Below are 115,510 nucleotides of genomic sequence, written 5' to 3'. Positions count from 1 at the left end.
GAGCAGAAAATTGGGGCATTTAGTACCGGTTCCAGATCACGGCTGGTACTAAAGTTGCTAAAACGGCGGGAGCTTAAACTGTCTGCCTCCTGCAGTTTCCTTTTACACGTGCAATGTCTTTTGTTTTATTATTTTTGTTACTATAAAATGTTGTCATCATGATATTAACTAAATACATTACATATGGAAAATGTTTAATTGTAATAAATTGTTTCGATAATTATGACAAGGTTGTCATATACATATACATATATATGTATGAAATAGTAGAGATAAAAATTCATCATACATATTAAGTCTTACATAAATGAGATATTATGAGATATTTAGAACATAGGATCGTCCACATCACAACCGGTAATTTGGGAGATAAAAGATACACCAATCCTAAAATAATGGTACAACATGAGATCTACGAGTCCACCTACTTTGGTTGAATATCATAAAGGAATCTTGAAATTGTCCAAACGTCTTTTGAAGCAAGTGTCACATTTTCATAATAGAAGTATGGTGGCCCAATAGCCTGTCCAAGTAAAAAGACATGTTCACTGAGCATGACCTATTTTGGCAATCCAAAACCAACCGTAAGCCGATGGGTCAAGGTCAGTGAACAAATCTCTGCATGAACCAACTATTAGCCACCATACTTCTATTATGAAAATCTGGCTCCAAAAGGTGTTTGGAAAACTATTTCAAGATTCTTTTATGATGTTCAGCCAGAGTTTGTGGACTCGAAGTTCTTCTGTTCCCTAGTATTGGAGGAGCGGAGGTGTTACATTCATTATCGGACCATCTGCATCGTATTACGTGAAAAATGGACATAGAGCTACGTATTAGATAAAGAACTTGATCAATATTAGGTAGGGGAAAAATAGAGTAAATGTGTTTATAACATTTAGTCCTCAGCTAGTACTCCATTTGTAACATAAAACTAACTCTAAAAAACTCCCCATTTACCTCACTCTAAAAAACTCCACATTCTTCTCGTTCTGAAAGATCAATAAGTACTCCATTTGTAATATAAAACTCATTCTAAAAAACTCCCCATTCACCTCACTCTAAAAAATTCTCCCTATTGCAAATGGTTGAGCTTGCTCGAGGAGGAAGCTAAGGAAGCAGCTCATTTATAGAGCAAATAGTTGACATTAGTACTAGCTGGTAGCTTCAACCTGGTTTCAATTAGTACCGATTGATGCTACTGGCTGGTAATAAATGGCATTCTCACCATTTTGTACCGGTTGAAGCCACTAGTCGGTACTAAATGACTTCGGGGGTGTTTGGGAGACAGGGGCTAAACTTTAGCCCTGTCATATCGGATGTTCGGATACTAATTAGGAGGACTAAATATGAGCTAATTACAAAACTAATAGCAGAACCCCTAGGCTAAATCATGAGACAAATCTATTGAGCCTAATTAATCCATCATTAGCGAATGGTTACTGTAGCACCACATTGTCAAATTATGGACTAATTAGGCTTAATAGATTCGTCTCGCGATTTAGCCTAGGGGTTGTGTAATTAGTTTTGTAATTAGTCTAGGTTTAATACTCCTAATTAGTGTCCAAACATTCGATGTGACGGGCTAAAAGCCCCCTCCTCCTAAACACCCCCTTCCTAGGGAATCTAGTATCGGCCACGCGGTCCACATGCCACCATTTGGTACTGGTTGAGGCTCCAAACCGGTACTAAGGAGCTCCGGTGGCATTGTGCATAACGACCGGTACTAACGCACGGTGTTAGTACCAGACGTCCGGTACTAATGCGTTAAACGAATGCTCAGTTTTTCAGTAGTGTAAGTAGTGGAATAATCAATCATTCTGAACAACCTGTTTAGAGTCGGAGCAAGGCACGGCAAGGAAATCCGCTTGTTGTGGTGCGCTCTCGCCGTCAAGTATATACTCTCCCATGAACCAGCCTCACGCCGGAAACAGCGAGCTCGTTGACACGCTGCAGATGCCCATCGCCGGTGCCTAGCTGGTTGCCAGGGGCGGAGCTTAGGCATGGCTATAGTGGGCCATGGCCCTCCTGCCAAAGCAAAATTTCCATTGGTTAAATAGTAATTAGTTTAATCGTTTAATGAACACTGGTTGGTCCCCTTTGGATTCTTCGTTAAGCTCCGCGCTGCTGGCTGCAGCGGAACTCTGCCTTCCAACCGGTTTGGTTGTTGGGAGGGATAGCGATGGGCCCGAGAGCCTGGGCCTTCGATCTTCCATTGGGTGCCTGACGGTTGTTTTGCAAACTGCTCCTTCAAGCAATTAAAGTGGAAATGATAAAACTTTATTGATTGAGTTTTACAATTTATCTGTCGAATCTGTCGAATTTTTTGATATTGCAAATATCATCATTTGATGTTGCAAACATTATTCTTCGATGTTCAAAATACTTCGTGATTTTAGGGGAGTAAATGCGGTAGATTCTCGTGATGTTACAGATGCTATCTACTATATTTCAATATATTATTCTCGCGCATGTTGCATAATACGTCATGTTTCAGTTATATACAACATTGAAGAATAACATTTGCAACATTAGAGAACAACATATGTAACATCATAAAATTCGACAGATTTTACATCTAAAAATCCATCGACAGATAAATAAATAGACACTCCCTTATTAATTTGTGCAATCAACTGAGGTACGCAATGATACATATCATTATTCACTGGATGGGTCGCTGAGTATACAGCATATAATACAAGGAAGCGAAACAAATCAAGGTTCCTTGCAAGCACAAGCAAAAGAACATCCCTTTCCTTGTAGGCATGCGTCGTCCGCCTCCGGCGGCGGCAGCAGCAGGAGCAGCGCTGCTTGATGATGCTCCTGCTGCGTCGTCGTTCCTGTTCCTGCTCCTATTCATGTTCCTGCCCAGGACGACGGTGGTGTCGGCAGACATGATCCCCTGCTCCTCGACCGGCGAAGGTTGCGGCCCATGGTCGATAGAGTCGATAATGCTCTGGACCATGTCGTCGTCGATCTCCTCTGTCCTCTGCGACAATGGCGGCGAAGGTGGCGCCCCCGCCCTGGCTGCTGCTGCGGCGGCGGCGGCGGCAGTGTTCATCTCATGAGGTGGCGGCTGGTGCTGGTGCTGGTGCTGGTCACCTATTCCAAAGATCCGTGCAAGCAGCTGCCGGAGCCAGCCTATCCCATATATTCGAGCAAGTAGGATCGCCACTGCAAATAATGCAAACGTTAGATATATATCAATTCATCTGTCAACATAATTAATTTGTACAGCTACCGTATGTAATATATATAATGTGTTCCTTTAGTTTGCAGCAAAGACAAATTAAGGGGAAAAATAAAACAAAACTTGGTGCAAGCTAGCTGTGGCCAATTATTTGATAACCTCAATGAGCTTGAGGGTTTTAGCTAGGCAAATTAAAGCTCACTTACCGAAGGATATTACTGCTAGACCCTCGTTAACGATATGCACCCACGCACTCGTCCAACTGACATCAATACTCCACCTGAGGTGAAATGCATGAATAAATTCGCAAGCGCACGAATATACTGTTGGCATATATATATATATATACACACACACATGTGCAGCTAGGATCGGAATAATGAACCAACACATTATTTTGATTTATTCATTGCATTCACATTTCCGTACAAACTTACTTTTCCATTATATGATGTGTGTCCCAGCCGACAAACAACATGCCAAAATACATGGAGCCCATAGCGAAGACAAAATGGAAAAACCCGTAACCATATGGTACGTCGTCTTCAGACTCTACTACGTTTCTGAACTGCAAAAATGTTTGAGAAAATCTTTTATTTAAGTGCTACACACAAGTCATTTCAAACTTTCATTGGTTTGACGATTTGTTCAATTGGAATGAACAACATACCTGTATGCATTTGTAGTCCTTGCCCGTCGAAAAAACAGCATAAGTGGTGCCGATCAGTTCAGCCACAAAACTCTGCCGATGTTGAAATATCAATGAAATATTTGAGAAAATATCACTAGACGTAGATAGGAACCATGGAAGAATAAAGAGTGTACTTACTATCAAAGTTTTCCAATTTACACCGGCTTTTCCTTTCTTGTAGCAGTCCGTCTCTGGCTCACTACATATATACAAAAGAAAACAACAGGGTTGTAATATAAATTATTGTCCAATCTAACAGCTAGCTAGAGCCACATCAATCATAATTCAGTTTAAATATTTTTCTTTTTTACCTTTTAATTGCTGCAAAGCATAGGAACACGCTGTACGCCCCCACTAGCCCTGGCTCCATGTAGAATCCATTTGGCCTAATTTATTAGACAACAGGTCAAATTTAGTATTTTGCTCCTTTTCCAATTCTTAGCATTTTATCCGAGTATGAACTAAATTACCTTGGTCTTTAGTGCGATTAGAGGACAGCAGCCCGTGTACCAATGAAGACGATGTTCAGCCAGCAGCCCGTGTACCAGAAGGACATGAGTATGATCACTACCATAGAGACACCGTACGCTATGACAGAGAGCGCGATCACCTTAAGGTAGCTGCAAAGTCAATTCAAGGTCGTCGTCAGCTGGAAACAAAGGTTAGATGGTGCCATATAAATAATTGAAAAATGGTAAGGTAAAGCAGACTTACCGTGCTTCGTAATTTGTCTGGCACCATTTGTAGTTCAGCCTTTGTGATTAATCTTATTCCACTCATGAGCTGAATAAATAGAAAAATCCTGGACAATTCCAAATACAAGATATATATATATATATATATATATATATATATATATATATATATATATATATATATATATAGCCACATGCATTTTGTTTCATGAAAGGGAAGGGAAGGACAAGAAGGGAAAAAAAATGCTTGGACGTGAGGTACCCTGCTCCAAAAGGTGCAACTTCTCCTAAAAATAATTTAGACAGAAATAGTAGTAGTAGTATGTCGTCGTAGAACCGGCCGGCCCCTACTAACTACTACCTCACTCTAGCTAGGTATAGCTTGCTAGCTCATGGGATTGGTAGCTGCTAGCTCATGTTAGTTCATGGGGTTGGTAGCTCGTAGCTGCTAGCTCGATTGATCAATCAAGAAACGAGAAAAGGTCAAAGGTCGTCAGGTGGTTTGAGCTGATCGATGCAGTAGACAGACACCAAATCTACCGCGCTTGCCGTGGCTGATGCAGTTGATCCACGTATGATCGGGCATGCACGTTGCATTGGCAGCCATGCGGCATCTTCACTTGCCCATGCACGCACGCCGTTTGCATGTCCATCTCGATCCGGCTGCTTGCACTTGCACTTGCACTTGATGTTATGAGGAAGGAGAAGAATCCATGCGTGTACTCTTGTTTACATGATTAATTTATGCTGGTTGCACACCTGTTTAGCCTTGGTACACCTGATGCGTGTACTCTTGTTTACATGATAGCATATGGTTGTACCAGTTGAACCTTGGTGTTTGGCAATTTGTCAGGGTCAAGAGATGGCATACTCTTTTGTTGATTACTTGGTTCATCAAATCAGTTTGTACTAAAAACTCAAAGAACCCTTCTGAACTGCAAGTTTAGCTTTGGCTAAAGAAGGCATGAAAGAATTTCGATCTCGTCTTTACATCTGAGAGCAACTAACTAACTTGACGGGCTTACAACTCGGAAAGGACTAGCACCTACCATCGCCGTCGGCAGGACGCATCCAAACAAAATGGAACCCATGGCAATTCTTTATTCACCACAGGCCACAGCTAGCTAATTTCCTGTTAATGAGCTAGAAATGACAAGGCATAATACTGTGCATGCCAAAGCAGAAGGGACGCTGTAGCTCTGAACCCGACAAGTGTAGCGTACAAGGTTGAGTTGGTTGTGTTGTCTGTATGATGCATTGACATTGTCATAACAATCTTCCTGAACTAGTAGATGACAGCTCCATTGACATTGGAGTAGGGTGAGATTTGCCTTGTTCAGTTTCAGCTGCCTTTCCTACTGTACTCAAGGAGCAGTAGAGATGGCAATGGGTGCCTGAAACCCGAAACCTGATGGATTTATACTCCATTAGGGCATGGACGTGGGTTAATTTTTCTACCCGTGGGTCTATTAATGGGCAAAAAGTGAGACCCATCGGGTTCTCGGGTGTCGGATTTAGTGACCGGCAGTCCACCAGGGGGTTACCTAGGTGGTAGATTTGTAGGCGGGGGAGATCATAAGATCAAGAACTCGAATGGTAACACAGGGGCGCAAGGTTGAGACATGTTCGGGCCTCCGGAGAGTAATACCTTACGTCCTGTGTTCTGGTGGATTGTATTGCCGATAGCAGGTGCGAAGAGTTAACGTGAGGTGGGATGAATTTCTCGGGGGATGCCCCTTGCCACCTTATATAGCTTGACGACCTAAGGTTACAATCGGATAGAATCTAATCTTAGTCAGTTATTACATGAAAAGCAATCTGAGTTGGTTTACAACAAGTATATCGTGATATCCGGGCTGAATTGGTTCACCCGGCCTCTTGGCTTGGGCTCCACGTGTCCTCGTACCTTGGTCCACACGGTATGGTCGGGTGGGCCCACCTATCTTCATGCCTTGGCCCACGTACGTCGGCCTTCCGTGCTGTGAAAAAAGCGTGGGACACGAGACGACATGGTCAAATATAGTACGTATTTACTTTTAATGAATTTGACTGCCTAACATTGAATCATAAATTTGACTGCCTAACATTGAATCATAATTTGAAGAGATGGACCATTTAAACATAAATTCAAATATATATATAGTATATATCAAAGAAATAAGTACTATATGCATGTGTAGCTAGGATCGTAACAAGGAAAGGGAAAAAATATCAAATGCCATAACAGCATTCTGGCGCTTGCGGTTGATAAAAGGGCATTCCTTTTTCTTTGACCCATGAAAAAGTCCAAAAATAGTCTTATGTCTACTGCTGCACAATTGTAAACTTGAGAAGAAAAGAAAATAAGACAACACAAGAGGTTATGTCTACTGCTACCATATAATTATTTAGACAGGACAAACACTCATTAACAGTAGGGTGGAACACAAGAGGTTGTCTTTGTTTTGCTGTCATACTAACTTTTGCACAGAAGGCAGACACACACAGCTTGGACTACATTATCTCTGACACTTTCATATCCCTTCACATATGATCCGTCGGATAATTTGCCCTCGATATAACAATTTGCCTTGCAATAAGCCTTAAAGCAAAACGGGTGCACTTTAACAAATTGCCTGCAAGCTTTGCGTTTTGGATTATCCTGGCAAGCACCCCTTCAAAACCTGCTCTGTGCTAATTGCCCATGCTTAGCAAGCCTGAGACCGAATGACGAATAGCTCTTCATTATGATAATAAGCCTAGCAGCAATAGCCGAATCTTAGACATATGGAGGACAGAACTGACGCCAAATTTTGTTTTTGTTACTCAGTTCATCAGTTTGTAAGTAAAAATAAAAATATCTGAAAACCATTATCAAGTGCAAGTTGAGAGCTTTGGCTCATGAAAAATTTGGATGTCCATTAACATCTCATCTGAAAAGGAGAATTTGTGCGGTGATTTTCTTCCTTTAATTACTGATTAATCAAATGTTGCTGCTTATATAATAATAAAAAAAAACGCCAGCGTGTTCCTTTCGTTCCTACCATAACACAGCAGCAGAGTCCACAGAGACAGAGGATCCCCGATCCGATGGCCCTCGGCGACGGCGCCACCCCGGCCCCGGTGCCCAACCTCTCCATCTCCGGCGCCGCCCTCGCCGCGCTCCTCCACCGCTGCGCCGCCGCCGCCGGCGACTGCGACGGCCTCCTCTTCGGCCGCGCCTCCCACCTCCCCGCGCCGCCTGCCTTCCTCTCCGACTATGTCTCTCAAGATGCTGGAGATACATCCAACATGGAAACAGATGATCGGACCATGGATAAATTCTGAGATGATCTTGCTAGAGCAATCTTCCTTTCTAGATCATCTTGAGTATGTCAGTTAGCTTATATGGTTGCATGCTATGTAAGGATTATGCCTCCTTTTGTATTTACAAGCGCACGAATCCCTTTAGTTTATATTCATAATTTGTAATGAACTCAAATTAGCAAACGGTTAGGAAGAGTCATGAGGGTGGATTGCGGTCACGTGGAGAACAGAAAAAAGAAAGAAGAAAAAAAGGAATGGAAGGGCGTGGATCAGATTAAGGAAAAGAAAAATTAAAGAGGATAAATAATCTTTTTATTATTGCTTAAACAATAATTCTTTTATTTTTTTAAATTTCTAATGAACTCAAATTATAAATAAATGTTAAGCATTCCATTCATCTATTAAAAAAATCCATATAGTCAAGGGCATCTATGACATTTGATTTATCACAGCCATTCCTAAAAACACAGGAGAAGCCGTTTTGCCAAACACTTTTCAGAATGGCTTCAGCTTCACCAGAGAAGCTGTTTCACCAGAGCAGCTACAGCCGCAGCCGTTTTAGCCACAGCCACAGCCCTACCAAATAGGTCCTGATTATTCCATGTTAGTTCATGGGGTTGCTACGTAGCTGCTTGCTGGCTCGTAGCTGACTAGCTGCTAGCTCATGTTAGTTCAGGGGTTGGTAGCTCGTAGCTCCTAGCTCGATTGATCAATCAAGAAACGAGAAAAGGTCAAAGGTCGTCAGGTGGTTTGAGCTGATCGATGCAGTAGACAGACATCGAATCTACCGCGCTTGCGGTGGCTGATGCAGTTGATCCACGTATGATCGGCCATGCACGTTGCATTGGCAGCCATGCGGCATCTTCACTTGCCCATGCACGCACGCCGTTTGCATGTCCATCTCGATCCGGCTGCTTGCAGTTGCACTTGCACCGGCTGCCGCCGTCAGCCATGCATGCGGTTGACATGCACGGTCTTCTCGCCACAAGCAGATGTTGAGAAGCTAGCTAGGATATATATATAAAACCTTATTAGTAGCCCAGAAGTTGAATTTAAACAATTTCCTCGCTGCGTCCGTATTCCAACAAATAGCAAGAGAACCATCCATGTGCTAGTTGAAGCAAAAATAATTTTATGCTATTGTATTACACTAGGCCACATCAGATTTGTGCTGGCGGCTAAAAGTTATCTGTGCTGGCGAGCCGAGCACCCGTCAACAACCTTGATCCAGCACAAATGATGTTTGTGTTGGTGGGCCCGCTAGCACACATACCTTATGTAGGATCGGATCGGATCGGATCGGAAGAAGAAGAAAGGAAGCTAGATAGGCCATCGTCCGACGTCGAGCTAGCGCAGCATGAATATGTTCATGTTCATGCTAGTTCATGGGTTGGTACGTAGCTGCTTGCTGGACCTAGCTAGCTCGATCGATCGATCAAGAAACGAGAAAAGGTCGTCGGGCGGTTCGAGCTGATCGATGCAGCAGGCAGACATCGATCTATCACACGCTCACCAAGGCTGATGCAGTTGATCCACGTACGCCGGCCTTCCGTGTGTGAAAAAAGCGTGGGAGACAAGACGACATGGTCAGATATAGTACATATCAAAATCAAGTGCGATTATAATCTACTAATGTGTGGCTATATTTCTTCCAGAAACTTGCAGGCAATTTGTTAAAGTGCATCCATTCTGCTTTAAGGAATATTGCAAGGCAAACTGTTACATTGAGGGCAAATACTCTGATGGTTCCTATGTAAAGGGATACAGATGCGAAGGAAATATATTTCAATCCGTGTGTGTTTGCCTTTTGTGCAAAAATTAGTCATCTCAAAATAGAATTGAAGAGAGCATATTGTTTTCCAATCCATCTTTAAGGACTGCTGTCAAAATAATTATATGGTAGCATAGTTAACTAGTTAGCCTTCTTCTAGCCATAGATAGTACTAGTTAACTAGTTGTCATTTTTATCCCTAAATTTCTCATATCTGTTTTCTCTGATTGTTCTATGTCAAGAAACACATGTGTTTAGTGGGAAAACACATTAATAAGAGCTCGCGTTCTTTTTTAAAAAAAATTTAAAGACTTGTGGCGCATTCTGTTCATGTCATCTCAGCCACATGATGAGCTCCACGCTGACCTTAATTTTGTTGAAATCAATGTGTGCAGTTTCCTTTATTTAATCTATAGGTATATGTATGTTTTGATATTTTCGCTGATAGTCTTGGCTTGGATGATATAATTTACATACCCATTGGCTCGTCATCTCAGTTTCGTTAATAAGTTAAATGGTGAAAAATTATATGCACTAATGGGGATACATCTAGCAGAGGAGGGCCAGATCCCCTACTTATCGCCTCTGCTTGAGCTCCCAGAGAAAGACCATCTCTCGAGGAGAGACAATAATGACGTGCATGCAAGCCCCAGCGCACAGCTTCAGCTTCAGTTTACAGCACAGGCTTGCAAGTTAATTAACAAACTGGTGCCAAAAACTTAACGAGGTAAGGACTTGATGTTATGAGGAAGGAGAAGAATCCATGCGTGTACTCTTTTTTACATGATTAATTTATGCTGGTTGCACACCTGTTTAGCCTTGGTACACCTGATGCGTGTACTCTTGTTTACATGATAGCATATGGTTGTACCAGTTGAACCTTGGTGTTTGGCAATTTGTCAGGGTCAAGAGATGGCATACTCTTTTGTTGATTACTTGGTTCATCAAATCAGTTTGTACTAAAAACTCAAAGAACCCTTCTGAACTGCAAGTTTAGCTTTGGCTAAAGAAGGCATGAAAGAATTTCGATCTCGTCTTTACATCTGAGAGCAACTAACTAACTTGACGGGCTTACAACTCTGAAAGGACTAGCACCTACCATCGCCGTCGGCAGGACGCATCCAAACAAAATGGAACGCATGGCAATTTGGTTCTCGGGTGTCGGATTTAGTGACCGGCAGTCCATCAGGGGGTTACCTAGGTGGTAGATTTGTAGGCGGGGGAGATCGTAAGATGAAGAACTCGAATGGTAACACAGAGGCGCAAGGTTGAGACATGTTCGGGCCTCTGGAGAGTAATACCTTACGTCCTGTGTTCTGGTCGATTGTATTGCCGATCACAGGTGCGAAGAGTTAACGTGAGGTGGGATGAATTTCTCGGGGGACGCCCCTTGCCGCTATCGGATAGAATCTAATCCTAGTTAGTTGTTACAGGGAAAGCAATCTGAGTCAGTTTACAACAAGTATATCGTGATATCCGGGCTGAATTGGTTCGCCTTGCCTCTTGGTTTGGGCTCCACGTGTCTTCCTGCCTTGGTCCACACGGCATGGTCGGGTGGACCCACCTGTCTTCATACCTTGGCCCACGTATGTCGGCCTTCCATGCTGTGAAAAAAGCGTGGGACACGAGACAACATGGTCAAATATAGTACGTATTTACTTTTAATGAATTTGACTACCTACCATTGAATCATAATTTGAAGAGATGGACCATTTAAACATAAGTTCAAATATATATAGTATATATCAAAGAAATAAGTACCATATGCATGTGTAGCTAGGATCGTAAGAAGCAAAGGGAAAAAAATATCAAATGCCATAACGGCATTCTGGCGCTTGCGGTTGATAAAAGGGCATTCCTTTTTGCTTTGACCCTTGAAAAAGTCCGAAAATAGTCTTATGTCTACTGCTGCACAATTGTAAACTTGAGAAGAAAAGAAAATAAGAGAACAAGAGGTTATGTCTACTGCTACCATATAATTATTTAGACAGGACAAACACTCATTAACAGTAGGTTGGAACACAAGAGGTTGTCTTTGTTTTGTTGTCATATAACTAACTTTTGCACAGAAGGCAGACACACACACAGCTTGGACTACATTATCTCTGACACTTTCATATCCCTTCACGTATGATCCGTCGGATAATTTGCCCTCGATATAACAATTTGCCTTGCAATAAGCCTTAAAGCAAAACGGATGCACTTTAACAAATTGCCTGCAAGTTTCTGCAAGCTTTGCGTTTTGGATTATCCTGGCAAGCACCCCTTCAAAACCTGCTCTGTGCCAATTGCCCATGCTTAGCAAGCCTGAAACCGAATGACGAATAGCTCTGCATTATGATAATAAGCCTAGCAGCAATAGCCGAATCTTAGACATATGGACGACAAAACTGACGCCAAATTTTGTTTTTATTACTCAGTTCATCAGTTTGTAAGTAAAAATAAAAATATCTGAAAACCATTATCAAGTGCAAGTTGACAGCTTTGGCTCCAGAGGCATGAAAAATTTGGATGTCCATTAACATCTCATCTGAAAAGGAAAATTTGTGCGGTGACTTTCTTCCTTTAATTACTGATTAATCAAATGTGGCTGCTTATAATAATAAAAAAACGCCAGCGTGTTCCTTTCGTTCCTACCACAACACAGCAGCAGAGTCCACAGAGACAGAGGATCCCCGATCCGATGGCCCTCGGCGACGGCGCCACCCCGGCCCCGGTGCCCAACCTCTCCATCTCCGGCGCCGCCCTCGCCGCGCTCCTCCACCGCTGCGCCGCCGCCGCCGGCGACTGCGACGGCCTCCTCTTCGGCCGCGCCTCCCACCTCCCCGCGCCGCCTGCCTCCCTCTCCGACTACGACGACCTACCGCCCGCCCCGGCGCTCTCCATCTCCGTCTCTGGCCACTGCTCCCTCTCCCACCCCTCCTCCCTCTCCGATCCCCTCGGCCGCTTCCAGGCCCCCTCCTCGGATCCCTCCTCCGCCGTTGGCTTCTTCTCCTCCCGCCGCCGCACCGCGCTCCGCCCCTCCATGCGCGAGCTCGCCCTCGCCAACTCCCTCTCCAAGACCATAGAAGGCCGCACCATCGCCCATCCCCTCCTCTTCATCCTCGTCTCCCCCTCCGCCTCCCCCAACTTCTCCACCCACTCCTACGACTACCGCGCCTTCCTCCTCCTCGGATCCCGCCTCGTCCCGGCCTCCATTAGCGTCGTCAACGTCGGCCCCGGCTTCAGGGACCAGTACCACGCCTTCTACCCAGAATCTCCAATGCCCTGCCTGTCGATTCCTCAGCCTTCGTCGCCAGAGCCCACAGGTCAACGTCACACTCACACCATTGGAGAGCAGAAGGCGGTGGATGAAATCGTGGACGGGTTTGGGATCGGGAGGCTGCAAGGGGTCCTGGGCTCTGCAGCAGGGCAGGCGGCAGAGATGGATGACATGTATGCAGGGATGCTCAGGAAGCTGGAGAAGCTCGCCAGGGAGGTGGAGCAGAGCAATCTCCGTGTTCTCGAGCAGGTCTGTTTATCAAATCCTGCAATTTCTCTCTATGTTCTCACACCTCATTAATTGATTTCCATGCAGAGCTGCGGTAGCGTGTAATTGGGTTATTGTTCAAAATGTCTAGCAGAAGAATTGGGTGTGGTTGCATAGAGTGAGAAGATGTACTGTAGTAGTTAAGGGAAGAAGGGTTCTTGCCTTCTTGCGTTGCGGATTTGTAGTCGATGTGTTGCTCAGCTCTTTGGTCTGTGTTTTAAAATAACTGCAACTGTTGGATTGCGACTATAATCCATATTTACAGTTGCTTCCATTTAACACAAACCAGTGTTGCCGTCCACTCAGCATTCAAGGTGGCCTAAACTCTCCAATGGGCTCCTTGTTTCAAACCAGTTGCATGCATTGGTACCAAGCAACCGGTAACAAGCTAAGGAGACCATCTATTAGATAACCCTTGCATTTTTGTTCTTATTTTCGTCTTTTCTTTTGGGGAAGGAATAACTCTTAGAATCTTGGTAATTTACAAAGTCATATCAGATGGGCATCAGGGGCTTGTAATTGCTGTATTATTGATTGTATATGGCAAGAAGCACCAACACTAACTATAAAAAGGGAAATGGAAAGGAAACAAGAATCTCAATTCTAGCATGCCCAACACGAATGAACAAAAATGCAGTCGCAAACCAGTCCAGCTGTGGCGTGGAGGTCATCAGATAGGTCTGTACCATCCTAGGGGGACTTCCAATGTTGGAAAACAGATAGATGGCATATACTGGGCCGCACTGATAAAAATGTTTGGTGAGATTGTGGTAAAATAACTCTTGTGAGGTTTCAGGCTTGTAGCTTTTCTTCTTCGTGACAAGCAAATGTGTTAGATGGTGAATCAGAGGAAGAGAGATGGAGGAAGTGATAATGGCCTTTTTTATCTGGTTTCAAACTCTTATTTTGTAGCCATTTGATTTGTTTGTTACACCTGCGGAGCACTGTTTAGTGTTTACGTTTGGGACCCTGTGAAAATTAGCCCATAAGCTGGGGCTTCTTAGGTCCTAACTGTCAGGAGTCAAATTACCAAACTACCAGAAGCACTTGCTCCTCTTGCATTGATATCAGAATAACTTTCTCTGAAAAGATTAATCCTGTGTTGCATCAAAAAAATCCATGCCCTTATCTTCTGATCAGGTTTCTATTTATGGCCCCTTCCTCAGTTATTCCTGAGTGAATAATGGACACTGCTCATCAATTATTGATATCCGTTCTTTCACTCTATTATTGAATTGCTTTCCAAATTCAATTTCCTTATTTTTATTCATATTATTTTGTAGGAGAACCGGAACCTGCTGCTGAGGTATAGATACGCAGGAATGCAATAAGACCAAAGTGTTTTTGGTCTTAGCATGGTATGTATACCAAGTTGAGGGGGTTCCGTCAAACTTGTTTTTAGTATGTCATGCAGATTTTTAGTGACTTGAAATGGTTCATTAGCAGCTCCAATTTGCATTCCGATTTTGGTAATTTCATTTTTGATGTGCCACATGGGTCTTGTGACTGACTGCTTTTGGTATAATAATAAAAAAATCTGAAGATATCCATACCATATTTTTTAATGGGAAAATGGGAGGGGAAACTACCCTTCATATTAATCCTGTGGATAGGAATTACATAGAAACATAGGCTAGTTGCATAGGCTGTTGCAAAGTTACATTTATCTACAAATTGCTAGGACTTATTTAGGCTACCAAGGAAAAAGAAGCTAAGAAAAATGAAGAATCAGCTATGCTCTCTGAAAAAGCTTAAGTTCACCATTCTCTGTCTCTCTCCTTGATCTTAACTGCAGTGCCTATGAAGTTCCCATAGTTCAGTTGTGTGATATAGTTTTGCTTTTCTGGAGTTAGTCCTCATGCGGTTGTAATTTTTCCTGTATTCATCACTGCTATATGGTTTTGTGACTTGTGTTACAAGTTGAATCAGGAAAACAGTGCTTTGAGTACTGTGATTCCAACCCTTTTAGTTATGTGGTAGCTGGACATGTATTTAGGTTTTCCTTAGTACTTGGTTACTCCCATAAGAGGAGCCACATGATCCTAATACATGAACCAAAAGTAACAGTTGTCTTTGTCTCTTTGAGATTTGTTTGACGTACGGCGTGTATCAATTTTAAAAACAAGGGAGACCGTATGTGCCATAGTTCCATCTTTGCTGGATACCATAACTTGGCAGCTGCCTTGGTGGTCATTGGCAGTAGAAGTTGGAGCTGGCCGATAACTTGTTTGCATCTCGTTGTCATTATGGTCATCATCATGTGTTGAATTGCTGATGGCTGTTTCCAACTGGTTTGCAGGGCATGCTCTAAGGTGTGTGATATCAGAGGGTTCTCCTTCAATCTGGGACTTGGTAGTGTGCATTGGGCTTGGCATGCATGGGTAGGGACTAGGGTGGGGGGAGTGTGGAGAGCATGTGTTTGTGTGGATGATAGAGCAAGATGGTGGTGTGATTTATGGATGGGAGAAGGTTGGTTAAGTAAGTTTGATGCATGAAGCATCAGCATTACATACCTACCGTGGTGTAATGTAATGCAATCCTTGTTGGAGCCGATCAGTCGTTGCTTTGCTTATATTAGAAAAAAAAAAGGAAAAGAGCTTTCGTTGCTCACTCCATCCATGTTATGATTCAATGTACTTCTAGTTTATTTTTCTTTTCATTTGATTAGCTGCTATTACCTTGGTACAGTAGAGTTGAAGTATACCCAGAATAAGATGCTGATTGGTGGGTGATGCCTACGAATAACGGACTCGTAAAGGGAAAAGGATTGTGAATTGTGATGATGGATGATGATGCTGCAGTACTCTTGCGTACTCGTAGATAGGCTGTGGAGGAACCAGCAGAGCAGAAACAACAGCTGCAAATTGCGATTGCAGGTGGACCGGATCAGATCCCCGTGCGCGATGACGCCATTCCGTAGCAACTGTACGACCACCACTTGCTTCTGTAGTGGATCCCGGAAGCTTCTTCTATTGTTTTGCCCCTTGCCTGGCGATGGCGGCCGCGTCAGTTTTCAGGTCAAAGGCGCTATCTTCAGCAGCGTATAGCTCACATTCAGAGAATCATATATAAACATTGCACTAAGCAGGATAGAGTTCTTATGACAAACTATGTTCCTTAAACCTTACAAAGAATACTTGTTTTTGTAAGAAAATCGTATAAGGAAGTGAGCCTAGCTTAACTGGTTAGGGTGGGACTCTAACCACCCAGATTCGAGTCCCCTCTAACTCGAATTTGGATGGCTATTCTTCTTCTTAATGAAAAATCACCTAGATCCTCCTATGTTGATCTATTTTGTAAGAAAATAATATAAACCTTTGCACTTAGGAGTAGAATAGAGTACCTTTTAATTGGGAGAGGAGATACCTGGTAGGCGGATAGGCTGAGCATCAGATAGAGCCTTCCAGGAAGATACATACTCTTTTTTTTATATATAGTCCAGTGATGCAAAGCCTGGAGTGGTTATCAGGGTGAGGTGACTACCGGGCTGATCAATGTAAGGACCAAGCACCAATCCCATCCGTCCTTTTCAGTACGGGCGTGATTGGTTGCAGTTTGCTCCTCGGTTCAGGATGCTCAAGCTGCGCAGGATCAAAGCAACCAAACTTGCACAGGTGGTCGTGTTTATCGTCCTATATAAAGCGAGTTCTTGTTTGGATACATGCAAGTACCAAAACTCTAGATGACTAATACATGAGTCCTTGCACCATGCATGCACCAAGCTATCCCGGCTAGTGAGGGAAGCTCAGACTTCAGGTACGAGAGTAACCAGGACGGAAGGGCTCAAGTGAATGGAAAGGTACAGGGAAAATATACAAGCAGTCAGCGCACCGTTCTGTACTGGATAACGGATCGGACGGTCTCATCTGGGTAACCAATCACGCCCTACAGTACGGCACCGCAGACCACCAACGTCAACCTAACTTTTCTTTCCCCGCTTGCAGCGCTACTACTAAAAAAATAAACCTTTGCTCTTCGTGAATCAGGGGGCCGGGTGGAATATTAGGTCTCATCCTAACAATTCATGTATAGCTTCTTAAAAAAAAAATCGGCCCATGAGAGGCAGAATGTTAGGTCTGCTCCCCGGAAAATGTATATCATCTGATCAAATCTTCTACAACTATGTCTCTTTGGCCCATACAAAAGTTAAGCATCATTCTGCAAAATTCATAAGACAAAAGTTTCATATGATATAATAATACAATAAGCACCGCAAACTTTATCTCTGTATTGGGGGAAAAAACTTTTATGTCAAAATTCAAAAGGGAGCAAATCCCTCTACAAATTAATATCTCCCTCTACAATATAAATATGATTAAATATCGCTTTTAAATTTATATAGTACCATTTTATGCGTCTCAACCTAAAAAAACATTTTTGAAAAACCATTTATGCTTTTAAAACCATTTTTGAGTCTTTTGACAGTTCTGGCTTAACCATGCTACCATGATTGAAAAAAAAGAGAGAGGCTAAAGTAGAGACCTGGATTAGTAAGGACAAAAGGAGGCTGAATGGACAACATTTAGGTATGTGCATGAAAAAAAAATGCCTTTGCTAGATGCTCAGCACAGTGAACGGTGGAGAGGTTATCATTCGAGTAGCTCTGCAATCTTTGTGGGAGTGGAACCATCTCCAGTTAGGTCTTACATTGACAGATACCTAACATATATTCTTTGCTCTATCCACATCTTCAGGAACCGTCCTAGTCCTGTGGTGCTAGCAGAAAAGGCATTTCATATTTTTCTCTCTATTACACGATCGATAATATATGACCACCTCTCACGAAAAAGATTTGGGGGAGTAATCAGGCTGGGTTTAGCTTGAAACGTAGAAGAGAAAAAATTGTTAAGTATATGATTTACCTGCTGTTTTATCTTTGTTCACTACCGGAATCTGGTAGAAGAGAAAAAGTTGGATGCTGTTATTTTTCTTTATTAAGTGCCCATTGGATATATTGCATGTCTCCATCAATAAATCTATGATATGAAACTTTGGTTTGGCTAGTTGGACGATATTCCCTGTCTGCATTCAGGTGGTGGCATTTTATATTAGTTGAGTATAAAATTATTTGGACAGCGTCTACTATATTGCTCTTGAAATTTAAGCTTCAGCCAGTTTTAATGGAAGTGTCATGAGGTTTCATCAGAATTAAATCATATACCACATCAACAAAACTGCTGACTTGGCAGGTTAATTATAAGGAGGGAGGAGAAGAGAGTTTCATCCCGTTATACGCACCTGGTACAATTACCAAGTTCCATGGAATCCGATGAAACTTGCACTAAGGATGTTATAGTTTCATCGCAAGATATATTTATCGTAACTCCACGCAAAAATTAAATGTTGTAGGCTGTCTATAATACTATGCACTGAGAGTGAGTGAGTGACAGTTTCGTTCCATTAGAAAGATGACATGGCAGTTTTGGTAGTAGTACAATAAAATTATGACCCGACACTGGTGTTAGTTTGGACTTTGCGGCCGTGGAATTGTTGTGGGGCCGTGTAGTAGTCCTTGATATACTATAGTGGTAATTATTGTGGGTAATGGTGTCCGTACCACATAAATTACGGTCCACCTGTGGAAGAGGACGGAACGGAATAGCGTGTCGCTGACGCGGAAAACGCCGTCCGTCCCCGGGGAGGCCGGGACCAGTCAACAACTATCCACACGCAAGTCCTCTCCCCACGCTTTGATTTCATGAACCCAGGTGCTGGGGCCCACATGTCGGCGACACGGGTACGCTACGCACCCAGTGCGATTCGCGTTGGCGTTTCGTACCCGTCCGCACTCGCAGGGTGTACGATGCGGTCCTCGTTCCGTCCTCCCCCGTATCGCCCCCTCCCCGCTTGACACACTCCCACTCCTCTCTTTTCCCTTTCCACTTCTGCCCCCGGGAGGTACGCCCTCCGTACCGTACCTTCTCCCCAATCAGATTCTCCTGTTCCCATACTACCCCCGCTGACTGCCGACCAGCCGCAGGAGCGTAGGGGCAAACATGGAAACCAGGCGCGCAACTCGCCGCGCCCAGAACAACACCTTCCAGGGGCAGTCTCGGCATCTCCCCTCCTTGGTTAGTTATTCTTGTTGCGTAGCCCAATCGCCGGCGGCCATCATTCCCCTGCTCCCTCCCTCCCTCTCCATTCCTCTCCTTCCTCCTCTGCAGCCACCCATCCCGGTCAAGAACCCACCATGGCCGCCGCCCACCGCCACCCCAAGCGCCGCCGCCTCTCCCCATCCCCCGCCCCCATCGACGCCCTCGCCGACGAGCTCCTCTTCCTCGTCCTCGACCGCGTCGCCGCCGCCGACCCGCGGGCGCTCAAGTCCTTCGCGCTCGCCTCTCGCGCATGCCACGCCGCCGAGTCGCGACACCGCCGCCTCCTCCGCCCGCTCCGCGCCGACCTCCTCCCCGCCGCGCTCGCCCGCTACCCGTCCGCATCCCGCCTCGACTTCTCCCTCTGCGCGCGCGTCCCCGACGCCGCCCTCGCCGCCGTATCCTCCTCATCCGGATCCTCCCTCCGCGCCGTCGACCTCTCCCGCTCCTGGGGCTTCGGCGCCGCGGGCCTCGCCGCGCTCGCCACGGCGTGCCCGGACCTCGCCGAACTCGACCTCTCCAATGGGGTCGATCTTGGCGACACGGCAGCCGCGGAGGTGGCGCGGATGAGGAGGCTCCAGAGGCTGTCTCTCTCGCGCTGCAAGGCGCTCACCGACATGGGGCTCGGCTGCGTCGCCGTCGGATGCACGGACCTCAGGGACCTCTCCCTCAAGTGGTGCCTGGGGGTCACGGATTTGGGGCTCCACCTCCTCGCCCTCAAGTGCAAGAACCTCACCACCCTGGATCTCTCCTACACCATGGTGAGCGCCGCATCCGTGTGTTTCTTGATTTCTTCATTTCTGCTTGGATCGAGGCGCCGGAAAACTCTTTCTTTCTTTCCTCCTGCAGTAGTTTCCTTGATTTTAATTTCAAGGCATGAAATCTTCCCCTTGAAATCTTGAATTATCATCGGAGCACAGTACTTTGTTATTTTTTCGTTGCTAAATCTACTGCCTTCGGTTACTTCCTTTGCTGAATCTACTGGCTTCAGTTAGTGTTAGCGAATTGGACCACTGCAGTGTACTATAATATTCTTGATCTGCAAGTGCTCTTATCGGTACATAGCAAATTAGCAATTGATCTTTGCAACAAAGTATCAGAAGCTTTGGTAGCCAACTATGGTTTCTTTTCTCGTCTGTGCATTTTGTGTGGACATAGATTCAGTTTCTTTTGCACTTCTCTGAGTACTGAACGCACCTATCATACCGTGCTGAACTAATGCAAACGTGTCTTATGTTGCAGATCACAAAAGAGAGCTTTCTTGCCATCATGAAGCTACCCGATCTCCAGGTGTTGACACTGGTGGGGTGTATTGGAATTGATGATGATGCCCTTGCTAGTCTTGAGAAAGAATGCAGTAAATCACTGCAGGTGAGGCAATCTTTGTAATTTGCCATATTTTTTGACCTGTCAGTATCAATGCATCACCTTCATTCAAAACACTAGAGTAGTATTTTCTGCTTCAACTACTGCTTGAGCTTACACTGTTAGGTTCTGAACACTGTTGATGCCTGATCTGAACTAGTTATGTTGTACTAAAACATGTGTTTGATAGCAGCACAAAACTTTGCTTACTGATCTTCCATGTTTGTACCACTGCAGGTGCTTGATATGTCTCATTGTCAGAACATCACTGATGTGGGAGTTTCATCCATAGTGAAATCGATACCGAATCTATTGGAACTGGATCTTTCATACTGCTGTCCTGTAAGCAGCTAATCATCTAGTCTTACTGTTGTATCACCTAGGCATATCTCGCAGCTTAATTTACATCCTTCTTGTAGCAGGTTACTCCTTGTATGTTGAGAAGCCTCCAAAAAATTTCTAAACTGCGGACCCTGAAGCTGGAGGGTTGCAAGTTCATGGCTGATGGACTAAAAGAAATTGGAAGCTCTTGTGTTTCTATTAGGGAGTTAAGTCTTAGCAAGTGCTCTGGAGTGACAGATACGGAACTCTCTTTTGCTGTGTCAAAACTAAAGAATCTGCAGAAGCTGGACATCACTTGTTGTCGCAATATCACTGATGTTTCAGTAGCTGCCATCACTGGTTCGTGCACTTCCCTCATCTCTCTGAGGATGGAGTCTTGTAGTCATGTTTCAAGTGGAGCACTCCAACTAATTGGGAAGCACTGTTCTCATTTGGAAGAGCTGGACCTTACTGACAGTGATTTGGATGATGAAGGTACTTACTGAACTGAATGTTGAATTTTTTTTTGTCAAATTGACATAAAGTTGACTATGAATATTTTTTGTGCAGGGCTGAAAGCTCTCGCCGGATGCAGCAATCTTTCGAGCCTAAAAATTGGCATTTGCTTGAGGATAAGTGATGAAGGTCTGGCCCACATTGGAAAGTCTTGCCCAAAACTCCAAGATATTGATTTGTACAGGTCATTACTAGACATGCCTTGTGGTTCTCTTTCTTTGGTTTTTTTTGTGGCTAAACTGACTTATAGTTTCTGTTTCAGGTGTGGAGGCATTAGTGATGAAGGGGTTATTCAGATTGCTCAAGGCTGTCCAACACTAGAATCCATCAATCTATCCTACTGCACAGAAATAACAGACCGTTCACTGATGTCCCTCTCAAAATGCACAAAGCTAAATACACTGGAGATCCGTGGCTGTCCCAGGGTTTCATCCACAGGGCTCTCGGGAATAGCAATGGGGTGCAGGCTGCTTTCCAAGCTTGATATCAAGAAATGCTTTGAGATTAATGATGTGGGCATGCTTCACCTTTCACAGTTTTCTCATAGCCTCCGTCAGGTATCACATCTTTTCTCCTGTAGCTGAAATCTATTAGTACCATGTATGTTTTACTTTTCGTTTTGCTGATAGCACGTATGTCTCATCACAGATAAACTTGTCATACTGTTCGGTCACCGACATTGGACTGCTTTCACTTTCTAGCATATGTGGCTTGCAGAACATGACCATTGTACATTTAGCTGGTATTACGCCTAATGGCTTGATAGCTGCTCTCATGGTCTGTGGTGGTTTGACAAAAGTGAAGCTTCATAAAGCATTCAAATCCATGATGCCTCCTCATATGCTAAAAAATGTTGAGGCACGTGGTTGTATTTTCCAATGGATCAACAAACCATTTAAGGTATTGTTCATTTTTCTTTCAGCTTGCCTGTTTTGCCTCTGCATTATGTTGAATCCTTGCGTCCATCAAACTGGCTTTCCTGCTTTGTATTTGGAGATCCCATTGGTCTTGCAAAGTTACAAGACTGTGTATTAACTTGAGAAAAAAACTCTAAAAATGATACGCAGCTCTCCTGCGTATTCTAACTTGAGAAAAACTAAAAATCTATGAAATCCGCGGTGACAAGGAGGCTTTGTCCCCCTTTATTGTGGTGCCCTTGCTTTGTTTATAAATGGTATTGAAAAACAAATAAACATAGGACAACCCTCCTCTTATAATCTTTTGTGTTCAATGGATTTGTGTTTAGTAAAATTACAAACCTGTGAACACCAAAGTGGCTAATAATAGATGTGGTCCTGTGTAGGTTGAGGTGGAACCTTGTGATGTATGGAAGCAACAGTCACAAGATGTGCTTGTACGATGAGAAGGCCTGAAGTGTAGTGTTTGTGGGAAGGAAGGGCATGCATCATGGCGATGGAGGGGTTCTTGAGTGGCATTCAGAAGTCAGGCCTAAGGATGAAGGAGCTCAAAATTTTGTAGTGTAATAGTCAGAGTACTGTGTCAATACTTAATAGTTTGAGCAGAAGTATGCTCATGTTGTATGGTAATATAGATGAATAGATCCATCCCAGCTTTTTTTTTGGTCAAGTGGTGAAACCAGGGAGTAGGTTACAATTTTGACAAACAAAAAAGCATGGATTTCTCTTTTTGTATGTGTAGCAGCATATAGATGAATGGAAGATACTGTTATTGAAGAGATGATTGAATTTGGGTGATAGAGCCTTGTGCCAGTTGTGTGATGATGTGGCCATGGCTGGTGCATGATTTTTTGGATTGCTGGAATGAAGTGGCTTTACGTGTGGTTGGAATCCAGGATGAAATTGGAGGGCACTCATAGCGGACTGAACTGAAGGCTGAGTGGCACGGACAGGTAGGAGGCGAGAGCAACGGGCGACGGCATCTCCCTCTGCAAAAGCAAGACTCCAAGATATGTAGGTAGGTAGGCAGCCATGGCCATGGGCTATGGCCTTTGGGTAGCCTAGCATTGAACGAAGAAGATGAAGCGGTGCCAACTGCGAATGTGGCATGGGGTACAGGCATCACGTGGCAGGAGGCAGTTGCCAACCTTGCCTCCTATCCGTTGCCGTCGTCGATGCCTTGGACACAGGACAGCCGGCAGGGCAGGGCAACTGCCTTTGGGGGGCTCCCATGCTCAAGCTTCAACATCGTTACGTACGAGCCACCGGCCAACGGCAGCTGCTGCCCTGCATCGTCCCCTTGCCCAAGATGGATGCTCCTGTGTGTCATGGACTCATGCTAGTATGTCCGTTCCGTTGTCCGTGCACCATTCCATTCCATGACTACTCCCTACCGGTCCTCATTAATGCCGGCGGTGTGGACCCCCACCCACATCCATCCACGAACCAACCAAAGAAGATGCATCCATTAAACAAGGCTGCCTCCTGCTTGTGCTTGCAGTTGCAGAGGAGGGAGAGGAGAGGACGGAGCTCACGCGCAACCAACAATGGGGATCTGCTGCAGCAAGGCCAAGGCGGACCTCGACGACGACGAGCAAGGGTTGGGATTCCCATGGATGCACGACGACGTGTTCCACCACCACCTCTGGACCACCGCCGCCGCCTCCATGCACACCAAGCAAGGCTGGAAGGGCGCCAACCAGGACGCCATGGCCGTCTGCCAGGTATCTCCCCCCTTTCTTACAAAGTATCGTCTCCTTCTGGCATCCCAACAAGCTGCGATGTGATGCTCACAGGGCATGCCAACTTTAGTTTGCCTACCCACTGCCAAATGCATCCACAACTTTGTTTAACAACAATGCACCGGATCCACCTCTAAACTCTGCAACCTGAAATTCACCTCAATTCTCTAACCACCTGCACGAGCTCTGCAATGATTAAGCAACCTCTGCTTCACGGTGTTGTTTGCAAGATTCTCTGCCCTCTACAAGTTGCATTTAGAACTAGCAAAGTGCACTGTATCCATCTCTACATTGCTCAAAACTGAATTCTTACAGCATAATGAAATTTCTTGCAAAACTGAAATTTACCTTAAGTATTGCATGTACTTCGCCATATTTATTGCCCACCAATGTCCTGAAAGTTTGTATTGTACATGAACCTCATCACTACATCAGCAATATGAAAATTATGAGGGCACATCCATATCTTCTACTACATCAATAGTATCACCAATGCAAGTACATTAGCTTTCCCCTTTTATGTGAGCAATAATTCGATTAAATCATGATGTGTCGCAATTGTTTCAAGATGCTTAGGACTTTGCTGGCCACAAAGGCCACATCTTCTGCGGGGTATTTGATGGGCATGGCCCTCGTGGCCGGGAAGTTGCTCGCCATGTCCGTGACACCCTTCCCATGAAACTATCCTCTGCTTTGAAGCCCAAAACTGGAGAACAAGAAGATCCCTCAACCGATACTTCGAAGCTCAGAACTGAACAAGACACTTCAAGCAATACAGATTTGGATTCCTCTGACAAGTCAGACTCCACCACATCTAGTGATGATACAAGCGATGAGAAACACCTGTTGTCTACATGGAAAAACATATTTGTCAAGACATTTGAGCAGGTGGATGAGGAGCTGAGGCAACATTCAGAAATTGACTGCATTTGTAGTGGCACAACAGCAGTCGCTGTTGTTAGGCAGGTACTAGTTCTACTACGATTACAAGCTTGCAACTTATTGTACTGGCAATAATAAAATTCAGAAAAATGCATATACTGTATCCTCTCTCCTTTTTTTTTCAGTGGATCAGTACTGCTTTTGGTACACAGTAAAACTTAGATTCTGAAAGACCAGGAACTGAACTAGCTGAATTGGAACCGAAGTGTAAATCTTACCTATTCTTTTCGCTAATCATACTTCTTATGCATAGGGTGATCACTTGTTCATCGCCAATTTGGGTGACTCACGAGCTGTTCTTTGCACCCGGGACAGCAAGGACCGGCTGATCCCAGTCCAACTGACAACTGACTTGAAGCCAGATCTTCCAAGTAAGCGAGCATCTTAACTTTCTTGAAATGTATGTGTACATTTTCTTGATTGCATTTTACGTTGTTGTGCACTCGCGATAGGTGAACTCGCAAGGATTCTGAACTGCAAGGGACGAGTTTTCGCCATGGATGACGAACCGGACGTGCCTAGGATGTGGTTGCCGGACCAGGATGCTCCAGGTCTCGCCATGGCAAGGGCCTTCGGGGACTTCTGCCTGAAGAGCCATGGCCTTATCTGCACACCTGAAGTCTACTGCAGGAAGTTATCTGAAAAGGACGAGTTCTTGGTGCTTGCAACTGATGGGGTAATAAAAACGGAAACTCGTTTATTTGATTGGAAGTTTCAGATTTCTATCACTTTCAATTTTAAGTAGACAGGTTTGCAGTTCTATTCCAAATGATCTGAGTACTAAACAGCATGAATCCCTTTTATGATTAGATTGACAGCAGAAACTGTTAACTGAAAGTGACATATCTCTGTCACCTATTTATTAATATTCCATGATAGTTTTAGCTGATAGCGATTTTCCGATTTGATTGGACAACAGAAAAAAAAAGTTTAGACAATATGGCTTTCCTATGCTAGCATGCATGACCATCAAAAGTTACAATTTTCCTTGCCAAAATCTGTTGTTGCAGATTTGGGACGTGCTGTCGAACAAGGAGGTGGTGAAGATCGTCTCATCGGTCACCGACCCATCAAAGGCGGCGAGACAGCTGATCGACCGTGCGGTCCGAGCGTGGCGGTGCAAGTACCCGACGTCCATGGTCGACGACTGCGCCGTCGTGTGCCTCTTCTTGAACCGGCCGGCATCTCCTGACGAGGAGAGCCTCACAGGCACAGGAGACGTGAAGCCGCCTCGTGAACAGGCGGGCATGTCGTTCACGGGGAGCTTCCGCAGGGTTGTGAGCAGCAGAGGCGGCGGCGAGGCGTCGGAGGAAGGGACGACGGTGTGGAGAGCTTTGGAGGGGGTGACGCGGGCCAACTCGGTGATGAGGCTGCCGCGGATCGGGCGCGTGCTGAGCTGGCGGAGGCGGTCGACGAACTCGCTGGATGAAGACGAAGACGACAGGGATTGATGATGATGATTGAATCGGGACCAGTCGTTTTCATGGCCGCTACACGTAAACTCTATCGTGCATGGCTGCAAGCTCTTAATGGCCAGAAATGGTTTTAGGATTGGATTGACATTCAGGTTGTTGCGATGGATAAAAGTGAGATGGACTGGAGTAGGATTGCTTAAATGTAACTCTTGAGCTCGGCGGTGAAAATCGTCATGTCTTACCATTGCATGCATAATTGGCTGTTCGTGATTCTGGGGGTGGATGGTTTGCATGAGCCGTGGCGGCGAGCACCGCACACGCCCAGTCAGCCGCGGCCATGAGCGGCGGCGCTCTGCATGGAGCCAGGACGGCCATCGAGAAGAACCCTCCTAGGCGGAGAACACCTCGCCGGTGAAGCCGTTTCACTTATCCGCATCGGTGTGGTCGCCGGAGACGAAGCGCGGAGGAGGCGGCGAGGCCGGGGTGGACGGTATTTGATTTACCGTCCACCTCCGGACGGTATCTCATTTACTGTCCCGGCTCATCTATCCCAAACCGTTGGATCTAAAGAGTGTGGATCGGATACCATGAACCGAAGCAGGGGCGCTCTCTGGGCCTATACCAGGCCCAATTACTCGAGCCAGACAGACTTTTCGAAGTCCAGCCCATTCGAAAGATTTTTGGTCCACGAAGAAAGGAGGCCTGAAGGCGCGCGACAGCAAACGCTGGTCCGACCGGGTCCATTGGTGTCCTCCTGCCGAAACCACAGGTGAGATGAATCACGAGAGAATCACGGGTAGGAATTCAACGGTTGGATGGATACCATGTGAGAAAAATGAACGGCTGAGATAACCAATATGGTCACATGTGCACGTGGAAATACCTTTCCCGCCTACGAACCTCGAGTTCTAAAGGATCTGATGAGCTACTTACTTTGAAGCAGCAGCAACAAGCATGAATCTGCATCATCCCTTCTTGTTCAGACCTCAAGTGTCAGAAAATTCAGTCCAATTCACGGTTGCCTTCAAACTCTATTATTGGACTTGGATTGCTGCTATGTCTCCCTCTGTCTATTATCCCTCTCATCCACAACTAAAAATAGCCTCTCATGTCCCTTGCCTGCATTGCCCTTCACTGTCTCCCTGCCACACTGAATTGTGGGTTCACATGCAGAGCAGAGTCACCACCATTGCCCACGAACAGAGCAACGCCAAGAAAGAAGGGAGGGATCAATGGCGCTGCCTAGCGTGCCCATCACTTATTAGCAGTTAGATAGCATCCAATTCTAATTAACAGCAAAACCATCAATGGCGGCGGTGGCGAACCTGTCGTCGGGTGGGCTGGAGCCGACGGTGAAGCCGCTGGCGGCGGCGTGCTACGACAACAACCTGGTGAACTCACAGGGCATGTTCCTGGGCGACCAGCCGCTGCGCTTCTCCCTCCCGCTCCTCCTCGTCCAGGTCTCCGTCATCCTCGTCCTCTCCGCCGCCGCCCACGTCGTGCTCCGCCGCCTCGGCCAGTCTCGCTTCGTCACCCACATGCTCGTCGGCGTCTTCCTGGGCCCAACCGTGCTGGGCCGCAGCGAGACCTTCCGCGGCGTCCTCTTCTCCGAGCGCGGCACCTACATCCTCGAGAGCGTGTCGCTGGTGGCGCTCATCCTGTTCCTCTTCTCCATGGGCGTCAAGACCGACCTCAGCCTCCTCCGCCGCCCCAGCGGCCGCGCCGTCGCCGTCGGCATCACCGGCGCGCTCGTCCCGCTCGCCGTCACGCTGCCGGTGTTCCACGCGCTCCAGCCGTCGCTCCCCGAGGATCTGCGTGGCTCCTCCCTCATCACGGAGCTCGCCGTCCGGCTGTCCCTGTCGTCGTTCCCCGTGATCGCCGACGCGCTCTCCGACCTTGACCTCCTCAACACCGACCTCGGCCGCATCGCGCTCACCGCGTCGCTCATCACCGACGTCACCTCCTGGTTCCTCCGCGCGTGCACCGCGGCGGTCTTCCTTGTCTCCGAGGCGAAGTCGGCGGCGTTCACGGCGCAGATCCTGGCCTCGTTCGTGGCGTTCGTGCTCTTCGTGGGGTTCGTGGCGCGCCCGGCGGGCCGGTACATCGCGTACAAGCGCACCCCGACGGGGTCGCTGCTGTCGGAGGGTTCCTTCGTCGTCGTCGTCATCGCGGCGCTGCTGTCGGCGCTGGTGACGGACGCGATCGGGTTCAAGTACATGATCGGGCCGATGATGCTGGGGCTGGCGCTCCCCGGCGGGATGCCCATCGGCGCCACCATGACGGAGCGCCTCGACTCCTTCTTCATCGCGCTCTTCCTGCCGGTGTACATGGCGCTCTCCGGGTACCGCACCGACCTGGCCGAGCTGACCAAGCCGGAGACCTCGGAGAAGTGGTGCGCGCTGGAGCTGTTCGTGGCGCTGTGCGTGTCGGGGAAGCTGGTGGGGTGCGTCGCCGCTGGGCTCTTCTTCGCGATGCCGTTCCGGGACGCCACCGTGCTGGCGCTGATGCTCAACATCCGGGGCATCGTGGAGGTGGCGGCCATCAACAACTGGGGCGACACCATGAAGGCCACGGCGGAGCACTACTCCACGCTCACGCTGTCCATGGTGCTCATCACCGCCGTCTCCACGCCGCTCATCAAGCTGCTGTACGACCCGTCGGGGCAGTTCGTGCGGGCGAAGCGGCGGACGCTGGAGGACGCGCGGCCCAGCGCCGACCTCCGCGTGCTCACCTGCCTCTACAGCGAGGACCACGCCGCGCCGCTCATCGACCTGCTCGAGGCGTCGGGGTCCTCGCGCGACTCCCCCGTCTCGCTCATCGTGCTCCACCTCACGGAGCTCGTCGGCCGCGCCGCCTCCGTGCTCAAGCCCCACCGGAAGAGCAGCAGCACAAGCAACCCGACGCCGTCCGACCGCATCGTGAACGCGTTCCGATACTTCGAGCAGCAGCAGGCGGCCCCGGGCGCCGTCACCGTAAGCCCGTACGTGGCGCAGGCGCCGTACAGCTCGATGCACCACGACGTGTGCTCGCTGGCGCACAGCCGCAAGGCCAACCTCATCCTGCTGCCCTTCCACAAGTCCTCCGACGGCGCGCGCGCCACCGCCAACAACGCCATCCGCTCCATCAACCGCGCCGTCCTGCACTACGCGCCCTGCTCCGTCGCCATCCTCGTCGACCACGGCCTCGCCGCCGGCTCCGCCTGCGCCACCGCCGCCAACAGCCTCCTCCAGAGGGTGGCGCTCTACTTTTTAGGCGGGCCCGACGACCGCGAGGCGCTGGCGTACGCGGCCAGGATGCCGGATCAGGACTCCGGGAGCAGCGTGTCGCTGACGGTGGTGCGGTTCAAGCTGAGGAACTGGGTGGGGATGGGAGGGCGCGACGAGGTCAGGGACGAGGAGGTGCTGCAGGAGTTCTGGACCAGGCACCGCGACAACGAACGCGTCGTCTACGTCGAGAAGACGGTCGAGGACGCCGAGGGCACTGCGTCGGTGGTGAGGTCCATGAGCGAGAAGTTCGACCTGCTCATCGTCGGCCGCCGGGGCGGTGCCGGTGAAGGCGACGACCTGGAAGGCTCGGCCGGCGCCGCGCTCACATCCGGGCTGTCGGACTGGAGCGAGTTCCCGGAGCTGGGCGTGCTGGGGGACATGCTGGCCTCCGCAGAGTTCGCGTCCAAGGTCTCCATCCTCGTCATCCAGCAGCAGCCGCCCAAGAACAATGCAGCCGCTCGAGGGGGAAGTTCCATCAATGATTAAAATTAGTAGAACTACTTACTACTAGTCGATAGGGATCAATCCATGATTTTTTTCGCTCTTCTTAAGTTTTCTTGTAATCAGATGCGCATTCTGAAAGCAAAGCACAAGAACATTCATAGTCACGTTAGCACTTAGCACCACTTGTCAGTGGCTTGCGTGACTTATCTTTCCTTTCACAGTTTCACTTTGCACAAGATAGTCCGTGTTTCATTGATATGGTAGAAAAAAATACAAGACTACAACTTTGGGAGGCTATAAGCAGGAAAAGGAAAAGAAGAGAAAAATGAAAACAGACTTTCCCGGTTGGATTGGGACACTTTGGGATTCATGGCATGTTGGCCTTGTACCGAACACATTTTAGATACCTACGGCTAGTCTAGAATGCTCATATTAATTTGCACATCTATATTTGATTTGAAGGGGCACATCTAAAATTTTGGACAATATAGTTACGTTAAGTTTATAGGCCATATAAGTTCACCTACAACCATTGTGGATCGATTTCATCGTCAACATTTAATTTCTACAAACATTTAATTCCTACTTTAATCGTGAAAAACACTTTCCAAATATATAACTCTTTCTAGTCGAGACAATTTAGTCTAATCAATCAAAGTTTATAGTGGAGAGTGGAGACACGTGTTCAATCTCTTAATGGGCTTATATTTCAAATCAAATGAAATTGATTATTGTACATATGTTTTCAATTTCTGTGTTGGCATTTAACTATCTCCAATATTGGCATCTTTGAGGCAAGTAATTCCAAAGAAGATCAAGATCGTCAACATTTCGGAGGGGCAAACAACTCATACTGTCAGCGCAAGCTTGATACCAAATTGCTGTTTGCCCTTTTTTTTTTAAAAAAAAATGGTGTCTGAAGATGTAATAGCACCATGTATCTATTCTTTTGAAGGTACGTGAGAAGCATTGAATATGATTTTTAAATTATACGAGTGAGAAAAATCCAGAGTGGATTTTAGCACATTGCTTTTGAGCAAATGTTGTGGCACCTTTTGGAATATTGGGGTTGGCTTCCCGATACAAGCACGCAAGACCAGGTTCTCAAGTCAATGGCCTGGGCCGGTCATTTTCCTGAATGAAGGTCTACAACGGCCTAGTCTTGTTTCTTTGTCTTCTCAGCTTGTGGTAATCGGTCCCACCAGCAGCCTTCTCTTCACCTTCCCTCACCTCACCTCTTGCCGGCAGCTTTTAGCTGCTTTACAGGTGAAGTGGAGGCAGCAGCAGCAGCAGCGTTGCAGAGTGACCCAAGAAGAGAATCGGAGAGAGCTTGGAGAGAAGGCAGGGGTCGATCCATGGGGAACATCCTCAGGTGCTTCACAGGAGGAGACAAAGACAATGGTGATGACGATTACTACCCCTGCTACCGCCCAACCTCATGGCCTCGGCCTCGCTACGGGCTGCAGGCCGCCGGCATCAGGTGGGAGGATGAGCCTGCAGCATCCTCCTCTCAACCGCTCGACTTCACCTTCACGGGGGAAGACGACAACGATGACCATGGTGACCATCACTACCCCGACTACGGCGTCGTGCTCCAGAGCGGCAGGACGGATCAGCCTGCAGCAGCCTCTCGGCCTCATCACGATGTCGCTTCCCTGCGTCAGGACCTCCTCTACTTCGAATGGGCATCCATGGTTGTTAACATGCAATTCGTTCCTTTTCCTTCATGTGTGCTTGTTTTAGAGTCACACTGAACTGCAAGTCCCTGGATAGGACAGGAGAATGTCAGTCATCATGCATGATCGTCCTCTGACAGATTGTGCAGATCAACGTGCGCATGTGTTATGTTTATAAGTTGGGAGTTCGAGGAATCTCAGCCTTTGACCTTCCCTTTATGGATTTTGTTGTGTTCTATCAAACCTCCTGGACCAATTTGCTGTTACTTAAACCAGAGCAGTTTACTAGTACAGGAAACAATATTTTCACCTTGTGTCGTGTTCCGTTTCATGGACAAGATTGGGTGTTTTTGGCAGGAACATATTGCAAATCAAACTTACCTCTGAGTTTGCTTTTTGATCCATCTGATCTCAGATTCTTTTAGCATTCGGATGGATATGTGTGTTGACAAGGGCCTTTACTGCAGCGACATTGCAACAGCTAGCATATTCTACGAAGACACTTGCAAATATTAAGATTATAATGATTCATGATGGCAATTTCACAGCCTTGTTTGCCCCAAATTTTGCGCCGTGTATTCCAAATCTCCAATGATGAGAAACGGTAAAGAGAAATTCTACTTGTCCTATTTTCAGGTACCTGAAGCGCTCGGACAGCATGTTACATCATCCAAGAAAGCACAAGCTAAATGGTAGGGAGCAATTTCAAAAAGCTTATGCACTTGACGCTTTTCTTAATAATTAGTACATTTGGTGTACCTACTGATGTCAATGTTGCTTTTTAATTAATTACTCCCTGAGTTCAACAGAGTTATAAGGCTTCTGATATAGTAGCGAAAAAGAAAAGGGGTCCTCGTTCAATTGTTTTTTGAGTTCTCTTATGGCAAGGTTGTCCATGCTTATCCAAACATGCTTCAACATGGAGAAGTAAAATAATCAGAACAAACACAGCTGAACCACTTCAATGTCCTATGGGCAAATTTTGTTTGAGACCGTCCTATGGGCAAAATTATGGAATAGTTTGACCTTCTAATTTGCATGACAATTGACAATAGGTACCGGAATATTTTGGAGGCATATAAGAATATGAGCCCCCCACTGAAAACACCAGAAGAGGCTGCCCAGCTAATTGCAACAGCCCTAAGCAGGATTCAGAGAGCTGATTTGGAGGTAAGTAACCTGATTTTCCCTACATTTTTACGTTCTAAAATAGTTCAATGGGGGAGAGTACATGTACGTTGTAACCAGAATAACAACAGTTAAACACTTCGCTATCTCAAGAAATTCACTTCAGTTTGCATTACATTTTTAAATTTTACTAATGGCTACATATGTTCAGCTCATCCCATCTGAAACTGTGTTTTTCTCCACAGGGTGTTCTTTCATTTTACAACCTCCCGATCCCATTCCCATTACCCCCATCAGGATCAGCATCCTCACTACCTGAGGGTGTACAGTTTGTGCTGAACACTTTGCCGGTCAGATATGATATACCATTGAAAAAAAACAATGTCACGTTTTAAACAATATATTAGATAACTACTTATGACTGATGATCCCCATCTATACTGCTATCAGATTCACAACAAGTGCGTTGGAGATGGAGATGGCTTTAGTGCCTATGTTGACACAACAGACCCAAGAGAGTCTGCGAATGTGCCACTAGACGTGCACGAGATGGTGATTGCTAGGACTGAAGCACGAACTCATAGGGATTAACAGAAGGCTGATGCTCTTCTAAGGAGCCTTCACGAAGCAGGATATAAGTACTCAAACCGAACCATTACAATCCTTTTATATATCTTAAATCCGTATATAACATCGAAGACTTTTACATTTCAAAATTAAGATACAAGGCTGTAGAGTTGCTTACAGTTACCATTTTAGGATTTCCTTGTTATAGAACACCACAGGCAAAGTGTACTTTAAATAGTTAGAGAAATTTCAGAATTGAGATTACTTAAATAATCAGATAAACTGTTGTAGAGTTGTTTACAGTTATTAGTTTAGGATTTTGTTATTATATAACACCACAGGTATTGTGTACTTTAAATAGTCAGCAAAAATTCAAAATTGTGATATATTCAGTTATTTAGATAACTGGGTAAAATTTTGTAGAGTTGTTTACAGTTATTATTTTAGGAGTTTATTATTATATAAGAGTAGAGGCACAGTATTGCGTGCGTGCGTGCATGGTGAGGGCACCCAACCATGTCTTGTCCGCCATTGCCATATGATTCAGTTCGACAGCACTCATATGCTTACTTTTTATGGAATCATCAAAAGCGCAACTTACTAATAAAAATTTATGAGCAGGGTTATAACCATTTCAGGTGAAGAGATACTTGCAAAGAAATACCGAATCAGAATGAGGTAATGTATTGCTCTCTAGCTTGAACTCGCACACTCAAAATACTAATCGGAAATATTGTTCTCAAGTGTGTGTTCTCTATTTCATGACTCGAAGGGGCGTTGATGCACCGGAGCTTAAAATGGCTAATGGGAAGGAATCGAAGAACGCACTGGTGAAGCTCATTGGTGGGAAAAGGGTCATAATTTATGTGTATGGACAGGACCAGTTTGGGCGTCACGTGGGTGACATATATTGTGATGATGTGTTCATCCAGGTGAAGCAAAAACTATTTAGTATGATTTTATTGGTTCAGTTCTGATATGAGCAATGTATTCTGGAGTTTGCAGGAGCAAATGCTGAAGAGTGGCCATGTATGGCATTTCAAGATTTACGACAAGCGCCCAGAATTTGCACAGGTAAAAAATTCCATTGTACCTAAATTGCATCTATGCAACATTTTCCAAATTCAGAATTACGTGTGTATGATTATGCTGCTCCTGGAAGTTTTCCACTAGGTCTATGATATTTTGCAGTGGGAGAGAGAGGCAAGAGCTGCACGTCGAGGGCTTTGGGCGTCAGAGAACCCTGAGAAGCCGTGGGATTGGAGAAGAGAGCAGCGCAGTGCAAACGTTCAGGTCTACTAATGGAGCTGAACCAAATTATCTGATAGCCACGTAGTAAGGTTCTTGTACAGCTTGCTGTGAATGATCGAATGCGTGTGAGACACCAAAGCCAGAGTGTATGTTTTATGTACCAACGTATGCGCATCAGAAGTGCTTCGTTTAGTGTGAACCTGGGAATGTACAGATGAACTGTTGTCAAGTAAGTATCCAGTGCTCATCATTTATCCAACAAAAAAGAGGTCTGGTACTAATTCATGCAGTGCAGAGTAGTACAAGATACAAGAGCAGAAATCTCAAAGGCATTAGCTCTGGGGGAGAGCAACCTAGTAAAGCAGGCTAAATGGTAAGATTTATCTCAGTTTACTGGGTGACAGTTCCCTTACCTTGAGACAACAAGGTAATGTGGTATATGGCACTGATGTTTCCTAGAAGGCCCACAATGCCCAATCTGACATCTGAATGGAGGAAACTAGAATATCGAGCAGAACACAGTAATATAACAGATGAAACACATGAGCAAATAAACAGAAAATTATTCATTCCTTTCAGTAGAAACAATTGAATGGAAAAAGAACTATAACACCAACCTGCCTTATACTCTGCCACTTCTGTGATCCACTCACAACTCTAGCTGGTTAAAGTTTTACATCAGATGAAAATAGAGATGTTCCCTACTCTCAAGCTGCACAAAATTGCAACAAGTCATCTGTATACTACCAATAGTCATTGCAAGAGCAATGACCATCTCTAAAGCAATGAAATCGATTGTTATCTCGAACAATAATTTCACCATTGGTTATCCTTGATATCAGCTTGATGGCCGTGTGGCAGTCACTGCAAACTCGGAGGTTTTTGGTGACCCTTATGGTCTCGCCTGGTTCAGTGGTGAGAAGGCTAAATGCAATGGCTATCTTTTCTCTATGATGCACTAGCGTGTGCTCCTTCTCTTCGTCTTCAATGTCAAACATCACCACCTCAGTAGTCGGCTTATAACCCATGATCTTCATTTCCATGCCCAATTCATCGAGCTTTTCATACATTTTATCTGAGAGGGGATGTGACTTATCTCCAACACGGAACTCATGGACCTTACCAGCAAGTTCAACCCAGCTAGATGCAGGGACCTTCTCAACCCCACTTGCCTTCATTTCCAACCTTAGCTTTGCCGCATCCTCCCATCTTCCACTGTTAGAGTATATGTTAGAGAGCATCACATAATTCCCAGAATTCCATGGCTCCAGTTGGATGAGCTGCTTCAACACATCTTCAGCAAGGTCAGCATTCCGGTGGATCTTGCAACCACCAAGGAGTGCTCCCCACACAACCGCATTTGCCTGCATTGGCATGTCCTCAATCAGCTGATGAGCCTCCTCCAGCAACCCCGCGCGACTGAGCAGGTCAACCATACAGCCATGATGCTCGATCCTCGGGCTTATTCGGTACAACTGAGTCATGTTACGAAAATACCGCTGGCCATCCCTTACAATGCCAGTATGCGTACAGCTGCAAAGCAATCCAATGAAGGTATTATCATTCAGTGTCATACCTGACTTCTCCATCTGACCAACAAGGGCAAACGCAATCTTCTCGTGGCCAGTCATGCCGAGCCCCAAGATCATTGCATTCCAAACAATGATGTCTCTCTTCCTCATCTGCTGGAACACCGTCCACGCTTCACCTGTGTTCCCGCACTTGGCGTACATATCTATAAGTGCAGTTCCCAGGACTGGGTTGTCAAGAACCTCATCACAATGCAACATTCCGACAGCCCGCCGTCCCAAATCCAAAGCACCCAACCTTGTGCACGCCGAGAGAGCCCCAACCACTGTGTAACATTCTGGCCTCATTCCCTCTGCCTGCATTGCAAAGAATAGTTCCAGGGCCTCTCGCGGATGCCCACTGGAGGCGTATCCCCCAACCATAGCACCCCAGGCCACTGCATCCTTGTTCTGCATCCTGTCAAACACTGCCCTTGCCTTCTCCATCTCCCCGCATTTGACATACAAGTCCAATGCCGCAGTTGCCACAAACATGCTCCCTGCAATCCCCTCCTGCTCCGCCGCCCTCCACACGGCCTCACCAGTCACCAAATCAGTGACACGAGCGCACGCATTCAGGACCCGGACGACCGTGAAGCTGTCAGGGCGCATGCCACTCGCAAACGCCTTCCTCGCAACTCCAACGGCTTCCTGGACGCGCCCCGCGTCCATGTACGCGGTGATGAGCGCGGTCCATGACACGGTGCTGGGATGGAGCATTTCGTCGAACGCCTTCTGGGCGTCGTGCAAGAGGCCGCATTTTGCGTAGAGGTTGAGGAGGGAGGTGAGGACGTGGGGGTTAGAGTGGTAGGGGAGCTTGAGGGAGCGGGCATGGAGTTGGACGCCGGCGGAGTGCGGGTCCGGGAGGCGGGAGGCGGCTTTGAGCGCGAAGGGGAAGGTGAGGTGGGATGGGTTGGGAGGAGGGAGTGGACGCGTAGGGCGTGGAGGTGCAGGCCGGTGTAAGCGAGCGTGCGTAGGAGGAGCGGGGAGAGGTCGGCGAGGAGGTCGAGGCGGAGGAGGCGGCCGTGGAGGAGCTTGACCGTGAGCGGCGGGAGGCGGTTGTTCGGACTCACGCCGGTGAGGAGGAGCCGACGGACTGCGGCGGCGGAGGCATCGACAGCGCTAGACATAAAGCGGCAAGTGCCGCTGCCCGCCGGCGTGGCGTGGCGGGCTGGCGGCCTACTTCTTGCCCTTGTCAGCGTCGCAGCCCTTACCAAGACGAATAGACAGAAATCCAATGCGGGAGGGATGCTTTTACAAATAGTTTCGCCGTACCAGGGTTCAGTAAGAAATGGTAGCAATTTTCAATATGATATTCACATGATTTTGGCAAGTTTTTGTTGTCTCAAAGAATCACACGAACCAATCTGTTAGCCTAGTCAACCATCACCGGCACCGGCGGTGCGTCAACGGCAACAACACACTCGACACCGTCGCCGGCTTTGTTGGCCGTCCATGGCGCAACGCACCCTTCTCTCTCCAAAGGCGCCATCGCCGGGTTTTCCTCCAGCAACACGTCATCGTCACCGCTGTTCCTCACGTACAGACTTCCGTCCTCGACGTCGTAGAGGTTGGCCGTCCTGACCTCCTGCGCCAGCGCACACGGCGCGCAGAGCAACCACTTGACGTAGTCCGCGGTGGCCGGCCGGCCGCCGCACATGGACCGGTCTCCCGGCAGCCCGAGCCGCCTCCTCATCTGCGCGCGCCAGAATCCGCCGTACAGCAGGCCGAGCACGGATAGCAGCGCGCCGGTGGCGCCGACGACGGACCCTAGCGCCGCGTCGTGGATGTTGAGCGCGGCGACGGCGAAGACAAGCACCGGCGCGGCGCAGAGCAGCGCGAACGTGAAGACGTGCACGTACATGTTCCCCAATCCCAGGCGCTCCATGTTCCACCCGAACACGCAGAACGTGCACGTCAGGGACAGCGCCGCCACCGTCGGGTCGTCGGCGAGGTCCAGCAGCCCGCCGGCCCACTCCGCCTTGGCGACCGCAGCTCTGCCATTGTTGTACTGCGAGGTGGCGTTCACGGCCGTAGACTCGTCCAGCACCGCCGCGGCGTCCTCGTCGTCGGTGGACGCCGGGAGCACGACCTTTCTGCCGAGCGGGCCGTAGACCATGTACAGGGCGGCGGCGACGGGGAAGCCGAGGCCGAGCGCCATGCACAGGTTCACGGCCCAGTCCGGGCGCGTCTCGCTGCTGAAGGTCCAGAAGAGGGCGCAGTAGGCGTACTGCGCGAAGCACGTGGCGTGGAGCAGCAGAAGCACGACGGCGACGTGCACACGCTCCCACCACGGAACGGCGGCGGCGTTCTTGCAGTACACGGCGTGGAGCTCGGCGGCGTCGGCGGCGCGCCACCGGAGCAGGAGCACGAGGTGGTGGCAGAGCCGCGGATGCTGGTACACGCACATGATGGTGAAGAGCGCGTTCAGCACCTGGTTCGCCACCTCCGTCCACCGCCGGCGACGGGACGCGTCAGGCACGGCGGAGTCGAGCGCCCCCGTCATCAGCAGGAACACGAACGCGACGCCCGCGGCGACGAAGGCGAGCCAGACGAGGAGCGCGGCGTTCGTGGGGTGCCTCGCCCAGGCCTTGCACCTGGCGCGAAGGGCGCGCCAGTCCACGGTTCGCGCGAAGGCCGGCGAGCGGAGGAAGAAGTTGGCGTAGGCTGCCGGTGCGTAGGTGGCGGAGCGCGGGCGGAGGGTGGCGACGCGGCGGAGGAAGGCGTGCGGGGCGGCGACGCCGAAGCGGTGCAGCCATAGTTCTTTGGAAGGAGCTGCCCTGAGGAAGTCCAAGAACCTCTCCTTCTTCTCCTTGCCGTGGCTCTGCAGCACAGTGGCGCCATGGCTTTCGATTTGCTTTGCTGATGCCTCGTGCGGTTCCATGCCGAGCTGTGAGGGCAAAGTTCCAAGCTTGTCCTTGTCAGTCAGGCCTGTGGGGGTGATCCCTCCAGCTTCCTTTAAATGAAGCTACTAATTGTACTAGATAGCTGGATGTTCTTAGTGTCCAAATTTGGCAGGTTGCTGCTGAAACTAAATCCTGGTCTTGTTGCTGATGCTTGAAACGGTCACAAGTTGTCAGCACTGGAAGTCAAGACGGGCAGGCATGGTGAATGGACCAATTCAATTCAGTACTGAGTGCGCGTGTTAGCTTAGGTTCAGTACATAGATGCAGCTCCTGCATTGTTGATGTGCAAGTCACCACAGACTTGCAGGAAGATGACGCTTCAGTGAATCAACTTTGGCATGCTGACAAGTGTTGAGGCTGCACAGGACGGACCTGGACAGAAAGCTGCGCTGCGTCCAAATATTTGGTTCCACATTATCAGTGTTGATGCTACCAAGACTTCCTGAATCTGCTCAGCACGCCAAAAAAGAAAGTTTGACAGCATGTAATCACTAATTAGGACGACGACAAATTAAATACTACTACTACTACATTGTAGATGCTTTCAGCGCACCATGTAAGACCTGCAGTTAAGAATACCATGTAAGCCTAGGCATTGGTGCGGTGCCTCGCCCAAGCCTTGCATTCTTTCTGATACACAAGACAAGAGTCAAGTGACTTCTTTTTTAAAAAAAGAAAAGAAAAGAAAAGAAAAACGTGAGAGACTCCCTGTCAAATGTGGCGGGTTGCTTGTTGCTGATGCTTGAAACGGTCAGAAGGTTTCAGCACTGAAAAGTCAAGGCACAGTGAATGGACCGATTCAATTCAGTCTCTCTCGACTGCGCCGGCTACCTTACGTTCATGACATAGATGCAGATGCTGTATTGCTCATGACAGACTAGCTTAGCAGGAAGAAGATGACGCACCAGTGAATCAACTTTGGCCTGCTGACAAGGTTCAGTTTGAGGCTGCACAGAACGCCCATTCAGATTGGACTCAGCTGCGTCCAAATATATGGGAGGAAGGCATCAATTCGTCTTGTGGTTCCACGTGATTGGTGCACCACTGTTTTTCGTAAATATACAGAAGAGCTGCATATCTTTCGATTAAGAAGAAGAATAAACGTCTGTACAACGCGGGTCTTCCGGACGAAATGCCAACTTGCAATTACATAGAAGAAAACAACAACTGAAAAGATCACTCTAAAACAAAGCGCTAATTAGCTAGTACGCTGTGCTCCCGTTGGTAGCGGCCACCCTAAAATGGATAGGATTGGTGCGCCACTGTAAAATTAGTTTCTCAAACACAAGGATACGCATACACTGACTAAACTGAAACATGCAGAAGAACCTGTCAGAATGCATTCACTTTTTTTTTCCAAATTGCAGGTGGGCTTTACTATTTCCCATCACAAAACCTTACAAAAAACTACAGTTCCATCTAAATCTTGTGCACTTCTGTTACAAGTGTTTCTGTCATTCTGTGTTTCTGTCATATACACCGATGAACTCAATCTAATTCATACAATCCTGATTTCACCCAAACAAAAAAGTGGAGAAAGAGGAAAGATGTAATCTACAGCCTCTAATGCACATCATACATGTCCAATTTCTTCTGCTTCTCTATAGAATGATTCCCCTCGTGTACAAAAGAATGAGCAGGGACACCAGTGTGACCATATTGATCAGTTTCTTCACCTTTTCCACTCTCCAACTTCCATCAGATGGCATACCATGACCATCTTCTTCTGTCACTGCTCGGTTTGACTCCAACAAAGCTGCATCCTCCTCCCTCACCGTCACCGATGTCAGAATCGAAGAATTGCTCATCTCACCTTGAAGAGGAACACTGCTATCGTCAGATTTATCACCCTCCAGTTGTTGCACAACCACAACCTGAACCGGTGGAGCCATGGTCGTTTCGTCATCAACAACAACCAGATGACCATTCGGCGGTGATGCCTGAGATACTATAACCGTGTCTGTTGCCCTGAAAACGTCATGATCATTGGACACTACGAGCAACGGCTTCCTGCTGTCCGCATGATCATCGTCAGCAACCTTGGAGTAGAGGATCTCGCCGTCGACATGGTACAGGTTCGCCGTGCGCACCTCCTGCGCCAGCGCCCACGGCCAGCACAAGAGCCACCGCGCGTAGTCCGTCAACGACTTGGAGCCGCAGCACGCCCTGCTCCCTGGAAGGCCAAATCTCTTCCGCATCTGGATCCTCCAGTAGCCGCCATAGAGCAGGCCGCACGCGCAGAGCAGAACGCCAGCGCCGCCGACCACGTCGCAGATGACGTAGTCGTGGATGTGCAGCGCCGAGACGCCCAGCACCCAGAGCGGCGCGAAGCACAGGAGCGCAAACGTGACGGCGTGCACGTAGGCGTTGCCGAAACCCAGCCTCTCCATGTTCCACCCGAACACGCAGAAGGTGCACGACAGGGAGAGGCACCACGTCGACGGCGCGTCGCCGCCGCAGTCAAACATGCCGCCGGCCCACTCGGGCTCAATTACAAGGTGACCAACGGGGGTGGGGTGCATTTGTGTTGCCGAGGTTGAATCGAAGAAGGCGAGCTCGTGGCACTGGCCGTCTTTTCCCAGCGGGCTGCAGACGGTGTACACGGCGGCGGCAACCGGCGCGACGACGCCGAGCACGAAGAAGCCGGCCTCGGCGAGCTCGGGGCGGGTGGCCTTGGAGTACCCCCAGTAGAGGCCGCACTGCACGTACTGGCACGCGACCGTGAGGTGCAGCAGCGCCACGACGACGGCCATGTGCACTCGATCGCGGGGGCGCGGCGCGGCGCCGGCGCCCTTGCAGTAGGCGGCGCGGAGGTCAGCGGCATCGCGGGGGCGCCAGCGGCAGAGGAGGAAGAGGTGGTGGCAGAGCGCGGGGTGCTGGTACAGGCTCATCAGCGTGAAGAGCGCGTTCAGAACCTGGACGTTGATCTCGATCCACCGGTTCCTTTCCGCCGCCGCCGGGAGCGCACCGTCGAGCAGGCCGAGGAGGAGGAGCACGAACATGCCGCCGGAGACGCCGACGCAGAGCAGCCAGAGCAGCAGCGCGATGTTCATGGGGTTCTTGAGCCACTCCTTGCACGCCCGGCGGACGGAAGCCCAGTCGACGGTGGCGGTGGACGCGTCGTCGGGGTGGCCTTTCCGGCGGCAGAAGGTGGGGGTGGGGATTTCCCCGAGGCAGCAGTGCGCGCGCTGCTGCGGCATGAGGAGGTGCTCGGCGAGCGGCGGCGTGGAAGGTCGGTAGTTGGGGAGCATGGGAGAGAGCAGCGCAAGGACCATGGCGAAACGCTAGGCAACAAGAGCGTGGAGAAGAGGGGAAGACACGGCGCGTGCGTTTCTTTTGTGTTGGTTTTTGTGGAAAGAGACGATGGAAGCCATCAATCTTGGGCGTCTTGAATGGTCAAAACTCGGGTGCGGACTCCTGTTCCTCCGCTGCTGCGCGGCATGTTGCCGATCCGACGGACGACGTCGATACGCTACCAAGATTACGGTTTCTTGTCCGGATCGGGGTCGGGGTGGAGCAGCCTGCGGGCCCATCGAGCAGGCCCAACCGAAAGAGTCCAGCCAAGAGTACAACAGGACATGAATGAAAGCAGCAGCAGCCGCACACAAATACTCGTGTTGTTCTTGGCATTTGGTACATAAAAATGCATGCAAATTCAGAAAGGATACCACTCTGTTTGTTTTGTGTGCCATCATAATTTCAGATAAGAGAAATTCAAATAATGAATGGCGACATTTAAGCAACAATCCAGTAACCAGGCAATTCAACCGCTCAAATCTGACACACAAAGTCTTCCTGACCACAATCTACCTACCTCTTGAACCGTGTGCGTGCACCCGGTAAAACCCGCGTTGTAACAACTTTGTTATTTTTCTTCTAAATCGAAAGATACGCAGCTCTCCCGCGTATTCACGAAAAAAAATAAATTACGTTGGTTCACATGCTCCCATCTATTCTTTCCCAGAATTCTCTCTAAACTGGAAACCCCAGTTTTTTGCATGTCGATGCACTATAAAAATTGGAAGGCCCTTACAATTGGAGTCAACCACCATAATTTATTTTATGCTCATACTATATCTCCCGTTGACTTATTTGCCTCCAGCAATGTATCTCATATATTTTGGTCTTGTTCAGACAGATTTGTCGTTCACCAAAAATACAGGCCTAGATAGGTCGCAACAATTCACCATGAGGTACTTCTTGCTTTATGGTTTCTATTTCCTCACACTGCATCATTACAGAATTGCTTGGTGGCTCCTCCTTCACATCTGTAGCACCCCCATTAAATTGCAATGCTACGTAGCCGCTCGCTGACTCCTGCTCTACACTTCTAGCTTCCATGTTAGGCTTCACCACTTCAGCGCAATTGAGCGACTCCTGTTCTATACACTTCTAGCTTCCTCATTAGGTTGGACTGTTGCAGGATCTCTGAGTGGCTCCAGTTCTATTATCCTAGCTTCCTCATCAGGTTGCAACATTACAACTTCCTTGTTAGATTGAACCATCGCAGTGTCTCTAGGTAAGTCATGTTCTACTCTTCAAGCTTCCTCATAGTGTAGAAGCACTGCAATCCCCTGCTTTACACTTCTAGCTTCCTTATCAGGTTGCTGCGTTGCAGTTTCTCTAAGAAGCTCCAGTTCCACTCTTCTAGCTTCCTCGTCAAGATGCAGTATCATAGTGTCTCTGGATGGCTCCTCTGTTATTATCGTTGCTTGCATTGGGACATCAGAATCATGAACATCCCCAGCCTCCCTAGCTCCATCCTTTTCAGCATCAACAATCTGGTCGGTCTTCCTCATGAATTTCCACTTGTTCCATTTCTTTCTGCCACCACTTTTCTTGACTTTGAGTGGCTTGGGGGTTTCAGTTGGCCTTTTATCTGTCTCTTGAACCTCTCTTTGTCCATGAACAACAATGTACTTCGTGGCACCATTTGCACAACCTTCAGATTGACCTGCACCAAACATTGCCCAGTTATGACCCTATCCAAGTATCCAAGCAAGAGGCAAAAAGGAGGGATAATGTTTGCATACCGGAATACCCTGGAACGAATAATAAGAAACTTACCCTGGATTGCAAGAAGAGCTGTTCGGGCAGCTTTTATCTCTGCCTATTTTTTTGTTCTAGCTGCAGCACCAATGTATAGTATGCCACCAATCTCAACAGTGCATATGAAAGGAGCTACGCCTGAAGCTTGTTTAGTGCAAATATATGATGAATGGTGTAATTCATCTTCTGAGCATACTCCTGAAGAAGATTCTTGCACAGGCCAGTCTCTTGCTGCAAAGCATAGCAAGATGTATCAAAGAAACACATCAATCAAGAAGAGATATTGCGCTGCTATTCTAATTTAGTCATCCTAATTCCTAAGAACTAAATGATCTTCAGATTCTCTAAAGAAGAATACATTTGGACACAGTAACAAAAATTAATAACCATATTGTGAGCTATGCAAAGGCTCATTGTTCATAAACTGGGCAGAGGTAGCTCGCAAGCATCTTCATGACTAATTCCCTACTGTATTCAGAGGAGATCTTAGCATAACCGAGAGCTCCTCAATAATTACAATCAGGCAAAAGAGCATTACTGAATTTGGGGAAATGCCATGAAATCTAAAAAAACATTCATTATTGCATTCATTATTGCAACAAAATTGGCACAAACATGTAACTATGTGCACAAAGCAGCAACTTACTACTGCTGGGATGCTTTTGGTTTCAGTTGCTGGAACAGACTTGACTATCTCCATAAGCGCAACTTCAGCGGCCGACTGTTCTGCAGCTTTTCGGCTGAAGAATCCAGGCAGGGAATCATACTTGGTGTTGTTAATGACAACTGTGGACTTGAAGATTGGTTCATGGGACGGGCCCTCTTTGAGGGTATGGTACTCTTGGGTTGGAAGACCAGCTTTCTGTGCATATTCTTGCAAGCGGCTCTTGAATACGTAGCAATTCTCAACCCCTGTGCCAAATCAAGCATACAGCAGCTAAGAAAACGGCAGTACTGAAATGTTGGTGACAAAAAGAGCAGAAATTTGGAATCAACTATTCTGGAAGCCTCCGGTAGGTAGTAATAAATAGAAAAAAAAATCTGATGTCGTAAATAAATTACTTACAAATGGTGAAGCTGTGTTCCAGACGGCTAGGTAACTGTATGAAGTGACGAGGTGCTAGCAAAGATCATCCATGAAATTGAGTGAATCGACAACAGCCAGATGGGTTTGATGAGAGGCGGAAGGGAGGAAGGTTGGGGAAACTTACTGATTCCGACGGGGGCGGCAGCGACGTTGGGCGCAGGGGCGAGGTTCATGCCGGCATCGTGCGGCGCCTCGAAGTTTGGGGTGAGGGTTCTCTGTGGCGTTTCTAGGGGATCGGCGTGCGTGGTTCTAGCATTTTTTTTAGCTATTCGTGTTTTCTCTCAATGGCAAGAGGGTCCCACGGAACGGTGGTGCCCATGTGTCAGTTACCGGTAACCAATGGAGAGCATCACCGGCTGTTTCTTCGGAGATTGTGTAGGCTGAAGAGGGAAGAGCAGCAGGGGAGCAGAGCAGAGAGGAGGCTGAGGCCACCTCGCCGGCCGGAGACGCACGGGCAAACTGGCACTGTAAATGCACCGCAGGCATGCTACTTACTAGGAATTATTGCAGGTAGCAGTAGAGTACAAACTTCATCGCCTCATCGTTCGGCGCCCGGTTGCAAGGACGCCGGCGTCTCGCCGACCACTACGGTGACGGCCTCCGCGCAAGGAGCCTCGCCACACAACGCTCCTTCTCCTCCTATGAGATGCTCAAACGCCGATGCATCCAACTGGGCAGTGCAGCCGTCACGCAGGATGTCCTCCAGCAGCAGCCCCCGCGCCCGCGCGAGGTGACCGCCGCCACGCAGCGCGCCAGCCAGCTCCGACAGCGCCGGCGCGTTCCACCGCAGGCCCCGCCTGACGGCCTCCCGCGCCACCTCCCTCGCCGCTTCCACGTCCCCAGCAGCGACGCACCCGGCGACCACGACGCCGAACGTCGTCACGCCGGGCGGGCACCCCGCGCGCTCCATGCACGCCAGCATCCGGCGCGCGCCGGCCAGGTCCCCCTTGTCGCACAGCGCGCCGACGTAGACATCGTAGACGCGCGCCCCCGGCACGAGCCCCCGCAGGAGCATTTCGTCGAACGCCTCCTCGACGGCGTCGAACGATCCCTCCTCGCGGAAGGCGCGGAGCACGCGCTCGAACTCCGGGAGCGCCGGGGCCACCCCGTCGGCGTCCATCTGCCTAGCCACGACCTCGTACGCCTCGGCCGCCATCCCCTCCCGCAGGAGCGCGTCGAGGACGGCGCGGTGGTCCGACTGGATCGGTGACACGCCCCACCGGCGCATGTCGTCCAGGAACGCCAGCGCGTGCCGAGCGGCAGGGGCGCAGTGGCAGAGGGAGGCGAGGACCGCGCGGCAGTGGCGCGGGTCCGGGTCGAGGAGGAGGGCGGGCATGCAGCGCAGGAGGTCGGCGGCGGCGGTGGGTCGCCGGGCGCGGCAGAGCGCGGATGTGAGGATGCGGAAGGTGGTGGCGTCGGGGGCGGCGTGCGGCGCGGCGCGGAGGAGGAGGGAGGGGGCGACGCGGAGGAACGTCGGGGAAGACTTGGTGGGGGAGCAGAGCGCGGCGAGGAGGGAGTTGAGGGCGCGGGTCGTGCAGCGGGCGGTGGAGACGAGGGCGGCGGCGGCGGCGAAGCGACCGTGGCGCGCGAGGGTCGCCAGCAAGCGGTCTTCCATCTGCTCTCTCACGTTGGACTTTGGATACTCTTTTGTTGGTATAAAGGAAATCCATGCGCTTGGGATTTGTTTATTTGGTGCTGCACATAGAGCAGAGCTGAGCAGGGGTGGTGAATGGTGAATACATTCTCTTGCTGGACATTTTCATTTTCAGGTGCATAATGCATGCAAATCATAACTTGAGGTAAGGGAAATCCAAATAATTCTCTTGCTGGACATTTTCATTTTCAGGTATTTGGTGCATAATAATGCATGCAAATCATAACTTGAGGTAAGAGGAATCCAAATAATCCAAGGGCGACATTTAAGCAACCATCCAGAAAACAGATCATGCTACTCAAATCTGACACGCAATTTATTTTATGCTCATATATCTCCCGTGGACCTATTTGCCTCCAGTAATGCATCTCATACATTTTGCTCTTCTTCTTCGGACAGATTTCCTGATCTCCAAAAATACATCCCTAGTTAGGTTGCACCAACTCACCACTTTGAGGTGCTTCTTGCTTTATGGTTTCTGTTTCCTCACGCTGCATCATTGCAGTATTGCTTGGCAGCTCCTCCGCATCTGTAGCACTCCCATTAAATTGCAATGCTACATAGGCGCTCGCTGACTCCTGCTCTGCACTTCTAGCTTCCATGTTAGGCTTCACCACTTCAGCGATATTGAGTGGCTCCTGTTCTACACTTCTAGCTTCCTCATTAGGTTGGACCGTTGCAGGATCTCTGGGTGCCTCCAGTTCTATCATCCTAGCTTCCTCATCAGATTGCAACATTACAACTTCCTTGTTAGATTCAACCATTGCAGTGTCTCTAGATAAGTCATGTTCTACTCTTATAGCTTCCTCGGAGTGTAGAAGCATTGCAAGCCCCTGCTTTACACTTATAGCTTCCTCATCAGGTTGCTGAGTTGCCGTACCTCTAAGAAGCTCCAGTTCCACTCTTCTAGCCTCCCCGTCAAGATGCAGCATTATACTGTCTCTGGATGGCTCCTCTGTTATTATTGTTGCCTGCATCGGGACATCAGAATCATGAACATCCCCAACCTCCCTAGTTCCATCCTTTTCAGCATCAACAATCTGGTCGGTCTTCCTCATGAATTTACGCTTATTCCATTTCTTTCTGCCACCACTTTTCTTGACTTTGAGCGATTTGGGGGTTTCAGTTGGCTTTTTATCTGTCTCTTTAACCTCCCTTTGTCCAGGAACAACAATATACTTCGTGGCACCATTCGCACAACCTTCTGATTGACCTGCACCAAACATTGCCCATTTGTGACCCTATCCAAGCAAGAGCCAGAAAGGAGGGATAATGTTTGCATACCGAAAGACCCTGGATCGAATAATAAGAAACTTACCCTGGATTGCAAGAAGAGCTGTTCGGGCAGCTTTTATCTCTGCTTCCTTCTTTGTTCTAGCTGCAGCACCAATGTATTGTATGCCACCAATCTCAACAGTGCATATGAAAGGAGCTACGCCTGAAGCTTGTTTAGTGCAAATATATGATGGAATGGCGTAATTCATCTTCTGAGCGTACTCCTGAAGAAGATTCTTGCACAGGCCAGTCTCTTGCTGCAAAGCATAGTAAGATGTATCAAAGAAACACATCAATCAAGAAGAGATACTGTGCTGCTATGCTAATTTAGTCATCCTGATTCCTAAGAACTAAAGGACCTTCATATTCTCTAAAGAATACCTTTGGACACGGTAATAGAATTTAATAGCCATACTGTGAGCTATGCATGGCTCATGGTTCATAAATTGGGCAGAACAAGCTCGCAAGCATCTTCATGACTAATTCCCTACTATATTCAGAGGAGACTTTAGCATAATCGAGTGCTTCAATAGTTACAATTAGACAAAAGAACATTATTGAATTTGGGGAAATTCCATGAAACCTATAACAAACTTTCGTGATTGTACTCGGGTACTGCTAGAAGTCCACAGATAAACTAATTAACATTACTTGAAAAGCTAACAACAGAAAGGAACATTTTATTAGCATCCTTCCAATACATTCCCATGGCAAGTTAATAGAACATCAGATATTTTCACATGAGTAGAAATAGAAGTGTAGAAAGTCTAGTACAGATAAACATATGTAATTTAAAGAAGCATGTAAATGTCATTCTAGGCTAACAGTCAATGAGTCAGTTCCCTTTTTCCAAAGCACAAATTGACAAAAGAATGCAAATCACCACTCATTCACATACACCTTCAAGTTCAAGGAATGAAAAGACTTTCTTGTTGGAGGCTGAATAAATTTGTATAAAACTTAGAATCTTTACTTGTTTAGCAACAATATCAAACATGTAACTACGTGCAGAAACAAGTAACTTACTACTGCTGGGATGTTTTTGGCTTCAGTTGCTGGAACAGACTTGACTATCTCCATAAGCGCAACTTCAGCGGCCGACTGTTCTGCAGCCTTTCGGCTGAAGAATCCAGGCAGGGAATCATACTTGGTGTTGTTAACGACCACTGTGGACTTGAAGATTGGTTCATGGGACGGGCCCTCTTTGAGGGTATGGTACTCTGGGGTTGGAAGACCAGCTTTCTGCGCATACTCTTGCAAGCGGCTCTTGAATACATAGCAATTCTCAACCCCTGTGCCAAATCAAGCATACAACAGATAAGAAAACGGTAGTATTGTACTGTTGGTGAAAAAAGAACAGAAATTCGGAATGAAGTATTCTGGAAGCCTCCAGCAGGATGGATTAACAAGCTTTTGGTAATAAACTAGAAAGTTGGCACGGCGATGCCGCGCCCAGTTGGATCAGGCCAGTTTGATTGCTTGGTTTCCATTTTCTCGATGTCCTTCTAATGATGCTACTTGTCAAGAAAACGTAGATCAACCAAGAGACTATTTTTGATAAAGCAGTGCCAGTAGCTTTGTTTTGAAGAGTAGTGTTAGTAGCTTTATTTTCTGGGCTGCAATGCTGCCTGGTAAGGCTATTGCTTTATGATTTTGAATGCCGGCCTGTTAAGAACAATATGATGGAGTATTTAGCATTGAGGATCGGAATTTTGTTGTCATTATAGTGCTTCGTGAGGTTGGAAGTATATTTCTGCAGACATTTGTATTCGAGTGTGGTATACATATGTACACGTGTACCACAACTTGCAGCAAGATTTAGCACGCAACGACTGGTTTGGATGTTGTGTCAAACAGCATCACATTATTGTTGCATCTTTCAGGATCATATGCCTCCAACTGCATTATAGAAGTAAACTTAGAGCAGGAGACAGTAATTTGCATGTCCACTTTATAAAATATCTCATGGCCGATACAGGGAACCAAAGCATAGAGGAGATAGCAATTTGAATGTCCACTTTATAAAATATATATCACATGGTCAATGCAGGGAACCAATTTGGATTTGGAGGATATCTTTTTAGGTTTCCTTTCTTTTTTAATTATAGCTAAGTTTCAAAAGCAAAGGTGAAAAGTGGCTGTGAGAAACTGTGACAACACTGCCACACTGGTAGTAGATCTTTGCCTGCTTTCTTCCGTGGTCAGCAGTGGCAGTCTCAGCTTTTGACATTCTTTGAGGTCATGCATGTAAAAATCTATCCTTATCGCCAACAATCCAGAAAGGATCAAAATTGCATTTTTCCATAAACCTAGTATAATTAGCTTCCAGAATAAGATCACAGAGTGCTGGTTATTCATCATTCAAAAATCACAACTGGGCATTGCTCAACATTGGAATCTAAAGATCATGGCAGTGCAGTTAAATGCAGGGACCAAAAGGAAAAGCTATGAATAACTTGATATCATCACGAATGGTCACAGTAACCATTTTTTTAGTTTGATTTTAGGTGGATTAAGGTTCACATTCTAAGAACTTGATGCAAAAAATATAGTTTATTATTTAGTTACGTTTGCCACGACATCATTGTAGCTGGAGTTAAAATGATATATATACCAAAAGAGTATTTGATAGTGGTTACATGTCATGAAACTCTTATCAGTGTAATATAATATTTTAAAACATAACAGTGTGTGACAAAAAAAGGTTTATGATGCACATGGCCATTTGAATTTGAATGTGAAAATTCAAAAACTCTGGCAGCTCACGCACAGCTAAGAACTTAGCTTGCGCATAATAGTGTCATAGCCATGTACCGGTGACCACCTGCAACCACCAACTCCATTAAGAAAATTGAGCCAGAGTGCCTCTCTAGTACCCCATCAAAATACAACCAGGACAGGATCTTTAAGAAACTTGACGCTCCTTAGCAATTCAGCATATAGATCACTGTGCATATTCATAGATTCAAAGTTCGTATTTATATGTACGGAATGCTAATTGTAGCCCTTAGTGCAGTATAGAAACATGTTTCTATAAGCCTACAAAATGGGGTTTTGTCTGTCCTATGATTACGATAAAAATGGGATCACACTATAAATCAAGATAACACAAATTATTTATGTTTCTGCCATCCCAATTCCTTCATTAGAAATCACAAATCAGTGACGAATCACAAGTATATGTAACAAAACTGTCAACCTAAGAATAATCATTTGTCATTAACAAAGTTATAGCATCTTAACAAAATTAATGAGCCTAAATTATCGTTCATGTACATATTTAACCGAGTGTAGTTTAAATTGAGATCATATCATACTAAACTTACAACAATTAACAAATGCTATAGAACCAGATGATCATTGGCCAATTAACAACCACAGTACTACTGGTTAGGCAGCCCTCAAGGAACTGCTTGCATTTGTTCCTGAGTGTTATGGACTACATTGAAACCATTATATTTTTCTCAGCGTAGAAGGCAACCTATAGGGGTTGATTAAATTATTCTCACTTTTAAGTTCCAAAGGTAAATTATAAATCTAATTGCAGATATCATTTTACTCAGTGCATGAGTATTGAGTAGGAGTGCTTCAGTTACCTTTTCAGGATGCAAAATAGTTACATTCCTGTTAAATATTTGTTTGTTGATTTACCTACATCAAATCAAATGAACAGATCGAGTTGATTAGGCCATGTAAGACCAGATTTCAAGAAAGTAAGATTCTGATTTCTGTGCTGCAGACTGAGGGGATGGTAGAACCTACAGGTATGAGTGTTAGTTTCAGCAGCTCAACCTGAAATCTTAAAGTATGGCTGACAAGGTTACAGTAACTAAGATTTTAGCTAGGCTTAAAAAAAGGAAATTACAATTGAAACATATCATCTTCAATTTATGCATACCAGGAAGGAGTTGAAGCATGAATGGAAATTGTTAGAAAACTATACTAAAATAAACATTAGATAATCTAATTGCAAATGTAAAATTTGACAACAATGATTTTTTTCCTTTATCAAATGTCAAGCAGTAGCATATGAACGAAACTCAGTGTAAAGATAAGTACTTTGATTTATGTTGACCTGCAAGGGCATAACCAGGATTTGAGCATGGGGGGGCCAAGACACCAAACAAAAAACGATCTCATAAAAAACGATCTCATATGTATGGATGACAAAGTTATTTTACAAATGAGAGTGCCAAACAATATATTCAATCGTATATGTAGAAAATGGGCCATCCTACATGTTGCCATGTAATAGCGGTTAATTAGGTTATATGATCCGAATATACATAGATTGATTACGCATTGATGCTACTAATTGTGATCATTGATCGAGCACTTGTAAAAGAATCTCGGATAACAGAGAATAAAGATGGGTTTGGTGACAAAAAAATTGCATATGAGTAATTTTTTGCTTTAAAATAGCATGAAACACTAAAACATGAAATATTAGAAGAAAGCTACAAGTCCATTATATTGTTTTTTCTCAGACTATCTGGATGCTGGAAGGCTAGAACGAATCATTGGGCTGGTGGGCTGATGATACTTTGGACTAATTGTATGTCTTGTTGCTTAACAGGGACTCTAACCCTATAATTAGCAAAATGATTTAGGAGTTCCTGTGGGGTGTACACGGCCGCATTAGGGGGGCCAGGCCCCTGCGCGCCCCCCCTGTGGCTCCGCCCCTGTAGACCTGCATATAGATGGATATTTATCTGTTTATATCGCCATCATATTTCATTTTGAGACCTTTCGCTAGACTTTTTGCTTTTAATTTCCCATTGTGAAAGGTTCTGAAGGCAGCCTCACTATTTTTTGCAGAGATGTAAAAAACAAATTTAATTGCAATGACAAAGATTTGCTACTGCGGTGTAACAAAGAAGAATTGGATTTCTCAAAATGAGAGCTTGCTGCTTGGCAGGTCAACAAATGAGTATCTCATGTGCAGTAAATGAGCATTTTAAATGCAACGGCTGCAAGCACTGGTCATCGTTCAAGAAATTAGACGGTAAAAGTCCTAGTGCACTATAAATCAGAGGAAAGCATATACATCCTAGCAAATAGCAATTACGTGCACACTACTGAGAGTGAGAGAGGAATTACTGAGAGGGGAGAGAGAAAATTCGGATGCAGCGACGATAATCAGCTGGAAAAGCGGCATTACTGAGAGGGAGAGGGGAATAACTGAGAGGGCGAGAGGAATTTTGGAGGCAATTTACTTGGTGGGCGTCGAAATCCCGCTCGATTGAGATCGATTCTTTGGTCGGGGGATGGAGTTCCAGTTCCTGGGGCCAGCTGTGCGCCGCCGCGCCCCGCCGCGCCCGCCGTGCGCGCGTCCGCGCACCACGCGCTAGCCATAACCAGGCGCCGCGCCTCGCGCTTGCCGCCGTTGGCCTGCGCTCGCCGCTAACCCCGCCCAGGCCCAGCCTCGCACTCGCCGCTCGCTGCGCGCTCCTGGCTCCCGCTCGGCTAGCGCCGTCGTAGGAGGAGAAAGGTGCGGGGGGCAGGGCAGGCGCAGGGCGCGGAGGCCAGCGGGCGGCACGGTAGCAGGCGGGGAGTGGAGGGCGCTTGCGAGAGGAGAGGCGGAGGCGGCCGGAGGGGATGAGGTCGCGGGTCCGCGACGATTCGAGAGGAACCGGGTTTGCGAGTTAACGGGCGTGAGATCCGAACCGATCGGCATCAGACGGTCTCTATTGCGAGCTGAGCAGATCCGACGGCATACGGGTTAACGGGCAACTTGGACCTGTTGCCCGAGAAAGTAGGCAATGTCGTAAATTTCGTCAAAAATGGTTAGGCTGTGTTCCTGACGGCTATCGAGTATCGCGCTACCAAAATTATCCAGGAATAGAATTGAGCGAATGGGCGAGGGTTAGATGGGTTTAGTAAGTGGGGCAGCATCAGGTGGCGCTACAATTCCGCCATCCATAGTTTATCCCGCCACTGCCTCGAAGTGAAGGTTGAGTTGAGGTGAGGAGGATTCTGTGTGTGGCGTTTCTAGAAGTTTGGCGAAGTTTGGCGTGTATGATTCTAGCATTTTTTTTTTGTGCTTCGTGTTTTCTCTCGATGGCAAGCTAATCCCACCGTATCGTGGTGCTAAGGTGTCAGTTACCAAGTGACCTATGGAGCATCCATCACCGGCTATTTCTTCAGAGATTGTGTAAGCTGAAGAGAGAAGTAGAGAGCAGAGAGCGGAGCTAAGGTCACCTCGTCGGAGAAGGGAGACGGCCAAGACACACGGGGCGTACTAACACTGTAAATACACCACAGGCCTGCTAATTGCTATGAATTATTGCATATAACAGTGGAGTACAAGCTTCGTCGTCAGCCGCCCGACTGCAAGGATGTCGGCGTCTCGCCGCCGACCACTACGGTAGCCTCGGCGCGCGCCAGCCAGCCCCCTCGGCACGATCCCGCGCAGGAGCATATCATCGAACGCCTCCTCGACGGCATCGAACGATCCCTTCTCGCGGAAGGCGCGGAGCACGCGCTCAAACTCCGGGAGCCCCTGGGCCACACCGTCGGCGTCCATCTGCCTCGCCACGACCTCGTACGCCTCGGCCGCCATCCCCTCCCGCAGGAGCACATCGAGGACGGCGTGGTGGTCCGACCGGCCCGGCGACACGCCCCACCGGCCCATGTCGTCCAGGAACGCTAGCACGTCGCGAGCGGGCGCGCACTGGCAGAGGGAGGCGAGGACCGCGCGGCAGTGGCGCGGGTCCAGGTCTAGGAGGAGGCCGGGCATGCAGCGCATGAGTTCGACGGCGGCGGTGGGTCGCCGGGCACGGCAAAGCGCGGAGGTGAGGATGTGGAAAGTGGTGGCGTCGGGGGCGGCGATCGGCGCGGAGGAACGCCGGGGAAGATGAGGACGAGCAGAGCGCGGCGAGGAGGGAGTTGAGGGCGCGGGTCGTGCAGCTGGCGGTGGATAGAAGGGCGGCGGCGAAGCGGCCGTGGCGCGCGAGGGTCGCCAGCAGGCAGTCGGGGCAGGTCCGCGAAACGAGCGGGCGGCGCGAGCTCATCTGCTCGGCTCTCACTCTCCAATCTGTCAATCCCCACTGCAACAGCAAGCCTTATGTCCACCACACCACACTAGGCTAAGGAGACTGAAGAAAACAATGGCAGAGCCGGATGCAGCTCTTGTTTATTGCAATCACTATAAAAAAATCCTGTGAACTCTGAAGCTAAGCCCAAGCCCAAGTGCGCATTGCCAATGGGCAGGCTGCTGATCACTCATCAGTCCACTCACGCATCCAGTGATCACCACAGAGAACCACTAGTTACAACTTACATGGATCAATGGATGGATCCATGCTTCTTTTCCTTACTTTCACTTCTAGAATGAAAGATACACAGGGAAAAAATACATTGCCTGACAACTGTACAAACACGATTCATATTTACAAATGGACAATCTGTCCGGTGATTACAATACAAGCAGCACAAAGATTCGTTCATGCAGGCCACACTAATCACATCTAGCGCTATATTAGCAGGACGAATGCCTCTATCTATTCAACAACATCCATCTGTGAATACAGGAGACATGTGCATGCATTCTATTTCTACCTGGGCCCGTATGCACAACCCCACTTGCCCAGGCAGCAGCAGCCCCTACCACACCTGATTTATGGTATCAACCACCTCCAAACCTTTTTACAGTTGGCAAAAGCAAAGGAGCGGACAAACCCGAATGAGGTGACTATTTACATTTCGGTTAACCTAGGTATGATTAATTTATTTGGGGGAAGCCTCCAAGTTCGATGACAGGGGTAGGGCTTAACAAACCTTCTCTGCAAGGAGGCTAATGAATCTTGGCTTCATTGTATCTCACAAACTGCACTGCACACATCGTCCAACAGGCAATATGCACCGAGAGCCCCGATCATATCACCACCATGTCGGTGACCAGGCTTCACATCTTTTGGATCTTGTAGCTGGACCATGGCGTGGACCCATCGCTTGGCCAAAAACATAAGGCCTACTGGTTTCATTGTTGATGCATGTCAAGAGATGTAGACCTCACCTTACTTGTAATTTTCCTCAGCATAGATGGAGACTAGAGCATTATCACCAGCACCAGCGGCCAAGAGTGACTTGTACAGGTGGAACGAAAGGCAGTTTACGCTGCCTATTCTTTGGCCCATAAATGACGGCTGGTACCGAATTATCGTCAACTGCTCTCCTTCAAGACTGAACACTTTAATCATCTGCTTGGCTGAGCCACTTGCAACAACTGGGGCATGCCGATGAACAGCTAAGGCTGTAAGGGAACCCCTGTGTGCCTCAATAGTCAGGTAGGGCTCAGCTGCCCTTCTAACATCAAGAAATTGAATGTCTCCAGCTTGAGATGCACTTACAATCTGCGATACCATAAATGATAGAAAAGGGAGCCTTGTAAAGCTTTGAGCAAGCCCACAGTTGCTTCAACAGCAGAGAATTAAAAAACATAGCAATGCAAAGAAGTGGTAGTATTTACCTTGTATGGATCAAACCCAGGCTGAAACCCTATGCCCACAACCTTTTCCGTTCTTGGGGCATGTGGCCTCGCCATATAGATGAGCCTACAGTATAAGAAAAGAATATTCAGAGCAAAAAAAAAACAAAGATTTAAGTAAGCAGAAAAGGAAGAGGAAGGAGGACATTGGATAGGACGCATACAACATATGCGTGGTATGCTGGCACAATGACAGGATGTAGATACTACTGTACTTACCTATCAGGAGAACGAACATCAAATATCCTGACAGAACCATCAGTAAAACCAGCAGCAAAATGTCCAGAGCGGACCTGAGATGCAGACTGAAACAGATGCGACAAGCAAAGGTCATGCTCAAGAACAGACGATGCAAACAAGATCAACATAAAACTTGCAGCATAGCAAGAATCAAATACTTAAAGCAGTCAAACAGATAATTTCATGCCTACGGAATGAAAATACACGTGTTCTTGAGAAACAATCTTTCAATACGTTACAGGAGAATAACAAGATAAAGTTGTTAGGCCATTACACAGGAGCAGAGTACTTAGTTTTTTAGTAAAAAAAAACATAGTTTAAGACACGACAGGAGCAAATCCTAGATTTGCCTCTTGCTCTTTCTCACATTGTCAACCTAATTGGGAGAAGTTGACAACCATACAGGAAGCAACACAAAAAGCCACTTTCACTCATAAAAACTCAGCGATTTCAATTGCACACAATTACTACTTTACTAGGAGTCTAGGAGGACGCATATGCAAAATATGCATGCATTACTGTTGTTAACTTAAATATCAAATACAAACCCTCGATTATATGATTACATGGTAATGCTGCAAGTGATTAATATAAAACAAGAACATCAAGTATACAGCATGAACCGCATAACAGAAAACAGAATCACAGATCTATGGTTATTTCCACGGTGACTAAGTGCAAGATAGCCTAGTCAAATCACAGAAAGATGTTCTTGAATTCATATTTGAATTACTCAGACAGTACATGGCAACAAGAACTTACCAGTGCAGAAATTGCACTATCACCAGATGACTGAATGGTGTTGAGAAGTTGTTCTTTATCAAGATCCCATATCAGGATAGAAGACATGTCACCAGATGCATACTATTGGGCAACAAAAGGAAGCAAGTAACCAGATGTATTAGAAGTTAGAACAACCTAAAATGCATAAAATAAAAACCGAGGTCCGAACGACTGGGAAAATAACAGAATAGTACCAGATAACCAGATTGCTGCTGCCAGTCGATCACAATACTGCGACCAGCAGCTCGATGACCCTGAACCGATGAGAAAGCAGTTACAAGTTTTTGTCCTCCACTTTGAGTAAAATTTTTCCATATACGTACATTTCCATCACCTGCAACATGAAAATTAGATAGTGCAATGGCAGAAGATAAGTATAAAAGGAAAAACATAGAGAAGAGAGGCATACTTGAGGCAGCTAAAAGCAAGCTCTCATCAAGCTCATTGATAAGCAAGAGTTTAGATAGCCCTCTTTCGGACAACTTATGGTTTTGAAAAGAGTTCACTGGTAGCGCATCATCATAGTTCCACACTCTGACATGAGACAGAACTTTAGCACAACTGCAGCAGTGCATTTCAAGCACTAGAATTTTAAATTGCAATAATAATTTCACCTTATTTGCTCATTTTCATCAGCTGCGATGACGATTGGAGAGAATGGCAACAATAATGCTGCTTTTGTACCCGTCTCAAACCTTGTATCCCAACTAGCAATTTGACTTGTCATCTTGCAAGCTGCTATTCCCACGGTCAGCAACAAGAAAAAACAACAGATAAATAAGCAAGAGTATCAATAACAATAATGTAATGCAGATCAATGTATTATCTGGCCACGTACAGGATCGCTGGCACTTAGCAATGCAACCTAATGCAATTTGTTCTCTCTCTTCTCTTCTAGCATTGGCTTCTTCATTATCGTCAGAACCAGTTAAAAGTGGCCTAGAGAAGTGACCACAACTCCAGTTGTAGATTGTTGATTGGGGAAGTATACTTAGCTCAGCATTACTGGGAGCCGCAACAGAGCTTAAAAGGGGACCAGCTAAGCCCTCAGGTGAATTCATAGGATGTGGTTTGAACTCCATAGAACACACTCGGCGTAATCCTGTAAGATAATCATGCTGAGGGGGGCTAACAGGAGGCGTCCTAAATGCAATTGAGAAGTTTCCTGCAAAATATTGGAAGACTCATTCAATAATTATTGACTTTCCCTCAACAACCAGTGCACAATACTGAGGTGTTCCAACCTCCAAGCATAGCAAGGAAAGTGAGTGATTACAAGTTTACAACTTACCAGAATTCATATCAAACCAGGAAGAAGAGCGTGCCATGCCAAAGTTTGATGGAGGTGCAGATGTCTCTCCTTGATGTGTACCTCCACTGTTAAATCTACTATTTTTCATTACCACTTGCTCAACACCTATAAGGGACAGTGCTCTCCGACCAATAGTTGCAATTCTTGGGTAAGGATCTTTAGCAACAGAACACATAGTCGATATAAATTGAGAATAAATGCCACTATCAACAGGTCTCGATCTGTTGTAGCTGAGACCACCATTACTTGCATTCTCTTTCAGTAATATGCCTGAATCAGAGTGTTGGGAAGAATCATCTGACTGGGGAGAGCCATGCATGATACTACTTGTTGCAATCGGGCTGCTCGTAGAAATTCTTGCATCACGGCCAGTGGCACTGCTATCACTGCCAACCCTTAGCACAGGACCAATATGAGAAGCAAGGCCACTGCTGCCTTGTCGAATGTTGTTGGAACTGTAGACATTGTTTGGACTGCTTATATTGGCTAGTGACGGCAGCGACTTCAGCAATGAATTGGTTTGAGGTTTCCAATACTCAGCAGCAACAGATTTGAGATACTTATTGTGACCCAATGCAAACCGAGTAAGCGCTGGAAAAAAAATAATCAGGTCAACTCAAAATGGTTTCCAAAAGGTTACAAAAGAATATTCTATGTTCGACACAATAAAAAAAAATATTATATGAAAAACGATATACTTTCTAATGCACATACCTATAGCAACCTCAGATCTAACAAGGGGGCTACCATCTGAAGAGACCTGCAGAAGGCTTCGAACGACATTTATTTCAGCTTTTAATTTCTCGTCATCATCAGAATCATCATCAACACCGTTTAATGATGTTGATCCCATATCCAGGAGATTCCCTAATGCAAAAACAGCAGAAGCTCTGACCTGGCAAGACCAAAATATTGATTAAATATCTTGTGAAGTAAGCGAAGGGGAGAACAGATGAAATATGAAGGCATTGTACCTCAGGTTGTGTCTCTGCTAACAAAAAAGCTACAATTTCTGGTGCATTTGATTGCAGACCAAGTAACCGAGCCTCAGGGAAATCTTCCCAGAGTTTGCCAAGGCATAAACAAAGCCACTGCAAAAGCAAAGGTTCTGTCTGTGCATCATGAGGATTTTCAGGTTGCAGATGTCTCAGGCAAACATCTATAAGACCTGCATTAATACAGGCCTCTTGACCCCTTCTATGCCCATCCACAATAACTGCTAAAACAAAAGCAGCCATTGCACGCTGCTCTGGGTAAGCATCCAAACTGTCGAGAAACCTGATAAAATATGCATGTCCTCCATCTTTAACCAAGTCAACCTGGCACGACTGTCATTCAGGGAAAAGCATAAAGGTTAAACACCTGAACCTTATATTACAATGGAACTTCAAAAGATTCCATAGAAGAGTGCATACCTTATCAAGAGAGAGAATTTTTGTCCATATGAACACAAGAATTTGACGCAACTCCATTGCACTTGTTTGAAGCAGTTTGAGCACATAAGGGAAGATTCCAACAGACAGGGCCTAAAACATTGATGCAAAGCGGTTTGTACACATCAGAGAATAAATAACTAACACTTGTAGAAAGGTACATGCAGAAGAGTTCAACTACAAACCAAATCAACTGCCCATGGTCCCATGTCAAGAAACCTTCCAAGCAGAACAAGTGCTCTAAATCTATGTGATTGACTAAGCAGGACCTGCACAAAAACACAAGATGTAAGAAAAGGAAAACAAGAAAAGAAATCTGGTAGACAGGGGAAAACATGCAAAACATTTTACTAAAATAGAATTATAGAAGTGAAGAGAAGGGCAATGAGGTACTTCAACAGAGTTAAACTGGGTTTTACAAATGATATTGACCTGTACGAAACTGTAACATAAAAATGTTGTACCTGAAGAACTATAGGTAACTGTTCAGGGGGCTTCTTGTCCTCAGAACCATGATCAAGCCACACTTCAAAAGCCGTCAGCTGTTCCGTAAAAAATGGGCTTGGCTGGTTTGAATTAGAAGACAGATAAATTGGTTATACTGAAGTGATTACATTAGGATGACAAAATAATACTAACAACAACTTTGTATTTCTTGAAGGGCTAGGTAACAAGTAGGAAACCTGAAACTCTGCATTTGGATCAGCAATTAACTGAGGAAGCTTGGAAAGACAAATCTCAGCAGCCATGTCCCATGCGTCCCTGAGATTTAGCGAGTTACAAAATGCACTGAATAGCTAATGTAACAACATAAGAACTAGTCAGGTTAGCTACCACATATGGTGTTGATGTGTCGGTGGCAACAATGGATAAGAAATTGGAGAACAATTCGCAGATCGCATGATTCTCTCAGCAAGCAAGAAGTTGCGAAAGAGACTAGCAACCAGAAGATCTTGCCTGAAAAGCCTTTGGAACAGATCTGCACAGTGAAAGTGTGAAACTTTATCATAAACCCAATACAGCTAGACATTTATTTTTTAACTCAAATGATCTTCTCTGATTTTCTTTTTCTCAAAAGAACTATATCTATCTCCTAGACGCCATACCATGAGGAAGAACATTCCAGGCAATAGTGTCTGTAATAGCAGTGAAAATCCAATTCAGCTCTCCAAGAAGAGTTTTACGGTCATTTTGCCTTCCGGGGATTTGGTCGATAAGAGAATGATCCATAGAACCACGGAGTAATGATCGTTTACAAAACCTGCATAGTTTATAGGCATGAACCCATGTAAGCACAAGATGTTAAATAAAAAAAGTAAGAGACAATGGAGATCGGAGAGGGAGGGAGAGAACCAGTGCAATGCCATCTTGATGGGTGTTGTAAGGCAAGCAGTAAACACATCAGCAGGAAATTCTGCACTCTGAGGAAGTGTTTGATGTGCTTCGCAGGCAGCAAGAAGAATGCAATCCTTCTGTGAAGATGCAGAGGAGCTAGAACTCCAGTCTAGGCGCTGAAGTAAAAAGAAATCACTAAATAAATTAGATAACTCTGGAACCAAAAAGAAACAGAGACATAAATCATGATTACCTTCAACTTCAAGAATTAGAGAAATATGCATTAATGAAGCATATAGCATACCTCTAGAAAAGCTTTCACAATAATTCCAGCTGCTGAGCAGTCAAAAACATAAATGGAAGGTGTTTTTAGCCATGAATCAAGATCAGTAATCGGAAGGGGAATATACTGTGTGTAACTCTGCAACAAAATGCAAAAAAGACCATTTCATGAGAAGCGCCTATGATAAGTACATGCAGCAAGTAATACAGTGTCTTAGTAACATTTACCTTGTTAAACACCCAAATCTCACCATTAGCTGTAGGCTTTGGGACACCATGGCCATTGTAATGGAAAAGTACTCTCTCTGATCTGGCATACTTGCGGCAAGTATTACAAAGCTTCTTCACTTCCTCCACTGTTGGATCTAGCTGAAGCTTGTAACGAGCCTGCAAGTGACATTAGGATTTAGGACAAGAAGATGCAAACAATCAACATCAAAATTCAAAATACCACAGACGTTAAACAGGAAAGCAAGTTCCTCACCTTAGGTTGCCAGCGCTCATACTGTGAGTGCAATGTTTTTCCGATATTTTCAAGGGCTTTAGGAGGTGCCATAGAAAATGGATCTGAAAAGAAAGAAACAAAAATGAACATATGTCAAGGCAATACCCGAGTGCAATAACAGTATTTAAGTACAAATCTATCAACAAATATGAATTATCATGCCTAAAATCCAGTGAATTTTCCACATTCTCGACAAAAAATTCCAAGAGATGCAGTATCTTACACTACAAACTCTTAATTCATCTACCACCAAATGCCAGTTATACACATTCAACTATGGGATAGATGCGTAAAATCAGCTAAAATGAAGCAAAATAATGTCATATGGGAACAGTAGGTGCCAGACAGTTTCATTGTAGCTGTTACATCCAGTTAACAATATTTCACTTGGCATTGAGAAAAGCAAGACACAGTTTCAATCAAATAGTGAAAAGCAGTTCCAGTGCATCCTAACTCGCAGAGCATATCCATATGAAGATGAGCCGAATCGAATAAGCATTTACCTATCCAGCACTCCATTCTTGCACAAGGGGAAATTTTAATTACATCTGGTGGATCAACACTTATGTTTAAACATAGTACAAGTGCAACACATCCAGTCTTCATCTGTACAACCAAATCCATCATTAGCAAATGTCATGTAAAAGATGCAGTCAACATACAAGAAAATATGGAGAATCATCTCATGGCCAGAGATAATAGAAACATTAAATAGCTACAAATTCCATAATGACATAGTAATTTGTGCTGCAGACCAACACTCAAACCAAAGTAGGCAGCCAATGACACAGTAGATTAATGCAGTATGCAGATTGTACTATTCTGCATGCATCGTTTAAAAAGCACAAAACTGGGTTGCTAAAACTCAAAGTGATCCTCAGACAAGTAGACATAAGCTGCAAACATCGAAGGCACTTTAAGATGATATATTGTACACCAAGTGGTTCTGCAAAATCTCAAAAAAAATATAGTAAAATGGAACGTCTGCATTCTTTGCCAAGAGCATTGGTAATATCTAAAATTAACCCAGGGACTTTAAGGCTCACAATGTTCAATTGATTTCCACTCCATGTACGGCAATGTCGTCTTTACCATTAAAACCTCCGATCCAGCAATCACATATGTCCATTGACATGAACTAAAACACCCTATTTTCCATCTGGTCTGGTGCTTCATGCCATTGCAATATGCACAATGTGGCATACCTGAAACCACTGCGCGCTTGCATGCCAGCTTTGTTACAGTGGAATCTCATAAGCATTCTTTAAGCCTCCATTGTTGACACTAATAACTTGGGCAGGGAACTTTACGTCAGCCACTGGCTACCAAACGACACAATCCACAGTCCAGGTTTTGTCCATGTTTCAACTTCACCAGTGAGACTTAAGTATTTCTTTAACAATGTGATGCAAGTCACTTAGTCACTGATAAGCAGTGTCGCCTGGAAGGGCAACTAGCCATTCGTTCTGAATGCAATAGCAACTAGTGGATCCCAAAAATATTGGAGGATTGCGCAATTTCCATTTTGTTGTATATGTAGGTATGCAGAGGCCACCATGATCATCACAACAATGACAGGACCTGTTAGGTAAGTCCAGGCCTCCAGGGTAATACTGTTTACTTGGTAATTTGAAATTTTATCCGAAAACAGACTGGTCATAACACTGGTTATCTACTTAATTGGTAATGAAATTAAGAATGTGCACGAGTCTGATGTCATAGCAGGCTACAATATTCCCCTTTTGTATTAATTATTATTAAAGCCAATCACTGCGATACGGTAAAGGAGTAGCATGACGATATTTAAGCCTGGCCCTGAGAGCCCCCGCAACTTTTGGAGACACTTGGGAAGCAGAAGATTATCCTGCTTGCAAGACTAGTCATCGAAACATTACTTATCCCATAACCTTCGAGGTCTCATTCCATCTGGCAGCACCGCAGTTAAATGGTTTTTGTAACCGAAATTGATTAATGATGTTGAGTTTGATGGTAACATAACCACTTCACCAGACAAGCCGGCAGCCGCTGCCCCTAATTTACCATTTTTAAGCTCAATCAGCTAATCGCAGGCCTACAAATCCCAAGAAGCCGAAACGCGCCCAATCCAGCAAACAATCGATTAATATAACAGAATCAGTAGAAACAGCATCTGCATACTGGATCGCATCCATTACCCGGTCCTTTGGGCGCCACTTGGAGACGAGGCCGGTGGTGGAGGGCCCGGCGGCGGCGGCCGCGGCCTCGTCGAGCGCCTCGTGGCGCTGCTCGCACAGCACCACCACATGGGGCAGGTACGCCACGGGCTCCGGCTTCTCCACCTCGGCGGGCTCCAGCCCATTCCTGGGCTCCGGCCCGTTGGCGACGGGGAGGTCATCCGTGACGTGGTTGTGGTGGTGGTTCGGCAGCGGCGCCGGGGGCGCGGCCGGCGACGGCGACGGAGAGGACGAGGAGCGGACGAGCCTGGAGGCCATGAGATCTCCCAATGCCATGGACGCTTGCTGGCCGTGTGTCCTCAGCCCGCAGCCATGATGGGGTCGGGGAGCTTGGTCACCTACATCGATCGAATCGGGGCAGCGTGGCGAATCGGGAGGGGGCAGCCAGGTCAGTGGGGTGGGGAAGATTGGCCGGAGGTTGTTGTGGTAGGGGTTTAGGGTTAGGGTTTGGACGCGGCGGGAGGAGAGAGAGAGAGAGAGAAACGGAGGAGAGAGAAGCTAGGGAAGCGGCGTCCCGATGCGGTGCGGTGCGGGAGGAAGCAGGCAACGCCAGGAGCGGAGAGCGATTGACGCCACGGGGCAAAAAAAAAATTACTCGCAGGAAATTGGACTCTGTTTTTCTTCCGAGAGCAAAATAGGCGGCGGTACACAAACTTCTGCTTAGCAGAAGGTGTCGTCTACTACCCTAAACTTCTAAAATGCACGTTAAAATCCCTGAACTTGTTAATCAGTTCACGCGACGTCCAAATCTCCATAACCAGCATTAACATACACACGTGGCACAGTGACTCGACGCTGATGTGTCCTAATATGTGGGGCCCGCATATCAGGTGAGCCTATCTTATCTTTTTCTCTCTCCCTTTCTCTCTTTCTATCTCTCCCTTTCTCTCCCTAGGTCCCTGCCACCTCAGGCAAGGCTACCTTGGGCGGGAAGGCGGCAAGGTGCTCGAGCTCCCGCACGGGAGCACCGGCGCCCGCGGGGAAACTCGAGGTCGAGCGACTATGGCAGGCGAGGTCGAGGTGAGCCCCAGCGGTGGCGGATGACATGAGGCCGAGCGGCGCATAGACGGGGCAAGCCTTGGTAGTAGATGGACGACTGCGAAATTGCCACGACAGTATTGTCCGGCTTTCGCTTGCGATTATGACCTCCCGAGTAGTTATTTTGGTTGTCATTATTGGGGTGATCATTGTGGTTCTTATCGTTGCGTTGGCCATTATTCTGATTGTTGTTATTCTGACCTTTGTTGTGATTAGATTCGAACCTTTCGATCTCCCTATCTTCTTCATCTGCCCTACTCAGACCTTTCGGTCTCCCTATCTTCTTCATCTGCCCACGCTTGTACCATGATCTTGAGAGATTTAACATCAGCGGGGCATCTTCTGTCGAAGTCCTGGACATCCGGCGGTCGTGGAGGCCGTTCTGGAAGCAATCTATAGCGTCGCACTCCGTGATGTCCACGATTGTGGCCTTCTTGTCGAAGAAGAGACGTAAGTAGCTCTGCAGGGTCTCACCTTCTTGTTGTTTAACTTGAGATAAGTCAATCCCGTTGTTACCAGGACGCTGCATTGCTCCTGCATAGTTATTGGTTAACGCTACCTTGAGATCCTTCCACGAGTCAATAGAGTTCTTATCCAATAATTTGAGCCATACGTGTGGCGCTTTCTCCATGCAGATGGGGAAGTAGATGACTTTAGTATCGTCGTTTCCCCAGCTGCTTGTACTGACAGCGAGTATCACCGTAGCTATTGAACTGGATCCTGCTTGCCATCGTACTTGGTGATACCCAGAGGTTTGGACTTTTTAGGTAGAATTGCCTCCTCACACGTCTTGAGAAGGCTCAACCCATCAGAATCATCTTCTGGATGTTCGACTTCTTACTCGCGCTTACGGTGTCGTCCGTCGATGATGGTACGGGCGTCGCGGCTGGTGTTGATCTTGTTGCGGAGGTCTTTTGTTAGGCATTCGGGTTCTGGGTGAGCCCCACGATGGCCATGGCCTCCCGAGAATCCTACCCGACTACCTTCAGCTCCAGTTTGGCTTGGTCTGGCGCCTTCGAGTTGGTTTGGTCTGGACGGAGGGCCTCTATGGCTACTGCCATGTTGACTACACTCGGATAGGGAGCGTTGGACTGACTGTATCGGATTCTGCTGATCGAATTGTTCGTATGCGAGTTCCACCAGTTGAGCCAACTGTCCGGTATATTTGTTCTGAGGCATCACGCGGGTGATGAGATCAATAGACACAACGGTAGCCAGGGAAGTACGATGGTGATGTGTTTGAACTGCTTCAAAGGTGTTATCTAAGTTCTGGATTGGTAGGTCTGCTGCAAGGTGGCGGTGACGCTCTGCTCTTGCAGTGTTCCTTGCTCGTCGTCGAGTTCTTTGAGTTTCAGTCTCTTCTTTGACAACGTTGGCGGTAAGCTCATCCTGCGAGATGTCATCTTGGTGATGCTCATGTCGCGGGTTTCTATCCTGTTGCTCTTCTTCTTCATCCTCTTGTCCAGTAATGATAGCAAAGAGTTCTCTTTCTGGGGAATAGCTTCCCGAACTTGAAGTGATGACCTTCGTGATGCCACCTTTCTCATAGATGGGCGATAGAGGAGTTTCTTCCTGGTACGGGAGGGTGTCGAGGTAGGCGATGAGGCGTGAATCGTCATCCTTGGCAAGAGCAGGTGGCTTCATATTGAGCCAGTAGACGAATCTGCCTTGGCGGTTGATGTGATTACCAGGCCCTGTTGTGGACCCAATAAAAAAGTTTTACGTACGGGTCCAAGTAGTAGTCGAAATCCTCGATTGTATCCGTATCGGATTGTGATCTGGACAGGGTAGCGTGATAATTAGTGGTCGTGTTGCGGAGTCCGAACGGGAATCGATTCTAGCAGTAATCCGACTCGCACGATGGCTTATGTGCCGGCTCGTGGAGTTCAATTCGACCAGCGGAAGAAGTCGAGTTGTACTCGGACTCGTCCCCCCAGCCTCTAACTAAGTCAGAAATTGAAAATTCGCTGAAATTCTCAACAAGATCCTGCAGAGCTTGACGCTGGAGCTTCATGATTTGCTGATTCTTCTCTGAGGTTGACGCAACGTGGCAGCGAAAATTTTCAGCGCTGTCTGCGACGCAAACCTAGGAGCCGAAGACGAACGCCGCGCCTGCTTCAAACGTGACGATTGGCTTGATGACGACTTGTGCCATCGAGTGCACTAGTGGATTCTCGACGAGAGCCCCTACCTAGCGCGCCACCTATCGGTGTTTAGATCCGGCAACCTACTAGGGGGTGCCCGAGGTCGTGTTTTGGTTAGTGGGGCTTGTCGAGATCAGGAACTCTAAGGTAAACGCAGACACACGATTTAGACAGGTTCGGGTAGCGTAATAACCCACGTCCTATGTGTTGGTTGGATTGAATTGCTTTGGAGGGGTCCCTACCTCACCTTATATTGCCGGGGGCAGAACTACAGGTCAGTTGATTAGAAGAAAACTAGTCGGATTAGATTAGACGAGTTCCTAATCCTCGACTTGTTCCTATCTTCCACGTAGACTACGCCATTCTGCGTCATAGTCTCCATATCATATATGTCTTGGTGTTCAACCTCATATTTGCAAGGTGATGCGGAGGTGGGGCGAGGTTCGCCGGCGCGCCGGACGGGGTGAAGGCGCGAGGGCAAGGTCCGGTAGGGGAGGCGCGAGGACAGCGGCGTGGTGAGCAGCTCCCCGGCGGCGTGCGTGCCCACGGACGCGACGGAAAGCGGGCGGCACGCCCCCGGGCGTGACAGGGAGGGGCGGCGGCGGACGACGGGCCTGACCGCATTGAATTGTATTCTTAATTGACAGGACTGTGCTAATAGTCGATCGAGTCACCTTGAATTGAAGCACGTGCTGTGAAGTGCATTAGAAAAACAAACTACTGCTACTTATATAGTATAATAATAATGCAAGTTGTATATGGCGTGCTTGACTAGCGGATGACTCGTGATCGTCTTTTTTGGCCGACGTACGCATGCGGGAAATTAAAGAAGATGTATTCTAGTCCGATCATGGAATCTGTGAACGAACATACAATGATACAATTGATTCTGTTGTTTGATTGTCTGGAGAATGAAGATGGGTTTTGAGAATAGGCCGACCACATCTCTTCGGGCTCGGTGCTCGGTGACCTTCCGCTTCGTCAGGCTTAGTCCTTTATATTGTGTGATGGGTTATTTCTAAGCTTTGGAATGCAGTGCTGTATGTGTATCACGGTGAAGTGTTGTTGTACCTCTTCAAACATTCCTTCTTATCCCTTCTTCTTCTTAATGAAAAACGTGATATCCACGTCTTAAAAAAAAAATAGGCCGGCCACGTCTCCCTGTGTGTGCTGGCAACACGAGGGCCGCGTGCCTGCAAGTGGAATATATAGGCTTTGCAAGGAATTTCCTTGTCTAGAGAGTTGCAGAGGGTGACAAGAGCTTTATATTTGTCGTCGCACGCACAAGAGGAGATCGAGTTTGTGCAATCATGCACAATATACTATTGTACCTGCATGACACGCCTATCGGTAAAAAAAAGAAGAAGTATGAGCAAAGTCCTAAAGAGAGGAGATGAGCAAAGAATTGAAACTCATCCTTTGCTGTTGCCAAACTGATGATAACTTACCACTGATGGCAAATGACTCTGCTCCTTCAGAGAATGAGAGTAGCATTGGCCATCAGGCTCTCCTCTAGTTTCTGGGAACTCATCAGCATGCATTTCATTCTGTTTCCACAGTCTGATGATGGTTCGATTCTCATGTCGTAAACCAGGTTAGGTTGATTACGGGTTAACCACCGACTCAAAATGTGCAACCCATTAATAGCCAAAAAGGTCACTGTGGTTTGATTGTGAGGTGCTGTACCTCGGAACACAATAAGCTTCTGTGAACCATTGAAAAACAGGCCCAGAAGCACTTTGGGCATATGTTAATTTGGACACAACTCTGTACAGACAGCACCAAATAAAGTCTTCGGTAACACTAACAAGTAGTTTCACTCATCTTTCATGGCCACCTCATGCCTCCTTTTCTGTGCAACCTCTACAAGAAGAGTCAGCAGGGCTTCGCATACCTGCGACGTGTCCGCCTGATCCCCAGGCTCTTCTTTCAGCGAGGAATACACCATCCAAGCATGGTCTAGCTTCCGCTCTGGCCTGACCACCACTGATCCAGGAACTTCAGCATCCTTCCTTGTCACAAGACCATCACTTTTCTCGCCATACCTTGCCACCAGAAGTTGAGAGCATGCTGCCATTGCAGCTGAAAGTGGCATTACAACCGGTATCCTGGTGGAATTGCCATCGGCAGCAATCGGGAGCTCCAAGTGCGCAACGTGAGAAAGTGCGGTGAGCACGCTAGGAGTGATGCTTGCCGCTGTGTGGAATGATACAATTGGAACCTCCTGAGGCAATGGATGCTGTCGCATGAATTCTTTCCTCCTTTCATAGGTCAAATCTTCTAGAGCCTGCACATCACCCTGAAGATAACACAATGAACAGAGTCAAGAACACTATCACCCATTAGTAGGCAAGCTGGTTAGTGGCTGGAATGATCAAAGGCAAATACCTTGAGGACTTTGGATACCAAGACCTCCATGATTTTACGCAACCTGACATAGTCACCAAGCTGCCCCTCTCGCAGGATATCTGAAGCAACTGGGCTTCCTCCATATGGGCTTTGAGCTAATACCAAACCAGCGACTTTGTCTTTCAGCTGTGGCCAGTAGAGGGAGAGGGCTGCAGCCGAATCTACACCGCCCTTACTATGACCAAGAAGTAGCACTCGTTTCCTTGATCCCCAGTATATTTCTTCTATGTATTCCTTTATCTCTCGTGCATTTTTACTCACTGAAGACTGCAAATCATGTGTTGCTTAATTAAAATAAATATCAAGAGGCAAATTACAGGCTAATGTATGGAAGTACCTCACTATGAATTTTGGCAATATGACAAGCTAGACCCATCTTGGAGAAGTATGCCTTTGTCTTGACAAAGTAAAGCGGTCCGTGGTTACTAAACAAACCTATAGAAACATTAGCATAAAAAGTTGGAACGGTAACATAGAAACACAGCTCACAATTAAATGGTAACTGACTAACCTGGAACCAACAAGTAAACAACTGAATCAGGTAGCTTGTGCTCATTTTTTCTGAAGAGTGAGATGGTCCACATGAGATATAATTCATATTACATCTTTCATTAAAAACATCTTTTACAAATCATCAACACTGACGTCTAGTTTAGTAGTTTTGCTGACCTCACAGAGTCCAAAATCTCCAAGAATCTGGCTGTCCCATCCTCAGTTGTAGGTAAGCTTTGATCCCTTTGGAGCCAGCCGATATCATATGCCGAACCACGAACAGTTTTCCGAGCACGCTCTACAAGGCTGCACAACATATTATCAAAGGAACATACCATGTTATGAAAGATTATTACATCCACTAAATTTGATTTCCCATCCAAATTTATTTTTAAAAAATTGCATCAGAATGGTGCCCATTTTCTAATCTCTAATGTAGAGTTTACTCTTCAGTATGGGCAAGACAGATCCACAGCATGGCAAATTCTATGAGAAGTACAGCACATTATGCATTGACTCCTTAATGCACGGATTAGGATTTGCATCAGAAGGAACAAAAAAGAAAGATTCCAGAGCAAACTGTACCCTTGGAACAGTGAAGCTCCATTCTGAAAAACATGTGAGGGCACCATTTGACCTGTGCTTTCTGGAGAGGGGCTTCCACTGCAACCTGTCTGACCAAGGGATGAGTTGGTGCCAGCAGACTCTGCGGAAGAAGTCTGAGCAGAAAGCCTGTCTACTACCGATGCAGGTGGCAGTGCTACTAACTCCTGGCCCTCCTCAGGTAGACCTGCATTAAGATAATAAACACGATCAATTTGTTAAAATGGAATTACCATAAGAGCCCACGTCACTTGTTCAATCGACATAGGGAATCATTTTTCTGAAGAAAGAAAAAGAACTAACCCACATAACCAGGTACAGGGAGGCACTGTGTGAGAAATGAAGCTGTCTGGGCAAGATAAGATGCAGCTTGATTTAAAGAGGGTACAGAGAGGAACAATTGTGAATCTTCAACCCTGTCAGCTGAGCAACTATGATCAACCTGTATTAATCAAGTAGCTGTTAAATAAAAAGAAATAACCAAAGAAATTAAGTACAGGTACAAAACTTTTGCCTGATTTGAACGTTTACATATAAAATCAATGAGATTTAGTTGTGCTGTTTTTCTTACTTAATGATGAACATGTTTTCAAGCATTTATGAAATCACCAAATTAGGTCGGGCGCAATACTATAAAACTCGTATCGTAAGCCTTTACACTAAAACTTTTTTTAATTTGGTATTCGAATAACAGGGGTGCCAAGGATAGAGTAGATATGATCAGTGTACTATGATCACTTTAAGGTTTACATCAAGGACAATTGAGAAAAGAGGCTCATGGTCAATTGGTTCATAGCGTGACAGAAAAAGGACTGAGAGTTGAACAAAGTTATGGCAGTTCAGTGCATGGGTTTAACAGCAGATAAAATTTGGAAAGTCCACATACCATAGCAGATGTAGATTGTTCCCCTTGTGTTGAAGGCGATTCCCTCATGTTTGATATGGTTGTCCAGAGAAGAGAAATCTGCTAGCAGTGCTCCCATTAGTAAGGATATTCAATGTGCAACCAAGCAATGAAGCTGCATAATAAGTAGAGTAAAAGGAAAAGATGGTGGCGCTAGCAACAGATTAGAAGGCTATGAAAGATTAGACTGATAAGGAAACACAACTGAAGAGCAAGTCATGAGGTCCTTTTAGAGCAAAGGAAGCACAACTGCACAAGCAACAAAAAGGTGGTACAATTATCATCAAGAAGGAAAGGACCAAACGCATCTCCAATCAGCAAAGGCATCGGAGCTTCCAGCAGGTGCACGGACCATGCCTCCACATGACATCAGAAGCCATTTATTTATTTATTTTCTTTCTTTCTTGTGTTATTATAAGATAAAATAAATAAATAAAACCCTTAAGAAGAACTAGGTTTATACTTTCTCTGGATAAAGGAAAGCTGCAAATTCTTGCAGGAATCGAATCAGACGACCTTACAGTGACGGCGATATGCTTAGTGCGGAACCGAATCAGGAGATGAGGTATTGGAAGGGAATCAGTAGGTGAGAGATCCAACAATCTCAACCAAATTAAATACGAAGGGGAAAACCGAAAGAACAAAAGACGATAGCAATTCATCTACCGGAATCCAGAGTGGTGGATGCCGCCAGGACGCTAGGATGGATGGATCGGAGGGAGTCTTCAGTCTTCCCCGGCAGCCGCGTCTCGGCTCTCGTCCCCCAACGCCGCGCTTCCCTTCTTGTTCAGTTTTCCTTCGCCGTTTCGTCGTACCACACGTGGCGTTGGTAGATATGGTCTCGAATGTCCCAGGCTCGCAGTCCTTGAATGGGCCATGGGCTGTCCGCATCCTCCTCCTGTGGGCCTTCATAGGCCGGCGGCCGGTTTGGCAGTCCCTTCTTTTTTAACGTCGCATCACATTTCAGCAGTAAATCAAGCAGCACAGCTGACATTTTCAAATTCCCAAGAACTCCTTGGATCTTCTCCTCTGGGTGATGCAGGTGAATATCCGTAAACAGTCGGTCACCTTTATTTGACGTTTAGACCGGTACGACCTAAACAGTTTTTTATAATAACACTAAAATATACATAAAATATTTATATATATAAAAGTTAAATATGCTAAAAAATCTACATATTTACAAATGTAAAATTAAGTTCTACCAAATAATTTTTTTGGAAGAAATCTGAATCCCACAACACTTTATATACTAATTAGTTTAGCGTTAATTGTGGGAGTGGTAATCCTCCTATTGATTAAATTATGAATTAAATGATCATTTAGCTTATCTAATCACGTTTAACTTGATTCTATTTAGATGGTTAGATGGTTTTTAACGGTTTAAACAGGGTTTAAAGTCCAACCGTTTAATTCACCATTTAAGGTCTAAACAATACGGGAGGCCTCTGTTTAGCAACACTGTTTAAACAGACTAAATGACTGTTTAGACGAATAGTGTATAGGTCACACCTTATCATACACCAACGTACTTCCTCCGCACCAAATTACTATTCGTTTTAAGACTTTTCTATGTACATAGATTTTACTACATATCTAAATATAATATATAACTGGGTGCATCTTAGGTGCCCAGAAAAACGATTATATAGGAAAAACGAATAGTAATTACAGTGTTTACCAAGTGATGCACAACGCTGAGCAACCCCACTCATCTCTCAGCACGAGCAGCAGAAAGATTCAGTAATCGTTCCTTCCTCACATTACATTCAGCACACGTTTACAACTGCACGTTTCCCTAAGATTTTATATCACCGCTGTTCGTCCTCTTCCACGTCTACTTCTTCCTTTTCATACTCAGAGCCAGAACCTTCCATGTCTCCAAATGGGTCCTCGTCATTGCTACCATCATCCTCATCCTCATCCTCATCCTCTGACAGTTCTTCAGGGTAATCAAAAAGTGGATTGTCTTCAGCTGCATGCTCCGAGATGGAAAAGTTAAGCTAACAAAAATAACAAAGGACCTCAATTCTCACCATCAATTAGGGGAGCAAAATGATTGTGCAATTACCATTCGAATCATCTGTGTCATACGGGTAGTCATCGTCGTAACATTCATCTTCGCCATCATCTACTTGTAACCTGACAGTCAAAAATCGTTTAGAAGACACCCTCAAGAGAACAGGACAGAGTTACCACATGTGATTCACATTTACCGTGGATATGAAGCTGCCGAGGTATCCTCCATGCTTGTATCATCCACCTCCTTGACAGTATAGATGTCATAAACTTCTGAATCTGCTTGTCAGAAAATTTAGGCTTGTCAAAACTAGCGTGGGAGCTAAACTGTTCACCTTTACTACTTTCAGCAACAGTAGTCTTGAACTCACTTCTTTTATTACTAATGAAACCACCAAGAAAGTTTCCACTAATGTTGAGATCGTCTCAAGGCAAGAAGCTTACATACCTTCTGATTGTGCCAATGAAATAATATCCGACTCAATTTCCTCAGCAGCTGATGGCAAGTACTCCCGTATAAGTGGAAGAAAGTTGCACAAAACAGCACCCTCTTCGAAAGAAGTGATCCTGCAGGGACTATTGTAAGATAACTTACAACAATACAACTTTAAATTCAAAGACCTGGCAAATTGCTAGAAAGCAAGACTTGCCGTGGTTCTGCTGGATGCTTCTCTTCATCAGTATCTACTTGGACAGCGTCGTAAAGATGGCATATTTCTCTTAATGATTCATCAGCTTCATTCTTTTGTCCTTTCCGACTCTTCCATATTTGTGCAAAGCGAGCATTTCTTCCCACATCCTGTAAAGGGTCAATAAACAAAACCATGCATAACGATGCCCGATTGCCTGAAGCAGAGCACCATAAAGTACTTGATCACATATTTCTACTTTCAGGAATTAAGGAACAGCACCACCCTCATGAAATTGATGCGCATAAGCTAACATGCCAAGGCCCATGCTATAGCAACTACTGGGATTAGCCCTACTTAGCTAAAAGGGAATAACTTGGTACAATAGGTCCTTGGGAATTCTATGCTACTCTCAAAGAACTATTTGTAACTTGCAACAATCAAATATTACTCAACACAGCCACATATTTGTGTATGTCTGTATCGGACTAAGCCCATCAACATTACTCAACACAAACAAGTGTCCAGAAACAGGGTTTGGCACTGTCCACCATGGAATTGTTAATTTAGCCCATAATCTTTGTAGTTGTATCTGCATACCTAGCTTTTAGCACCCAACCGATAAGCACATCTGGGATGCACCACTTTTAACCTAGATTGGCTGACCTGAGCGTTTCCACAGAATATTGTGGTAATCAGGCTCAACCTAGACAACCTGTGTATACTTGCAGGCTGAGGTGGTGACATATAAAAGTAGCAACAGAATCCAGAAGTAGCAATGTTGCAAACACTTAAAAATATACTAAAGGATTGTTTTGAGATGCACTGATGCACTAGTCAACTATGCATCAATCAGAATAAGTGCAGCAAACTTAACACTGGACTACATGTAACAAAGTAGAAAGTACACATAAATATTACAGAAGAAACACAAATTGACCCTCAAGACATGGAGAAGGGAAATGTTTAGCATGCTGACAATGGTGATCGGTGAATCATGTATTTAAACATGCGCAGAATGATTACATGAACCCTTAGGGGTTGTTTGGATCACATGTTTTGCGGAAACCAAAACTCCTAAACCTCGTTTTAGCCTAACTACCCCTAAAATATTGTTTGGATAATCTAACTAACTCAAGTTTAAGGAAAACTCGTTCTCTGTAGAACCCGAATTGTGCGTTTTGTGGGAAACAAGTATGCCCCGTTTTTACGAGAACCAGCTTTGAGAAATCGATGGGATCCCCTAACGGAAAAGGCTATTCTCCTCTCGCTCATGCTGTGTGGGCTATAATTTGATCGTTCACGTTGTACAAAATCGATGGGAACAAGATGCTACATATTTGCATCATCCTGCAGAAGCTGTGGTGCAGGTAATTGCGGCGGTGGCCGTGCTACCGAGAGGAGAGTGTAGTGGAGAGCCAAACTGGAGAGAACAGCAATGTCGATTTCTATCTTGGTTGGGTCTTTGGTCGAGAGAGATGCATGTATAATTTTTTTTTAATCCAAACAACGTGCGGCTAAAACTAATTTTCGTGTTGGCTGACCAAACAAAGAACCCGTAAAATATAAGGGTAACTAAATAACTAACTAAAACTGGTTTTACAGATAATTCTCTTAAAACGTGTTTTTACTAAAACAGAAATGCTTTTCATGAGATCCAAACAACCACTTAGTTTCCACCTATAGTTAATTCTATGCTTGATTTGTGGCACATTTCATGATCTACATCATCCATCAAACTCATTGCCTCATCAGTACTCGTACAAAACTTGAGAATCAAGATTCAAGAACTGACTGCTGTGAGAATAATAGGATCTGTGTACCTCATGCCTCTGTCTGGCTGCTGACCGTAGCTGGTCTGATTTCTGTTGGCACAAGAACAGTTCATTTTAGAATTTAACCAACTAAAACTCATGTCAACAGCTAGATACGAAAAACACTATTTCCAAGATCACAAATGCTACTGACAGCAACAGTCAAGGTAAAAACTAAAAGATTCGATTAGCACATGATCCTCGTGAGAACCAGCAAAAACAAAATTAATTTGGAAGACAGTAGCACAAAGTGTTGCTTACTTTGTCTTGCTTGATTCTGTCATTCCACTGCTTTGTCTTGCTCTTCATCTCTTTGATAGCTGAGTCAGCAAGCTGCAAAAACAAGTGCAACTTTTTACCAAAAAAACTCTTACACATTTGTATGGAACAGGTATTGTTGATCCATCCATCGTGTAACCATGTTTTAATGCATAACAGAAACTGAGTCCTCTTTTCCATGCAAGTGAATATTTAAAGTACAAATGGCAACATTTCTTTCATTTCAAAGAAGCTGTTCAGTTGCAGTATTTGAACTCCAAAACGGCATTCAAGATGTGATGGAGATTAAAATTTAAAAGACATATTGATGGAGTCCACGGAAAAGAAAAATAACAGGAGGTCCCATGAAGAATGCTAATGAGAAATGAGACATCAACTGAAATTTAAAGATGAGCTAAGAAACAGCTATGCCATGCCAAGATGCCAAGTCTGGATGCCAAGCCAATATAACAAGAAACAGAAAAATAAAATAGCAAATGTAAAAGGATAGGAATATTACCAAAAGAGAGTGCAAAACATCTTCAACAGCTTCAGAATGGTGCACTGTCTCGATGTGTTGAACAAGAAGCTTCTTGACCCGTGGTTGTTCCTCTGAAGCTGTGTGCATGGCAAGACAGTAAGACATTTTGCAGGTGGAGGCGGCACCACACTAGTATGTTCTTTGCAGTCTATATTCTTCTTCGTCTGAATGAGGAGAGTTTGGTAACATGACATTTACAGTATCGATGCACGGTGGCAGAATCGTTTTGGCAAGTATCATTGTGCCAAGGTTGCATTCTGTTTGGATTGTACCTTCAGCACCGGCGGAGGAAGAGGAGGGCTCGGAGATGGAGAGGCTGGAGAAATCGAGCATCGCCTTCTTCGCCGGCCTCTCATTAATCTCTAGCCCTGATAGAGCAGACAAAAAAGAATTTGTCATAACCTCTCCTTTTATTTATCCGGTAGAAATTCAAGGAGGAAGGGAAAAGGAGAGGGGAGGGGAGCTCACAGAAAGCATCCGGGCGGGTCTGTGAGGGCTTGCGCTTGACCCGGACGACGATGGGTTTCTCCCTCGCAGCGGACCCCGAGGTGGAGGCTTCGCCGGCGGCCGCCGCTGCAGACGCCATGACCGGCGGTGGGGTAGGGTTAACAATTCGCGTCCATGGCTGGGCTCCACGCCATGACCTCCACGCTTCGCTCCTCCGGCCTGGTCCTTGCCTTGGCTCTTGGGGATTGCGATTGCCGGATTGGACTTTGAAAGGAGTGGGAGAAACGGAGATGGGAAGATCAGAAGATGGCCGGCGCCGGCGCCGCCGCCCGCCAGCTGCTAGGGTTAGTTTTTTTTTTTTTTTTCCCTGAGGAGCAAGCGCCGAGCGAGGAGATGCGGCGCGGCCGCGCGGGGGCGTCAACAAGACGAGCAAGAGGCGTGACACCGCAGGGGAGGAGGCGGCGTGACACCGTGTGAGATTTTAGCGTTCACTAAACTTTAGCAATAACACATCCAAACCTATACTAAGATCATTCTTAGTGAAAAGTTTCACTATGTCATTTCCAAGAGACACACATCATACTCAAAGATTTAAGTTGATGAATGAAACAGTCCCTCACAATGTACAGTTTCATGTCATAATTTTATAGGCTACTCATAGTATTTAATTCTTGTATGGTGTTGAGATCAAATATGACATATAAATATGTAACCACTTGTAATTGTACCTAAACTAGGTAGTAGCACACTAGCTATGACCACACAGGATCGAGAAAAAGTTATGGAGATGAAACAAATTGCCCTCAATGAGGTTTTTAACTGTGTACGTATGGTTTCATCCCCATGAAACTTAACTCCGCTCTCTTAGTAATTTTGCACCATTTTTATCTATGTGGCATGTCATTTAACGAGTTTGAAACCTCTCATGAAACTTGCATTGAGAATAGCCTAATACTCCCTCTATTCTCTTTTGGTAGATATATTTTATCATGACACAATGATTAGGGAAAAAACGATGATTATCATCTAATTAACGCAACAAGTTCCTCCTCCCCTAATGTTTGATGTAATAACTCCTCGATGCTAATGCAATTTATTATCGCGGTCCACGTTAATGGTACCATTTGTGAAAATCTAAAAAAAGATTGGGAAAGACATTATATGCATAGCTTATGATACGAGAGGGGTTTGGCTAGATGGATTGATATGATGATCATGTGGAGATGGACATTGTTGGTGGATTTCAAACTCGAGTAAGGACAAAGAAGAAAGGGCTAAGTGGTGTACTTATAAATAGGTTGCCATTTAGTTTTTTCATTCTAACTGTTTTGTTAGTGTACTCTTTTGCAAACTTCATCCATCCTAAAACACAAAGAATCCATACATTCAAATCTACTCTTTTCGCAAACTTCCTCCCTCCTAAATTTTTTTTCTTGCAAAGCTGCATGGCTTATGTTTGTAATGTGAATAATGAACGTTCAGTTGTCGATACATTGGTCAATTGGTTTCACATGCGAATGAAGCTACAGGTGGAAGTTTCAATCTCCGTAAATGATGTGTCGCATAAACAAGTATAGTGACATTGCATAGGAAATAGAAAGAGAGAAGAAATGAGTTTCATATCAATGAAACTTAATTTACAAATTTTACCAATGCGATGACACTCTTCCACATATCTATTGAGGGCTAGAAATTCATTTTGTTCCATCAGACACTTGTCCAATTAAAAGTTTCTACATTATCCATAAATTAAATGTTATGACTAGCGTTTGAAACAATAAAATTAAAACTTTTGTTGTAAAGGTAGTTTTATTCACTGTTACATTCCACTCCTAAGCCACTAAAAATGGTCTAATGGTTCGGGAAGCAAGCAAAAACCACACTAATCCATATTATCATTAACACACTTGAACCAAATTCAAAGCCACCCCACATATTGTTTCGCACGAACCAATCCAAACCACTTAGCTCCTTTTCCGATGGCAAACCAAACTAATTTGACCTTTTTAGTTTCAACCCAAATCTTCAAGACTTCAATTGAGTTTCAAAGTTCAAACTACTATACACCACACCAAATCCCCTCTAACAAGTCTAGGGTCCGACTTTTGAACAAAAATGCTGACTATTATTCTGACACATATCCAAAAAAAAATAAGGTGTGACCGGTGAGGTTTCAATCGCAGGTCCGGTTTCTACAAACTCTGGGCATGCTGTTTGTTCCGCGGGAAGTGGGCCGCCTAACAGCGAATTGGAGATGGGCTGAAAATTCTGCCTCTTCTTTTCAGGCCTCGGAGGACCTCCCGTCCGGAGCAGTGAGTGCAATGGCGACAACCACTCCACTCGTCGTGGTCTCCTCCTGCAACGGCTGCCGCCGCCCTTATCCACACCGCCGCCGTCGCTTCTCCGGCAAGCCCAAGCCTAACGCGTTGCCCCCTCTCCTCTCCCTCTCCCTCTGCGCCATCCCAGCCGCCGGCCCCCTCGTCCCCCTCCCGCGCCGCCGGCGCAATGTCACCGCGGCCTACGGCGACGACGACATGGACGACGACTTCGGCGACTTCGACGCCGACGACGCGGACGGCGTCGGAGACGACGACGACATCGACAACGAGCAGGACTACGATGTCGACTACGACCGCCTCCTCGCCCCCGTCAAGCCGCCGCTGCCTTCTTCGCTGCACGGGGAGGAGGGGGACATCGCCATGGTCGCCGCCGAGAGCTTCGTCTCCACGCAGGACTCCGCCTCCGACACCGTCGTAGACTACACCGTGGACGAGGACGAGTTCCACAAGATCAGGCTGCTCCATTGCGACTTCCTTATCCGAAAGGTGCCGGACCCCGACGACGACGTCTTCGACTTCAGAGAGGTAAGCTATCCATCCATCCCCACATTACTTCTGCCGGCTAGTGCATTTTGTGACAATATCTTGCAGCATTTCATTAAACATTCCCTGAAACATTTCATCGAACACGTATCTGGCGATTCTATCCAAATTGATCACAGATATGAGTCTCTTGAGTCAACTGCACGCTGCTCATTTTGCTGAACATCACATCTCCTGTGCAACAGATGTATGTCACGCCGCCAGACACTGATATCTACTCCATTCCAAGGGTTCTTGCCCCAATGCCACAGAAGGTGCACACTCAAGTTTCAGTCATTTCGTATTTCTGCTGAATATGAACTGGTATTGAGGCGTAATTGTTGGTTTCCTTGTTTCATTTAGTATGTGAGGTGCACAAAGAAAGATTTCGGCCGTTACAACGTGACTGAGCCACCAGTTGAGCATTTGCGTGATCCCCTGTACAAGACTGAGAGGGAAATAATGAAGGTATTCTCTCTTTAGTCTTTTTTTTCCCTGCCACCCCTATTATGCTTCTTTCTGTCAAAAGACAAGGTGGACTTGGTAAATGTGCTGTGCAAGTTACTACCCATATTTAGCACTTATGTGTAAGCTACTATTCTTGTGAAGTTGATTTAGTGAAGCATCTTAAAAGTTATTCTGCAGAGGTTTTATTTCTAATGCACCAGCTTTGAATTTATACTCGTCTGTTTCCTACTGGCCCAAGTACTGAATATCCTAACATAGGAATAGATAGATGAACAGTAAACCGTGTAGGTTTCTCTTTTTACTTCTAGGGAAGGCAATGGTGTGCTTTTATGTGTTAATTAGCAAGATTGGAAGAAAGTGCAGATGGTGACCTCTTACAACAAAATTTTACAATCAGAGTGCTATGAGGGATTAAGAGGCTGTTACAGCAGAAAAACAAGGCATATTACAGACTAAGATTACGGGATAGCAGCATTAGGTTGGGTGTCCCAGCTTTGAATCATACCAAGAATGCACTGCTAATGGTAGTAGCAATCCCAGAATATCTTTGTTTCTGAAGACCCTGGATCTTGTTCTTTCCAGATTGTCCAAATCAGTTGAATTAGAGATGTCCACCTAGGTTTCTGTACCACCCTGCTTTGCTTACCCTCAATCAGTGAGCTTCTATTCGGACAATTTTAACTCTTAACGCGATTCTACCCTGGAATGTGAAGCGTGACTGTTGTTCATATTAAAGATTTATTCGTACTGTTTATGTACAGCATAGTTTGAAACTGGTAGATTGCTTCTCCATGTTATGATGCAGTAAGAATTTGTGCTTATGGCCTTACAATTTTCATATTCAGAATATATGCCTCATGTTATTTTGCATTGCAGGTTTTCTTAACCAAACACTACAGAAACAGGCGTGCTGATGACCCAGATTTTTTCCTTGATTTTGAGGAGATTTATGTTATTGACTCAAAGACGAGGTCAATCACAAGAGCGAAAGTTGTGGTAAGATATTCAATATCTAGTTTCATATTTAAACGATACTTCCTTTGATATATTTGGGTTCCGCAAGCTGTGCTCTTTATAATTTTGGAGTAATCCTCCCTCTGTTAATTGATCTTTGAGAAAACTCCACATGACACCGAGTACCAAAAATAAATAAATAAAGGAAGTACCTACTTAGACCACTGATATCCATCCATGTCTGACAGGTTAGTGTCCCTGAAGGAAAGAAAAGAGATAGGCAAAACGACCTGCTACTGATACGTGATGGAGGGGAGTCTTTTAGAATAATCGACAAGGTAGTCTGCTTGCTTCTGATATCTAGACTTCTGTTTCTTGAAGTGGGCTCCAATAATAATTTTGGGTAGCTAATGTAATCGTCACTATATGTCTGTATCAGACTAAAAGGGACGATGCCTCCACTGTAATCCAAAGAGAAGAGTGGGCAAAGTCGAGACAAGACGTGGAGAAGCATTTCAGAAAGCTCAGAGACTTTGACTACTCGAATTGGTTCTGAGGAAATAGCTGTTGGATTTGTTGCAGAAAAGAATGATATGCAGCGATTTTACCAACTCTGCTGCTGATTGATCAGTGCAAGCTACTGGTGTGATCAAGTGAGAGATGGCATCTCGAGGTAGATAGGTTGCTGTAACATTAGTTGTAGCAGGTAGAATGTGTGCCATCTAGGGATGGAGCAGCATGTAGGCACAACGACTGAGACCCTGATGAATTGCTTCTTTTTGTTGACCTCAGTTGATCAACGAATGTGTTTTAAAAGCTTGCCAGTCTTGCTGGAAAACTGAATTCTATTGCAACGGAGGGAAAAAGAAAAAAAAAGGGTGGGGGTGTTGCGAGAATCGAACTCGCGACCTCTCGCACCCGAAGCGAGAATCATACCACTAGACCAAACACCCTTGTTGCTCTGTTGTTGATAATTACTTTAATTAAACTAAGCATGTTTGTCCGCGACACTGTACATGGAGCAGTCTGCATCTGTGTTACCAAAATTTGTTCGGTATTGTCCCGTTGCGGGTAAAAGTATGTCACGACAAATGCATATAGGGAAAGTGTTGCCATTGATCGACGATCAATCCAATTTTTTCGGTGTTAAAAGTAGGGAGCGACTGGCATGGATGTCATGTCTGGATGGGAGACAGCCATAGCCCTACGACACAATACAAGGCATGGAGGAGAATTAAGTGGAGAAGGAGACTAGTCCATCGGCCAGCCCGTGAGAGGCAGCTTGGAGGCACGTACAGCTCACGCCCCCACGAGACCTTGTTGCATATATGTCCATCACCTGCATGCATTTCGTCTACAACCACAAGAACAAAAAAGGCAATAATCCTTTATATATTCTCTGCTAGCTGAATCATCCTGAACTGTAATCATTAATTCATTCTAATCTTGTTCTGTCCTATATTTGTATCCATCCAATTCGATGGTAATTCAGAATCCGTGTAGGTGTTTGATGTGGATATATTTTAAGCTCCATAGTTTTGTGTCTCGGATGATTGTGATGAAACCGTGCTGACGCACGCGTACGTGGTCCACGCAAGAAGCAGAAAGAAACCGACCACTGTAAAATAAACCTACCTGGTATGCCACGAATGGGCAGACAATATAATAGTAACATCATCCACACCGATTGTTACTAATGAACCAAGGATGTGGCAAAGAAAATGATCGACAGGTAATTCAACATTTGCAGGTAACTAAATTGTTCCAATTAATAATAATGCCAACAATCGGCAAGCAAGTCAAATACCTTGCCAGGAAGGTTCAGTAATTCAATAGAGGCTCATCAGACCCTTCTACTTGTGAAAATTAAGAGAAACCAAAGCTAATGTTAGAGTAGCAATAATCACCCAACTATTTGCGACAGAACAACATTAATTTCTGCAAATTAGTCATCCGTTCAAGCATTACAAGAACCACTTAAACCAGGTTGATGATAGAATTCTGAGACCTATGATATAAGATATAAGGAAAAAATATAATAGCATTAGCTGTGACGATACCGCAATCGAGCAGTTTTGCATCCAGCATTACCACCAATAAAGTACTGATTAATAACTAGTGCAAAACAAATTAATCGAACCATAATAAGGACGAGGAATGTAAAATAGAGTACAACCTTTGTCTTAGGATACTCCAGCATCCACTGTAGGTCATGTGCACCCCAATGATCCATCAGTACACAATACAGTACCGTTTACTGATCTTCAAGAAAGGGGGGGAAAAAGAGACAGCATATTGTCTGCTACTTAGTCCTTGTATATATATAACCGAGGAGCTACTTCCTGAAATCCTCATTACAGACTATCTGGGTATGTAAAGAGAGAGGGAGATATGTCAGGCAAGGAGAAGAAAGCAGCCTTAGAAGAGAAACTCCAGCTTCTGCGCTCCGTTACAAAGTCAAATGCGGTACTTTATACTAAACACATGCATTTATGGTTTATCATTTAAAAGCAGAGAAAGACGTAGGAAAGATTCAGTTTCAGTTTGCTGGACGTTTTTTCTGTTCTCAAGAGTTCATTATTTTTCGTCTCATGATCTTCTACTACGTACAATATCATTTATATATATACTAAGAAAGATGGTGAGGTAGTCTACTAGTTATTGGTTGTGCCGTGAATTCAACTGAAAGATATAAGGGGTTAAAGAATGTAACTCAAAATATATAATGCAGGAAAACAAGACGTCAATCCTGGTAGATGCGTCGAAATACATCAAGGAGCTCAAGGACAAGGTTGAAGAAGCTTCAGCAGCTGACAGTAGCAGCGCCATGGCAGCAACAGTACGTACATGTGCACTTGTGCAGTAGCTTGCCTCTGCAGATGCAGTTATATTTGAAGCAGTTTATACGTGTGCAGAATTGAAGTGAATCTCAATTGATCCATTCATATATGTGCAAACAGGTGAGTGTGTCATCAGTGGAACTGGACAGCAACAGTAGTAGCTGCAGGAGAGGCTTCAGAATCAACGTGTCCATGGAGAGGAGCAGGCCGGGGCTGCTGGTGTCCGTGCTGGAGGCCTTCGAGGAGCTCGGCCTCGACGTCCTCGACGCCGACGTCTCCTGCGCCGACGACACCGCCTTCCGTCTCCAAGCGCTGGGATCAGGTCAGTCCCAGCAGGGGAAAAGCGTGGATGAGCAAATGGTTCGGCAAGCGGTGTTGCAGGCCATCAGCAAGTGCATGGACGATGACCATGAGTAACACATTATTGGCTGCATACAGAGCTCAACTATTAAAGATCGAGTCCTGAACTGAGCCATTGGTCCTTGGAGTATACGGGAACTTTTCCATCAGTAATGTGGTCACCTGTGTGTTGCAATATAATGCAAAAGGTCACACTTGAGATCAGAATTCAGACATATGCATGTACACGTCACTCAGAAACAACTGTGGCAGCATGCAGGTTTCAAGCTCCTCTATGTACATCCTCTATGCACGGTTCTTTATTAGTTGTCGTCGCCGACATGTTGGCCAGCAGCGCCCGGGTGATCTCCACGCACAGCCCCGCGTTCCTGACGGCGAACTCCTCGTACTCTGCCGAGAACACCACCTGCTCCGCGTGCTCCACCACGGTGTCCATGGCGCGCTCCCTGAGCACGGCGCTTGAGCTCAGGTCCGCCACCTCCAGCGTCCGCAGCACGTTCCGGGGCTCCACGGCCGCCGCCAGCCGCGCCTCGCAGGCCCGCTGCAGGAACGGGACGTCATACTTGTCGGCCGCCACGAGCAGCGCGTGCAGGTGGCGCTCCGGCAGGTCCTGCTCGAGGGCGCCAGTGTAGAGGAAGGCGAGGAGGAGGGAGAGCTCGTCGTGGGAGAGCTCGGGGAGGGAGATGGAGTCGCCGGCGGGGGCCTTGCACTGCTCGTCGCTGGACAGCACGTGCCGGAACACCTCGGACCTCGCGGCCTGCGCGCACTCACTCCATCAGCATCAGATGCGAAATTGATGAGCTGGGCTTAATTTAAATTTCAGTGGAGGCCCATCAGTAGGCTAAAAGGCCCACTCACCAGGATGGCTTTGTGGGCTGGAATTGGGGCCCCAGTGCCGGGTCTGACGTCGATGTCGGTGTGCATTCCATCCTTCCACGCTAGCGCGAAGCCTTGTTCGAGGAAGGCAGCTTTCTGGTTGCTCTCATCCTCCCGGTCTCTCATCTCCTTCACCTGCTGGCATGCATGTCCCATCCCCTGCATTCAACCACAAAAAAAAAAAAATTATGCTGGCAAAAATCATACTAGCACCTCTGACTTTAGTGTCATCTTTGCCTACTGAACTGGATATGGATAAATCAGAAATAATTTCGCCACATGCTCAGTGCTTATTACTACTCAAAAAGTGGTTTTTGCAAATGTGAAATGGCAGAGGTCAAAGAAAGAGTTGTTTTTTTTCAAGGATCTTCGCTGTTCACAAGGCACCAGACACATAGTGAAAAATGAAAAATCAAGTACAATGTAATCTGCATTCCTGAGGTCAAAACAGAAGGGAATTCTGTAACACAACACTAGCATGTGGCGCAGTTGTTGAAATGAAAACCTCAAGAATACATTAACATCAGCGTCACTGTTACAAAACCTTTCAGTTGAAGCATACAACTGCGATGGTGACATGCAGCTCTACTAACAGCAAACCATGCTATCACACCAAACCAAACGTCGATAACTAATACACCTTGCAACGAACAAATTAATGGCTGAGAAAAATATAATTCAGCTATGTAATTTTGGCCTTATGAAATCGATCAAGATATCTAACATCTGAAACCGTAAGGAACAAATTAAGTTAGGAACTCTTACCTTGGTTGAGCTGTTTAGCTTAGTTGACACGGGAGACTTGGCAGAACCATGGCCATCATCCTCTTCTTGCTCATCCTTGTTGAGGAAGCCGATGATGGCCTTGGCACCTTCATAGCAGGGAGCACATATGGTGTTCCTTGGAAGCCTGTACATGGTGGCCATGGGACTGCAGATGCAGCAATCCATGCTTCTGCTACCTCCGGCTCCGCTGCTTCCTCCTTGCCTTCCTTTGCTTCCTCCTCCTTCTCCCTCTGGGTCTGCAACTGCAATGATGCTAACAACAAGCTGTTCTCCATTGCTTTGCGTTGGGTGAGGGTATAAGAATGAATGGAGAAAGAGCCAGCAGGATGGTGTGCTAGCTGCTATTTCTTTTTCTAGAACTGGTATGCGGTGGTTGCTGACTGAGACAATCAGGGGGATTAAAATTCTCCTGATTTTCATAAATGTGCAATCCATGAATGTAGTCGGTGCATTGACACTCTTTTCGTGTCAGGTACATTTACTAAACTGACCTTGGCCGGGTCTCTTCCATTTTCAAATGGAATGATGATTGTTGGATTAGCAGTACAACAACCAATCATGCAAAATGTCAGTCGCTAGTATTGCGGTTGGACACGACACAAGGATTTAATTGAGTTCCATACCAGAAAGAAGGAAGTGTGGTGCTCAAAAGCTAGAGCAGACATTGTCTTTGTGGATTTTCCTTTTATTTAGTGCAAGCTTAGGTACAGTTGTCTAACATAATGCTGGTCCGTAAAGCTAACTACTGTGTACCTAGAACAGCCTGTTCATGGAGTCTACTGCAGAGGGTACTACATACATTGCGACTAAATTAAGCCTTTACGGCGTAATTAGTGCAAATGAAGATCTTAGCTGGCTCCAAAAGTACCCAACACACAGAGAAGATTACTGATACAAAAGTGCTAAACTTCATTTAGTGCAGTTGAAGATGTGCCTACTTCTATGGAGAGGGGCCCTCAAAAAAAAACTTTTATGGAGAGGGAAAAAGGACTTGAACTCCAACTAAGAAAAGTATTGCATAAAAGTTTCCTCCCCAAATGGAGGCTGCGTAAACGAAATCGGAAGGACATTACCGTCTTTTCCTCTCAAGATATAAGTAGATATCAGACTTTACATCCAGACAAAATGATGATCACATGATTATAAAATGAATGGAGGGGATTATGGACCAGAAGGTTGAGGGGGACTCTGTAACCTAATTAAAAGAGACTTTTTTGGGCGAACTGATATGGAACTATGGAAGATGTGGATCAGTGGATGTTGGAGACTTGGAGGGTGGCACGCTTAGGCAATGCTGCGTTAACAAGCAAACCACTAGCCCCCCACTCACCCGACATCAGAGCCCCACTAGCTCTTTTAATTTCAAGTAATGCTAGAAGACCACAAGAATATGAATATAGAATTGCAGTATACTATACACTAGTGCCGTAGGGATAAAAGACAGTTTTTTTAAGTAAATCTCAAGTATCATTGCAGAAAAACATGCCATCATGCATGACTAGCTTAGATCAGCTTTTTTTAATAAAAAAGGTAGGAAAAGAAAGAAAGAAAGAAAGCATGCTTGTTAATTAGTGTAATAATACCTGCCCCCTGAAAGCAAAAACATGTACTGGTAGTCTGGTACAAATTAAAGGGCTGATGATGATAATGCGGACAAGTCTGGCTGGAGATCGATCCGTTGGTGCTTTCATAATAATGAGGATTTGTTGGGTTGGCTACGTGTCAATATAATTTAGCTACAGCGGGCGAGAAGCCAAAAAGGATGCGTTGATCCTCTCTAGTTGATTGTTATATTAGTATTGTAGTTTTGCTGATATGGTCTGGTTGATGGTCTGATATGCGTTGATCAAGTGAAGTATTTTTTTAAGAAAAACAACAACAACAAACATGTCATTCATCTCATGATATATAAGGGGCTTATTGGTGAAAATAAGCGAGAATTTCACCAAACGTTTTGCTTATTTTTCTAGATTCTCGCTTACGTGGTAAGACGCTTTAGAGATTTTAATTACAAGAAGTGAGAAGCGAGAAGATATTTGTTTAGATTATAATTCAAGCATGGTCGAGAGAAGCGGAAATAAACGGTGCCATTGATATTTCAGGTCAAGCGAAGTAGTAACCAGATGTCAGAGCAGAGCAGAGCAGGCCTTTACGTGGGCTGACTCTTGGGCTTTATGGACCATGGCCCAATGTAATGTTGTCTATCTGTCTCCGGTGGCACGTTTTCTTCCCTGTGTGCAGCGGGCCACTTGATGCATACTCAGGAGTTTTTTTTTTTGGAAGAAAGTATCACTAGTACTATATTACATTACATTAACCGCAGTCCCAGGTGGAATCCTCCGCGGAAAATGGACAGCACATTCAGGAGAAGTGAAGCTGAAGAAAAGAATGCCAAGTAAGGAAATGATCTCGGTAACTTGGATAGCCGAGGGTGTGTTTGGTTGGTTCACTTATGAAATGATTTAAAATAATAAAAATTTCTTTTTTGATTGGGTGAATTGTCAGATCATTCCATTTAATATATTATTCTAATAGTCCAATCTTAATATATTATTCTAATAGTCCAAACAAATTGGGTTGAAACTCCCAAGACAATGCCAGTAATTCGAGGCAGTTCACACAGGCCGTCACATCACATTCACCATCCTTTTAAGAAAGAAAATACCATTATCGTCATCATCATCACCATTCAACAAATCAAATGGTTGTAACAGTACAGGAGGATCAGGATCGGAGCAGTAGTCGCCGCCTCCGGATCCCAAAAGGCAGCAGGAAACCAAACCATGGATTCTTCCTTTATTTCCTATGTGCCGCCCATGGATGTGGATGCGGACGTTGGATGGATAATGTAAAGTAAACGGAATCACGGGCGTCTTAGCTGGATGGATTAGCACAAACCCGCCACGTCATGCTGAGGTCCAGCTTCTCCGGCGATCCTCCCAACGGAAGGACGACTACCAGCTCCAGCGCTCGTTCTCGTTGCCGTCGGCGTCCGTGGCCGGCGGCAGCTGCGAGTAGAAGTCGAGGTCCAGCTTGTCGGCGGCGTGGTTCTTGCCCTTCTTGCTGCGGTAGTGCACGAACGCCGCCGCTCCGCCGAGGACGGCGAGGGTGAGCGCCTGGGCGTGTATCCTGGCGTGGATCAGCCTCAAGCTCGTCGCCGCCCGCTGCGGCGCCGCCCCCCGCCGGCTGTACGCCACCGACGCGCCCGCCGCCGCAGCCCACACGCCGGCTGCATACAGACGCATCAAGTGAAGGGGCCGGAGGAGAAGCTAACTAAGGTCGATTCAGCAGCAAGGAAAATCCAGAGGGGATCGGATCGGGTCGGGTCGGATCACTGACGACTCACCAACTGTTGAGAGCTTGTGCTCCTCCACCCAGGACTGCACCGACGAGCTCGAGCTCATCCTCTTGGAGTCCATGGACCTTCAATTCCTCTGCCTGCTGCTGATGACACGGAACTAGCTAGCTACCAACCGGGTCTTGGATTGTTTGGTGATGCTAGGGATGAACGAATGAAAGGGATTGGTGGCAGCAGGTGAGTTGAGATACTTATAGCTCTCTAGTTCTTTCTGTGGGTGGTTTTGTTGTGGGCTCTGTCGCCCCAGGTTTCGCTCGATGGTGAGGAAGAAAGGCCGGCACCCCCAGGTTTCGTTCAGGCGGGCCCCACCTTATCTGCTTCTTCACTGCTTGCTTTGCCCAAAATACTATTATTATTGTATTTAGACGCAGACATGTGGGCCATGAACAGCTAGCGTGCATAATCTTGATGATCTTGTGAGTGACTTGGATCCAAGTGACTCACTGATTAGAACATGGTAACCACCATCCACTGTGCCTTGCACCAAGTGCAACAAAACCAGCAATTTCTTGCCCTGCCTTTCTTGTTAGCACAGCACTTTCCAGCAACAAAAGGGGTCGGTAACAAAAGGCTTGAGATTTTGGGCCGGCTGCGGCTGTTGCTGTACAGCCCAGCCGTTCGGCTGCGGCCCAAACAGCAGCAGCCCAGCCGAACAGCTGCACGGTTCCCATCTGAACTCCCGTATCCGGTTCCCCAGTCGCCTCCCACCGAACTCCGCCCCGCCGCCCACTCCGCCTCCGCCCCCGCCGCCCTCCGCCCCGCCGTCGCCGCCCCGCCCAGCTCCGCCCAGCCCCGCCGCCCGCCGCCCGCCGCCGCCGCCACCTCATCTCACCCTACCTTCTCTCGATCCGTTCCCTCACCAGCGACGGGATCTCGCCGGAGCCGGAGATACATTAGAAGAAATAAATGAATATATCAGCCTTGTTCCAACACAAAGTTAGAAAAAAAAACTTTTCATGCTTGTTCCAACACAAAGTTTAAAGCTACTTTTTCATTGGTACATAATCTCTTTTAGTGTGTGATTCGAACTTTGGCGACCAAGCTTTCATTAGTACACAATGCATATCTTGCCTTTCTTTTTCATACATGTATCTGCCTTTAATTTTAAAACTAGTGTGGCTGTTAACCTTGTGTGCATGATGCATATATCAGCCTGCTCATTATTATTAGCTTTAGTTAGGCTTGCTCAGACCTCAGATTTGTCTTTGCTCTGCTAATGACCAGATGTGACGGATTGATGGTCTGGTGAAAGACTTACAAGACTACAAATTGATTTCAAGCGCTTGCTTTGTTAATTCGCTTATGTTCAACGATGCTCCTCCATGCTAAGGAGTCACTTAAGAAGATGTATCCTGTTGCAAAGAACTACCTTGGAGGGCTGCTCCCAGCACATTCATTTTCAGGTACTGTTCCAACTTTTGCTTTCCAAATCCTCTGTCTTGCAATAAAGGGCAGCTCCTCTAAGCCTCTAACTCACTCCTTTGCATTTTTAATCAGTGTCTGATCTTGTTTATCCTTCAAGATCTTCAAACAGAGCTTCTAGGCATGCTATTCCATTCAAGGCTCGTTTGTTTACGAAATGTTCGCTTGAGAGATGTTCAGCTGACCAAGAGATCGTGATTGCTATGGGAAGTAATGTGGGTGATAGAGTCAGCACATTCGACAGGGCATTGCAGCTGATGAAAAACTCGGGCGTGATCATCACTAGGCATGCCAATCTCTATGAGACTGCCCCTGCTTATGTGACCGATCAGCCACGGTTTCTTAACTCTGCCATTCGGGGCACAACTAGGCTCAGTGCGCATGAGCTTCTTAAAAGGCTAAAAGAAATTGAGAAGGATATAGGCCGCACTAGTGGAACAAGGTACGGCCCAAGGCCTATTGATTTAGACATACTTCTATACGGTAACTACGAGATCAATAGTGAGACTCTAATTGTGCCGCATGAGCGCATCCATGAGAGACCATTTGTTTTAGCACCTCTTGTAGACCTTTTAGGTGCATCCGGTGATGATGGTATCGAAACAAGTTGGCACTCTCTTTCGAAGTGCAGTGGTGGTTTCTTTAAATTATGGAATAAACTTGGAGGTGAATCTATAATTGGAACAGATTGTATCAAAAGGGTATTGCCTGTTGGGAATCGTTTGTGGGATTGGTATGAGAGAACCCTCGTCATGGGGGTCCTTAATCTAACACCAGACAGCTTTAGTGATGGAGGCAAGTTTCAACAAGTGAAGGCTGCCATTTCTCAGGCTAAGTTATTAATCTCAGAAGGTGCAGATATAATTGATATTGGTGCTCAATCTACCAGGCCCTTTGCAAAGAGATTATCTCCAAACGAAGAACTTGAGAGATTGGTTCCTGTTCTGGATGAGATTATGAAAATTCCCGAGATGGAGGGCAAGTTGCTCTCGGTGGATACATTCTATGCAGAAGTTGCTAGTGAAGCTGTGAAAAGAGGAGTTCACATGATCAATGATGTATCCGGTGGACAGCTTGACCCCAAAATTCTTAAAGTTGCTGCTGAACTTGGAGTTCCGTATGTTGCAATGCACATGAGGGGAGATCCATCAACTATGCAAAGTGAACAAAATTTACATTATGATGATGTCTGCAAGGAAGTTGCTTCTGAGCTATATGCGCAGGTGAGAGAAGCTGAGTTATCTGGGATTCCATTGTGGAGGATAGTTCTAGATCCAGGCATTGGGTTCTCCAAGAAATCCAAACATAACCTTGAAGTAATTATGGGATTGGAATCCATTAGGAAGGAGATGGGTTCAATGAGTATAGGTGCTTCACATGTGCCAATATTACTGGGACCCTCAAGGAAAAGATTTTTAGGTGAAATATGCAATCGTGCCAATCCAGTTGAGAGAGATGTTGCTACTGTTGCAGCTGTGACAGCTGGGATTTTGAATGGAGCTAACATAGTAAGGGTCCATAATGCTGGATATGGTGCAGATGCTGCAAAAGTTTGTGATACATTGCATAAGGGAAGAAGATGGGAAGAGTAGATTGAGCCACCTGATCAAACAGATACCGAACTCTGATTTTATACAATAAAATGGTGATGCAGCATAGTTACTCTGCTGCTCAATGGGATTCTCATATTACATCATTTCTGGAGTATCTTGTTGTAATAAACCAGAGATGATGTTTTTCTTGTATGATCTCCTTTCTAAATTCTTCAATGAAGCATGTGTTCGACTCAGATCATTTGGAAAGAGTAGTCAAGGAATAAGGTTACAAAAGCTGCTAGTAATTTACAGATTCTTGCCCCCCCCCCCCCCCCCCCCCCCCTGGTCCTATTTAGACGATTTTCCATATCTTCTTTCCAATTTTTAATAACATCAGATGGATTATGCCATTTCAGAATTTAATTGTTGACAAGTTTGATTTGTGTGTATCTTTTCTAGTTCAGACATAAATGGTAGGTTAGGGTTATACCTGGTTCTCCTTGTACTTTTGTATTTTCCACTTTGTTTTCTGGAATACGCGGGAGAGCTTGGCATCACTGTGTTGGAGAAAGTGTATTTTGCACTTCGGTATGGCCCAATGAGGAAACCTCATGTTTCGCAAGTGCGTATGACATGCATAGTTTCAAGACTTGGTCTATGATTTGCCTTGGTTTCTGAGGGTTTTATCATCCAATTATGAAATATAAATATTTTCCAGATACCTCATATGGATTACTTTTCGTTCTGAAGTGCTGTGGATCGCATTTTTTTTAACTCTAAAGAAACTCGGTTGGTATCTCCTAGTCTTTGACTACAAGTGCCAGTGATTATACTGTGGCTAATTTTTCATGATTTAAACTAAGTTCTTGAGGTCTTTTTTCTCTCTTGTTAAAGGTATTGGAATTTGATATTAAATGGACTGCACTCGCTCAATTTTGTTCAAAACATTTGAGGAAATACAAAACTTCAAGAGGTTTATACTTTGTTTGTTGCACATGCACGGATATGATGGCACTACACTCCATGTAATTGACATATAATCTATATCATCGAGTATCAGTCATTCACTGAATAGTTAAAATAATATGAACAAAGTTCTATTAACATAATCTATTACAATTCTTCCCTTGTCTGTGCGGTATTTCTCCATTTGCTTTCTTTGGTATGTTAAAAATTGATTTCAACTGGAATTGCCTCAGGAAGGCCATATACAGGTTTCCTGATGGACATCTTTGAAGAGAAGTTGATTAGCACACAACAGCCATGCATCTTAGAGCTGAGATTAGATGTCAGAAGATTAGGTTAGCTTACCTCAGATGAGATCATGAGAGTAAGAAAATTTTTATTATTCCCGATACCATTTACTGTCAAAAATTGCTGTGGTCACTATCTGACTCCAAAACTTTAAAGCACATCCTGCTCACACATGTTGCTAATGAAGCTGTCTGGCAAGGGCAAAAAACTTTCTTATATTTCCAAGAGAATGCAGATATAACCTGCTGAGGCAACCTGAACAAACCATGCAGTGTGGACAGCACAGCGTTAAGTTTTAGTCAAATGGAAATGGGATGCTAGCCACAACAATTTGCACAACTTTGATTTTATGTTTCCCCTGGTAATTTGTACTCTACTTTTGTTTTGTAAATGCTGAAGCTGTCTGGCTGTTTTTTTTTATTTACATTCAGATTCGCCACTTGCTCTGTCTTCTCTGAAACAATCCTAGCCTTGACATGGAGGTGCAAAGATCACCACATAGTTACATGTAACTGTGATTTGCTATCAATGAATCATGTGGGCCTGTTGATTTTTATGAACACCAGTCAACATGGTTTTGAATTTCAGCTATTGAAATACTTGAACATCCTTCCCTGTTCTAGTATATTGAAGATTATAGTAACTCATATGTGGCAATATTTGCAAAGCTGTATACATGCACCGGAGATCTCCAATAGAAGCCTGATATATATACATGTTCAGAGTTTGATGCAGATTTTTCTCCATTCTTGCACTTTATCTAACTTGTACTTTTCACTTATCTCAATTTATGCTATGGTGCTAAGTTGAGATGTGTTCCTTTATAGAAAGCCCTTTAGACCTTATAAAGATACTCTCGGCTATTGAAATTTTGTTTTGTTGTCCATTCAGGTTGCATGTGTGTTCCCATTGGGTCCCAAGTCCCAAAATTTTGATGGTCCAGATGTTCGGACTCTTCCCCAGGTTAGTGATATATGAAGTCATTTCTTCCTTTGCTTTTATCAAAAATGCAATGATGCAAACTCAAGTTAATATTTGTCCCAAAAAGATGACTGCTGTCCATCTCTGAGAAGAGATCTCCATTCTGCAACTTCAGACTGGTCCTAAGAATGGTGAAAGCTTAAGTGGTTTTCGGATGTGTCTCGGCACATTGCTTGACAAAAATAATTCTTGAGAATCATTGACATCAATAATTTTAGTAAGTTTGCTATGCTTTAAAAGTTAGAAAAAAAACTATCACTTCAGAAACCCATCATTTCTTTCTCAAAATCCTTTATGCAATAACTGCTGAATATTCACATGGCATCACAATTATTCACTGATATTCACTGATATGTTTCCTTCTGAAAATTTGAAGTGAGCATCTCTACCCCTCTGCATATATACACAACTTGAACCCATAAATTTTCTCATAAAATTCTATTCCATATCTTTAGGCAATACTAGCTGTGGCTTAGGAAAAACTTGAAATAGCAAAATACATAGCCTCAATATTTTTAAGAGTTCTCACTGAACTCCTTTCATGTGATCAGTTATGCCTTGCAAGTTCCAATTTTTAGGAGTTGGTTTGTTTTTGGGAAAATCAGGGAATAAAGGATGTTTATTTCTAACTGAGCCCTTTCTATATCTAAATATTCGAAAGAAGTGAAGTACGCAAAGATAAAACTATACTATGATACAACATTAGAGTATATGTTCGAATTAATTGCATTTACAATCTAAATTTTTTAAATGATTATACATAGAGCTGAACATTGTGGAACCATGCCTGCCTACAATAGGTATATACGACACTGAACATACAGTTGGCAAGGTGTAGATCCACTGACCCAATTGGTCTCCTGTTTTCTCTAATTTTATAATTTTCCAAGGTCAAGTCCCAATTTTATCATCTGGCATTGCGTGAAAGTTGCAGGACGCAGAAACAGGCAGAAACATACAGTGCCCAGCATTTGCCTCATCCAGTGATGTGCATTTTGGCCTCTTATACTGGTCTCTATCATTCCAGTTACTACCTCCCCAGGTCAGTACTTCCCCTGCAGCAGTGCTCACCTCTTATTTTTCCTTATGCCTTGTTAATTGTGCTAGAGATATTGCTCCATGGTGAAATGAAATTAACTAAGTTATTGTGCTATCATTTTATCAAATAATTTCACTTTCCTGCATGAAGTTACTACTTCAGGACGTGTTCTGCTAGCTTAATGAAAATACAAACATCCTGCTTATGCTCCCAAGAAAAATGAAAATGCATTAGACATCAAGTTTGCATCATTCCTTTTTTTTCAAACAACGCAGGAGAGCTGCGCGTCATTTCATTTAAGATAGAGAAAAAAGAGTACATAGAGCGGGGGAGAGCCCCCAGACTAAGTACCAAGCACACCCACGCAACTCACACAACTCAACACCTACAACAGAGGAACCTTACTGAAGCGCCACAAAAAAACAGGAGGGACCAGACCAACCAGCACCAAATCTAAGCTGCTGGAGGAAGCGACCTAGCAAGCAACTTGCTGAGATGAGAGGCTCCAGCCAAGCACCACAGGGTGCTTTCATTAGTTATAGCCTGAAGGAGCATCCGGATGTTAGGGAGAGAGCCTTCAAACACACAAGACTTCCGATGCTTCCAAATCTCCCATGCCACCAAAATGATGAGTGAATTTAAGCCCTTGCGCCACTCCTTTGGTGTAGCTCTTATTAATTTGCCCCACCAAGCTGAGAAGCTAGTAGCATCAGCCGGCACATCAACTACTAGATTTAGATGAGAGAAAACCAAGCACCAGATTTGTCTTGAGAACACACAAGATAACAGCAAATGTGGGGCTGTTTCTTGTGCCTGATCACAGAGCAAGCAGGCTGGAGGATGCTGCAGTCCCCTGCTGGCCAGCCTGTCAGCGGTCCAAAGTCTCTGTTTGATAGCCAGCCAAATGAAGAATTTGCATCGTAAAGGGACCCAACTTCTCCAAATCCTTTTCCATGGTATAAATTTTATAGAGCCCACAAAGAAGGCCTCATAAGCAGACTTACTAGAATAAAGACCGGATTGTGTTAGCTTCCAAATATAGTGGTCAGGGGTGTTCTGTTGAAGCTGGACACCATCCAATTGGTCCCAGAGCAGCAGGTATTCCATCAGGACCTCAACTGACAGTCCTCCTCTAATGTCTGACACCCAGCACCTATTGGAGAGAGCCTGAGCAACTGTTCTAGACTTGACAATTCTTTTGGGAGTAGTCTGGAACAGATTTGGTGCTATTTCAGCCAAGGTCTTTCCCTCCAACCATCTATCTTTCCAGAAGAGCACTGTCTCACCATTCCCAAGCACTGAGACTGTAGCCATATTAAACAAGGCTTGTGCTTTGTGAGGTACTTGAATATGCAGACCAGCCCATGGCTGGGTAGGATCTGTTTTTTGAGCCCAAAGCCATCTGATCCGTAAGGCCCAGCCAAAGGATTCAAGGTTGTGGATGCCCAGGCCTCCATATTCTAACGGGCGCTGAACCTTTTCCCATGAAACCAAGCAATTTCCTCCGTTTGCCTGTTCCTGCCCTTTTCAAAGAAAACCGCGCCGTTACTTGTCAATTGCCTTGACTACCCATTTTGGCAGATCAATCGCAATGAGATGGTGGATTACAGATGCTGTTAGAACCACCTTAATGACTAAGACGGCCTGCTCTATTCATAAGGGAAGCTTTCCAATTTGGGAGGTAATCAGCGACTTTATCAATAAGGGGCAGAAGGACTTCCTTGGTTGGTTTTCTTATTGTGAGGGGCAAGCCAAGATAAGTACAAGGAAAATCCTTTACTGGACATGCCAATAATTCAGAAGTTATGTGTATCTCTTCCTGGGAGCAATGAATTGGAAAGGCTGAACTTTTGGCAAAGTTAGTATGGAGGCCAGAAGCATGCCCAAATATATCAAGAATCATCTTAATCACTCGGAGGTCATCCTGATTTGGGCGGAAAAAAATAACTGCATCATCGGCATAGAAAGATGCCCTGTGTAAGACGCGCCGGACAGCAAGAAGTTGCAACAGGTTTTGTCTGGTGGCATATTTGATGAGAGAATTCAGCACCTCCATAACCAAGATGAACAACATAGGTGAGAGCGGGTCTCCCTGCCTGAGACCACGGTGGTGAAAGAAACCAGCCCCCGGCTCCCCGTTAACCAGCACCTGAGTAGATGAGGTGGACAGTATCAGACATAACAGGTTGCACCAACGACGGCCAAAACCCAAATGACGGAGTACTTCCAAGAGAAAAGGCCATGAGACCGAGTCAAAAGCTTTGGAGATATCCAATTTAAGGAGGATATGAGCTTCCTTTTTGGCATGCAACGACTTGACCATCTGCTGGACAAACAAAAAATTATCGTGTATGTTCCTTCCTTTATGAAAGCACTGATTCGGGGGGATCAAGCTTGGCAAAAGAGGGGCTAATCGATTTGCCATGATTTTTGTGACAAGTTTAGCAAAACTGTGAATCAAATTTATGGGTCTGAAATCTTTGACTGAGAGGGCATCCTGTTTCTTGGGCAAAAGCGAAATAAGAGTTGTGTTGAGTAACCTGAAACGAAACACATGACCTCGATGAATGGACCGCAGAGCCGACATGACATCCTCTTTGATAATATTCCTGCAAGTTTTATAGAACCTGCCAGTAAACCCATCTGGTCCTGGGGCCTTGTCCAAGGGCATCTCCTTAATTGTGGCCCACACTTCCTCTTCTGTGAAAGGGACTTCCAAAGCGGACAGATCATGTTGTTGAATCCCCAGTTCGGCAAAATCAATGGTATAATCTCGTGCCTCAGCCGTGCCCAACAAATCTTCATAGAATTGATCTACAGCTTCCTGTTTATCCTTTTGGTCAAAGACAGTTTGATCACCCACTTGTAATTTAGCAATGAAATTCTTCTTCTTCTTGTATCTAGCTTGCTGGTGGAAAAAGGATGTATTGGCATCTCCTTCCTTAAGATAAAGCACTCTAGAACGGAGTCGAGCAATAGTCCGTTCCAGGGAGGCCAAGCCCAAACAGTGGAGCTTAAGTTTTTTCCTCAGCCACTCCTCCCTGGGAGAAAGATCCCTGGAATCTCTAGCAATCTCAAGGTGATGAAGAATTTCTTTGGCCGTTCCTAGCTGTAGCTTGACATTACCTATTTTCCGCTGTTCCCATTTATGGAGGTCCCTGGTAAGTCTCTGCAATTTTAGGAATAGGCGCTCCACTGCACAAGAAGATGGTACAGGGGCATTCCAATTTTTCTGGACCGCTTCCGAGAAACCAGGAAGTTTAGTCAGAAGCTCTCAAAATGAAATCTGCTCTTGCCACTTTTACAGACCTTCAATCCCAAAACAAGGGGCAATGATCAGAGACAACAGATGCACTGCTTTGCAGGACTGCATCAGGGAAAATATTCTCCCAATCCAGGCAGCAAAAGGCTGTCTAGTCTCACAAGAGTGGGTGAGGTACGTTCATTTGACCAAGTATATTTTCGCCCTAAGAGCGGAATTTCCTTAGCCTCCACATCATCCAAGAAACGCCTGAAACGACCCATCATGGCACGATCCAAGTTGGCATTGTTTTTAAGCAGCTTGATAAATCAAGTTGAGATCCCCTCCAATTAGCCATGGTCCAGTACATAAGGCTCGTATATCCCTGAGTTCTTGTAAGAAAGCTATTTTATCTTCATCTTCTTGAGGCCCATAAGCCCCTGTAAATCACCAATTACGACCTTGTAGTTCCTCAAAATGGACAGAGACAAAGAAGTTGTCCACTCTAGAGGCTAGAATCTGACACATGTTACTTTTCCAGGCAATTAATATTCCACCTCTTGTACCAACTACTGGTAATGCCACAAATTTGTCATAAGCAGAACCGAATACAGAGAGGAAAATGCGCTGGGTCATGGCAGCAACCTTGGTTTCTTGAAGACAAACCACTGGAGCATTTGTAGATCGGATGACTTCACCAACGGCATCACATCGGCTTTTTTGGTCAAGACTACGCACATTCTAGATCAAAATAGAAGACAGAATCATTGATAAGACAGTAAAATAGAGACGACCAACAGCCAATCAGACATGGATTACAGGGTGTCCATATCTCATACCTAAGAATCCTCTTCTAGGCTCCACCCAAAGATGGCTGCCATGGCAGCCACATGAGTGTCCGCGAGACGACTGCCCATGATCTTGAAATATTCATCTTGGGTCTTGGGATCCATTTTTTCCTGCAATCAAAGCCAAGCGCCCTCATCACTCTCCTTTGGGAGGCAGTAGTGATGGGCCTCGGGGAACAAGGGTCGACACCTGCCACCCTCCTGCTTCGCCGAGGTAAAGAGCCCGGAGCCGCTGCTTTGGCACGCCTCTTGTGAATAACCGGCTGTGGAAGGAGCATCTCAGTTGGCTTGCAGACTTTAGACAGAATAGGGGCTGCCGGAGTTGAGACATTGCTGACAGTAACCTCCCTAGAGGTTTCGGAGGTAGGAGGGGGCTTGGTACGGACTCATGTGCGAGAATACACCTTCAGTGTTCCAACCCTAGAACCATCAGCAGTGAGAGTGTGAGGCGCCGCCATCTGGTCTTGAGTCTGAAAAGGCGTCGCCGTCGAGACACTGAGTTGCTGGATAGGCGTTGAAGGCCGTACATGATGGCCCGTGAGAAAAATTTCCATTACAGGGCCGTCCACTGGCAGTTGGGCCAGCAATCCATCAGGATCCGCATGAGAAATCACCAAGGGTCCATCCCCATCCAGAGCTAGCCCGCATGCAGCAGGTGCGGTCAACCGGAGGATAGAGATTCCCGGGAAATCATCGGCAGGTTGGAGCTCTTCAACCAACAGGGGCGCTGCCAAATCTTCCAAGGAGGGATTGCTTGGCTCGTCGGGTTGTGTGTTGGATACGGTTCCATAATCCCCAGAATTGATTGCTGGCGCTTCAAATGGTTCGTGCGCGTGGGGATCCGCCGTTCTGGCCGCCGGGGGAATTGCTCACACATGGGCCTCCCTGCTGGACTCTTCGGGCCACGTGCAGACCTCGTCATCAGGAGCTAGAGCATTGAAGCGGGGCGCCTCGGGTGATCCCCGCGCAGCCGTTACAACCTCAGCAGGAGCTACGCATGCCGGCTCCTCAGGGCACGCAGGTAGCTTGGAGCCGGGAGAAGCACCATCCCTGATGAACTCTTCGGGTGGCGGACCGCAATTAACAGCCAGCGCCACATCAATTGTAGCATTGGGAGAAAGTAGGTTGCACGAAGCACCAATGGATCCCAGCCTGTCATGCACTGGGAAGCGTGCCTTCGCCGAGCTCCCTGGCGCCGATGAGCCAGGGCTTTCCGCCAGCGAGCCACGCCGCCGTCGCCAACGCCTTCGATGGCGACCACCCTGCTGGTCAGCTCGAGGCAGGGGTGGCGGGGCATCAGCTGGCGGATGCAAATCAACGGAAGAACACGAAATCTCAATCTGATAATCCAGACACCGTCTTCCTTCATGTGGATGAACTCCGGCCACCAGTGGCTCCACGATCCCCAATTCCAAACCTTCAGGGACACCACTTGGAGAAGAACACCATGCTGTCACCCGGAATACGTCCCTACAATTCTCAGTATCCGGGTTGAGGCCTCCAATCCAGCAATACTCATTAAGAAGGTGTTCCGCCGTTGCCAAGTCCCATGCGTGAGCAGGGATGCCCCGCAGCTCAATCTCCACAGGGACTGAAAGCACCGCCACGGCGGAGTGAAGGAGACGGGACCAGCGCCTGACGTGCAGGCGATGAGTATGAGTGATGATTGGCCTTCCTTCATTATACACCCGTGTTGCCGAATCAGCATTTGCAAAGGTCATCAGGAAACTTGAAGCACCAAAACAATGAATGATAAGCTCCTCATCTTCCAAGCCGAAACGCTGGGCAATCGTGGCCTTGATGGATTCTGGCGAGTCATCGAGAGCATTCCCGAACACGGACACCACCAGTGCACGAGAAAGCTCGTCCTCTCTTTGGATCAGGGCGGCTGAGCGATCAATGATCTTTCGAGGCCGTACCACCGGGTCTTGATCATCGTCGCTGGATGACGAGGGGGGAGCATGGCCGGCCACCACCTCAACAGGGGAGGTGACGGGGACGCTGGATGAAGATTGACCAATTCCGCCGTCCGCACGCCGTCCCTTGCTTCGGCGTTGACGTCGCCTTCCCGGAGCTCCTGCCTCAGCACCATCCTTCTGGATGGTCGCCATTGAACACACCGGGGTAGGGGGTGCCGCCACGCAGGACTTCACCGGCCGCCAGACCAAATGATGACCCGAGGAGGATTCCGGGCGCAGCGCCGAGGGTCGACGTCAACAGATGTAGGACAGGTGACCGATATCCTTGCAAAGGAAACAACGTGGTGTCGGCCCGATGCTCTGACGAGAAGCAGTTGAAGCACCTGCCTCGGAGGTGCCGAAGGGACCGGTCGACGAGGTGGGCGGACTACACGCAGGCGCGTGCGGCGGGCACGCCGACTTTCCACCGTCCTCCACCCCTCCGTGTCAGGTTCACGGCGCACACCGGGGCTAGCCGTCGGGCGCAGCACAAAACGGGTGGGTAGCACCTGCCGCGAAGGGGCCAACACAGCACGAGGCGGGGGCGCCTCAAGCGCCGGGGCCAGCACAACGCGCACTGACGAGGCTGGCGAAGTCACGCGGTTGCCACGTCTGACCACCGCCGGCGAAACATCCTTGAGGAGGGCCTCCTTGAACGAGATAGGGGAGGCGCCAGAACCAGCCGAGGAAGGCGAACCATCAATCCATCTTTGCGCCTTGGAACAACCAGTGGCTGCTGGGCAGCAAGCAGGGGAAGAAGTTCCCGACGCCGGGGAGGGAGAAGCTGGACTAGAGAAGGTGGCTGCTGTGCCCGGAGTAGGCACCGGCGTGAGGCTGGTGGTAGGAGAGGTGTCGGGGAGGAGGGGGGGGGGGGGGGGGGGGGGGGGGGGGGAGTACCTGAGCCATCTCGCAATCATCTACTGCGCCGTTTGCATCATTCCTGATATCCTGCATAGTAAAGTGCATTAGAATAGAGCCAGTTTTTGCTACCATTAAAGAGCCTTAAGTTTTGAGAACACAATGAAACTTTATGTTTTCAAATAGACTCCTTGTCATGGTTTGCTCTTCAACAGGAGACACTGTGCTTTATGTGATAGAAATGAGATGTGAAAATTTTAAGAATAACATGTGTTGTGCCTATCCCTGTCATGCTGCTTGCTAGACAGGTCAAAAAGCTAGACTTGGCCATGGAACAGTGGAGCACCTGTGCCACTTCCTTTTACTGGCACACAGGAGCACAACTTTATTAGATTCTGTAAGGTGGAGGGAGGAGGGTTAGTAAAAATAGTGGTGATTGCCAGGAAAATCATCTCCCACTACACGTTAAGCATCTTATTATCCCACTTCCATTACCTTACTCCCCATCTTAATTACTTGCATCATACAAACCCCACATTTAAATCTTACAACTAAACACTAGCCCTTTTACATAGGCCAAAGCATGCATCACCTGTCTCTGCACTATGCAACCTTCTATGGCATCAAGGGTCTGAAGAAACAAACTCCTCGCTTAGATCACCTATGGATCTCAAACTATGCTGCATGCGTTTGGGTTCTCATCACTGAACATTGAAGTGATCTGGCTGCCATCTCCTTTGCCCCTGCCCGGGTAGTAGTTATAGCTGTAGGACCTGCCTTCTTGATCAGGAGAACCTCCATAGCCGTACTCGGCTATGTAGGGGCTCGTACTGTGGTAGCTGTAGCTGTGCGTTACATGGTAAGGTGCAGCATCATATCTAACCCCATGCATGTCCATGGGGTGGTTCACCCAGTGCTCCCTGTACAGGTGGTGGCCGTCACCATACGGGTAGTCATGCATCTTATTCATCACGATGGCATCCATGACCGGGGGTTCTGCCGGTGGCACCTCCTTGGTCTCCGGTGTGGGCTCGGACGGAGCTGCCTCTGCTGGAGAGGCGTCAGCTGGTGGGTCAGCGGGTGGTGGAGCCTCCCCTTCGGCAGGCGGAGGCTGAGCCTCGGCTGAGGGATCAGTGTGTGAGAAGATAGTTGGGACCCTTTTGGTCTTCCTGATGGCCTTGACGATCCTCTCAGGGTGAGCCATCCCGACCACTGTGATCTTGTGATTCGCTTGATCTATGTATACTTCGCTAATACCTGAAAAGAGTCATTCTATAACTTCTAAGATGCCATGCACATTCTCTAGATGCTCTTACAACATAATGCTCACACAGTATAGCTGGATGCTTGAACGAGAAAAGGGCGGAGCTTCATTATGGCCATAGGTGGCCATTAAGAAAACAAAACAGCAGATTTGACCATAACATACACTAACAAAGCATCAATTTGAGTGTATTTGGTTTCATTCCATAGCCCCCCCCCCCCCCCCCCCCCCCCCCCCCCCCAGCTCCGCCACCCGCCACTGACGAAGAGGGGAGCAAAGAAACCATTCAGTGTTTCAGATTAGAGTTGGTTACCATCAATGGCACGCAGGGTCTTCCTGATCTTGTGCTCGCAGCCATGGCAGTCCATCCTTACATGGAGCTCCGTTATTCGTGGTGTCTGAAATACATTAGTATGGCCACCATGAAAGAAAACATTGAAAATACATATGCTTGTGGAGATTAGTTTTATTATTTTTTTGAAACAGACCCAACTACACACTGCATAATTATTGAAGTGACGCATACTGGTTACACCATCCTTAATTTACTAGCATGTGACGAAAAATGCAATGAAGCTATGTAAATTGTCAACAAACCTCTGATTCTGCAGTCATTGTTGAAGTTGGATTGGAGAGTAGGGTTGGGGCTTGAAGCTGCAAAGATTCCTAATTGAGAACTTAACACCTTAGCACACGGAAGGTTGAAATCACTGACCATGCAATGAGTTGCATTTATATGGCATTGCTTTGGGGGGCTGGAACAGAATATTTGGTGGTCGATTTGTGTGGGTCACCCAAAGAATCATTGGAAAGTGAGGGGGGGGGGGGGGGGGGGTGCGGTGGGCTTGGATGGCTCCATGTTGGCGCAAGCTCCTCTTATTTTCCATGAGTGTAGCTACCTGCAATTGGTTCTACGAGTTGCTTTACAAGTGGCTCCAATCAAGAACATTCCTCCCAGGGTTTCAATAAACTCTCTGGAACAGCTGATGCAACTGGTTAATTATAGTTGGGTGACTCAGCAGTTTCATAGTGGTAATGTTTTTTTTGAACGAAATAATGGTAATGTTTATAACTCCATGGAAGAATAGCAATTCATCAACGATTGCTGGACCCAAGGCTAGAATCAACCTTCTTTCAGTTTATTTTAACCTCGGTGCCTCATGAATTCTGCACTTCCAGGTTTTGTGATATTACATAGTTCATCCAATTGTATTTTATTTTCCTCTTGTCCAAAGTACTGGATAATGTTCCTTGCTACATGTTTGCACTTTGGAATAGCACTAGAGCTGTGATCTTACTGGCAGTCTATCATCAGTTTGCTCTGTGGAATCGAGCTCAAAGCAGTCGGCTTCAATAAATGTTTCGTATGTGATTGGCTTTTCCATACTCAATTGTGTATTCCATTTTCTTCACTCTAACGGTCAGATTATATTCTCTCTTGGGACCCTCTGGATGTGGTTGGTCTATACAGATAGGTTCATCTCCATATTCGTATGAAATTTTGGCATGCACTGATTGGAGTGCAGATGGGAATATCCCCCAACCGGCCACAGAGAAGATAAAAGGATGAAAAGAGAGATGGAGAGGTTCCTTTGGTCAAAAGAGGAGCTCTTTTGAGAGGTGGAGGATATCCACTCCTGTAGAATCCCCTTATGTAAAGGAAAGCATTTATGTTTGTGTGATCGTGATTAAATATCATCCATATTCTTATCAACTATTTACACAATACAAAAAATTTCTCTGGTGCCCCTAGTTCTTGCAGATATTCTCTCCAAGTTGGATGTTAACACATCTGTTGGATTCTTGCAGGCAAGTGCAATATTGTTTTGTATATAGTCGAAGCAATCAATATTCCTTCACTCAGAAAAGAATCAATCGGCGAGTTTATTGAAAAATACATATATTGGAAGGTAATTGGGAGTACCATTCCATTTCCATACATATATTCAAAGGTTATTCAGAGAAATTTTTTGCTGCCACACGTTTTTTTTGTTGTGTTGAGATAACTGCTAATCTTTGAGTCCGACGAATGTGTGGTTGCCACGTGGTTGTCAACTGTCATGACAATGCTACAGTGAAAGAGCTAAAAGGACCTTTTTGTCATGTAGGTAGCATAAAGGTGTATCTGTACCATCAATTTTAGTTCTAGTTTCTGCGTAGATTGTACTGTTTCTTATAAATACATTCCTACAATCTGAACTGTGTTGAAGTAGCTAGTGCATTAGGCTTAAAAGCTTCGCTATTTTTCTTGAGATGAACTCAAGACATTTTTCGTCCACATGTTTCTTGTACGAGTATGTGCATGGTGTCCGAGAATGCTGGTTGCATGCACTGCTATCTGCAGATCAGGCCGTTGTGTGTGTGGCTTTGGATGGAGCTCTCGTGAGAGTAACTTTTGTGCTTTCTCATGTTGGGAAGAATCTTTCATCTTTGTTGTCAACTCCATGGTTACGTAAGTTTTTTTTTTCTTATCTGTTCGTGCGTCGCACTGGACGTTTTTTATCTGTTGTTCTGCACTCCCAGGAAAATTTCCCCAATTCCCGAAAGGTCAGGATCATTTTTTATCTGTTTTTTTTTGTTACTACAGGTCTCTCTTGGTGAAATGTGATTACTCTCTTAGCCTTGAGCGTGGAAGAAAATGTAGTATTTAATTTAGAGCTTTGGGGTTCCCATATCTTGATAGTTGATATGAGTTGCAAGAAGGTGCAAAACAATGGCCTCGTGGTTACGGCACATCGACAATTAAAAAGAAAAAGGAAAAAAAAAACTATGCATCGACGTCAATGATGCTATACGTGCTGTGGAATCCACGCTAAGCAGCATGTTAATGAAACACGTTACACGTGCCTAGTTACGTTACACGTGCCTAGTTGTTGAAAAAAATAAAAGCATATAATTAAGTTTGTGTCTCTAGGGAGGGGTCAAAATTGAGAATTTTCCTTTACCTCTGTATATGCCAGATAGGGGAAGCGGGAACGCGGCGGCCTCCATCCTCACGACGCCGGCTATGCAAGGCCCTCCGACGAAGTGGATGGCTGGCCAACTAGCCGTTGAACTCTACGGTGCGCGCCTCCAAAAAGGATGAAGTTCTTGTCATACTCAAGCTAGAACTCTACCAGGCGGATGGAGCGGCGTCGGAGCAACCTAGCCCTCAACCCATATTCGTGTTTAGAGGACCCTCGATGCTCAATACTTCGCAGCAATCCGAGACATCTTCCCAACGGCCTAGGCCTTATCTGACGCGGACCTGATGGCAGCGGCGGTTTAGGCAGGAGGGCGATCAGCGTCTGCTGACCCCTGGGATGGCCGGTAGAGAGCTGTCTAAGCTCTGTTTCATTGGTTGTACAGTTACTTCACTACGAAGTGACCTTGAACCCGTGTGCGTGTGCCCGGAAAGTTCACGTTGTAATATGTAATTCTTTTCATCTTCTTAATACAAAGATACGCAGCTCTCCTGCGTATTCTCTCGAAAAAATATTCTGTTGAAAATTTTCTTTTTTTTGAGATTTTGAAAAGTTTCTTTTGAATCGAAGTCCGAATTGTCCAAACCAGTTTTCGGAACTTGGACCTGACGCACCGAAGACACCCACCACGACCCCTGAGGAAACAAAATTACTGCACTGTCAGCTGCTAGCCTATCTAAAACAAATTATATGGGCCGATAGAACTCATAGCCAGCACGCCAGGCCGTCCCATTTGGGTGGGCCTCAAAGGTTATAAACTATTAAACGGGCTTATGCTACAGGTAATCTACTAAACTGCTACTCCCTCCGTTTCGAAGTTCGTTTTGATTTTTTAAAATTCATAGATATTATTATACATTTAGACATACAAGGTATGCATAATAATAAACCTAGAAACAAAAAATATAATTGGAGGGAGTACGTGCCCGACCCTTCAATTGAACAGTTTTCTATAATTGTCGTGGGGATGGACATCTAATTTTTGCTTCTCTTTCGAGGACCGGCCTACTTTTGCTAAATTCCGTTTGGCTTACTTTTGAATTTTGGACGGCGCCTGGCCGCGCTCAGTTTGCGACGAACGAAACATTCGTCAGACCTGAGGCGGCGTGCGGCAGCAAAAATGAACTGCGTCGCTGAGGCGTGGCTACAACGCACCTAAGCTCCGGCGCTAAGCAAACGCCTGCCGCTATTTGCCGCAGTTGTGGCATGCAAGGTGTGGTGTGGTTTGGTAATCAACCAAACATGCCCTGAATTCAAAGAGTTCAAAGTTTTGTTTTTTTGAAAGAAGAAAGAGTTCAAAGTTGGATCCCGAAACAATGACACACTCTATGGTTCAATACTTGGATATCAAGTACAGACTCTCCAAAATAAAAGCTAAAATCAGAACATGCACACCCGGTGGGAAGAAAAAGAAAACAAGGGAAGCTCAACACAAGGACAAACAGGATCTTTACACTTTCCGAAAGAACAATTTCGGAAGAACAAGGGTCAGTTTGGTCGGGCTTCAAAGGCTCCAGCTCCTCCTACTAATACGGTACTGTAGCGTTAGAGGAACCGGAGTTGAAGGAACTATAATTTATAGTTTCACCGGCTCCTCCTTTGGCTGTGAGACGGAAGGAGAGCAGAGAGAAAATCGGCTCCAGCTGCTCCGACAAAATACTGTAGCAACAGTGCTTTTCCTCCATGCTTTCGCCGCATCTTTTCTCTTTCTTTTCCCTGGCTTTTCCATGCTAGCTCCACATCTCTCTCTACTCGAAACGGCAAAGCTATGCGATCGAGCCCCGGCAGAAAAACAAAGGTGCTTTCTAATATCTTCTTTTATCATCAATTATACACGTATACACCTTTTAAAAAAGGTACCGTACTACCAACGTTTTTTTTATGCGTGTACTGCAGCTGAAGGAATGAACACCGTGCAAGCAAGGCTGGCGCATCAGTTCATGGTCAGCCCAATTAGGTGCGTGTTCCTCTAGATCTACACCTTCTAGATAAGAACAGTACGCTGCAGTATTGTATTTTATTTTTCCATGGATTCTTGCAAATGCTCGTGGCCGGCCGAGAGATTACCACAGTTTGGACCTTGGAGGCTTGCTCGCGCACTTCGAGGCTCTGGCAAGGTGATGAGTAGGCAGCCAGATTATTGTGTCTTCCACTTCCATTTTCTTCTCCGGGACCAGACGTTTCCTTCCTCTGCCGAGGCGACAGATACGTGATTTCATCCTCTCAGCCACAGATATCTACCAACCTCACGATAAAAAAAATAAGAGGTATAGGATTTCGACTTCTCGTGCGGCTTCAGCCGAATCTCTACCAAACAGTTTGATATCAAATAGTTCAATAAAAATGATTCCATGACTGAAGTACTGAAGGTTCCACGCTCGAAGCATTGAAGGTGCTGGAACCGTTTATACGAAGAAGCTTGGAGACAATTGTCGGTGGACGAGGCACATGTACACGGCCCAACAGTAGAAAAAGAGAGGGGAAAAAAAATTAAGCATGGGCCTCTGAAGTAGAAAATGTTATCACAGACTGATAGGGATCAAAAGTGTGATTGGTTATATTCCAATATTTGCCCAACCAAATTCAAGTCATGCCTAGAAAGTTTAGCTATCACTTAGATTCATTACCCAGAATTTGACATGCCAATGTTTTTAGCTAAATCCATAGCAAGTTACTAGAAACTGAAAAAGTATAGGTTGCCAAATTGTCACTAAACCAAGTGATACCCAAATTTCTTACTCTATCTTTGTTAAGCCCTGATTTTGGCATGCCCTCATTTTGGTTGGGCAAAAATCATAAGCAAACTAAGCAGGCTTCAAGTCACCAACACAGGACGGCTCTACTGGCAGCGCTGATCATGATCTGTCCATAGATTGCTTGCTCCCTGTTGGAAGCACCTCAAGTGACAGAAATTGCAGAAGCAAGCACCAAGCGAGCTGGGCAAACTTGGCAACTTTTGTGTTCATTCTTTAGGCACGAACAATTGCAGCTGCAGCTGTGGCTGCACAAGCCACTCGGCCGTTGTTGGCCGGCTGGCTGCAACTTCTGTAGCTGCTGCTACAACCGCAGCGGCAGCGCAGCTGCACCCAGCCAGCTTGGGTCACACAAACCTGGCGATACCAGCCCAGTCGATCCACCCAAAATAGGCCTGCAGCTTGGTTGGGTCACACACAGCTGCCGGACATCCCACAGGCACAGCCCAGCCCAGCCCATTAACTCTCCTGTAACCTTCTTCTCCGGGAAGCTTCTTCTTCCTTCTTTCCCGTTCCCTCCGCTGCAATTCTCACAGGGAAAGGAAGCGGCGGGCGCCCTCCCCTCTCCCCCTCTGCTCTTCTTCCCGCTCCCCCCCATCCCCCGGCTGCGATTCCGATGAGGCCCCACACCAGCACCCCCGGGCCACCGGGCTCGCCGACCCCCAACTCCGGCGCCGTCAAGCGGCAGCGGAAGGCGGCGGCGCCGCTGGGTGACGTCACCAACCTCCTCCTCCCCGAGACCCCGACCCCAATCAAGCCTAGACGAACTGTACTCCGGCCCATCCCCACGTCCTCCGACGCATCCGCTGTCTCCTCGACCTGCTCCCTCTCCTCCGCCGCATCCGTCACTCCCGCGCCCAAGCTTTCGTCCGCCGTCGGTGAGTGAACCTTCACTACATCCCCCCGCCCGTTCGTGCTCCATCTCTGTGCGATTGATTCTGTTAGTGGTTTCTTCGATCCTCAGTGTGTCTGGGATTCCTGATCCTTGCTCCTGATTTGCAGGCTTCGACGAGGAGCGCAGTGTGGTCAAATCCCCCATCGCCACGGTTTACTGGAGGCGCGGGACTGCTGAGACTCGAGGGAGCAGGATGAGGAGGAGGAACCCCACCACCACCACCAACAGCAACAAGGGCAAGGAGCCCGTTGCTGCTGCTGGAACGTCGAGTTGCCCTCCTCTTGGAAGGGCCACGAGGAAGAACAGCAGGTCAAATTGCTTAACCTACGTACCTGATCCCACTACAATTCAGCCACCTGCAGTGCTCATGCTTCTCCTTGGTAATCGCAAAGGGTAGAATGATATGGTAATCAGTGAGAGTTGCCGTACATCAGGCTTAACATGGTGCTCATCCAAACTTAGCTTGTTAGTAACAGCAGTTCAAGCCCTCACTGTTCTATACTGATCTGGAATTTTATCTTTCGTACTATTTTGAGATGATGGAATTGTTGTACTACTCTATGCCTTAAATGCTAGCATGCTTACTGTCAAATTCCATGTACTGATATAGGCTAGAACAACTTGGGAGACGTCTTTCACATTCCTGGCGGAATAAACTTATAGCATCATAATAATATCATATAGTGTCAGAACTCACAAGTACGGGATATTCAGAAGTCCAGACTTTAGTGATCCTTTACTTCATCCATATCTGACAGTTACAGTCTGAGTGCTTTTAGTTTCTGAAATATTGAATTACACTCCTGTTTCAGGAAAGACTCTATGGCTCAGGATACTCGGCCCATTTCTTCTTCAGCACCTTGTCATGGAGCTAAAAAGGTGGGAGTGTCACATTCCTAGTATATTCATGCATAAGGACCCTAACAAAGTCTCCTATTGTTAAGACTTAGATCATGGTGCATTCTTTGATGATGTACATACTGAAATACCATTATGCGTGGTTTTTGTTCGAACTTGTCATGTGTTAATATGTAATAAACAAAGCTGTGCCTTTAGGATTATAGGAAGGCTGGCATCTTGGGTGAAATTTATCTCTTCCATGCTCCTTTACATTATTGCATAAGTACATATGCCCTGAATACTTGTGTCATACTGTCATATCAAAATATGATGACATGGATATTTTGGATGTAAGCACTGCAATTTTTAAGTACGGTTGATTCTGTATTCGTAAAATGTAGTTTTGCATCTGCTCCTTATGATGGCCAGAATTCCAAGTATGATGTGCTCATTCTGCTACTGTTTGTGGATCATCTAGCATTCTGTGTCATCTGTAGGATTGATTATCACCTTTTGTCAGAATGTAAATGTCATATTTCTGAAGCAGTAGCTGGGACAATAGCAATGATTTTCAGCTCTTTGGCTGCTTGCAATGTTTTTTTAACAGAAGTGAAAGGGCCTGATCTGAAAACTAGTGTAGCATTCAACTGTTTGAGAAAAGCGCTTGGTCTTTAGTTTGTTTGCAATGATCTTCAGCTTTCTGACTGCTTGCAATGTTTTAAGCAGAAGCGGCCCCCTCCAAGCACACCCAAGCTACCAGAAGACTTTGTGAAGAGGCAGAGAGCATATTTTGCAGATGTGGACGCCTTCGAGCTGCCAGAGGAAGAGGTGTCCGAATCTGAGCTCGAGTGAAAACCGAAGCTGATCCCAGAATATATGGCCTTTTTCTCTGTACAGAAGTAGTTTACTGGAATTATGCTTAGAATGTAAGTGCGAGTTATGGTAGCAATGTATAGCTCTTGTAACACGAGGAAGAGGCAGGGTACCTTTTTAGTGATCAGGTGGTCACTTGCCCCACTAATGTTCCTTTTACCAAGCTTGTAGCAGCATAGTAGTATGGCAGGTACTGAGGTCTGAAAAACGAGGGAAGTTTTGGGAGTCTGAGGAAAAATGAGCTAGTTAACACAGCAGCAAGGCTGGATCTTTAGCCTGTTTGGAAGCAGCTACTCTGGCTTATAATCTGTGCTGATGTTCATTCATAGTTTTCTTCTTGAAACAGTGGAGATTGTTGAACCAAACGTTTGGCTGTCTGTGTATGCATGCGAGTCAACGGTAATAACGAAATGGTGAGGTGATGCTGCAAGTTGGAACATGAGAATTCACGAGTGATGAATATTCCTTTGTCTTTGTTTGCTTTGCTTCAGTTGCTTGGCAAATGGCAACAGGTTCTCTTCTGTTCTGTCTGAAGAATGGAATCAAACGCAAGGAATAAAAGTTTCCATGTTTCTCCTTGTATGGATGCAAGATGAACACATTCCATTTCCATCCCGGCATTCAAGATGAACACATTCCATCCGGACTGGTATTCACCCAACAAGAAGACGCCGTCGGTCGGCCGTTTACAGGGATGTGTTGGGAGCTCGAGCCGATCGTGGCGCGGTGAGTGGGTGAGCAAGCGAGGGACTGAGAACGTGGCAGCGATCGCGGCGAGGAGGCCGCGGTTCAGGGAGCTCGGAGCCAGCCATGGAGGCGCCGGGGACGGCATGGTAATATGTTTTGCAGAAAACCCCTTGAATCGGATCGCGGCTATTGATCGCGATCCAAATATTTCCACAAAACCCCCTACTTATTTACATTAACACCCCTAAATTGGATCGCGATTATTGATCGCGGTCCAACTATTTACATAAAACCTCCTGAATCGGATCGCGATTATTAGTCGCGATCCAACTTATTTGCAAAATAGCCCCTCGTGCCTCCTTCCCCGCACGGCTCCGGCGACGTCGGCCTCGCCTCGTCGTCGGGAAGGGAGCGGCGGTCCTCCTCCAGATCTCCGTTCGTCCCCCTCGCCAACCGGATCTTCCTGGCGCGTCCGTTTCTCCTCCGCCACTGCTACTCCCAGCCGACATCGACTCGAGTCTCCTTGCTGCGCCGTCCTCGAGTAATCGATGCTGCTGCAGATGACACGAGCTCTATCTGTTGCAGAACATAGCCGCCGAACCGTCCGTCATCGTCGTCGCCGCCAAGCTGCCGGCTGTTCTTGGATCTTGGTAGCCATCTCTCTGTGTCCAGGCCCCAAAATTTGGCGCTACACTCTGGCGATTGCAATTTGAAGCTATGATGTGATCATCCACTCCCCCAGAGCACACAGCACATTCAGGGCTAGTTCGATTCAGCAGCTTCTTTGGACAGAAGAAAATCTAATCTCCGCAAAAAGTTCCCGAGTTTCAAAGATTTCTTTAGAATTCAGCAAAAGTTTGGAATCAGCAGCGTCAAAGTGATTCCACTGCATAAAACAGCAGAATTTCCGTAGAGCAAATTCTAAAGCAGCGTCAAACGGGACGCCCCGGTCGCTGCGAAGAAGATTCCTGACATCAAATAGACAGAGCAAAAGACATTGATGTTTCTCTGCATGAGTCCAAGATGGAAACTGTACTCTGCGATTTTGGTGGTGCAGCACTACTGCCCTGCCACTGAAGAATTTCAGTTCACCAGTATATGTGTGTGCAGCTGTGACCAGATGCCGCTGTCTACCATATCACATCCAGGCATCCAGCCCAGCACCCTGACTCCATATGTCAAATTATTCCATCTGCAACTGCAATGAAGCGCTTAGTTTCAGTGAAATTATCACACGTTCCTCGGTTGCTGTTGTTAACTGTCATCCTTAAGCTACAATCAGAACTATCAATACATGTTCACTTTAGTCTCAGATGACTCTGTCAAGTAAAATCTGCACAGTGAACCTGGATCTTTGGCCAGTTT

The 115,510-nt window shown here is 46.1% G+C and overlaps 21 protein-coding genes, 2 non-coding genes and 2 pseudogenes across 28 annotated transcripts in view; 10 read left to right on the top strand and 15 right to left on the bottom strand.

Moving 5' to 3' along the window:
* Positions 1-12,275: 12,275 nt before the first annotated feature.
* On the top strand, positions 12,276-15,776 carry LOC117833891 (uncharacterized). The gene is made up of 3 exons (XM_034713486.2): positions 12,276-13,143; positions 14,445-14,519; positions 15,461-15,776. The coding sequence occupies exons 1-2, from the start codon at positions 12,316-12,318 to the stop codon at positions 14,490-14,492; spliced, it is 876 nt and encodes a 291-aa protein (XP_034569377.1). The 5' UTR covers positions 12,276-12,315; the 3' UTR covers positions 14,493-14,519; positions 15,461-15,776.
* Positions 15,777-19,301: 3,525 nt separating this feature from the next.
* LOC117833453 (F-box/LRR-repeat protein 3) lies at positions 19,302-23,149 on the top strand. Of its 2 annotated transcripts, none has more exons than XM_034712946.2 (8): positions 19,302-20,014; positions 20,496-20,624; positions 20,856-20,960; positions 21,038-21,434; positions 21,510-21,639; positions 21,718-22,012; positions 22,104-22,355; positions 22,759-23,149. In XM_034712946.2, the coding sequence occupies exons 1-8, from the start codon at positions 19,352-19,354 to the stop codon at positions 22,816-22,818; spliced, it is 2,031 nt and encodes a 676-aa protein (XP_034568837.1). In that variant the 5' UTR covers positions 19,302-19,351; the 3' UTR covers positions 22,819-23,149. The 2 variants fall into 2 exon arrangements, with proteins under 2 accessions (XP_034568837.1, XP_034568838.1); XM_034712947.2 differs by having other exon boundaries at positions 19,303-20,014; positions 21,041-21,434.
* A 134-nt stretch (positions 23,150-23,283) lies between these two features.
* LOC117833454 (probable protein phosphatase 2C 73) lies at positions 23,284-26,727 on the top strand. Its single transcript, XM_034712948.2, has 6 exons — positions 23,284-23,714; positions 23,874-24,096; positions 24,691-25,080; positions 25,310-25,427; positions 25,509-25,732; positions 26,067-26,727. Exons 1-6 carry the CDS (start codon positions 23,548-23,550, stop codon positions 26,505-26,507), a joined length of 1,563 nt encoding a protein of 520 aa, XP_034568839.1. The 5' UTR covers positions 23,284-23,547; the 3' UTR covers positions 26,508-26,727.
* An 868-nt stretch (positions 26,728-27,595) lies between these two features.
* Positions 27,596-30,268, top strand: LOC117833947 (cation/H(+) antiporter 15). Its single transcript, XM_034713536.2, has one exon. It carries the CDS (start codon positions 27,779-27,781, stop codon positions 30,221-30,223), a length of 2,445 nt encoding a protein of 814 aa, XP_034569427.2. The 5' UTR covers positions 27,596-27,778; the 3' UTR covers positions 30,224-30,268.
* A 1,001-nt stretch (positions 30,269-31,269) lies between these two features.
* On the top strand, positions 31,270-35,064 carry LOC117866872 (probable staphylococcal-like nuclease CAN2; annotated as a pseudogene).
* A 290-nt stretch (positions 35,065-35,354) lies between these two features.
* Positions 35,355-37,637, bottom strand: LOC117866869 (putative pentatricopeptide repeat-containing protein At3g08820). The gene is given in 2 exon segments (XM_034751160.2): positions 35,355-37,291; positions 37,294-37,637. Coding segments are annotated over 2 exon segments (1,953 nt in total). The 5' UTR covers positions 37,502-37,637; the 3' UTR covers positions 35,355-35,546.
* A 14-nt stretch (positions 37,638-37,651) lies between these two features.
* LOC117866870 (uncharacterized) lies at positions 37,652-39,863 on the bottom strand. The gene has a single exon (XM_072295491.1). It carries the CDS (start codon positions 39,253-39,255, stop codon positions 37,747-37,749), a length of 1,509 nt encoding a protein of 502 aa, XP_072151592.1. The 5' UTR covers positions 39,256-39,863; the 3' UTR covers positions 37,652-37,746.
* A 746-nt stretch (positions 39,864-40,609) lies between these two features.
* LOC140220052 (uncharacterized) lies at positions 40,610-42,843 on the bottom strand. Its single transcript, XM_072295490.1, has one exon. It carries the CDS (start codon positions 42,550-42,552, stop codon positions 40,879-40,881), a length of 1,674 nt encoding a protein of 557 aa, XP_072151591.1. The 5' UTR covers positions 42,553-42,843; the 3' UTR covers positions 40,610-40,878.
* A 168-nt stretch (positions 42,844-43,011) lies between these two features.
* On the bottom strand, positions 43,012-45,928 carry LOC117866868 (double-stranded RNA-binding protein 8). Its single transcript, XR_011898893.1, has 6 exons — positions 45,538-45,928; positions 45,393-45,446; positions 44,973-45,238; positions 44,345-44,557; positions 43,861-44,231; positions 43,012-43,764 (listed from the first exon to the last, which is right to left on the bottom strand). It is a non-coding gene; the product is annotated as a double-stranded RNA-binding protein 8 (transcript).
* Positions 45,902-47,057, bottom strand: LOC117833192 (uncharacterized). Its single transcript, XM_034712617.2, has one exon. The coding sequence runs from the start codon at positions 47,026-47,028 to the stop codon at positions 45,952-45,954; it is 1,077 nt and encodes a 358-aa protein (XP_034568508.1). The 5' UTR covers positions 47,029-47,057; the 3' UTR covers positions 45,902-45,951.
* A 156-nt stretch (positions 47,058-47,213) lies between these two features.
* Positions 47,214-53,904, bottom strand: LOC117866871 (double-stranded RNA-binding protein 8). The gene is made up of 4 exons (XM_034751163.2): positions 53,559-53,904; positions 49,369-49,634; positions 48,386-48,599; positions 47,214-48,280 (listed from the first exon to the last, which is right to left on the bottom strand). The coding sequence occupies exons 1-4, from the start codon at positions 53,695-53,697 to the stop codon at positions 47,493-47,495; spliced, it is 1,407 nt and encodes a 468-aa protein (XP_034607054.1). The 5' UTR covers positions 53,698-53,904; the 3' UTR covers positions 47,214-47,492.
* Positions 53,905-54,605: 701 nt separating this feature from the next.
* On the bottom strand, positions 54,606-55,537 carry LOC140223562 (uncharacterized; annotated as a pseudogene).
* A 145-nt stretch (positions 55,538-55,682) lies between these two features.
* On the bottom strand, positions 55,683-65,484 carry LOC117866866 (regulatory-associated protein of TOR 1). 3 transcript variants are annotated; one of them, XM_034751157.2, is made up of 23 exons: positions 64,895-65,482; positions 63,224-63,326; positions 62,700-62,782; positions 62,444-62,602; positions 62,238-62,354; positions 61,952-62,109; positions 61,705-61,859; positions 61,433-61,577; positions 61,282-61,360; positions 61,063-61,164; positions 60,784-60,867; positions 60,581-60,691; positions 60,140-60,493; positions 59,880-60,060; positions 59,145-59,756; positions 58,692-59,018; positions 58,468-58,591; positions 58,263-58,387; positions 58,048-58,187; positions 57,833-57,934; positions 57,050-57,135; positions 56,813-56,897; positions 55,683-56,696 (listed from the first exon to the last, which is right to left on the bottom strand). In XM_034751157.2, the coding sequence occupies exons 1-23, from the start codon at positions 65,207-65,209 to the stop codon at positions 56,361-56,363; spliced, it is 4,083 nt and encodes a 1,360-aa protein (XP_034607048.1). In that variant the 5' UTR covers positions 65,210-65,482; the 3' UTR covers positions 55,683-56,360. The 3 variants fall into 3 exon arrangements, with proteins under 3 accessions (XP_034607048.1, XP_034607049.1, XP_072151590.1); XM_034751158.2 differs by having other exon boundaries at positions 58,468-58,588; positions 64,895-65,481; XM_072295489.1 differs by having other exon boundaries at positions 58,048-58,387; positions 64,895-65,484.
* A 4,275-nt stretch (positions 65,485-69,759) lies between these two features.
* LOC117834083 (uncharacterized) lies at positions 69,760-73,429 on the bottom strand. The gene is made up of 9 exons (XM_034713699.2): positions 73,190-73,429; positions 72,506-72,583; positions 71,923-72,061; positions 71,602-71,806; positions 71,194-71,322; positions 71,036-71,085; positions 70,862-70,959; positions 70,504-70,791; positions 69,760-70,414 (listed from the first exon to the last, which is right to left on the bottom strand). The coding sequence occupies exons 1-9, from the start codon at positions 73,412-73,414 to the stop codon at positions 69,932-69,934; spliced, it is 1,695 nt and encodes a 564-aa protein (XP_034569590.1). The 5' UTR covers positions 73,415-73,429; the 3' UTR covers positions 69,760-69,931.
* Positions 73,430-74,152: 723 nt separating this feature from the next.
* LOC117834069 (RNA-directed DNA methylation 4) lies at positions 74,153-78,637 on the bottom strand. The gene is made up of 10 exons (XM_034713687.2): positions 78,253-78,637; positions 78,057-78,152; positions 77,764-77,861; positions 77,247-77,318; positions 76,995-77,036; positions 75,193-75,341; positions 74,991-75,109; positions 74,740-74,821; positions 74,595-74,665; positions 74,153-74,498 (listed from the first exon to the last, which is right to left on the bottom strand). Exons 1-10 carry the CDS (start codon positions 78,368-78,370, stop codon positions 74,335-74,337), a joined length of 1,011 nt encoding a protein of 336 aa, XP_034569578.1. The 5' UTR covers positions 78,371-78,637; the 3' UTR covers positions 74,153-74,334.
* A 1,855-nt stretch (positions 78,638-80,492) lies between these two features.
* Positions 80,493-83,314, top strand: LOC117866336 (PLASTID TRANSCRIPTIONALLY ACTIVE protein 6, chloroplastic). Its single transcript, XM_034750525.2, has 6 exons — positions 80,493-81,095; positions 81,299-81,367; positions 81,456-81,560; positions 82,437-82,556; positions 82,763-82,852; positions 82,954-83,314. Exons 1-6 carry the CDS (start codon positions 80,553-80,555, stop codon positions 83,068-83,070), a joined length of 1,044 nt encoding a protein of 347 aa, XP_034606416.1. The 5' UTR covers positions 80,493-80,552; the 3' UTR covers positions 83,071-83,314.
* Positions 83,315-83,395: 81 nt separating this feature from the next.
* Positions 83,396-83,467, bottom strand: TRNAP-CGG (transfer RNA proline (anticodon CGG)). Its single transcript has one exon. It is a non-coding gene; the product is annotated as a tRNA-Pro (tRNA).
* A 1,350-nt stretch (positions 83,468-84,817) lies between these two features.
* Positions 84,818-85,771, top strand: LOC117833472 (transcription factor bHLH93). Its single transcript, XM_034712980.2, has 3 exons — positions 84,818-84,980; positions 85,246-85,353; positions 85,475-85,771. Exons 1-3 carry the CDS (start codon positions 84,906-84,908, stop codon positions 85,769-85,771), a joined length of 480 nt encoding a protein of 159 aa, XP_034568871.1. The 5' UTR covers positions 84,818-84,905.
* A 65-nt stretch (positions 85,772-85,836) lies between these two features.
* LOC117833471 (BTB/POZ domain-containing protein At3g56230) lies at positions 85,837-88,764 on the bottom strand. Its single transcript, XM_034712979.2, has 3 exons — positions 87,356-88,764; positions 86,573-86,749; positions 85,837-86,471 (listed from the first exon to the last, which is right to left on the bottom strand). Exons 1-3 carry the CDS (start codon positions 87,809-87,811, stop codon positions 85,977-85,979), a joined length of 1,128 nt encoding a protein of 375 aa, XP_034568870.1. The 5' UTR covers positions 87,812-88,764; the 3' UTR covers positions 85,837-85,976.
* A 1,244-nt stretch (positions 88,765-90,008) lies between these two features.
* Positions 90,009-90,966, bottom strand: LOC117833473 (uncharacterized). The gene is made up of 2 exons (XM_034712981.2): positions 90,723-90,966; positions 90,009-90,605 (listed from the first exon to the last, which is right to left on the bottom strand). The coding sequence occupies exons 1-2, from the start codon at positions 90,793-90,795 to the stop codon at positions 90,331-90,333; spliced, it is 348 nt and encodes a 115-aa protein (XP_034568872.1). The 5' UTR covers positions 90,796-90,966; the 3' UTR covers positions 90,009-90,330.
* A 1,030-nt stretch (positions 90,967-91,996) lies between these two features.
* On the top strand, positions 91,997-93,945 carry LOC117833469 (folate synthesis bifunctional protein, mitochondrial). The gene is made up of 2 exons (XM_034712977.2): positions 91,997-92,137; positions 92,232-93,945. The coding sequence occupies exons 1-2, from the start codon at positions 92,047-92,049 to the stop codon at positions 93,746-93,748; spliced, it is 1,608 nt and encodes a 535-aa protein (XP_034568868.1). The 5' UTR covers positions 91,997-92,046; the 3' UTR covers positions 93,749-93,945.
* A 2,691-nt stretch (positions 93,946-96,636) lies between these two features.
* On the bottom strand, positions 96,637-103,895 carry LOC140223634 (uncharacterized). The gene is made up of 2 exons (XM_072295672.1): positions 101,046-103,895; positions 96,637-100,947 (listed from the first exon to the last, which is right to left on the bottom strand). Exon 1 carries the CDS (start codon positions 103,163-103,165, stop codon positions 101,924-101,926), a length of 1,242 nt encoding a protein of 413 aa, XP_072151773.1. The 5' UTR covers positions 103,166-103,895; the 3' UTR covers positions 96,637-100,947; positions 101,046-101,923.
* On the bottom strand, positions 96,637-105,949 carry LOC140223635 (uncharacterized). 3 transcript variants are annotated; one of them, XR_011898995.1, is made up of 5 exons: positions 105,732-105,949; positions 105,448-105,532; positions 104,463-105,127; positions 103,910-103,960; positions 96,637-101,317 (listed from the first exon to the last, which is right to left on the bottom strand). XR_011898995.1 is itself a non-coding variant. In XM_072295673.1 (3 exons), the coding sequence occupies exons 1-3, from the start codon at positions 105,747-105,749 to the stop codon at positions 104,541-104,543; spliced, it is 690 nt and encodes a 229-aa protein (XP_072151774.1). In that variant the 5' UTR covers positions 105,750-105,949; the 3' UTR covers positions 104,288-104,540. The 3 variants fall into 3 exon arrangements, 1 of the variants encoding a protein (XP_072151774.1); XR_011898997.1 differs by having other exon boundaries at positions 96,637-96,981; XM_072295673.1 differs by lacking the exons at positions 96,637-101,317; positions 103,910-103,960 and having other exon boundaries at positions 104,288-105,127.
* Positions 105,950-111,376: 5,427 nt separating this feature from the next.
* On the top strand, positions 111,377-113,823 carry LOC117834731 (uncharacterized). The gene is made up of 4 exons (XM_034714256.2): positions 111,377-111,728; positions 111,853-112,054; positions 112,558-112,624; positions 113,312-113,823. Exons 1-4 carry the CDS (start codon positions 111,467-111,469, stop codon positions 113,435-113,437), a joined length of 657 nt encoding a protein of 218 aa, XP_034570147.1. The 5' UTR covers positions 111,377-111,466; the 3' UTR covers positions 113,438-113,823.
* A 261-nt stretch (positions 113,824-114,084) lies between these two features.
* Positions 114,085-115,510, top strand: part of LOC117833191 (cationic peroxidase 1-like) — a 4,504-nt gene continuing 3,078 nt past the window's right edge. The window contains exon 1 of the mRNA XM_072295641.1: positions 114,085-114,291. Coding sequence (XP_072151742.1) covers positions 114,085-114,291 — 207 coding nt within the window. The remainder of the gene's footprint in view (positions 114,292-115,510) is intronic.

Source organism: Setaria viridis, chromosome 8 (assembly GCF_005286985.2).
Source record: "Setaria viridis chromosome 8, Setaria_viridis_v4.0, whole genome shotgun sequence".
Taxonomy (NCBI): Eukaryota; Viridiplantae; Streptophyta; class Magnoliopsida; order Poales; family Poaceae; genus Setaria; species Setaria viridis.
The sequence above is the reverse complement of the archived record's forward strand: the minus strand, read 5'-3'. Positions and strand labels throughout refer to the sequence as shown.

Bases quoted from the DNA above. Each gene is read 5' to 3' on its own strand.
- LOC117833891 (XM_034713486.2), top strand. From the start codon at position 12,316: ATGGCCCTCGGCGACGGCGCCACCCCGGCCCCGGTGCCCAACCTCTCC. The intron at 13,144-14,444 runs GTCTGTTTATCA...ATTATTTTGTAG, and splicing joins ATCTCCGTGTTCTCGAGCAG to GAGAACCGGAACCTGCTGCT.
- LOC117833453 (XM_034712946.2), top strand. From the start codon at position 19,352: ATGGCCGCCGCCCACCGCCACCCCAAGCGCCGCCGCCTCTCCCCATCC. The intron at 20,625-20,855 runs GTGAGGCAATCT...GTACCACTGCAG, and splicing joins AATGCAGTAAATCACTGCAG to GTGCTTGATATGTCTCATTG. The intron at 20,961-21,037 runs GTAAGCAGCTAA...TCCTTCTTGTAG, and splicing joins ATCTTTCATACTGCTGTCCT to CAGGTTACTCCTTGTATGTT.
- LOC117833454 (XM_034712948.2), top strand. From the start codon at position 23,548: ATGCCTTGGACACAGGACAGCCGGCAGGGCAGGGCAACTGCCTTTGGG. The intron at 25,428-25,508 runs GTAAGCGAGCAT...CACTCGCGATAG, and splicing joins CTTGAAGCCAGATCTTCCAA to GTGAACTCGCAAGGATTCTG. The intron at 25,733-26,066 runs GTAATAAAAACG...CTGTTGTTGCAG, and splicing joins TGGTGCTTGCAACTGATGGG to ATTTGGGACGTGCTGTCGAA.
- LOC117833947 (XM_034713536.2), top strand. From the start codon at position 27,779: ATGGCGGCGGTGGCGAACCTGTCGTCGGGTGGGCTGGAGCCGACGGTG.
- LOC117866870 (XM_072295491.1), bottom strand. From the start codon at position 39,255: ATGGAACCGCACGAGGCATCAGCAAAGCAAATCGAAAGCCATGGCGCC.
- LOC140220052 (XM_072295490.1), bottom strand. From the start codon at position 42,552: ATGGTCCTTGCGCTGCTCTCTCCCATGCTCCCCAACTACCGACCTTCC.
- LOC117833192 (XM_034712617.2), bottom strand. From the start codon at position 47,028: ATGGAAGACCGCTTGCTGGCGACCCTCGCGCGCCACGGTCGCTTCGCC.
- LOC117866871 (XM_034751163.2), bottom strand. From the start codon at position 53,697: ATGGCTAGCGCGTGGTGCGCGGACGCGCGCACGGCGGGCGCGGCGGGG. The intron at 49,635-53,558 runs GTAAATTGCCTC...GATTTGGCACAG, and splicing joins GGGATTTCGACGCCCACCAA to GGGTTGAGAATTGCTATGTA. The intron at 48,281-48,385 runs GTAAGTTTCTTA...TGTTTGGTGCAG, and splicing joins AGCTCTTCTTGCAATCCAGG to GTCAATCAGAAGGTTGTGCG.
- LOC117866866 (XM_072295489.1), bottom strand. From the start codon at position 65,209: ATGGCATTGGGAGATCTCATGGCCTCCAGGCTCGTCCGCTCCTCGTCC. The intron at 63,327-64,894 runs GTAATGGATGCG...TTGGTTGTACAG, and splicing joins AGTGGCGCCCAAAGGACCGG to ATGAAGACTGGATGTGTTGC. The intron at 60,061-60,139 runs GTACAATGCCTT...TGGTCTTGCCAG, and splicing joins TAGCAGAGACACAACCTGAG to GTCAGAGCTTCTGCTGTTTT.
- LOC117834083 (XM_034713699.2), bottom strand. From the start codon at position 73,414: ATGCGGACAGCCCATGGCCCATTCAAGGACTGCGAGCCTGGGACATTC. The intron at 71,086-71,193 runs GTCAGCAAAACT...CTCACTCTTCAG, and splicing joins GAGATTTTGGACTCTGTGAG to AAAAAATGAGCACAAGCTAC. The intron at 70,415-70,503 runs GTATTTGCCTTT...TGTTATCTTCAG, and splicing joins TGGTATCCAAAGTCCTCAAG to GGTGATGTGCAGGCTCTAGA.
- LOC117834069 (XM_034713687.2), bottom strand. From the start codon at position 78,370: ATGGCGTCTGCAGCGGCGGCCGCCGGCGAAGCCTCCACCTCGGGGTCC. The intron at 77,319-77,763 runs GTAATATTCCTA...TTGTTTTTGCAG, and splicing joins ATGTTTTGCACTCTCTTTTG to CTTGCTGACTCAGCTATCAA. The intron at 77,037-77,246 runs GTAAGCAACACT...TTGTGCCAACAG, and splicing joins ACAGAATCAAGCAAGACAAA to AAATCAGACCAGCTACGGTC.
- LOC117866336 (XM_034750525.2), top strand. From the start codon at position 80,553: ATGGCGACAACCACTCCACTCGTCGTGGTCTCCTCCTGCAACGGCTGC. The intron at 81,561-82,436 runs GTATTCTCTCTT...TTTGCATTGCAG, and splicing joins CTGAGAGGGAAATAATGAAG to GTTTTCTTAACCAAACACTA. The intron at 82,853-82,953 runs GTAGTCTGCTTG...TGTCTGTATCAG, and splicing joins CTTTTAGAATAATCGACAAG to ACTAAAAGGGACGATGCCTC.
- LOC117833472 (XM_034712980.2), top strand. From the start codon at position 84,906: ATGTCAGGCAAGGAGAAGAAAGCAGCCTTAGAAGAGAAACTCCAGCTT. The intron at 84,981-85,245 runs GTACTTTATACT...TATATAATGCAG, and splicing joins CCGTTACAAAGTCAAATGCG to GAAAACAAGACGTCAATCCT. The intron at 85,354-85,474 runs GTACGTACATGT...ATGTGCAAACAG, and splicing joins GCAGCGCCATGGCAGCAACA to GTGAGTGTGTCATCAGTGGA.
- LOC117833471 (XM_034712979.2), bottom strand. From the start codon at position 87,811: ATGGATTGCACATTTATGAAAATCAGGAGAATTTTAATCCCCCTGATT. The intron at 86,750-87,355 runs GTAAGAGTTCCT...GGTTGAATGCAG, and splicing joins AGCTAAACAGCTCAACCAAG to GGGATGGGACATGCATGCCA. The intron at 86,472-86,572 runs GTGAGTGGGCCT...GAGTGCGCGCAG, and splicing joins CAGCCCACAAAGCCATCCTG to GCCGCGAGGTCCGAGGTGTT.
- LOC117833473 (XM_034712981.2), bottom strand. From the start codon at position 90,795: ATGGACTCCAAGAGGATGAGCTCGAGCTCGTCGGTGCAGTCCTGGGTG. The intron at 90,606-90,722 runs GTGAGTCGTCAG...GTCTGTATGCAG, and splicing joins GCACAAGCTCTCAACAGTTG to CCGGCGTGTGGGCTGCGGCG.
- LOC117833469 (XM_034712977.2), top strand. From the start codon at position 92,047: ATGCTCCTCCATGCTAAGGAGTCACTTAAGAAGATGTATCCTGTTGCA. The intron at 92,138-92,231 runs GTACTGTTCCAA...ATTTTTAATCAG, and splicing joins CCCAGCACATTCATTTTCAG to TGTCTGATCTTGTTTATCCT.
- LOC140223634 (XM_072295672.1), bottom strand. From the start codon at position 103,165: ATGGCGACCATCCAGAAGGATGGTGCTGAGGCAGGAGCTCCGGGAAGG.
- LOC140223635 (XM_072295673.1), bottom strand. The intron at 105,128-105,447 runs GTAACCAACTCT...GACTCTTTTCAG, and splicing joins GACCCTGCGTGCCATTGATG to GTATTAGCGAAGTATACATA.
- LOC117834731 (XM_034714256.2), top strand. From the start codon at position 111,467: ATGAGGCCCCACACCAGCACCCCCGGGCCACCGGGCTCGCCGACCCCC. The intron at 111,729-111,852 runs GTGAGTGAACCT...CCTGATTTGCAG, and splicing joins CAAGCTTTCGTCCGCCGTCG to GCTTCGACGAGGAGCGCAGT. The intron at 112,625-113,311 runs GTGGGAGTGTCA...TGTTTTAAGCAG, and splicing joins CTTGTCATGGAGCTAAAAAG to AAGCGGCCCCCTCCAAGCAC.